Here is a 135,348-nt window from a genome sequence, read left to right on the forward strand (position 1 = left end):
CAAATATTGCAGACAGAACTGCCAACTTTTTTTTATCAGTGTAAATAGCAATAGTCTCATTCACAAGAGTATGATCATGATTATAGTTCTGTCAGCACAGCAGATATGGACACAACTAGCAAATCTTTCTCCCACATATTTCTTTTCTGTAAATATTTCACCCATACTTGTCACAGTGAACAAACAGTGAACACAGAACATAACCACAGTCAAAATCATATCAGACACCAAGCATTATGAAATACACCAACGTGGCAAGTATTCAGTAGCCTGCCTATATACGAAACATTTCCTCTTCACCACAACAACAAAGTGTTTCAAAAGTTACAAAGGAGGATTATGTGTAATAACCAGAAATTCCCAAACAAAAATATTCAACATAAGTTAACCAAAGGCTGACTCGAGCCCAGACTGAGCTGTTTGGGTCTGATTGACATCATGTGAAATTGACACATACGTGACGCTATAAGCAGTATGATGACTGGTGACAATAATACCAGTCTAATAGACACTTGCACACATGTCTGTAGAGATCCTATCATAATCAAATAGAGATCCTATCATAATCAATGTCTAAAATATATCCAAGAAATGCTTGAGAAAAGTGTTTTAAATTGAAACATACTACCAGGCCTTGTTTTCATGCTGTATCGGTGCAGAGAATTTGGTTTCAATATGTGGCCTATTACTACGGTGTATAATTCTCCCAGATATTTCACTATTCGACTATTTATTGTGCTACAGATGCTGGCTCGTGGTTTGAGGCCCATCCAAGGCTTGTAGATTTTTGATAATGCGCTATAAAATGCAGAATTTCAGTTTATTCCACTATACATTTGTCTTTGTCTTTGTATGAGTTTGTTTGAGTTAAGGTGCAATTCTTGTCAGGAAATTATGTTCCAATTAGTCTTTGACAGATACAAAAGATGTTTCAAAGCCTCAATCCAAGAATTGAATGGTGAATACACACTCTTGGGGTGCTATGCAGAACCATGTAGGCTTTAGAGAACTCTTGGGGTGCTATGCAGAACCATGTAGGCTTTAGAGAACTCTTGGGGTGCTATGCAGAACCATGTAGGCTTTAGAGAACCCGTAGGGGCTCCTTTGATGTGAAAAAAATGGAAAAAGGTTCGCACACTTGAAGTCCTTCTTTTTAGTTTTATTTTCTTTTCTTTAGCACAGAATAATGACGTTTCGACCGTGTGGTCTTCTTCAGATTCACCTCTGAAGAAGACCACACGGTCGAAATGTCATTATTCTGTGCTAAAGAAAAGAAAATAAAACTAAAAAGAGAGATTTCAAGTGTGCGAACCTTTTTCCATTGTTTATGATTTACCCTTGTTCTGCACCTTGACCTGGGATGTGCACAAACTTTTTTACTATAACTCCTATGATGTACCCTTCAACATGGTTTAAAGAACCATTTAGGGGTGCCATGTATGAAGTATGCAATAGAACTATACTTTTTTTAATTGTGGTCCATACATTTGCTGTAGACTTTTGAGTGTGTTTTGGAGGATGCAAAAGACCTTCTCAGAGACTTTAGTTATATCAAATTACTTCAGTGTAAAAAAGGCACCGTCTAATCTGAGGGGTGTGCATTTCAGTAACCGAATGCATGCTATAAACATGGGACTTTTTTGTCATTTTTTTTTTTATCCATGGAGATTCCATGGCATAGTGCTAGATCAGGGTTAAAGGGTTTTTTTAAACCTCATAAAACATATTCCTCCCCCAGCTGACACAGCATCAGTGGGTATATCTAAGGGAGTGTCACTGTCAGTGTAATGTTTGTGTGAGGGCGCTTTTCTCATTTGACGTCGGGCGCAGAGGCCTTCTTGCTGGAAGCGAGGTGCAGGGCCTCGGACGCCCGGTACGAGAGCGCGCTCATCTTGGAGCTCAGGCTGGTGTGGCCGGCCCTGGAGTTGGGCTCGCAGCGCAGCAGCCGGAACAGGTTCTTGCGGAAGTTGTTGCCGACGAAGCCGTAGAGCAGCGGGTTGATGCAGCTGTTGAAGAAGGAGACGCAGATGGTGAAGGGCATGGCCGTGTCGATGATGTCCACCACGCGGCAGTTCTCCACCACGTCCAGCATGGCCAGCATCTCCATGAAGTGGAAGACCTGGTGCGGCACCCAGCACAGGAAGAAGGCCAGCACGGCCGCCGCCAGCATGCGCAGCACCTCGTCGTCGCGGGAGCGCGTGGAGCGCTGGATGCGGCCGCGGGCGCCGAGCAGCGTCCGGCCGATCAGGCAGTAGCACGTGATGATGACCAGGAAGGGCACCAGGAAGCCCAGCACGCTCTTGAGCACGCTGAGCGCCACCAGCAGGCCCATGTGCTCGGAGCGGTGCCACACGCCGCACACCGTGCTGTTCTCGATGCGGAAGACGTCGCGCGTGTACGCCGTGGGCACGCTCAGCACGAGGGCGAACACCCAGATGAGCACGCACGTGAGGCGGGCGTAGACGAGCGTGCGGCGGCGGCGCGAGCGCACCGGGTGCACGATGGCCAGGTAGCGGTCGATGCTGAGCGCCGTCAGGAAGAAGATGCTGGTGTAGAGGTTGAAGATGACCAGGCCGGCGCTGGCCTTGCACAGGAAGCCGCCGAACGGCCAGTGGTAGCCCGTGGCGGTGAAGGTGGCCCACATGGGCAGCGTGAGGACGAAGGTGAGGTCGGACACGGCCAGGTTGAGCACGAAGACGTTGGCGACCGTCTTCAGCTTCATGTAGCAGTAGATGACCGCCACCACCATGCTGTTGCCCACGATGCCGATGACAAAGTTGCAGCCGTACACCACGGGGATCAGCGTGAAGATGATGGTGTGCCGGCCCGAGCTGTTGCAGTTCAACCGGACGCTGGTTCCCGATGTCAGGTTTTCCATTTTTTTCTCTTCTCTCTCTCTCTCTCTCTCTCTCTCTCTCCGCCCCACTTCTTTACCTTCTTCTCGTATTCTGTTTTAATGCTGTATCCTGTAACCTTAAACCGGGCGCCAAGCTCCACACGGGGGGTTCGTTTGTGGCAACCAATACCGGCCTCGGGGGCTGAGGCCTCAGCGTCTCCTATAAAAGAGAATGACAAAAAATGTCACAGACAGTCTAGGAGAGGAGTGATCATTACCAAAGGCACGGACCATAAATGCTAGGCCCGAATGAGCGGGCCTTAAAGTGTCTGTGCAGCACCGTCTCATTAAAAGCTGCACGTTAAAGCCACGGCAAAATGTTTATGTTATTTCTGTAAAACAAGAGGCCATCAAAAACAGATGTTCAGTGTTATTCAATAGTGGAAATGCCCAATGAAAAGTTGTTACAAGGGACAGTGTGCATGCTATCTCGGTTCCACCTCAACCCAATATTGCCATACTTTACAAGCGGCTTTGCTGAAAAATGGCAACAGTAAAAATGTATAGTGTTTATCAAATGGGCCGTCCATCTGGACAAACTGTCAGTGGCCGGAAGGGGAGCATTCAACGTCTAGTGTTATGACCCATGCTAATGAAGACTGCATGCCAACCAGCATGCCTGTGTAACTAAGCCATTAACTATAGAGGGAGAGAGTGTGTGTGTGTGTTTATGAGTGTGTGTGTGTGTTCAAGAGTGAATGTATATGCACATGCGTGTGTATGTCTGTGTGTGTGTGTGTGTTTGAGAGAGGGAGACCCTTGCAGGAGTCACGTTCTATGCTGCACTGACTGCGCTCCATTGGACACAGCGTGAGAATTCCTAATCAGTGCGCACCTAAACACACAGGACTGTAGGGGGCCAGGACGGTGGAAAGTTTCCCTGTGAGAAAATCAAAACCTGTGTTCTCTGGGAAATTAGCCTGCGGCTCTTTTTCTAAAAGGCATTACTAGGGACATAAAGTGAAGGGGAGATGCATGTTTAATGCCTCCGCTTCCCTATGTCTCCCTCTATTATTTTTAAGTAGGCCTAGAATTAAAATGCACGCCATTAGCTGTACCCTGCCACGTGAACTAACAAGCGCAGACATGCGGTCAACAGCTAAACCTACGTAATGGATCTGTACGGAAGAAGCATCTTGTTCAAAGACAGCAAGTCGTTCTTTACTGGGCACATAAAAAGGCTTTTATGATATTGTGGGCATCTCATCGCCAAACTATTGCATGACCTCCGTTCCACATTTTGCAGGTTACTTTTTTGGCCACAAGATGGCGACCTCTTTATGTCACATCCTCTGTCCTCTGTCATATGTTTGACGATTCCTCTTGTGAGATAAATGAAATTGCGCACAAAAGAATTGTGTCGTTGACCCTGTATCTTTAGGAAGGACACATTCATCTCAGCCCAAAAGATCTCATTACCTGCCATCAGCCCATGCCCCACTTGGCATTTATTAGAGACTTTATGATCACCCCCGCGCTGCTCTGCCCTCGTTTAACAAAGCCATTCTTCTGCCAAGCATCACCCGTTTTTTTCTCTGCGTTCCGTGTTTGATGTGGCGGAGGTTAAAAAGTGACTTCCTCTGTTAAAGCATCGGCCGCATCAGTTGCAGCTGTAAAAATTATTGAGAAGCAAGAGGCCGTTTTGCGGTGCCAAGGGCAACAGAACAATGAAATATCACTGTGCGTTTCCCCCTGCAGCAGTGGCAGCATACAGATGTCACGGCTTTAGATTTAGATGTGTTTTCTTTTGTTAATGACTCTAACAGTGGGTGGCTGTAAATTAGACCACATGGGGGGACACAAAGCTCAGAAATGACCACGACTTGCGCTCTCTCTCTCTCTCTCTCTCTCTCTCTTCATTGGGAAGCTGAATGTATCTTTTCCTTACGATTCAGGCAGCTAATTCAACCCCACTGTTTAGTGCGATTTGCCAGAACACACATAAGTACAGTATAAATAATGACGATGTTTGTACACGGTTTAATTACATCTGCACATTTAGACTCCCTGTGCATCTTTTTTTTACATTTTAGATTGGCTTGAAAAGTCCATACAATAAATTAAATTGGAAGACATTTGAAATGTTCTGTTTTTACTGGGTATTTTTAGCATGTGTTTGTGGACTCTTGCCTACTTTTCATTGAATGGTCAATGAAAGATAGACACACACACACACACACACACATATACAGTATATGGATTGATAAATAGATTGATAGATAGATGGATGGATAGATAGATGGATAGAAGTTACAGAGAGTACAAGAGAAGCCAACAGAGAAAGAGAGGGGGGGCAGAAGAAAGTGCATTAGAGAGATGGAAAAGTAAGAGACGTGATGTTTCAGGTCCCAGTATTGGCAGACCTCTGTGTGCTGGGAGACGAGACGTCCGAGTGATTTAGTGCTGCGAGTGACCCTGAGAGGTGAATGACGTCTGCAACTGGATGCCACATCACGGAACAGTGGTCATAAAGCCCCGGTGACCACAGACAGGAAGTCAAACAACCCACCGTGCCTATGAAGGGCCCCGCCACCCACACTCAACCAGGGGGGGAAAAGTACCCAGAGCCCAGTGAAATTACCCATCCGCATTATGAAGCGGAGATATGGCTCGGACAACACTCGGGCAGCGTTCCATGTCTCTGCTGGACAGATCAACGTGTCACTTCCACGATTATAAGATTTCAGGTGACATTTTCGGGGGGGGGGGGGGAAGAAAAGAAAAAAAAAGCAAAGCACAATCATCTACATCCTCTGAAAAGATCTTGAATTGCTGACTTAAAGTGTTTTTTTTTTTTTTCGACCAAAAGTTGCCACCAAAGCAGCACTTGGCATCTCAGGGCGTTTGCAGCCGTGTATAGCGTCGAGGACGGGAGCATCTCTCTCTCCCCATCAACAGAACTATCTGTGTGTGACCCATAAAGCTGTGGCGTTCACATGGGCTCCACCATCTGGCGAGTGTGTGGAGGCTAGGCCACTAAAGCCCTAAAACCCGGCACCCCGAGTTAATGATTCATTTCATCCCGCTCTCCTGGGGTCGAGCCGCGGAGCTGCCGCGGCCAGCCTGGAAATGTACATCATCAGCATCTCTGCGCGCACCATAACGCCCTGCGTTTTCTCTTTTTTTTTTCCAGCCGCTTGCCTTTGCCCTCTGCTTCACGACGGAGCCTGCACAGAGCAGGACTAACTGTTGGATGAACCAACACTGTGGTCTTAACACAGACGAGAAGACAACCCCAGTGAGACGTGGAAAGTCGAAAAGAAAAAAAAATGACCAAGTCGATGAAAAGACAAATGCTCCAATCTAAATAACTATTTATCATGCTGGACTTAGCTGTGAGGACATGATAAGCCTACTTTCACATAACTACTACCTAGTAAATCTGTGGAATCCTCGCTTTTGACACACAAGCTGATTTATCGAGGATAGCCTTTCACTTTCGCTGATGACACTCTTATTTCAGGATGTTTCCACAGACACACGAGGAGAATATTTTCCACAACTGGTGTTCCTTATTGAACAAACCATTGGAATTTTTCAAGACAAATGTTACACCGCTCATTAATTTGCTTTGACCCTTGAACAACTGCTCAGAAAGTTATGGCTTCCACATGTTCTAAAGGCTGAGACCAATCCAGATGCCTTTCTGACACAGAAACTGGCAAGTAATTGAACAGAAAAAGTGATCAGCTTATATAGGCAGCAGCGGGTCAATTAAGGAAACTGCTCTCTGAGTGTGTGGAATGCGAAACAGCCGGTACTCTAAACAAGTTCATCAAGGAGGAGGCAGCCTGTGACCACTCTCTGTCAGCAATCTCCTCTTGTCACTCCCTTTCTATCACAGACACACACACACACACACACACACACACACACACACACTCTCTCTTTCCCTCTCTCACACACACACACACACACTCTCTTTTTCTCACTCTCTCTGACATTCTCTCTATCTCTCCCTCACACACTCACACTTACTCCCTCTGTCAACCCCTCTTTCTTTCCCTCTTCCTCCCTCTCTCATCCACTCAACATACCTCTCCCCCAGACCCCCCCTCCCCCCCCCACCCCACCCCCCCTCTATGCTCTCTCTCACCCCCAGTGGGGTCCCTCTCCTGCATGTGAACTGCCTCTTTGGGGGGGTAACACGCCGTTGACTGGATGCTGATCAGGAAGTGAGCCTCCTTTTCCCCAGCGGGGAGCTTGCTGGTTCTGCATGCCTGCCTCGCGCCTTCGCCTGTGTCTCTGGTGGCACAGACTCGCTTTACACAAACACAGTGCCTGTTTTGACAAGAGCCACACTCACTGACCATGCCTAACTATTCCATGAGCGCACAAAACAAACACACGTCATGCGTTTGTCCCTGCAGACATTTATCAAGCGCAACAGTTGCTCGCTAAACGTAATTAGCAGGCCAGCCTCTACATTACAAATGTCTAAACAAACTTTCAAACACTTGCTACTATTTACTTAGCATGTTTGTCGGATTGGTGTGATATATATGCGGATGAATATTAACATGAGTGTAATTAGGAATGAGAAATCACTGGGTCGCACCAAAAGCTTATAAAAGTCACCGTGAGACCCAGAGGCTATAATATAATCTAAGTGGTGTGTGCGGTGTGGGCAGAGTAAGGGAGAGCTCTTACCTGTGTGTGGTGGTGAGGCGATGAGCTCTGGCCAGTTTGAAGGAGGGAGTGAGAGGACGCTCAAGACCTCCTCAGTGCGTCAGTGATGAATGCTGCTTCTGATACTGGGAGTCCACTGGAGCTGTGAGATGAGTGGTGGTGCTCACACACACACACACACTCTTACGCACACACACACACACACACACACAGTGTTGTCACTACAAACATACACACAGGAACTCACAAACACAAACCAGAGAGCACCCTTCACCCCCGCCCCTATCCCATGTTTAAACATCATCTTCATGTTCAGATACCCCCCTCCTCGGTTTACAGCCCTCCCATCTCTCTCTCTCTCTCTCCCTCTCTCTCTCTCTCTCTCTCTCTCTCTCCCTCTCTCTTGTGTGTCCACCTCCAGAGGTCTCTCACCCGGAGGCTTCCTCTTCCTCCCTCCCCAGATCCTGTAAATTGAGGAAAGTGGCACAGCTTTGATTTGTCTGCTTCCCCGTTGCCTTTATTAATAGCTGTGCCCTTGGGTGAAGGGGGAGATGGACAGGAAATTGTCTGGGGTGGTGGGGTTTGTGTGTATGTGTTTTGGGGAGTTGTTGTCGGCCTCTGTTGCTACCGACCCCTTCGAGACAGGTTTTTTTTTCATCCATTTTGTCATCCAATGTATAGATGAGATGTGTAACAGTGTAGAGAATATGAGTACCTTGACCACGGGGTCAAGAAACTGTATGATAATGTGCTGAGAATGTTGATCAGAAAATAAAGGGCAAGGTTTCATATCAGTCAATCTCAGAAAATTCACTAATACAAAACATGTCGATAACCTGAATATTAACTGCTCAATATTCAGATTGAATCACTGTAGCATACTCTTAAGAATCTACGATGAAGTTACATGACATGAAATTCTTCCTGTTTCAATGTCAAACCAGTTCCTCCTTTGTCACTTTCCCCAGAATCGAGGGTTGCAGAGAGGGAAAGAGGCCCCGCAGATCCTCGGCTGAGATGGATGGTGATGGATCACCTGAGCAGGTGCCTTTGTCAAAACGGCCTCTTAGTTTCAGTGTCCACACTGAAGCAGCTGTCTTGTGCGACTTGACGGCCGAGGACAAAAGAGAGAGAGAGAGAGGGGAAAGGAGAGAGCAAACAGAGCGTGTGACTGGAGGTCCAGTTGGGTGGGTTGAGGCAGGCTTGGTGGATGTCGTCACTTTTGTGACAGTGTTTTCACCCGCCGTGGGGTTAGAAACGGGGGGGTGTTTGGTCCCATGCTTGCAAAAAGCAAGTGTTTATATCCAATGAATCAGGCTCATGTTCAATGGAAGAGAGACAGATGGAGATCTGTGGTTGAAGTACTAAATTACATCTGTGAAACTGGCTGTGAAAAATGCAATAAAAAAACCTCCTTTGGAATCGATTTACTTTGATTTTAATGCAGGACAACAGAGACGTATCTGTGTCGGCAAATAGAAAGCCTTGCCAAACGTATTCCAGAGCTCAAATAAAATGTCCACATAAAGGTCCATTAAATTTTGTTTTATATGGAGCAGATATGTTGTGGAGAAAGTCCTTGATTAATGATAAACATATGCTTACACAGACAGGGAGACGAAGCATGGAGCACTAAGCATTGGGACATTTTCCCAGGACGTTGATGTCAAACATGGTATTGTTGATTTTCAAACATGACTACATAAAATCAACAAAGGTCAAAAGTGCTCTTTTGCTACCCAGTTATACCTCAAATAACCATGCTGACCAGTGAGGTCAATGAGCTAGAAATGGAAGAAACAGCTTGAGCAGTACACACTCTTAAAAAAGGGTATGGAATCATACAATATATAGAATTATGCTATAACCAGGCTCTATGTAGCCCTTTTTTTTTCTAAGATTGCATGTATGTTGGTGCTGACAATATCGTTGAATTCCCTGTGGAACCCTTCACACCCTGGTCACTAACAGAAAGTGAGGCCATGGTAAATCAAAAGGTCTATAACATAATGAGGACCTGCCATGCTCACATCAAAGAGAGGTTATCACTGGCAGTAATAGTGCGATTAAATGGACCGTAACTGTTGGTGATTATGTCTGGCTCTTCCAGCACTGCTAGGAACGGCTGGTATTCGTCCATTGGCAGGGGTGAGAACGCCCACAGCGGAAGGCCATGCCTCTGAGATAGCCACCTGCTAGAGTAAGACAATACCCTGTTACAGGAACTGTATGCTGGAACTCTTAATTGCCCTATGGATTCAGAAAATGGCACACATTTCAGTCTTTATCTTATCATTAGTCATAAGACTGGCCAGCCTCGACAGCAATGTATTTTGGCCGAGACAGTTGTTCTTAACATTCACTTGTCAGTGGTATAATTTCTCTACGGAATAACCAGAGTAAACCTATAGGCGAAGAGTTACATTTTAGTCAACTCTCAGCGGTATATGGAACAATGATAATATCAGTTACTTTCTGTGGTGATTTCCACTCTCGTTTGAGCCGCTGAGAAACAAGGTCATAAGTCTGCAATCTTCCCTCACTTCACTGCAGCCAAGGTCCTGAAAATATTTACAATGTCTCTTGAAGGGAAGTGCACTAGCGGATTTGTTGGCTTAGCTACCACCACCTGGGCGTTATCTGTGGATGCCAACGAGTAGGTAGGTTTATTGTGTCATGCTAAAATAATAGAAATGCATTTGCCTCAGCTGTTTCATATAACCATGAGTGTTATGATCCATGAAGCGACATAAAAAGGCCATTAGAGAGGCAGGCGGATTGGAGAGGAACGACAGCAAGGAGAAGGACAGTAGGAGCTGAGAAGACAAACAATCAACAGCAACTAGATACAGAGAATACATCACATTAAATGGTAAATCAAAAAACCAATGCGGCATTCAGCTTATGTGTGATCGTGGTTGTGATCCTTCTCTTTCTCTTAGGACATTTGTCTCTGTGTCAGAGTTGAATGAAGTCCCTGGTGTGTACGCATGCACAGGAGTCAGACGTACATTCGCTGGCGATTGCAGACCCCTGTGCAGTGACCATTTGTCCAGTTTGTCCTCCAGTCATGGAAATTTGAGGCACAAGGCTAGTGTTACCACCACACTCCCACTCAGCGGGAAAAATAGACATGAATGTCAAAGATGAAAAAATAAACATAACACAAACAGGAAGTGGTGTAATATGGTGGATAAAGGGAAGAGGGGGAATAGGGGATCCTCTGACAATATTTTGCTTTTCATTCAAAAGGGGCTATGGGGGTCTTTGCGACCTTCCTTGCAAGGATGGAAAATTACTGAAACCACTCCAAAACATTCCTGCAGAATCTTGTCTAAAATACGCCCTGGGTAATTTCAGCCAGTGGATTGTCTTCTTGATAATAGAAAATGTATGAGAAACAAAAAACCTTTTACGCACACACACACATACACAAAACATTTATGGTTATAGGGGCTATCAGTTGTAAACATCAGGAATAGATTAAATCAAATAATAGCGAAAAGTTAATGTTTCCCATACGAGAGCAAACCCAGTATCACTGCTCCACTGCTACTTCTGATTTGGGTTATTACCCTTATTTGTCAACCATGTTTAGCATATGAGGGCGGAAATGGGCTTTTTTTTTTGTCATTGCTCTCACTCACTGATATGAGCAGACTGCACAAATGCAAAATCTCACACAGTAGCGAGTTGCAGGCTAATATTCCGATGGGAGATAATTTTGCATCTTTTCTTCCCACACTGAATTCATTTTAGATCATCAAGCAGAAGGGCAAGATTTCTCAAGTAAAAATATCCTCCAACTCCTCTGCTTGGCTTGTTTGTGGAGTTTTGCCTCAAGGAAATGCATGCCCCTCTGGTACAGTATGTGCTGTCTTCCAAACATGTGAATAAATGGATAAGTAAAAATGTGTGCTTGAACAGATACGTAAGGATTCCTTTGGTACTGTTTATGCAAGTATGTGAGTGTCTTTAGAGTAGAGAGAGAGAGAGAGAGAGAGAGAGAGAGAGAGAGAGAGGCTTTGTGGTTGAGGAAAGCAGCAGAGTGCACTAGCAACTAAAACCTGTTCTCCCTCTCGTCAGCTCAGCCTTTAGTAAACATGCCGCCAAGGACACTGAGTCTTCACCCATGACCCTGTCAAAACCCAGAGCCCAGCAAGGCATGGCCTGGCACTCCCCCATGGGGGCTCAATGCCCAAAAATGTCAGGGCCCGATGGTTGGATCTCATTTTTCCAGCATTCAATTTCTCAGTCTGTTTGGTCTGAATGTGTTTTTTCTCTCTTTTTTGGACTCTTTTTGAATTGAGGGAAGCTGAAGCTGACGCCTTTAGGGTTACCCAGCTGGTCACCCCCATTCTTGCTGTCCATGCAGCTGCCCACTCTCCCACTGTAGGAGGCTTGGACGCTGCTCTGGAGACCAGCTGTATCAACAGGACCCCAAACCCGTTCAGGGTGAGAGGAAGCCCCGAAAGCAAAGCCCACGTCAAGCCCACGGAGAGAGAGAGCCAGTGTGACTCGTCTGGTGCCCGAGCTCTATTGGCTGGGCCTCTCCTGTCATCTCTCCCCGTTCTCGTAATAAACAAATCTTTGTGTCCTCCTCAGCAGATGCGCTCGAGATATAGCGACTTCTGCTCAAGAGACGGATTAGTGTTTCGTTTTCCCCTGGCCTCCAACTGATAGAGAAATAAACAGAGAGCCCTCATGCAACCGCAGCGAGCGATAAGACATCTTTAAAACCCCACAGAACAAACATGGGGATGCCATATTGTCAGCGATATCATTGATATGAATACTTTAATCTCCCCTTTGGCACAGCTGCTCTGACATTTTCATAACTCCAGTGCTTGCTGTTTGACACATAAAAGCAGTCGTAATAATGGCTTGATGTAATTTACATTTGAAGACATCTGAAGTTATTCTTTGTGGAAATGTTTCAAAGGCCATATGTTCTTTGAACATGTGTTTTGTGATATATGCCGTTTCAGAGGAAGTTGGAGGGAAAATGAGCATGGTTTTACAAAGGCAGCTTCAAAGGACGCGACGTCTATGTAGCCTACCCCCTAAGAGAGAAGATAATAGTGTGGTGTGTGGCTCAGGGTTAGGGTGACTTACATGTTCACAGATGTTATTATAAGACAATCGTGTGATAAGAAGTTACAATGTTATAAAAGGGCTTCAATTCATCAATAACTGGGCCTTTAGGAAATACTGTAACTTGGGTAGGAAATGAAGACAATGGCTTCTTGCTGGCCCTTTTCCTGAAAAGACTTCTGAATCCTGTTGACTGAGCCTTGACTAATCAGTCCCAGAATGTCCTGCAGGGTCAATCCTACCCGTTCCCACCAATGACCTTGCTGAGTAAAATAACTAACAAGTGTTGCTGTTAGCACTGATTTGGACAGTGAGGAGCCTAAGAAAAATGACTATATGTACCAGTGAGGGGCCTAAGAAAAAAGTACAGTATATGCTACCACATACATACAGCATGTAAATGTAGGTCAAACACACACACACACACACACACGCACACACACACCTACACAAACTCACTCACTCACACACACACACACACACACACACACACCTAATTGTACCTCAATTTGTTACATAAATCCCATGCAAGTGATATTGATAAATTTGAATTCCTTCATTAAATATTTATTGAATATACCGCAGTCACTGTTGATGGTGATGGCATCCAGTTTCTAACAAAATAGGGGCGTTGACATCAGAAAATTCTCTGTTGATCTCCTTGGCAGACATGTCCAGCTCTCGTGGTCGTGATCCTGGGGATGTCCAAATCGAGTGTTTATGAAGCTGGAGTCGGCTTGGTTAACCCCTGCTGAGGGAAAAGGATAGGAAAAGAGTCACAGGAAATAACAGACACCATGGGATGCCAAACATAGACCATCAGCGAGGAAGTATCACTACCCCAAGTGGTCTTCTCCTTCATCGTAAGGCAGACAATGCCATGTCTAAAGCTCATCCATTATTATTAAGTTACACATTTGATTTTACAGGTAATATACACTCCATTATTGCCATGATTTGCAATTGACATTATTTGTTTATCCTCCAAGATGACATTCAACACCAGGAGTATTTGTAGTACGGGTTCTGTTGGCTTTGTGTGTGTGTGTGTGTGTGTGTGTGTGTGTGTGTGTGTGTGTGTGTGTGTGTGTGTGTGTGTGTGTGTGTGTGTGTGTGTGTGTGTGTGTGTGAGAGAGAGAGAGATTGAGAATGTTGTTTAGTGTGAATTTGCGCAAAAATGAGACACCCCATGGTTTCTGTGGAGGCTCTGACATCAGAGGCGTCCCCACACAGGGCTGACCTGGTGACTGGGAGTCTGGTGCTGCTGGGGAGGGCCGTGGTCACTCTTAATGAAATGCTGTCCCAAGTCCTCTGTAAACACACCCAGACTCCCCACACCAGCCTCCACCATGCTAGCAGAAATGTGCACAGGCTCCACACAGTTGAGGAATTCTCTCTCCCTCTCTCATTCTCTCTCTCTCTCCCTGCCTCTCTCTCCTTCTCTCCCTCTCTCTCCTTCTCTCCCTCTCTCTCTCTCTTTCTCTCCCTGCCTCTCTCCTTCTCTCTCTCTCTCCCTGCCTCTCTCTCCTTCTCTCCCTCTCCCTCCTTCTCTCCCTCTCTCTCTCTCTGTCAGTTATTGTAATCATCAGCAGTGGGAGGTGCGGGCGGTCACGGTCAAGGAGAGGTGGACAGAGGAGTGCGTGCTGTCCTCCAGCTATTGGGGTCCAAAATTATATGGACCTGCAGATGTGCGCCACATGTGGATTTTTTTGCGAACAGTCAACAATGTCAGCCACACTTTTGTCACAAAACTTGATTAAGCCCCAAGAAGCTTTAATTCCAAACGAAACGAAGACTCGCCTCTGATAACAACAATATTTATGAGAACATCTGGCCTATTGCCCTATAAATGTAACACTGACTTAGAAGGGAAATTAAATGAAACAAAAACTAAATGAGGGTTAACCGAACATGACTTTGAATACCATCATCAAAATGAGTTACTCCATTCAGTGAAAAGGTCTGTGGTCAATTCAGTCTTAACAGAAAGGCAAAATGAAGGCAAAATGTTGAGCCATCCCCTGTGCAGACTGCAGAGAGATATCTGTGATATGTTGTTAACTCTTTTGCTGCTACTACTCTGTAGAAATCCTAATATCCTGTTATTTTACACTAAACCTACCACACTCAACCTGGCCACTGTAGATGCAAACACCCTTGCTTACACGCACACTGCTTACCAAGTGGAGACTCATACATGTACACACACACACACACACACACACACACACACACACACACACACACACACACACACACACATACATAGATCGCCCCCTACAGGTAGACGGTAATATCTGTGCCCTCTCTCTATTGAATAAAAGGCCCCACACCTGCTCAGGGAGATTAAGTGATATTGCTGCGAGACAGGACCGTGTGCAGGCCCTGGGAGGGAAGAAATCACATTACCGCTGCACACATCACCGGCCCTGGACCACCCTGGTGATCGCACACCCAGCGTTGCACAGAAGCCTTATTGGGTTAAAGTGGAATCTCCATTTGTCAGTTTCTCCATTTGAGGCTCTGGGGGCTCCTGTAGCCAAGTACTCCTTCTCCTTTTTAATGGGCAATGCAGCATGACGGATCAAAGAGGGTCGCTTTGGCTTTCTTATGGACTGAGCCACCGTCCCCTGAGGGATGAGCGTAAGAATACAGTATGCCCCTGAAAACACGAAACACTATCTACTGTATGCAACCTACACACTTCTATGGTGCACAGCCTTTCGGCAGCCATTGCTCGGTAAACAGGACAGTGCACTGCACACGTTTCAGGGTTTGGCATCTACAATCCATGAGGAGCAAAACCCAGGTTGTTATGAGAGCCTCGCATGACAAAGAATAAATGTCTTTCAAAGGCCACGTCCTTGGACTTCATAATTTATAACAAAGTGTGTGCTTGTCTTTGCCAGATATTTCCCCCTGATAGCACTATTAAGAGTCTGTAGATATTCCTTGGCACTCGGGTCGCATTCCAGTCAAGTAGTTTCGGAAGAGACTGTCAACATTTTTCACCTGGAACGGACAGAAGTCCATCCAAGCATCATCTTGCTGGAGTTTATTTTAATCAGGTGCGTCTAGACAGCGGAGTTAAAGTGATTTAGCTAGCACCCCACTGTGGCTGCTTGTGTTCGGGATTGGAGTGCAGCACTGGAAAATAGCTGCTTCTCAATCTAACGCCCCAGCACCGTCCAGAGGAGCAGATGGCTCGGCAGATTAACGGTATATTAAACAGCCCCTCTTCTTTCCCCCTCATCCTCCACAAACAGTTGCATTCATTCTTGAATCCCACGGCTGTTTGTTTATGCGACCTGGAGCGCAGTGTTTGGCCTTGGCGAATAACGACCCCGGAGTAGCAGTTTGCGTAGTTTCGTTCCGTGGCAGTTTTGCTGATGCCAGAGGCTCCCCTCCTCGCACATCATCACAGTAATGCAGCCGAACAGGCGGTCACCTTGTTCCCTTTTCACCCCTCCATTTCAAAACGGCACATTCTGTATCGTGGAGGTATATTATCCCTCATTAAGCCTTTCTATGCCCATCTGCAGCCTCGTCACTGGGTCATTTGGCTCCTTCAGAACGCAACAATAAACCACCGTGCTTGCGCGCTAAAAGGGCCCTTATGGCTTTCACACATAAAAAGTGCACGTCCCATTTCTCTGTTCACACCTTACTGCCCTCAGAGCCCTCGCTGACCTTTTAGCAGATACCAAACAAAAAATGGGATGACGCCAGCAACAGGCAGAGCTATCATCTTGTCCCCGTTTAATCAGAGATCATGTGACCAGAGGGCCAAACGGGAAACAGAGTAGAGTACGCTTCACTTCCTCCTGGGGGGGAATATCAAGAGAACATACAGACAGGTGTGTCCGCCACCTACAGACATTTTTTTCCCTTACAGCTGACGATCAAGAGGAGAAACACTTCCTTGTAAATAACGGGAAATGTCTCATGCAGGTGTCTCATAACCGGAGGACATCTTTTGTTTGTTCTAGTTCAGTCCGATTATGGACAGGGACGGTAACTCCAGAAGTAATTCTACAACAACACACACTCATACTGCATGTACGCATGCAACCCCCACCCCACACTCCCCCACCACCACATACACACACTCACACAATCTTACTCAGATTAAATGAAAACCATTATTCGGTTCATGTTCCATAAAACTGAAACGTTTTACACATTTGGGAGCGGAGTACAACTCTCATGTCGACTTGCCCTGCTTTCCCAATCCAAATGCAATACAGACTCTTGTACCACAGAACATCATGTTCTTCCCCACACAGGCAAGATAAACCCTAAACATGTTGTCCCTCCTACTAAGCAGTGGTGTTGTTTTGGCCTACAACATAGTGTTTCTGCCCAGAACAGAGATAGAGAGAGAGAAAGAGAGAGAGACCATTCCATTTGAGCTGACCGTGAGTGCGTACGGACATATTTCGTAACCCATATCCTGTGTTATCTTGCACTCGCCCCATGTAGCCACACTCTGCTGTCTCCTGCACTGCTTGAAAGGCTGGACTTAAAGGCACAAGATCCAGTGCGGGAAATAAAGGTATATAACCACCCTGACCTTTCTAAACAAAGCATCCGGAGTGATCGGGTGTATATATCGGCTTACTGTCATCGGCAAAAAAAAATATCTCACCCTGGTGAGAAGAGAGACCATGGCTGGTGCTATTCTAAACCTCATGTCAACAGTGGGCACTTCAGAGAGGCTTGCCTGTAGATCCATGTTGAGTGAGGGAAGCTTGGCTGCGAGGTGCCTCAGCGCTGCCCCTCTGTGGTGGCTTTGCCGAATGGGCCGAATCCTGAAGCGGGAGCCAAAGGGGAAGAAAAGGATGTGAACAACAGAGGCCGGATCAGCCCATATCAGACACAGAGAAAGAGAGATGAACGGTGCTGACCCATCAAAGGGAGAGCTGGACGACTATGTGACAGGTTGCATGCCTGTCTAAAGCCTCACTTTATTTTCATTCCAAAGTTTCTGCATTGTTTTTGAATATTTCAACCAGAAACCCTCATAGGAGAAGATTGAGTTTGGTCCTTTGGCTAGCCCACTTCTTAGCATGTTCTAATTTGAGGCTGGAATGAAGATACCCATCTTGCAATGAAATTCGTTGCATAACATGCAAAGGATATTTATACAAGAGCCCTATGGTGGCCAGTAAGTCTCCCCTCTGGCTATTCGTCCACTAAAAATGCAGATACAAATATATTCTGTAGCAAACACAGATGACTAGCAGTGATTTATGATCACCTCCTCGACCGCAACACCTCAAAGGGCAAACCTCCTTAGATGAAGTTCTGCCAGTAAAATCAACACAAAATGTTAAAGTGGGATGACTGCTGCCCTCTTCTGGGAGAGATTTGCTATTGCATTGAAGACACAGGGCACTGTGATGCACCGTTTTGTATCCTCTCTGGATCATAGGCTTTCACGGAAAGTATACGTTTTTGTTTCATATCCAAATGCAGCACAGTCACTGATTTGACTCCACTCTCCATATGAGGCTGCTATCCCACATGGAAATAACCCACAGGTCCGAAAAAAGGGGGCGAATTCTGAGCGTCCTGAACACACAGCCTTGCCTTTGGCTGTGTACAATCCCAGAACCTATCTCTGTGGAATCTAAAATAACATGGGGGGAGGCTGTGGATGACGTGAGGGGAGGCTTTTTAATGGTGAGCGTGAACGCTGCTCCGCGCACACTGAGTGAGCGAGCTCGGCTCATCAGCACGGCTCGCCTTGGGCGCAGGAAGCAAGCGGCGGTGTGTGCGATTCAGTTTGCATTTCTAATGTCAGAGCGCCCAACAGTCGCCCGCCGGTGACGCTCAACGCCTTACCCAGTTATTTATTTATTTTCCCCTTCTTCGTTTCTTTGCCCCCCCTCCACCCTTCCATCTAATCTCCTGTTCCCAAATTAATTACTTAATTAGCATAGTGAATTAGCAAACGATTATGATGCATGGAAAAGTTCCAGCGACACCCGGTGCTAGTTTGGGCCCTCACACATGCACACTCTCCTGCACACACACACACACACACACACACACACACATACATAGATATGGAACACACACACATACACACACAAACACACACGTGCACACACACACACACACACACACACACACACACACACAAACACACACACAGACACACACACAGAGTGGAGAAAAGAGAAGCGAAGCTGGGTGGCTGGAAGGCTTGAAGCCAGCAAATTAGGAAGCCTGTAATAAAAATAAAGCATTTTAACAAACAGCCATGCCAAAGTGCAAGTGATACCACTCCCTCTGTGTGAGACATAATAAAATCTGCAGTGTTAATTTATTAGCAGAGTATAATTGTAGCAATGAATTAATTCTTTCTCCCGGTGTGAAACTCAGATATGGGCTTTTTTCGGAACGCACACCACGACCAATCATAGTTTGGCTCATTTGAGATTGAAGGCCCCTCTACAGTGGTCCATTGATGACTGCCGTGCTGAAGTGTCTGGGAACAGTGTGAGGCAGATGTCCTAACTGGGCACTGTATGATATCTCGCTCTGCTCAGAGAATCCATCCATGGGCACTCCCTCTGCCCACTTTGAACTTTGTGGATGACATGAAAAACAATAAAACAAATGCCACTGAATGGGCATGGGTGGAATGAAAGATATGTGCTATACCAAGCCATCCAGTCGAATGTCAGAGATGTTTATGACATAGACATCGCCCTCTTAATGACAGCGGAGGCTCCTCGGAGTGTCCCGGTGGACCTCGACTGACACCTCTCTCTGGTGACATTAAGTGCCCCGTGAGGCCCTCTTAAGTGCTCTGGCCCCGCCCCCACGAGTTTGCCTCTGCTTCCGCGAGTAATTAGCCTAATTAGGCCTGTCTGCGGAGACCGTGGCGAGGCTGCCTCTCGGAGCCTGCTCTGGGGCCTCGGGTGAAGAGACGCATGCCCGGAAGAGTCGTCGACGAACTTGAGTGACAGCTCCGCTCCCTGTGGATCGCACCTCGGAGGGCCCACGAGGGACCCTCATGGTCCCCACGGTTAGGCGGCAATGACACGAATGATGATGCTATGGAATGTTTGTCAGCGTGTGCTTGGGCTGTCAATAGGGCGTCCTCGTTTTCAGGACTGAGTGTAAACAGAGCGTGGGCTCTTTCTTAGTGTTCCAAAACTGTAAAAGCTTAAGGAAAGTTTCTTCTTTCTCGTCAGAGAGATAGCAGCAGCTGTAACGTATATAGAGGAAAATAAAAACTCAGAGACTCCCCCGGACAGCTGAATCACATGCATCAGACATGTGCTTCTCTCTCCCTAGACAACCTGGAGACTCCTCTCCTCTTACCCTCAGAAGCTGTGACATGTTCGACGGTTTTTCTTAAGCAGGCCCCAGATACCTGCAGTCGCAACAAAACCACCGCTTTGTTACCAAGACAAAAAGCTATTACTTTTAAACAACCTTCCCCTACCTTACTCTATATTTTACAGCAATCATTTGCCCGAGGGAACACGGGTATTGCGATGGCTGAGCGCTGTGAGCAGATGTAACCATCAGCACAGTCTATTCTATATACACGTCAGTCACTCATATTTTGTTTCACGGCCGATTTGCATTTATGTCAGCAAGGCATTTGAGCGTCATTCCGATGGTTAACAGCTCTGGAAATATTAAACAGCCTGCCCTGATGAGAACACATCAGAAATCACTGGGAGCAATCTGCTTGCTGTCATGCGGTGCTGGAAATCGACAGTCTGTTTGGGTCTAATTTGAAACCCATCTATTTCAGTAAACTGTGTTTTCAATACGAAATTGAAAATATATTGCATTTTTAAGGGGGTGGGGGCGGAGTGTTGTGTGAAAGGGAGGGAGCAAATTGCTGAAACTACAAACATTTTCGCCTGTCAAGAATGTCACAGCTGGACCCCATCCCTTTTGTCGATTAAATAAAGAAGAGATCGGGCTAATTAAAATACATTTCTCTTTTAATATTGGCGTGTTTGGAGAGAGATAGAGGAAGGGAGGGGGTGTAATCAGCTTCTTGACAGAACGTGTGCTGGCGAACAACTGCTCTCCCCCATAGCGACTGCAGCAAGGGTTAAAATGTCAAAACGTGGAGGCAAGGCTGGGGGTCATATGGTGATCTGTTTAGAGGCAGATGACAACATGGGCTATAGAAATGGGCTGCTAAACACAAAGTCTGGAGTGTGTACATTTTTTATATCAATTGTATTTTGTCTCATTCTGCAATAAAAAAAATGTCTCAGAAGAGCAGGGAAAATGGGGAGAATTGCTTCCACAAACCCTCGGTGCAATTGAGAACCCTCTGTGTTCATCTCGAGAAGCAGACAGGTAAAGTAGTCAACATATTTCTGTATTTGCTTTATAAGGAATGTCCAGACCGCCTGCTGAAGTGAAGAGCTGTCTCTGGATGTCTGTGTCCGATGTCTGTGTTTGAATATCTGTGTACAGTATGCAGATCATGTGCATGCCAAGACAGCCAAACTTGTGCTATGAGTGATAAGTTTTGCTTTTTGCAACTCCTGAACTAAGATTTTGTGGTGTATATTAATTATGTTGGCCTGTGTGCATTTGTGTGCGTGCGTGTGTGTACTGCATCTACCACCACATCGTCTTGACAGGGGCTAAGCTTCTGAAAGCTGATTTTTTTTTTTTTTTTTGGTGAGCCGCTGATCTTGATCATGTGACCCTTCAGGCACAGATGGCGAGGGGGGCGGGACAGGACGGCCCTTAGGCTCATATGTCAGAGTCACATGCCCAGTGGGGGTGGAGTCTGGCGACAAGTGAAGCTGGTGGTCATGTCTCATGTCCAGTTCTCAATGTTCCCTTTTGTATTTTGTTCTGCCTTTTTCTTAACAGAGAGGCTTTTGACAAAGAATGCAGAAACACATGGATACAATCAGATCATATGCAATAATAAAGATTGCATGTAAAATTGCTGGCACCCTTCAAACCAACTATTCAGTAGGCTTAATCTATTCTAGATGACACATCTTTGCATGAGATTTTTTTGTGGGGTGGATTATTAATGTTCCTTCTCAAAACAGACGTGAACATAGTTTCAGCATACCTCTCCCCTGAGATAAGAGCACAATGCACCTACTCGGAGCAAGACAAATTCAAAACAAATGGAGAAACCCAGATGCTTTTGTTTCAGAGCAGAAATATTTGGGAAACAGAATATTTGGGGTGAGGTCTTATTTTAACTGTGGGGGCTTGCTGTGGTTTCATGGCAGTTGGACAAGTGTATTCATAATCATCCCCATTAACATGAAGGACTAATGAGTAGAGAGCTTCCAAGGGAAAGAGAGTAATTGCAAACGCGTTCCAGCACAGTTCTTCCCTTCTAAAACCTGCCAAAACTCAAAATATCACCAGCGAAAGCACAAGTGCAGGGAAAGCCCCACTCAATTTCCATTAAAAATTGGATGAAAGGCATCACCAGTTAATGGCAAAATCACATAATCTGAATAAGTAAACTTTACACACCCTGACATCTATACTCAAACTGCAGACACAAATCCAATACTGGGCAGAAACTCTCTCACAAACATGGACGTATACGTATGGGGGAAGACATGTTTACACAGTGAAAACCATACTTCTGTTGCAGTGAAATAAGAGTAAAAATGATGAATGGCATTGTTAGATTTGACCTTTGCCTTTTCAAACTCTTCGTCTTAAACTAATGGCAGCTCAGCCTCAGAGGTCGTGGGTTATTGTTGCCGCAACGATCAGACCCCCCAATCATCTGTACATGTGATGCTGCCTCATATGAATCCTTCCCTCACTTTCTCATCCCTTAATGGTCATTTATGTCAAAGAAGGGACATTAAAATGCCTCTGAAACATGAACTCAATTAGCCATCACTCTTCTAAAGCATTTTGAGAGGAATGAGGTCGCGACATTGTGAACCCAACAACAACAGCACAAAACATTAAGAGTTGAATTAATGGAAGGAAAACCGGGCAAGTTCCCAGCTGGGCATGGACTAGGCTATATGAGTCATCAAAAAAAAAAAAAAAAAAGTGCTGATGTCAAAGATATTCTAGACTACTTTTATCATTGACAAGACTGTATCTTCTCACTGGTGTCTGAGGGAAAATAGAGTTATAATCAAATATTTTTCTTCTTACGAATTGAGATGGCATTTCTCCGTCACAATGAAAATAGACATGTTATATGGTTTAATGCGATAAATTTCGCCTATCAATTGAGTCTACAAAGCATCAAGACACAGAGAAAATATTGACAGACTAGGGAACTAAGGAGGGCTACACCACAAATCCGCAGAGCGTAAATAAACCTGCGCGTACTGAACACAGTCCCCTAGAAGTTAATGGCAGCTTTGTGTGGCCGAGTAGTTTTATGATCTTAATTCTCTCGCATACTATGCCAACATAAATATGGTGCTTCTCGGCGGGAAGCTCCACCGAGTGCAGTTAGGGCTGGGCTGGGCTGGAACTGCAACAGGTTCAAATACACAACTTTTACTGCGCCTCAGGAGGGGGTTTTCTCAGCATTGCTTTTGCTCTCTATAGCCTTCGGTTTGGGGAGCGGTCAACGAGATAGTCCTCGCGTCAGTCAGTCCAGCCTGATTTATGGCTAAGGATAAGCCCAGTACAGAAAGTTGAGAAGTAGAACACGGAAAAGAGGAAGATATCTCCCACCAGCGCGTATGCGCTACAGGCCTATGAGGTAAGGAGTGCAACGTTATGGCCAACAGTAAAGTAGCCTACAATCAAAGTGCTGCCTTTGTAATTCACACCAGCAAACCATATGTCAACAACAAAGCAATTGTTTCATCGGTCAGATGTGCAGATATTCGCACCAGCATGTCTCACCATGGATACACAGCAGTGGATACACAGGCCAGTCGCGCTCAATTTAGCATTGCTAAGAAGTAGCTTCTCCGACTAGCTAATGTAGGCCTATGGACTATTAATTATAGCGGCAGGCTACATATTTCTATTACCGCTGCACGTCATAGGGCAGGCTATTCGAAGAAAACAAATAATTCCTCACTTCTCTCCATTACCATACACCTGCAGCTTTTGCTCTAACCTCGGTGACTCAATGATCGGTATAACTCAACATTTTGTAGGCCTATAAAAAGCCACTCACGTGGTCCCAAACGTGTAGGCCTGCACTGCCTCACAAGACAGTCCGCAATAGTTAGCTGTTTGTTGCATGCGCACCTGGCCTGCGTATGCATGCGTGTCTGTTCAGACTTGTGTGCAAAGTACAGTATACTACTTTGGCGACTCCCAAATATTTGCCTCCATCTCCATTGCAGAAGTACACTTCTGCCCTTTTGCGGTGGTCAAATTATCCCATTAATTGTCCATTTTTACTTCAACCTATGAAAAGGACATTCATACAATTGTGCAGCATTCCAACAATGTTCTTGTTTTGTAATTTGATTATAAAAGTAACCATGTAAACCATGATTATAGTTTTGCCTTAATTGAACAGCCTGTGTGTGTGTGTGTGTGTGTGTGTGTGTGTGTGTGTGTGGGTGTGTGTTCTGTGACAGTGATTCAGTGTGTCTAATTTAGTCAACTTTGAACTTTTACATCACAGGATATTGACATGCGTACAGGAAATCTGAATCTGGATGTGAATGTCATAACATCATTCCATACTCTTTTCAATATAAAAAATATTGCTTTCTACTAAATATGATCAACACTACTAAATTCAGACATGTGGCTCTCTTGTCTTCTGTCAATCAAGTGAGATCCAGGTCCTAGCAACACACTAACCCAGGCAAAAAGCTCACTCAATTAGAGTGGCTCTGTTCCTCAGTCAGTCTTGATGAATGACTCGGGCTCTGAGAGAAATACCGATGCAGACTCTTCAGCCTGTGCAGCAGTATGTATCTCCGTCCCAGTGCATGGCGTAATAGCTTTGGCAGGATGGATGGGGATGGGTGTGCAGGAGGCCTCAGGTGAAGAGCTGGCCCCAACCCTCTCACAACAAAACAGGAGGAAATGCCTCCCTACACCCCCCTCCTCCCCCTTATGCTAAGCCCCCAAGCAAACACATCAGCACGCTGCTACGCCTCGACATTACCATAATTAAGCACTCTGATGTTTCCTTTGCATGCCGGCTTGTGTGTGTGTGTGTGTGTGTGTGTGTGTGTGTGTGTGTGACCATGTGCTTGTGGCTGCCATTATTCCACAGTAGCTAAACCAATGTAATTTGGGTAAAAGTAAACAGACTGGTTGTGCAAAGGGAAACCTTCAGGGTGAAGGAAACTTTTGGGAAAGTGAGATCGAGAGAGAGTCATCTTTGGCGTTTGCCCTTGGTGTTGTGATGGTGTTAGTTAATTATACTGTCAAGAAATTTTGTGGAAAATAAAGAAAAAAAATGGGCAAGTGTCACTGCCTCAAGCTTATCAAGAAATATGCAGGCAACTGTATCAGGGCATGATGTTGGCTTTCTGTCTTCTTTTCACAGAACATAGAAACAGACAAAGTGACTCAAGAGTTGTGTGTGTGTGTGTGTGTATATATGTGTGAGGGAGAGAGAGGGAGGGAGAGAGGGAGGAAGAGAGAGCTCTGGAGAGATATAGCAATAAGAAGAATGAAAGAAAAAAAGATTTGTGGGTCCAATCTACAACGAAGAACCATGCATGCCTCAGATGTAATTAACATTTTGATTTGAAGCGCATTTTCCCGCACATAAAAGCATGCCAATTAGTTTATGTGCCGATCATGTGACAGTAATGATCCTCAATGGCGTGCCACAACCCTTTCTAATCTGTGCTCACACAGACACATTACGGTGCCCTTGTCTGCCCTGATGGAGAGGCTTGTGCCCTCTAATGGCTGGCGATGGTTGTGTGCTGATAGCAGCCAAACACTGTGGGGCCTCCCATGCTGGGGCCGTTGAGAAGTCCTTGATTTCACTGCAGTTAGGTCCCCTCTCTTTCCCCCCCCCCCTCCCCTTTGCTCTTTCAGTTTCATTTGTGTGTGTGTGTGTGCGTGTGTGTGTGTGTGTGTGGGGTGTGTGTGTGTGTGTGTGTGTGTGTGTACGTGCGGCTTATCTATATTATGAAGCTTGTAAGCTGTAGTGCGCTCTGCATTTGTTGTGTGCACGCTGACAGTCACTGTTGTAAGTGTTCATTTTGCTGTGTGGCGGAGACATTGAGAGCTTGATCATGTGCCACAACTGGAATGCCAGAGGCTTGAAGATGTATGAGTTATTCTGTTAAACATTTTTTTTTTTTTTTGTCTGTGAAGATGTGTGAATATTATTACTCTATTATTCTGACGAGATGCAAATGAAAATCTCTTCTGGTAATGGCAGCAGTGCCCTTTCACTTTGCCTCATTTTTTAGTGGGGGAGGGGGGTAAATTGTGAAAAAAGTTGAACTGAGTGTAAAACTAGAAGAGTGGATACCGACCAGAATGTTCTGTCCTGCAGAGTAGTCTGGGTGAAGCGTAATGAGGCGATGCAATGCGTGCGTGCACAGTCACACACACACACACACACACATACTCACATACACATACACACAGGCAGACATACACACACAGAGCCCTTTGGGCTGAGGATCGCCGTGTTGAAGAATAAGATATGAATGGAATAAACGCTTAGAAACCAGAAGGATGCACTGAAGCGTTCTCTCCTAGCTATCACCATGGATGAGGAAACACTAGCTTGGTAACTCAATGTCTTCTGGAAAGAATTCTCTGCAAATGCGGCCCAAGGGGCATAGGATGATGAAATGTTCCATATCTTAACAAAATCTCATTTCTGCAGCATCATGCATTTTTACAACTTAATATTTCACAATATTGCTCACGTTTTCATCGCTGCATCCACTTGAACTCCAGCTTGAACTACCTGTAAGGACATGAGTAAAAAGTACCCTATAAATAATCACGATTACAAACGCCTACATGCAGTATTTCAGTATTGCTGGGTAGCTGACGCTAAGGAACAGACAAAGATGTTGACTCAGTGTCTTAAATCTGACTTACAATCCAAATTCCTTGGAGGCGAATCTGCCAGTAGATGGCAAGGTTTTTTTTTTCTTTTGTACTGTCTGGATATTCAAATCAATTGAATAAGAACTGAACTTAATGGCACATTGGATCTACTGTAACACATTACAGTTTCAGTGAAGTTAATGAGTTATGATTGCGAGACTGTCATGATCTTGATCTTGATCTGACCAGAGATTGGCCAGTGTACAGCTGGTAAGGCCAGTGCCCATACAGAGGAATTCAGCAAAGGTTTTTGATATGTATTCTCCTCTGCCAGGCCCTGTGTGGATTACCCGCCTGTCTCGGAGTATCAGTGCCATTTTGGTAAGGTCTCACCAAGACCAGGAAATTGTCTTTATTTCCACGGACCTCTTTACTGTAAAAGCCATTCCTCACTGCACATTGAGTCTGAAGGGCCCCTTTATCTTGCAGACAATATCCTGCTGGGACTTTTAAACATATGCAGCCCACTCTGGGCAGCCTGCTAAGGTGGACCCATAATCGCTGCTAATCTGGGGCGTGTTTAATTGATTGATTAGTCCTGGTTTAGGCCCATTGCTCCCGGGCAGGGCCATGCTGTGCTGCTGGGGCCTGAGGAGGTGTGCAGGGCCTGGGGACTTGCTGTCTCGCTGCCCCCCCCCCCCTTCTTCCCCACCAACCACCCCAGCAAACGCTCTCTGGAGGACTGGAGCTACCATCGCTATTCTCCAGAGAGAATCCTAGACCTATGACATCATCTAAAGGAGATTCTGATAGACAGGCCTGAGAATTCCACTGGGAGCCCACACCTGAGTCTACATTCCTCAGAGATATCTTTCTCTCGCTCTCTTTCTCCCTCCCTCTCTCTATCTTTCTCTCCCACCCACTCACTCTCTCTCTCTCTATCTCTCTTCTCCACTCTCTATTTAATCTTCCAGACAGATTCCTTTTATTCGGCACAGCTTGTGGTCGGTGCATTTCCCCTGCATTATAAAATCAACAGAAAGTGGAGGCAGATAGGTGACGGGAACAGAGGCGTCAGTGTTAGCGGCTCAGCATACCGGCAGGACCCGGCCCACTTTGCACCGATTTCCCCCAGTAAATGTCAGATCCGCTAAACAGCCTGGATTATTGTCCCGCTCCACTATATGTGAGACTCCCATAAACCTGACGGGTCTGTCGGTTGAAGAGGATTCCATGTCCTCTCTTTGGTCTATTATCACAGCGCCACTCCCACCTACATTGTGTTCGGGACGAGCGTTGTACCATCTGAATGTGTCTGCCGTTCGAGAGTGGCGCGCGGACATCGCACCGAAACGAGTCGGTTGTTATTATAGAAAATGCAGATGCTAGGATATGTGCACGTCATATATGTCTGAACTCGGTGAACTGCAGTGCCGAGTGTGTTTTTCTCTTTTGCTCAGCTAGACACAGAGGGGGTCCGCGGCAGTCGCTCCGGTGTTTTTAAACACATAAACAGCGGAGCTATTCTTATGATTCTTATGAGCAAACATGCGCTCAGATGCGAAATGTGGATTGTGTTTTTTCGGGGTAGGGTGGGGGGGTGGTTCATTTGATGGTTTTGCATTGTTTTTTTCCAAGTACCCCGATCATATTTTGTCTCGCCAAAAAGGAAGCCCTTTGTGCTTTGTGCTATCGACTGATAAACGCTTGACCGAAAACATTCGCACACTTACGTACGGCAGCAGTGGTTCTGGAGGGAATGGAATTTCACAAGTGGAATATGGGAGCCACTTGGAACATCAAAGCGTTATTCCTCCTCCAGGTCACACTGCTTGTACTGTACCTCGTGTCACCAAGCAACAATTCCCATGCCCTCCCGTAATATCAACACACAGCACGCAGGCCACAGGGCGAGCTGAGCACGCTGTACCAGTTAACACCAAAAGGCCCTCCGCTTCATCTCGTGAACTAGCTAAACAAATACCCAATGGGTTCATTTTGATCCCAAGGAACATGCCTTCTCTATGTGCAACGTCTAAATGTCCTGCCGGGAGAATGTTTTCGTTGGCTATAGGCTTGGTGTCCATTAAGCGAGACCATCTCTGAAACATCAAAGATGCAAGCCTTTGTAGTCCTCTTTTTTTTTGTTCTGGACCTTGCCCTCTCCGAGATGTTTATCTGCTGTAGGAATCTGGAACCCATACAGCCGAGGGGGCAGCCCGACGCACTGCTCGCATTCTCCCAGCATCCCTTGCAAGCCTAAGCGCACGGTCTGTGGCAGTCAGTAAGTGTCCCAGAGTTCATTACTAGTGCTATCATTAAACCGAGTCACTTCAGGGAAGCAGGCTGCTGGGTTGAAACGGCACACGCAGTCCCTCTCATCCATAAATGGGTTGAGGGGAGCGAAAAAGAAAAACTTCCTTGTCTTCGGGGCTTCAACTAGGTTTCCAGATGTGCCGGGGGTCAAAGGTCAAAGATAAAAGTACTGAGATTTGGCGGAGGCCTAACTAGTCGCTGGTTGTTGCCCCCGCGTGTGCATTCCTCACCAGAGGGGGGCAGCGATAGAGGGCTGCGTCTCGTTTCTCCTCTCCAGCTCGCTCAGCGAGCGGCCTCATTTCGAGGCCAGTGAATTATGACACCGCAACTTCTTCCTCTGCCGCCGCCGCCGCCGCCGTTGTGTACCGATGTCACCCGGGCGAAATGTCAAGCCTGTTAAGCTTTGCGGTTGGTAGTCGTACGAGTTGTACTAGTGATGGAGAGTTTGGGGCTCAGTGTGTGTGTGTGTGTGTGTGTGTGTGTGTGTGTGTTGGGGGGTGGGGGGGAGTTGAGGCTTGTTTTCAAAGTCTCAGGCATCCTGGGGTTTTGGCTGATGACCCCCATGGCTAGGGGAGAAAAGAGGACGGGAGTGTGTGGGGGGGGCGGTGGATGTGGGATGTGGGGGGGCAAGGGGGCTAAAGTAGCTTGTCACTTTTTAACGCTTTTAAACATGTATCTCATCACTACAGTTAAGCATAGTTACCACCTTAGTATCAGGTGTTTAAATACAGTACTGTAGGTGCTGGCCTTGCAGCGTGCCCTGATCCCTTGATTGACTGGTGGTGGCGGGCGGCCCCCCCCCCCCCCTTCTGTAGTGCTCCCCCTGTTCTCTCCTGAGCTCTCGCCAGAGGAAATGGAGACATCACAAGTTAGGTGTGAGGGCGGCCTATTACGAGCAGAATCGCGGACTTCTCTGTAACGAAACAAGCTAATTTGAGCAATACGCTAATACGATTATGTTTGACTGTGTCAAAGGCTTTAATAAGTGTGGAAATTGCCCTGTCAAATAAGACCAGCTCCCAGAGGCAAATTACATGATTATGAGAGAAAAGCCCCCACGTATTGTTTCTTTTACATGTAGTAATCTGATAAATTAACATGAAGCGAGACAACTTCATTAGAATTTGTGGAAAGTAGGGGAAATCAGTGTGACAGCGACAACTTTATTGTGGCATTAGGATAAGGCAGAGATTTAGTGGATGGGCAGAGCTTACATGCTGTTACAGATAGGGCTCGTAATTATTTCCATTCCCAAATAGTTGTCATCCCCCCACCTTCCCTCCCAAACCGACGAGCTGCTCTGCCTGCCGCACCAGCCTCGGGAATCGACAGAAACGCACAACTGAGCCGTTCAGGGGTAAATAATATACGCGAGTGGTAAAAAAAAATACACATTGTTTAAGATTGGTGGTGAAGGGTCACAGTGAGTAGAAAGTGGTCTCTCTCTCTCTCTCTCTCTCTCTCTCTTCAGAGTATGCAGTGTGTTTCTGGCCTAGTTGTTTTCCACTGGTGCATGGATGGAACGGCTGGGGCCACTAGATGGAGTCAGATCCTGTTGAAGTGCAGAGAATAAGAGAGCGGACACAGAGAGGGGGAGACTCGTAGCGAGAGAGAGAGAGAGAGAGAGAGAGAGAGAGAGAGAGAGAGAAAGAAAGAGAGAAAGAGGGAGAGGTGGACACAAGAGGCAGGAGCAACCTCCTAGACGTTACACTGACCACCAGCTCACAAGCCCTCATGTTGACATCCTTTCACCAGTAATATTGTGTCGAGTTTTATTTTTTTCATAGGATAATATTGCCTGAAATGGTGTCGGTGTAATAGATTATTAGTTGATTAATTGAAATACTCTGTTGGTGGCTGGCCATTTATACTGCTTTTAAATTGGCTTGAATGGTGCTGTTGAGAACTAGAGTTGATAATTATATATATATAGCAGTCTGTTAGCAGTAGTAAGACGCACTTGAAGATAACCACCCTTTCATTGAACTAGCGTTTTATTTACATTAACTCTTGTGTATGTAAACTTAATCTTCTGAGCTGTACAGTGGAGTGTATTATCTGCAGAGGCTTCAGGATGCCCCAAGTTATTTGGTATATGCGACAAATACAGGATGAGTGGCTCTCGAAGCCAGACATTACCCATCATATTACGTTTTAAGAAACTAAGTGGTTGTCATAGCATCAAATTGAGAGAGGGTGAGAGAGAGTGAGGGAGGCAGAGAGAGGGTAAATTTTGAATGCACGGCTCACTGCATGGCATGATAATACAGATAGCATGTGCCCTAATGGAAGGAAAATTATATAGCCAGTTGATACGAGGAGAGCAGGAAAGTGACATGCTATTCTGTTCCTTGTGGCCTGATTTCAAAAGACAGTCCCTCTGTATTAATGGCACCTAAAAGCGCAATTTCGGAATGAAGACCAATCAAAGCATATTCCAATTGAATATATTTAAGATCCTGTTGTCATTTTTTCAACATCCTTGGAAACGACTGATGCTTTCATATGCACAACATGCAAACGTTCTGTGAAAAAAAACATTTTTGAAGATTTTTCTTATCATTATGTGGTATTATGAAGATGTTTGAACACATTTCTGTCAGCAGTAGTTCACAATAAGCTAAACAAATGACTCTTAACAACACTTGCATAATGGAAGTGTTCAGTATCATCCAGTTGTGACAGGTGATTGATTCATCTACCTTAAGATGATGTTTAATATTGGTGACACAGTAATGGCTTGTTTTGGGAGATGGCATTTCCCCATGATGAATAGGCAATTTAGATGATTTTTTTTTCCGATTGCAATTTATTTATAGAGCAATACTCACATTTTAAGTTGACTGTGGAACAACTGCACTGTGATGCATTTTCAACAATGCTTACAAGTACTTATATTTGAATCACAGTGTTTCAGAAGTCGAGTGGGAAAATATGTAATCCTTGAGCAATTCTCTTCCAAGACAAGTCTGTATGGCGTCTCAATCCTCTCTTTCTTTTCCTCTAGAAACTAAGTGAAGGAACGGAGTCAACTTCCGATAATGGCGGCACAGCTGTGGAAGTAAGTACATTCTGTCACATTGCACCCTGCCATTTTTTGGGGGGATTTCTTATCCAGCTTTCTTGTTGCTCTGTTCTGTCATCTTGTCTAATTTTTTTTTTTTGAGAATGCCATTAACACTCTCATATCTCCAAGCGCTATGAGCTGTCAGAAGGCATTTAGGGTTTGCTGGATGTCCTCTGTTTATTTATTTATTTATTTTTTGTTAAAGGAGCTTTATTGGCACGAGGAAAGTTTTTTTTTTTTTTTCTTTTTCTGCTGCTTGTTGATGTAGACAGCCTTTCATGGAAGTGGTTCTCAGATGTAATCAGTTTGTCCTTCATCAGTTTTTCCCCCTAATGTTTTGAAATGACCCAACATCCCAATGTCTTTATGGCCCGGACAGCTGAGCTGATTAAAAAAAAGAAAAAAAAAAAAAAAAAAGCTTGGCTTTTGAACGTTAATTTATTCCACGCCATCATTTTTCTTTGGCCAGAATTGTTTCATTTAACTCTCTCACTATGTGTGATGGAAGTGGCTCTAATTCAGATTCCTTTTAGTGAAGCTTTTTAGGATTGCAAAATATGATTAATCTCATTAGTCATTCATCCAGTCCTCCTCTTTTCTACGTACATTAACTAACACAAAGAGGCCCCCTACAGGTTAAAGTTTAAATGTGGATTACCCGATAAAGCCATCACTGATTAGGTTACTTTGGTGCTAAAAAAATTGGATTTGCTTTTCACCTAATTTCACAAACATCTTCATTCTATTCTTTTTTTCTTCCCCTCCAAACTCTTCTGTGTGAGAGTCTGTATGTTTTAACTTCATTCATTCTCATAGTCATTGAGAGGATATCAATTTTGGGGCAAAATCTCAACAATTATGCAAATGGCTGAAAGGCACAACACAATACAGTGTGGAAATGGGTGGCTGAAAAAAAATGGCCTCATTATGGACAGATGGCAAAACTGCTAAAAGGCATTTGTTACACAGAGAGGGGAACATTTCAGACAATGTCGAGACCAGGGAGACATCTGATATGTTTACTACACAAGACACTATTAGCAGTGGTGGTGTGGTCTTTGATTATGCCAAGGTGGTATATATATATATGTGTGTGACTGCAAATGAGAGAATGATATTATAGAGATAAGTGAATGATTGAAAAAGAGATGGTTGGAAAATGTTTTACAAATAATTTAATTGTGAAAACTTTAAAAGATCACATTCTCAGATCTCATGTAACATAATGGATTAACAATCAAAGTAGGATGAAGAAATACACTGATGTCGTGTCAAGTTGTAAGACATTAGTGAGTAGTGTATAAAACATTTCATGTAAAATGAAAATAGATGTTAGGTCATTGTATTTCTTTTACACTGACCTTAAAACGGGCACAAGATATGAGATTAAAGCAACATAAACATAATATATGGTATGATAAAGACTGACATGGAAGTCTCAGTAAAATGTCTTTTAATAAAAGAAAAGATCAGAAAAGCAATAACGCTGTAAGGCAAGGCAGAGGAGGCCCGAGAGCAATTAAAATAATCTGCTCAACGTGAAGTTGATAATGCATGCATTTCAAATGGTCTCATTTCACCACTGAAATCCTGCTATAATATAGCACCCCCCACACCCCTCACCCCCCAATCCAATCCCCTACACCCCTCCCTTCAAAGAACTCGTATGGCAGTTACATTTTACATAAATTCAAACATGCTTTGAGGTAACCGCGTGCTGAAACCAGACAAAAAGCAGGGACTCTGAGCATGCACAATTAAAAAAAATATTAAGCTTGTGTCGCCTCATAGTGTTCTGTTATGTCCTACGCCGATAAGAATTGGCATGTTCGTTTATCACTAGGACTTGGAGTTAACCAAGGGTGGGAGGAAATTATTTGCCCAATGGATTATGATTTAAAATCTCTTGTCCATACAGCACAGTGTGGGAGACATGGTAATGTAAACCCAGACCCACGATAAATCCACGTGACAGTCTCTGGACGCACCTGACCAATGTTGCACCTCCAAAGAGAGAGAGAGAGTGTGTGTGTGTGTGTGTGTGTGTGTGTGTGTGTGTGTGTGTGTGTGTGTGTGTGTGTGTGTGTGTGTGTGTGTGTGTGTGTGTGTGTGTGTGTGTGTGTGTGTGTGTGTGTGTTGGTGGCGTGGGTGGCTGGTAATGTGTTTTTTGACGTTGGGTGCCGCCGTTTATTTTTCCTTCATCGCCCCACTGCGGACTGTGGACTTCCCTGATCCCTCTGCCTGAGACTTTGATGTGGCCGTGTTCATTGTTGACTATTCTCTCCGTCCTCTGCCCCAAACCAAATGTTCAGTGGAGATTGTTATGAGAGAGAGAGAGGGGTGGGGGGAGAAGGAGAGTGAGAGAGAGAGAGAGGGAGAGAAAAGAGAAAGGGAGAGACTGCCATTTAGTTCTACACTAATTTTCTCGCCTTTGTGATGGATGGCTTTCTCATTGTGCCATTTGGGCCTTTGATGAATGTTCTGCGGAGTAGAAGAAATTGCTAGCTTCTATATCATGCTATCAAATCCTCCACTCTGCCAGCTCAATTGCTTGACTGAAGACTCCATTTGGGACTCTGAATCGTTATTTAATCTTGGCTGCCATGAAGGTATTGCCACCTCAAAGGGTTATCTCAGTCCAAACAATTAACTGATAAAAATGTATTGGTGTATATTTTTAATCATAGATTTCCATACATAATGTTTCATGTAAGTTATTGAAAATCTGATTAATTTGTCACATACAAAGTATAGTTCTTGCTCGAACATCAACTCAGTGTAATCTCTCCTGGTTTTTCCATACAAGTGAATTGATATTAATTGGCATAAACTTTATGCACTTGAGCAAATTCTCTTTGTGTCAAAGTTTCAAAGTTCCAGTATTGGGTATGAGGCATGTATATGAATGTGATTAGAAATATAATGTAGCCCAGAGAGGGTCTTGGCCAAATTTTATGGAATAGGCATATTGGAAATATGTGCACTGTTCTTATGAATTAATATCCGTGCAGTGTGCATTATAGTCAAAACTATATTTATCTATGCTAATTTTGAAATGTGTCATTGTAGAGTGCAAATTCTTCAGAAATTAGATGACGTCATAGATTGCTTAACACACTTTTCATGACCAGAGTTGGACCTGCGACCAAAATATTTGTACACAAAGTGTGTCTTACCACAAAAGTTGCTGATCAAACAACTGAGGGGGGAAGTATGGTGTCAAAAGAGGCAAAAAAAAACTTTCATCTAAAAAGCTTGATTCTTTCATGTCCCTTTCATCCTTTCTTTTAAGATTATGCTGGGCCTTTATGGTTACTGAAGAGCCTTGGCTTCTTATTAAATTATTTCTGCTTGAAATGGACACAACCTGAATAGAATCATTAAACTTCAGTGTTGATGGGGGGTGGGGATGGGGGGGGTGTCAGAGGCACTGCCATCCTTGCCTTGAGATGAAAAGACACACATTTTCATGCTCCTCCAAAACATTTAATATGCCATGAAAAGATATGACATCAATCCTAGCAAAAACACAAGAGAGAAATGAATGACGCCATTGTGGCTCTAAACATCAATCATGCTCAATACTTTGGCAAAAAAACAATGAAGTTTTGTTTGCATTTCAGAGGTGACAAACAACACTTGTGACTGGCTTAACATTGTCAACATCCATTACTCAAGACCTCAAGTAAATCAGAATTAAACTGTGGCCCGGTTGCTAGGCAGCTGAGTTCTCTTGACATGGTGGTTAGTTTTTCTTTCATCGCTTGACAAGAGCGAAGTGAAAGGAGTTTTGAAAAAGTTGCTAAAGCCGGGCGGAGGAGGGGGATAATTGGTGCGGCCGGATTGTGTAGCGCCGCTTGTGTGGAAACTTTCAGGCCGGGGGAGAGAGGGAGTGGGGCGGACGCGAAAAAATTTATACCCTTGTACACAAACTTGACCTGAAGACTTTGTTGGGTTTTGGCAGTTCATTTTGTGGAGTGGCGTGGCACTACACGTACCACTATGAAAGCTTAAACAGATAGGTGAACACCAAGAGGTGCCCTCGCATCCTTCAGCAAGTCCAAACCAAAAGGAATGCTGTTCTTCCAGACGTGACTTTGCAGAGTCAGAGGGAAGACTGCACATAGAGTCCAACAGTTCTGAAAAACTAGGGACTGCTAAAGGTGCTAACATGCTACTGAAGCATCTGTTGTTGCATCTTACAAATTCACATTTTTTAACAATGTGCGGCTTAATTATCTTTCTTATACTGACAGTGCTTTACGCTTTATTACTTATACAGGTAAAGGGCTGGGGTGACTTCAGAGCATACCATAATAATCTGTCATTATCTTTTTTTTCTGATAATTTTATTCACAAAAATCTACCCTTGGCCTTGTTAAGTAAACAATGAGGAAAAGGGGCTATCCTTTTAATGACCTACGGTGGACCCAAAGTCTGTGAAACTGCACACCCAGTTTAAGAGGGAACCAATTAATGCTGGATTAACATTCATGCTTATTTACAGTTGCTTTTGTGCTTGCTCTTGCACTCTGACTTCCTCTGTTGCAAAAAAAGAAAAGGGGAGCGAGAGACACACAGAGTAGGAATGAAAGACGATAGAGAGACAGACAGACAGAGAGAGAGAGAGAGGGAGTGGAAAGGGGGGAGGGCATCGAGGAAGAAGAAGAAGAAGCAAGAAAGGGGGGGAAAAAATTCACAAGCGGCAGAGCCGAGAGAATAGGGGGTTGTTTAGACGAGAGAGGTGCAGCGAGGTGGCTGGGTCCATTGTGAGGACACCACCTCTTCCATTATGCGCTCTCAATCAACACTCCTGCACACAGGAAGCCACTGCAAAGCCCATCTGCCATTGCTAATCTACGGGCAGCCCTGCGCCCACGTCTAGGCCTGCCTCCCTCCGCCGCATTATTCCCAGATCCAAGGCTTCGCCAGGGATCAGCCAAAGCCCATTAAAGTAAATAATAGCCAGAAATGACAGGCTTAGCGCGGATTGTGGAGGAAGTTGAAGACCAGTTTTGAGCTATGAGCTCTAACTAATAGAGAAAAACCATTGGAACGGGCGGAGAGAGGGAGAGAGGGGGTGGGGGGTGGTGATTTGAGGTGAAAGAGAGAGAAAATATGACCTGGGCCTGCCGCAAAGGATTCCTTAACCTCTCGGTTGTCAGGGCTATAGCACCTAACCTCTGAGGCATCGGCAATCCTTGAGCACCTTTCAGTCTGATGAGGCACATGGTATGTGTGTCAGTGTCAGTGTCAGGGTGTGTGTTTGTGTGTGTCTGCGCGTGTGTGTAGGGGGGTGGTTGGTTGTGGCAGAGGAGGGGTCCCTGTTCCACACAGAGACCCCAGACCTCAGCTGGAGAGGGACATGGACTGGACCCTGGGAATGAGGGATGTACAGTGTCCAGAAACCAAATCTCAATTAAGATTGGTCTGGACACCATGTCAGTGACATGGGCCATTGTCTGATATGGATTTCTCTTGTCTTCAGAGTTGCTATGCTATGCTTTGCTTCGGGATTACTTTAAAATGTGAATTAAATATACATAAAATGTGTATGGTTGATGCATGGAGGGTATGATAAAAGTAACACCTGTCTATGTTTGATGTGCAAGATTCGACATTTGGTGCTCAGCAGTTGTGCGTGAAATGATGCGAGCACCAGAACACCTTTGTGGTATTCTATAAGCAGCCTTTTCAAGCTCGTAGCCACAGGCATGTTTATAGTCTTTTTTAGATTGAACAGCACGCTATCAACTGTAAACGACGTTTATGTGTGAAGACAACACTACACCTTTAAAGTAACACTAAAGCACTTTTCCTCTGTCGCACAAACGCTATTTTTTTTGTCCAGCAAATAACGATGTCCACAGACTAGGTAGAGTATGTTGCATGATTTTATGAAAGTATGATTTAGATGAACCGCTGAAATGATTTTGGAAACATTATTTTAGGGTACAAAAAACTCTTTAGTGTGGCATTAAAGATACAGCGTATGCTTCCTATGTTGCATTTCCTCTCAGAGATCCCATACACTGGCTCATGATCCTCTGAGGTTATGGTACTGGATGGAGTGGGGGGAGTGGTTAAAAGAATCGTGTTCAGACTCTGTTGTTTTTCATCATACAGACCCCCCCCCCTCCTCTCTTTCTTTCTTTCCTTCTTTCTCTTTCTTTTCCTTTCCTCTCCTTCGCCTCTTGTCCGCGCTTGAGTTCTGACAGAGATTTAATGTGAACTGTCACCAGGCCGACGGTAGAGGCTGTTTCCGCGAGATTATGTCAAGCAGTTCCACCTCTGCCTAACTACTGTTAAAATTGCTTATACGTCTGTGAATGAATTGGAATGCGCACAGGAAACAAAGGCTTGGGGCTCACGGTCAGCACCCCGAGAAGATGTCTGATTGGTTGTTCATCGAGCGGACCATGGAGAGGAGTGGGGCAGTTATGAAATGCAGAAGTGTGTGTGTGTGTGTGTGTGTGTGAAAGAGAGATATAGAGATAGAGAGAGTGTGAGGGGGGGGGGGGGGTAGGGGCCGAAAGAGCAAGCGAGAGAGTGAGTGTGTTAGAAAGGAGTCTGTTTGACTCTTGAGAAATCTACAGTACTTCTTACTTCAAAGGCACACACACTCATGCACATACACATACTCCGAGGCACCTAGACAAAGACCCATTACCTGGAAAAAAAAGAAAAAGAAAAAAAAAACATGAAGATATTGGAGTCTAAGACGTAATGAAGTATTTAAGATCCTTGGAATGTTTTATTGACAGCACAGTTTAAAGTATGGAACACGGGAGTCCACAGACTCCCCAGAGAAAGGCGTGCGTTTGTTTTTCAGAAGTGTTTAATGGTATCGATTTTCATTGTTCAATGAACCATGTGAAGTCTTTGACAGGTTTATTGAACAGATACAGTTCTGAAACATGTTGTGAAAGTTGACTGATTTAGACCCCAAGTTTTTAATGAGGAAAGCTTCTCTGGCCATTGGAAAAAAGGAAAAAAAACTGTAGTTCTGGGTCCTGTTTGAAATCACTAGTCAGAAATTACAGTAGGCTGACTCACTCATTTTTTTTGTCTGTTGTTTGTAAGGATGTGATCTGTCTTTTAAACAATCCTCTGTTTCACTTTAGACACCTGGTGTGTCTAAGAAATTCCACTTTAAATACGCAGGTTGAATCTGAGGAGTGGGTTAATAGCTATCAGGTATGTGTGTTTCCCTGGTGACACTGGGGATGTGAGGACCTTAGTGGCCAGCAGAGGCCTCCCATGCTTTGTGCAACTTTGCACAGACAGTCCCTGGATACATGTTGCACATTAGCCTCCACGCAGACATTTGCACTGAGTGCTTAATTCCCAGCTAAACCACAACAAACAAACAAACAAACAAACAGACAGGCAAACAAACAAACAAGTAAAGAGAGGATCTCTGGTCTCCCTGTCTCAAGGGAAATGGCGTCAAACGCTCCAGAGTAGGTGTCCCTGCAGTGGGTTCTCAGTTGGAACTGGCACACTCCGTGCCTCACCCAGCGGTCTGACCATCGACCCGCAGGAAACAGGGACACACGTCTGGATCTTGTCCTTTGACTCACTGTTCAGATGCGCAGACAGTTGAGTTTTGTGCTTTTTTTTTGTCCCTCCTGCGTAAGCCATCACACTTATTCCCGTCTTTAGCCCGATTGTCTCCCGTTAACGCACACCCTTGACAGAGAGCGGTTCCTTGCGAGCGAAAAACTCCTGGCCTTCGCGTATCGTGTGTGTGTGTGTGTGTGTGTGTGTGTGTGTGTGTGTGTGTGTGTGTGTGTGTGTGTGTGTGTGTGTGTGTGTGTGTGTGTGTGTGTGTGTGTGTGTGTGTGTGTGTGTGTGTGTGTGTGTGTGTGTGTGTGTGTGTGTGTGTGTGTGTGTGTGTATCACCTATTCACCCTCCCCAATGCCACCCCTGTCACCTTCTAGTCACTCCTGTGATTTCTACATCCGTTGTCATGGTGACACAGCAACAGGGAGCAAAAATGGAGCGCTAACCTCTGGCTTTCATTGGTAGCCCAGGCCAAGCCCCTGGGCTAAGAGGTTATTAACCCTCGGGCTGTAAAGCAGCTCTCTGTCTCGGTCTGTCTTGCTCTCTGTGTCTGCCTCTCACTCCCGCCCTCGCCGACACCATTGCTTTGTGTTGTGGTGGTCAGTACATTTCCTTTAAATCCAGAAAAGAGGTCAAGGTCATGGCATTAGACTGTATTAGCGGAGATTAGATTTGTTAAGGAACTTGAGCCTGTGTTTGTTCTGTGGACCGATTCATTCACCCTTCCCAGCCGCCACCACTTCAAACAAAAAAACCCTTGGAAGTTTCCAGAAGCAATGAAATCGCATAGAGAGGTTAAATATTTCTCTGCAGACGCAGAGGTAAACAATCGCTCTGCTCGTCTCCTGAGAGGCAGTCGCTACAGCACAAGTGAGAAGGGTTATCAAAAAACACATTAAAAATGTGAAGATGGAACCTTTTTTTATGAGAGAAGCACTACATTGCCTCTGAGTGACAACGGGCCTTTGAGCCAGCATGCCAGGGACACCTGATAGCCCTTGAAGGACATGTTTGTGGCATTTTCATGACAGTCTCACAAAGGGAAGGAAAAGGCACCGTCACATCAGAGAATGATTGTGTGTCCGCGAGAAAAGCTGGAGAGGAGGAGAGGAAAAGACGAGAGAGTAATGGTGAATATCTGCCAGCGTTATTAAAATCTAATCCCCCCAATATCCCGCGTGCCTGGCCTAATGACGAGCGAACAGCATGGCCGACTGAGGGGCGAAGAGAGGAGAGGAGAGATTTTCTATTCATTTGGCACGCTGCCCAGATCCCATTCATGCAGAACTCTTCCCATAGCAAACTTCCACCCTGGCAATTGATGGACTATTTCACCCCTCCAAACCGCAAGCGTGGGCTAATGTCACAGAGATCACACGTATGTAGAAACAAGACCGTAAAATGTAAACTTCTTATTTCAACATGCAAGGGGTTGTGCAGAATATTGGACCAGAGGACAAATATAATGGGACAACCACCATTTAATCCATGAACACACATGGGGCAGAATACAAAGAAGGACCCGGAACCATTTTTTGAAAAGGCATTATTAATTGATTAAATTAGTGGCCAGGGCTGTCTGATGCACCACCGCGTGGCCCAATGCAAACGTGATCGATCTGTGGGAAAATAAAAATGTATTGACTCAAAGTGTGGTGTTTAGTATTGTTTCCTGCTCCCCCGTGGAGCAAGTGTAAAATCTAATAAAGGAGATCTGAGGCAGAGCGCTTTGATCAGAGACTCTTCAAACAAGCAGACGACCGCTTGGGAAAGGATTCAGGCGCTGAGAAGCCCATGTCTTCGCTGAAAAAGGGGGAGGGGGTGGCTTGACTTTAGGTGTAAAGTAGATCCATACAGTCGAAACATTGCTTTTTTTTAAGTGCCAGCCCCTAAATCTGTGCTTTGCCTTCTTTTCTCTGCCGCAAGCACAGTAATGTGTTTGGAACAGCTGCGTACATTTTAAATTTCACCCCAAGGCAGCGTTTGTTTACCCAAAAGATATGTCGGGGAAACGTGGCTGGTATTAGTGTTTTTCCCCTATTTTTTTCAGAGGGATTTTCAGCTGCTGTATATTTTCGCACGTGGAGACATCTTCAGCTTCTTTTAGAGGCCCCCAGACACCTAGAGCAACTGCAACAGCTTTAACACAAGTCGACAGAGTCCGTGGAGACAACACCATGCCAGGGTGCTGATGAAGTCTAATGCCTGATTACCGACGACAAGTCAAACAATTTAACGCTGTTTCTTCGCACTCCAGATGTGGCTCCATCTCACGTATAAGCCGTGACTGGCTACAGTGGTGCGCTTCTCTAAAAACGACTTCCCGGGTGTTATTTCTTTCCCCCCTCCGTCACAACCCTACCTGCTGCAGCTTCTCCAGGGGAACATTAGCGACACTTACGATGCACTGGGAGATACTGTACATGCAGGGCCCAGACATGACTTGGAGGCAGCAGCTATTTTGGCCGGCGTGGTTTTTCGCTGGCCTGTGGCAGACTGAGCTGCCTTGACCGCTTGAGAGAGCATGTGGCATGAGGTGATGAGAGGAGACGCGGGTTTCATTTGAGGAGGTGGTGTTGGAGGCGAGGAGGAGGGGGCGCAGGGGGGGTTATTGGGGGTCAGAATGCAACATGGGGGGTTGGCGGTCATGCCTGGCGTGACATGCCACTGGGGAGTTGGTGGTGCGCTCACCTCATCAGAGGGCAAAGTGGTAATGATGGCGGGCTCGGAGAGGCTGACATGCCTGCTGCATAATTACAACAGGAGGAAGCAGCCGCGCCACTCCGCTCCGCGCCGCACACAGCGTCCCGGGGATGTCACGCCCTGGCTTTCCCAAACAAAAACAAGCAGGAGGAGAGGAGAGACGGAGAGAGATGTAGCCGAACAGGAGGAGGACGAATACAACTGATGTGGAGCTAAGGCCAGAGACAGGAAGAGAGAGACAGGCTCATATTTACAGCATCTGGTGTTTTTGTTGCACACAAAGGCAATTTCATTAGTTGTAACTGAACTGATGACTTCATGCCATAAGTCCAAATATTCCCTCAAGACAGACACATAAAAAAAATAGTAGTATCTCTGTCTCGAGCAGAATGCTTGTGAAATCCACATACTGCTGCTCTGCCACGACACACTGAGCTTCGGATGTATTTTCTTCCAACCGCCAGCGTACACACTGCACAAGTTCTCCGCTCGGACACATTTTGACAAATGGCCTGGCACTATCGGTGCTTACGTGCTGCTCCTCAGTATTAAGGGGAATGGCCCTAAGGTGTAGGGAGCAGGACAGGTGCTTGACTGATGGCTCCATTAGAAAAGAGAGCCTCTCCCAGGCATCCCATCTTGAACTATCTGCCGGTCTGATTGCTGACAACGCAGGAGGAGCTCAAACACACACACACACATATATATATACACACACACACGCACGCACGCACGCACACACACACGCTACCACCACCACCACCACAACACCACCAGCACCGCCAACCTCCAGCCACACACATCCAAGGATAAAAAAGCATTAAAAAAAGGATTCAGCCAAGCATCACCTTTTGTGCCTGGACGGAACAATGGCTTGACTACACAAGTACAACACGGGCTGATCCTATCCCCTCCTATTTCGCCTCTTTGGTGGCTTGCTCCTGGGACCACCATGAAACACAGAGGCCGGTGAAAGGCTGGGGCTCGATAATCAGCTCTGGAGGAGGTGGGGGCATTGTGGGGGTTACAATTCATATCTCAGATTTTTTTTTGTTGTTGGTGATGGTGGTGGCGGCGGAGGAATAGGGGTTGGTCGTGTTTGAAGCAGTCAGTAGAGCAAGAAATGACACTGGATGTTTTAATCTTAAAACAGTGGGTACTGTAGTCCCTCAGGCTAGATGGCACAGTCTGCTCAAATGTGACCGCGCAGCCTGCTCTTTTAGCACAGAACACACACGCACACACACACTCGCTTTACCAGCTGTACAAAAAGACATCGCCCATTCATCCCGTTCCTTAATATAGTGCGTACAAAGACGGTCCACAAAACTTCTGTTGTGCACGCTACTTCAAAAAAGGAATCTGTTTGTACGATGTGTGTTTATGTATTTCCATATCCACACGTTTATCTATTTCATAGTGGATAGTTTTACTGTGGGATAGTGCCATTAGGCCTCTCTCTGTCTCTCTCTCTCTCTCTCTCTCTCTCTCTCTCTCACACTCACACACACACACTCACACACACATTCTCTCTCTCTCTCACACACACACTCTCACACACACACACACACATACTCTCTCTCTCTTTCTCTCCATCTCTGTGAAAAGCAGACACCCGGTGTCTCCTGAGACCCATGGCCCAGCAAACAGGCGTCCCTGAGCGCACCCCCACTAACCCGCAACCCTGGGCGCCTGTCAGGCGTGGCTGTCTGCCTGCCTCCAACAGGACTCCCAGGGCTCAGCGAGGCTTTAAGCAGGGGGGGCCGAGAAATGACACGACAAACAATTATATCTCGCCTCGCTATTTATATCGATGCCCTTTCAGATTATTGTTCCTCTCAAGACTGACATGTCACCCTAATCCTAAAGATTTGGGGTGGGTTCTGGGGAGGGGGGGGGGGGGTTCAGTTTGAGATCATATGTGGCTCACAGGCAGAATTTGGGGGGCAAGAGAGAAAAGGAGAGAGGGGGAGACAGGGAAGACAAACGGAAAGGGAAGGGGAAAGGGGTTGGGAGGGGGGGCTTGAAAGCGACATTCAACAAAATGGAGTGTCTCGAGGACAAATTCTGCCAAGATGAGCACAATTTATCAATGTCAATAACATTGGGCATATGCAGGACTGGATGAGACATGCATATTAATTGAAAACAATCCGATTAAATCACCACAGTTTGACATTTGCGAGATGGGCACTTTATCTTGGAGGCATGTGAGGAGTGAGACCGCTCATGTATTTCACCGATTCCCTAATCTGAGAACACAATCTTAATTGCATGTTATCACCTTCTGATTGTCCTGGCATTATATTAAATGGTCTGGTAATTACTCTGGAGATTGTGGTGTAAATAGCCTGGGGGCTGCTGCTCTTGTAGGAAGTCGAGGAGAGTCCTTGTGGTAGGGCAGAGGGCTATCTGTCCAGTTGATTGCAGGGGCTCTTAACAATGAAAGACGGAAAAGAGAATCAAGGGCAGAAAGACGAGAGAACAAGCAAAGCAAAGTCCGCCGCATTTCGCGAGTGCCGCGCCGTGCCGCGCGTCTGCTCCAATGTCACCTTGCGCAGAAGGTGAGCGTTTCGGAGTGAACAATCTTCAAACGGCGACGTTAATCCGGCCACTTTCCGTTGCCAGCCCTTTCATTTTTTCCGCTACACACAGAGGCGGAGGGGAGGTGCCGCGGAGGTACGGTCAGGTGGATGAGGGGGCGCAGCCAAACCCACGCGCACCCTCAGCCAACTGGAGCCCCGGCCCTGGTCCCTCACCACCCTGGAGCCAACATGGCCGTGGAAGCAGCCATCATATGTTTCCAGCATTTGTACACGGCCTGATAAATGTTCTGGGAGGCTTTGAGTGAGGGGGGGAGCAAAAAGGGGCGCCTGCGATTGCTCGTAATAACTGACTAATAGAATAAGGCAATAACCCAGTGCCTCAGGGCGAAGGGTCTGCTCTGACAATTTCATAGAAGAGATTTATTATTATGGGGGACGTTAACATTTCAGTCAACACACAAGCATGGGGACGGAGTCTCTTAATCTTCCCCGCTTACTCAGGGGAAGACTCATGAGAATATATAACACCGCTCAGCTGATGCAACATTACATTGCCGCAGATTTGTAATGGTCTTAGTGGCATAGCCAACTGACATAGTTACAGTAATATTCATATAGATGACTGGCCTATAAATGGCTTGAAGTGCTGTATAAAAATAACCAGATATAAAATGATTAATTTAGTAAGTATGACATTATCTAGTGTCTAACACAAGTAACTTAGAAGTATCAATTATTGCTCATTTTCATTTAAAATTGAAATTTTCATTTAAATATTTATACTTTCAATCAGACTTAAGTGCTAGGAATTCTGGTCTTCTTTGTTTATGGTGTCCGAAAACATAAATCACGCATAAATATTGCATAAATGTTGAAAGACCGGTGCTTAAAAAGCACATTTTATGTTTAAAAATGATTCAGTTAAGTTTAATATGTACCATAATCTTTGTTATCCTTTCTCTAAACATTTCCATTCTCGTCAGCCATTATTTCATTGCATGAGCTGAAAATAGCTAAGAAAGATGGCATAAAAGAATAGTTTGGCGGAAATGAGAAAACCAGAGAGGAATGGGAATGGGTTGCAGTTGCACAGGCTACTATTATTTCACAATTATAACACAAATGCAGAGGCCAGTGCAGGGATCTCCGGCACTAAACTATGGGTTCATTTTCTGTGTTCAGAGAGTCAAAGTGTTTGTATGTCAGCATGAGAGAGACAGAGAAAAAAACAGCAAGAGTGAGAGAAAGAGACTGAAAGACTGAAGAAATAGCACTCTGTGGATAATTTTGGTTAAAGTGTTCCCGCGGAGTATGATTGGAATAATAATTAGGCCCATCCATGACTGTCAGATAATAACAATGTCAGGGGGCTGAATGGAATCTGTGACCTGTAAAAAGCCTATTCACATTCTCCAGTCTGCCATAGTTCATTCTTTTGGCCATGGACACAGGACTTTTTCACACTCCTCCTAAATGTCCCAATTGTGCCTTTGCGAGGCATTGTGACCAGAGTCTGTAAAAAAACACATACTTATTTATGGGGAGTGAAAGTTAACATTCACAGCTCATTTGGAGCTTTTTTCTTGAATAGGCCAATTTAGGTACCTCACTTGTGAAGGTTTCTATCAAGGGGCCACAATAAACGTATATCTTACTTGGCCTTTTAGAGCACTTCCCATGTTTGGGTTATAATTACTTGACATGGACCACAAACACCAAAGCAGAGGGTATATTGAAAGCCGCCCACCCTTGCTAACTGCATCCTCTCCGCCTCAGCACTTAAACCGTTTCGTCTGCCCGCAAAACATACAAACCTGTAGCTTCCTGGCCTGGCACCTGACTTATGTAATTTCACTTTTTAATATAAAAGCAACTACTGAAAAATATTAACTTAAGAAATAAGATATGTTGTCATTGATAAATGAAATTGCTCATTGTTGAACATGATTAGAATTACTGCATGACTGACAATTTTGCACTTTTTTGCTACTGGTGCAGTGAGATATTTTTGATGATCGAGAAGAGAAAGTTGATAACTGGTGCATGAGAAATACGAGTAACTTTTAAACGAGCGTGTGTAATAGAACAATACTTAACACATGCAAAAAATGACAGCCAGAGTAAAAAGAGAGATCTACTAAACTTTTCATCATTCAGATGGAGGGAAGAGGCACAGCACTGTTTACTTGAACACCTGCTGTATTGGATGGGTGTTTTCAGGGTAGACTGCTCACAAAAATCCACTCACACACAACTGAAACACAGTCAATAAAAACGTGACAAGAAACATCCTTTAAACCTTATCAAAAAGGATTTTTGGGGTCAGTGGATTCATTGTGTCCATTGTGTGACGCTGAGAGAAAAGACTGGCGGAACTTTCCTCCTCAGTGACTGAGCAGAAGTCAGCCATCTTGTTCTCTGGCATTCAGCAGACAGGCAGTGCTTACTTGCTCAAGCCATTCATTTCAATGGCATTAAAGTTAACTTACATCCTTTATTTTCTACCTTTTTGTCAAACAAGTTGTGACTGCCGACCAGAGAAAATGGTGTCCTTAAGATTTAAACGTACAAGGCCCTGACAGCACAACAGCTTCTGTGCCTTTGAACAAGACAGCGATGTCTTTGAGTAGGAGGCCAGGAAGAGAGAACATCACTTCTTCTCTGTGGCACTTCACTGGGAAGAAACACAGACACGGTCCAGGATCGAATGCACCCCTGCAGTTTTAGGAGACGTTAAATTTGGAAAACAATTACATTTAGGATCAACATGGCCGCTCCCTCTGAGCTCGCTCAAAGCGCAAAAAAGGGGAAAAAAATGGAGGAAGGAAAAAAAGTCTTTGCAATATACATTAGCATGCTGATTCCTGCGATGGACCTCCTTCGGTTCCAATTCAAAGCCTCCTACATGCATCCTTCCTGCTGCAGACATCAGCAGCTGCCCAACCCCCCCCCCCCCCCCCCCTCCCATTTGTTTTTGTCGAAGGTTCTTGTAGGGTAGAGACAAGCTAAAAAAAAACTAGCACACCTACCCAAACAACTCTTTTCATTTCCTCATAAGCAACTGCTCATTAGCAGGGAGAAAGTGCTCCGGGCTAAATTGCGGTGTGAGGATTAACGCCCTTGGAAGCAGAGGGATGCAAATAACCACATCACCTGGGAAAAGACGTAATCTCTTGGAACAGTGGAATGGCGGGCTCTTTCTGTTTACTCTCCTCACAAACACTTAGCCCGCTCTTGAGAATGGGAAAAGCTGACAGGCTGCGGGGCGAAATAAGAGGAGAAGGAAGGGGGGGATAAAAAAACGCTGATAACTGCGGAGAACGAGTTAAATCAGGGACGCCCCAACCCTTGGCCCTGCTTCGTCACAACAGGAGCGAGGCCAGAGCCTCACGCGATGGAGTGGGAGCCAGTGGGGAGACGATGTGGCAGCCATGCTTCCCGCTGCTCCCCTACAGCTCCGATAAACTCCAGCAGCAGCAGTATAGGCTGAAGGGAGAGGAGAGGACAGGCGAAAGATGGAGGGAACATATTTCTGTGGCCAAGGCCTTCCACGGAGCCATCTCTCGCTCCCAGTTTAAACTCTGTTTATAGTGCCTGTACTCTGGCACACTCTGGGTTTGTGAGGAGTATGGTTTTGGGATAGCATACCTCCTTCCCTCTTCAACTCGTATAAATCCTGCAGTTTGTGGCCCATTTTATGTTTTTATGTATTATAAGCATCTGAAGTTCTGGTTTATTAAAACTCCAAACCAGTCTTGCAGTTCCTCAACAGTGATAGTCGTCCATGCTGTGATGCTGTGTGTATGATCTGAGCGAGCAGTCTCATATGGATGTCATTAGCAGGCAGGAACATTACCCAATCAAACAGAGCCCTGACTTAGTCCAAGCTGACCCTGTGTCTGAAGAGGAGACAGCAAAGGAGAATGTCTATGTGGTCAATCTGTTTGTGTGTGTGTGTGTGTGTGTGTGTGTGTGTGTGTGTGTGTGTGAGTGTAGTTGCAGGAGGCTAAGACCACCACCACCTGCTTTGCTTGTTCACGCTGTCACTGATGCCCTGTTTTGGGAGGGCAGGGTCTTTAAGAGTTTAGATATGCCTTTGAAGCCTCCTTTGATTTTCAAGAATATGCATGCGATCAATAAGGAACAGAGACTTCAAACGCATTTTGCGGGCCTCACCTGCTGCTGGTCACTGTTTCTGAAGTGTTTCCAATCACACACAGAGACCAAACACAGCACTGGGAGGAGCAGACTGACACCAACTTCAGGAATGGGAGCTAGATAAACACAGCAAACACGGGCTTGTTAAGTGCAGGCTTCTTGTCATTAAAAAGCAACCATGCTTGTGAGCACAGTTGCGCTAATGCGAATGTGAAATCCGCAGTGACGCTTCTTTTTTCTGTAATTGTGATTAAATGATCTGTCGGGTATAATGATGTGAAGCCTGACAAAAAAAAGAGAGTCAAAAATTACGAATTGTGTGGAGAGAGAAACAAAAATTCTCTTTTCTTTGTATTCGGTGACGAGCTTAGTGACATGGAATAAGGCGTTAGAGAAATCAAGCCATTCGTTTTCCATCGACTTCAAAGAGCCCTTTGATTAATGAATAATATTTGACATTAGCCTTAATGTCACGATATGACACTCACATGTCTTGCAGCCTGAAACGCTAACGATTCTCTGAGAATAGATTTCTTTTTGTACAGATCCTGAAGTCTAAAGTGCCACCAAAGTTCAAAGAAGTGGATTGTAATGGTTATTATCTAAATAAACTCAAAGAGCGATTATCTCTAGAGCTTTGGCTTCCCTGTATTAGAACCATCTCACTGCAGTGAGCATTCTTTATGTTATTCACCCCTAATCCCGAACAATTTATTAAAAGGGAGCGGAAGGTGGGTTGGGGTTGGAGTGGGTGGGTGTGTGTGTGTGGGGGGGGGGGGGGGGGGGGGTCTGTATGTCATTGTCCAGCCCCACATACCCACTGGAGCTTTTCATATGAGCTCTCCCACACACTGGATAGGCTGGTGATTTGTTTCTGGTGCCTTTAGGTGAAATGTGGATAAATGAAAACCATGGCCATATTTCTACTTTTAGATCTATGAAGACTACTTAAGAAAAAAAGAACAAGAAACAGTTTTTGACTTCACCTACATGTTTATTGCCTATTCGTGTGTGACAGATAGATAGATAGATAGATAGATAGATAGATAGATAGATAGATAGATAGATGGATAGATACTTTATTGATCCCCAAGGGGAAATTCAAGAACTGACTGACTTTAGGGTTGTGTATCTCCATACGTCCTCCTCTTCCATTCTAGATGAATCACATCTTAAGTCAGCATGACTTCTACTGGTCCTCCCCTTACCTTAAGATAATCACCCCTGTGCAGGTGTTCTTATAATTGAAGGTGTGGCACCGGCCTGCTACCCTGGCCAATGCACAGACAATAGCTCTCTGCGGTGACATTAGCCAGGTACATAGACCATGCCATCAATAGAACAGCAAGCACTCAATTTGCATTTCACCCATTCAGGAGCGGTGGCCATGTCCGTGGCAAACATTAAAAGGGCCCTATTCTAAAATGCTAATGGTCGCCTGTACATTACAATGCCAGTGGACTTCCTGTGCTCTGCAGTCGGCTGCTGGCTGGCTGTTTAATTACATGGTGCAGAGTGTTCCCCGTTCCACGAGCTCGTTAGGTAAACCTCAAACGAGAGGGAACAATTTTGGGTTACTTCATTCACAAAGTCCCACACTATGCCAGAGCAGTCTTTTCAAAAATAGGCCCTCCTCACGCTGAACTATGTTAAGTGAAATCACCCTCAACCCCAAATTATAATCTCCATCGGCACCATGGGTTTATGGGTTTATTCCTTCAAATGGTTTGAATCTTAATTAAGGGCAGCAAAGTGGAGTGCTGTATAGCTTTATGTTTCTAAAGTCTGGAGAAAACAAAAAACAGACAAGGTAAAAAAAACAAAAGATAAAAAATGCACATTATTGCAAACATTATTGCACACATCATTGCATTTATTTATAATAGCACAGCTACTTTGTTTAATATTAAGAAAAATCGTCACCTGATTTATAATGGCTCTTGTTCCCTCACTGCATTGTGCCTGTTAGTTGCTGTTTTTGAATGCTCGTTGGCATTGCTGTTCTTGAACTCGCCGGAAGCTCAAGGCCCTTTCTTCCCATTGTGCAATTATACCCTTTCACAAATGGGACCTGAGTGTTCCTACACAGGGTATTTAAAAGTGAGTGTCTTTAAAGAGGGAAATACTCACCGCAAATTCAAAATGAGAGCAAATTACGCATCAAGTGATTATGAAACTGTTGGTATTATCAAAAATCAGGCCAGAAGAGGGAGGGGAAAAAAAAATGATGGCAATTTGCAGGGGCCTTTGGAAAGGATGTGGTAGCAAGGGAAGTCCTAATCTTAGGGTGGGGTGGAGGGGGGTCCTTAGAAAGGAGGGGTGGCAGGGGATGTAGTCTTTGGTAAAGATAATTCCAGTTAATAGGCGGTGCACAGAGGCTCTCTCTAATGCATCGACTGACACTGTGGCTGCAGGTAATCAGACTGACATTAATACAGCGGCCAGAAAGTGACATCTCGTCATCAGGAATTTTCTTCATTGGCACGGAAAATGCCAGGCTGCTCACCTCTGACTGCGTGGGCCCCACATCTATTAACCTTATTGATTTGGAGCCCCGCTGATCCCCTGCAGATCCTGAGCCCCCCCGCCGACTCAGTGAAGTGGATCAATCCAACGCCGGGGGCCAGTGCTGCAGCCCGAAGACCACTGTTTACAGCACAACATTAATACCTAGATGTGGCTCAGGAAGAGCTCACAGTTTTCCATTCAATGCTTAAAGAAATGGGCTTCTTTTTTGGGCTCTTCTGCTTGAGCTGGCTTTGTGTAAACTGCTCCAACAGGCATGGTTTTGGTATTTTAGTCAGTTGACAACATGAATGATTTTTTAATTTTATGTATGTAAGAAAAAAATACTAACAAGTTGTGTGAATGGTTTATAAAATAGCCTACAGCCAGTAAATAATTAAAATGAGCTTGATTTATCTGAATAAGTCTGCAATTGACATTGCATTCTAATGTTGTTGGGTTGACTGATTCGTCATCTTAAATAATGCATTCCTCATGGAAATGTATAGGCGTCTTCAAATGAATTGCTTTCCTCTGTTGATTTGATGTAACTCGCTCCCCCCAAAAAAATGACAATTAAATCCGAAGATTACATTTACATTTAATTTGTAGCTGCAATACAAATGGGACTTTGTATTACAAATTCAACAAACGCCAAATACACAGTCAGTTAATAAAGTGTTCTTTGTATGGAGCAGTCTTTTGGGTTAGAGGACTCCCATTAATCAGTAAAATTCATGCACACTTGGAAATGTGAAACTTTAATAAATGCAAATTGAATGCTGTAAAGATGGCTGTTTAGGCACATTGCCAGGTCTACACCTTTGATTGTATACCTCAATCAGGGCAACAGTCACATCCTATATACAGTTTGTGACCAACATAGCACATTGATTGAAGAAGGAAGCAGGGAATCAGCATCTCTTCCACTGTGTCCTGTTTTACTAGTGCTGTTCTCCTCTCTTTCCCCTTGCATGGGTGCACGCAAGGAGTTACATGAGGAGTCGTGTTGCAGGGAATGGTCCCGGAGGGACAGGCTCCTTCCTTGTCTTGTGCTGGTGGGAGACCTTTCTGGGGAGTTCACAGACCTGTGTGACTTAACATTCCACACAAAACAGGTGTCATCAAGGACATGTAGAACTGATGGGAAGGTCCCCCCTTTGGTGTTACTTAATTATTTAAGATTATTTAATAATCTCCAATCACAATCAAAAGTGATACATTTTTGCCCTATGCCCTCTTATCATAACGGCCTGCTTAGCCCCCTGGTAACGAATACCGTCTGTTGATAAATTTGGTTTCACTCATTTAAACCCATTGAATAAGCACAGCCTGGGTTTGTATTTCTGTTCATGAAAGTCTGCTAGATTGAGGTTGTGTCATTAAGCAAGGGACAAAGGCGTCTCGATGTGTGAAAAATATTTCAAGTGAGCAAATTTAGTGCCGTGTGAAGGGTAGCATATCGTGGCATACTTGTATTTAGGTTTGTATATTTGCCCACAAAGGAAATATGTGTTTGTCTATAGACCGTTTTAAGAGAATTCCATTATCATATAGTTGTTCCCACAAGGTTTCCGTTTGAACATTCCAAATGTTACTTTAATGCAGTGTAAGTAGTTTGGGAACAAAAGGAAGTGTTCAAGCATTGTTTTTGTTTTTCTGAAAGGGTCTGTAAAGAAACCAACCATGCTAGTACTGCTTTCTTTAGTCAAAAATAAGAGGTTGCAGGGTTAAGATTGATTGCGTTATTTGTATACTCGATTGGTAAATTGAGGTTACACCACTTGTCACTATGAGTGAATACATGTATTTTGTTCAGTAATTACTATTTGCTATTGTTCTATAGTAAACAATTCAAATTGCACTCCAGATGATTCTTTCTAACCAGACCTTCTTCATATGTGTGTTGATGTGCACACTACTGCAACCACTGAATGATTACTTAGCCAATCACAAAGGAGACGGCATTTTCGAGGACATGGAGGAGGCCCTAGTTTGGTTCAGCCCATAAGATCTCTGGATGGGTACTGGCCATGAATAATCCTGTTCACTGTTGACACGTCTTTTATTCTTGTTTCTTTCTCCCTTCTTCTTTCTCCACCTCCTGCCTTTTCTTCTTTACAAGTTATAGTGGTTCAGCTGATTTCTATTGGTTCACATGAACGGCAACACTGGTCTGTGCGGCAAGTCAAATTCCAGTCCCGTTTGAAGTGGACCCTCAGGAAAAAAAAGAAGCATCTGTGAAAACAATCCCCAGTGACTTTCAAGTCCAAGCACTTTTTTTTTTTTTACAGTCCAGCTGTAACAACCTCTGCTGAGCACGAGCACTTTCAAAAGCTCGAGACCAATCAGCTGTAGGTTAATTTCTATTTGTTGTCATTAGTTTTGTGATTCAGCTGTATTTTAGAAACATCAGTGGAAACAAGTCTTCCAAAAGAGGAACTGGTCCTCTCCTTTTGTGGAGTCTGTGAGAATGTGCCAATGCCTGTGACAGTGGGAAGCTAAACACATTTTCTAGGATTTGTTTGATTGCTTTCAAATCATTTTTAAAGGGGTATCTACTAATGAAGGGGTACTTTTGGGGGGTTAACTACTAATGAACACTAATGGTTTTGTTGATGGCAGTATATAGAAGATTGTGTGATCTACCAAAGGGAATCTCATGTGGTTCTTGTGACATAAGTCCTCCATATCAGACTTGGTTCTGCCAGCAGTAGTAACAGTGGCAAGAGAAGCGGCGACCACTTCAGCAGACATTGTTCGGTGGGACGGTAGTCAGGCAGCGCTCTACTCCGACAGCAGCAGCGGCAGGCCACGCATGATGGAGGCGTAAGCATCAGTGTCTGCTGCCGCCACCACTGCTCCTGTCTGGGACTCATCATCAGCCAATGTCACTGGATCTCAGCAGGGGGAAAAACTTACACCCAGGGCAAATCTGTAAACACCAATTTAATCTGCATGGAGAAAGTTACTGTCATCAGCGATGACAGCAAAAGCCTCTGGGCCACGCTGCCACTAGAACAGCCTCTACACCCCCCCCACCCCCCCTCCCTTCTCACCCCTCCTCCACCCCCCCATCCCACACATCACCCCCCCTCAATATTGCTGTCAAATTCAGACATTAAGCCATTATGGACGTCAGAAATCTGCCATTGAGATGGTATTCTCTGGGTGGCAATCCAGGGGTTGGCATGACTCTTTCTCTCTCTCTCTCTCTCTCTCCCTCTTTTTCTTCCTCTCCGTCACTCTCTCCCTCTCGCTGCGAGGGCAGAGCAGGGAAGCATGTGATTAAGGCGAGGCGGGGAGGTCCTCCTTTAATTGACAACATATTGTTTCTTGACCTGCAGCAGTTGACTGATTGGTCGTTTTATGGTTTTACTCCACATTCATTTTAATGCGCAATCAAATCTCTACGCTTAGTAATTATTCAAATGTAAGTCGAGCTTGAGCCAGTGGTACATTACATTCAGCTGAAGCGAGGGGAAGAATATCACACTCTTGGCTGGTGGTGTAACACATACCCTACGATTTGCTATTTTAGCACGTACATTAGAAACACCTCCCAATTCCCCTTTTCAAGCATGTTCACTGTTTTGAGTGGGACTTAAATGTAAAGGATGCACTGTGGTCCAAAGAATTCAATGGGGGGAATGTTTGTCTGGGTCGTTGAACTGTGGATACTTTCTTTGGCTAAATGCCTTCATCTGAGTGGTACCAGCCAGCCTGGGACAGGCCTGAGGATGACGAACACTCCCAACAATAATGAGAATTACTTGCGGTCCCTCCCCTTTTTTTCACACCCTAACATCCTGATTTCATGGGTGACACTTAGGACCCCAAATGGGTCCTGATGGGAGACCGGGAGCCGAGGCCTTTCCTCCAGTTTTCTCAGGGGTGACGCTAACAGCTCCCAGAGGAGCCAAGTAGCAGAGAACACTGTGGAGGCTGGTTGGACTCCAACTCCGCTCCCCAAACACAACATGCTCATTACTTGTGCGTTGTGCTTTTTAGTCTCGCTGCCTTCAGTTAGAATATCTCCCAACATCCATTTAGTCGGGCCATTCTTTGTTTACACCTCTGATGTCCGCCGGTTAGAAAATTAAGGCCGCCCCTCGCGCATATCTGGCTGCCCTCCTGTGGCTTTTAGATGTTATTTGGGGCTTGCCCTATTCATGCCAAGAGCGACCCACCACCAGTAGAAATTGATGCCGTTGGACTGGTGGCCAGTGTTTCCACCACGGTCTGCGATCTGTCAATGCCGGCGCGGCCCCTGCCCGACGTGAAGGGAGTTACACGGTTCAGCTGGCTTTGGTCCACCGTGCGGGGATCAGGTCTGGCCGAGGGTCGAGTGGCCCCGGGGCACGCGGTGACAGACTCGGAGCATCAGGACAGATTTAGGAAAGCAGTGTCAGCAGGGGTGTAGCGGGACAGGGCCAGTCCGGCAGGGAGGGATCAGCAAAGCAGCGGGGCAGTATCCCAGAATGCATTTTTCACAGCTCATTTCCAAACCTGGATGAGGTGGAGAAAAGGGGACCAAAAAAAAAAAAAATAGAAATAAATGTTGGATGTGTGGTATAGGCACTTTGTCTTTTGTTCTCTTAAAAAAAAAACACATTTAATTTTTATTACATTTTTTACTTCGCCACCTTTTGGTTTGATAAAAATTCCAGGATGTTTATTTATTTTTTAGCATTTGAAAGTTCATGCTTTCTTTTCTTTGGCTCTCGGGAAAGAAAACGTAAAAGCCCATCTGATGCCTTCTCCCTGTCGATGTTTTGGAGTGGATACAGAGATCACTTACTCTTAGACCACAGTGCTGTGTACCTTGGCGGGTTCTCAAACCCAGCAGTAGGAGGACTTGGAAGAGCAGGAAACCGCCCCTGCTACAGATGACGGAGTGCTATGTGACCTTTAGTCAGGGGTTGTTCCACCGGCACTACACTTCCAACAAATTTGCTTCCTCTTGCCCCACTCTTTATTGGATCTCTATTACAGTGCAGAGGCCTTTTTTATATCTAATATAAACACCGTCCTGCGGGTCGCTGATTCAGTTTAAAGATGGCAGAGGTTGACTCACCGCACCAGGTGAGGGAAATATTACATCAACCCTGCTGCTTTAACCCGTTTAGTTCAAACTACAAGGTTCGAGGCCAGTGGATGTCTGTCACGGGAACATTTTGCTGTGTGCCCCCTAAAATAATTAAGATGACACCTCCAATTGTCTTGTCAGCTTCTTAAAAGACTGTGATTCACAGGGACTAATTAAATGATGATTTGGGCCGAAAAGCCCCCAATAATTCCTTGGCCTCGTAAATCTTCCATAAACGCTGTTGTGTTTTAAAACTATGGTAGAAGGCCCATGCTGTTAAATTCCTTAAGCCTGCTGCTGTCGATTAAAAGGACAGTCAGCTGGACATCCCATTCCTACTGTGTAATGGTCAGTGTCCAGCCTGGCTTCCCCTGCTGTTTTAAGTAAATTAACACTGGGAACGAGCCCCCGCTCCCCACCAACAGCAAAGCTAAGGTAAGCCAGCTACAACATTCCAGAGTCACTGGGCCAGGTGGTTAAATTCATATGTACTCTGTTCTTACTTTTCAAGAAGTCCAGGTCTTCTCACTCACAGAGTCACAGAGTCGGAGTCGAGAAAAGGGGTCAGTGAGGAATCATAAGGAAATGTGGTCTTGTTAGTGGAAGTGGAATCTTGACTTGTTGTAAAAGCTCCATGTTTGTGGTTTGAGTGATGAAATTCATTGTGATTTAATCTTTATTTAGTGAGTAGTGACAAACAGGGAATGACCTTTCTGATGTAAATACATGCTGTAGTCTAAGAGGGGAAGCCCAATAAGGAAATTGAATTACACGGGGATAAAGGATAATTAGATATTTAAGAGTGGCTAGTCCTAATTATTGGTGAAGCAGCTTAAGATATTTTGGTTCTAAATGGGAGAACATCATGAGCATTCTGTGGATCTGTCGAGACACGCTCAAACCCAATCTAAATCTTAATTAATTTTTTTGTTAGAAGAAAGTGCAACGAAGAGCCTAATCCATTTAACGGCGGATGGTGAAGGGTTATTAGCCGACTTTAATTCGTTAATCAGAACTTGGCATGGGCCTGGTCTATACCTCGGCAGAGGGCCCTCCAGCTCGTAGTGGTGCTCAAAGCCCATAGAGACATAGTGGACAGAGGTCCAGTCTAAAGGATAAAGCAAAAGGTGCTGAATGGATATACCACGGAAACCATAACAGACCTCTCACCCCTATTTCTTTCTCTCATTTAGCATGACTTTGTCCTATTTTTTTGTCTGTGGTGATGATGCATCCTATTGAGACAGGATCATCCTCAAACAAGTACCTAAAGCAGGTAAGCCCAATGTGCAGGACATGACAATTGCACCACAGGGGTCAAGTTTTCCCACTATGGCCTTGCTAATGACATCATAACAGACAAAGGTATATTAGCAAACTACAACCTAAACTTCAAAAGAGGGTGAAGGGCACAGAAAGAAAAGAAGCTTAAAAGATGAAGAACTCTTCTTTAGGGAGAGAGGTTCTCTTAAAGAAGGACCCATCTATAGTGTCGAGAAACAGCATGGCTTCTTGGTTTCAATCAGCCAAAGCGCAACACAAATATATGCAGAGAAATGCACAACAAAGCCAATTGCTTTTAAGCTAGCGATTGAGTTTCCTAATACTGCCCCTGAAGAGGAAAGGTGCTATTCATGATACTTACCGCAAGAAAAAAAAAAGAAAACGAGAAAGAAAAGTTGAGGACACATCCTTGACTAAATCCTCTTTTCAGGCATAATCCACCTAGCACTCTTCATCTGAGAACTGGAGTGTGTAACATCTGATCTCATCCCAGAGACCCATTCAGAACTCCACTCGGCCGACCTGATTATGTTCCCGTTATAGCAGACCTATTCACCCCCGTCGCAGCCTTTCCAGCACACCTGGGACAGAAAGGGAGGATTTAAACAAGCCTGAATGGATTAACCAGGTGTTGAAACAAATAATGGTTTAACATTGTAATTAAAAACTGAAATGAATAGCTCACAGCTCCTTGCTAAAGGTCTTGCCTTTTGAATGACTTTTGGTATGCAAAGGAAAAAAAACAGATGCTGAAAGGTTTCTTTTTGTTGCGAGCATTGAAGGAAATATGGTACTAATGTGTGAATTAAGACCATTAACTGTATTTCATCATAATAGAGCTTTTCACCCATGTAATAATGTCACAATTTCATTATTATTTTTCATTATTGGAAATGAGCTGCACCTCCTCCCCAAAAAATAGATAATAGAAGAAACTGGCATGACAGAGGCTTGTAGGGGAAAATTTGTGTTGGGATTACAATAACTGAATAATGGCACGTAATCTCTCGGGGTGAATCTGAAGATTATTCTAGCTCCTAGAAGGCATTACTAGGCTTTGACTTTCTCATGATATTATCAGTGGAAATGTCTGTTTTATGTTAATCTCTATGCATCGCTGGGGCTGAGCAACAATGTCTTGCTCAATTAGAAAGTGGGCTAAATGAAACAGTCTCCGAGTATCAGTGCAGCAGCCACCCTTGTTATTGTTTGCTCAACATGATAAAGTGATGCTCTTTGTTCAAGTCTCGAGTCACTCCATTGAAAGGCTGAATAACATTTAAAGCAGCTGAGACACAGGCACATATTATATTATGAATTTGGGTGAAAGGTTGGGAGGGAAGCAGAGAGACAGGTGGATGCGAGAAGTGGTTCAGAGGCCACTCAATGATTGTTGGGGGTGCATCTACGAATGTGTGTGTGTGTGTGTGTGTGTGTGTGTGTGTGTGTGTTTGTGTGTGTGTGTGTGTGTGTGTGTGTGTGTGTGTGTGTGTGTGTGTGTGTGTGTGTGTGTGTGTGTGTGTGTGCGTGCGCACATGTGTGTTGGAAGGTGGTGTTTCTGGGAAAAAAAAGTTGGCAAACAGGAGAGTTAAGACTTCCACGTGGCTCTTCATTTCCAGTGAGTGTGTAGCGGACCCCTATGGTGAGGGTCCTAATCTGGAGGCATCAAGGAAGGAGGAAGGGGGGTGGGGACTGATTGCAAGTGATTGACAGTCCATGTGGTTACCACAGTAACTCCCATTTTGGTTTTGTTGTGAGGATGGGGTTTTGGTTCATCATCAAAACGAGACTCTTTCTTCAGAACACCCTGTTGTATCGAAGGGCAAAGTGTGAGCTGCAATTGACTGCTTGTGGATCAATGAGAGCCAATGAAGTAGGAGGCTCACATAAACCATGTTTAAATTAGTCTGTTTACCATCTTAGTCCCAGGCCATGTTAATTAATTATTGAACATCTATTTAGATGGCATCGTGAGGGAAGGATGGACAATAAACACTGACTTGATGCAGGTTGAATTGCCTTCACTTACAATATACAGTAATACAACAGGGCAGACCAACAATATCTATCCCATGGCAGTCCTATTGCATCCCTTAGAATATAAAGAAATAAATGGCATTAGAAAATGAGCAGTGCACCCAGATGGAAACAGAGTCCAAGTTTAAAGTTGTCATGATTTGAGTAAGCATTGAGAGGGGCCGAGCAAACGATCACCTTTTCTCTCGTCCTGTTTCCTTCTGAGTATCTGATGCCCTCTGTTGCACACACACACATATACACACACACACACACACACACACACACACACTCCCCTCCCTCCCACACACACAAACACATGCACATATCTCACAGAAAAAAAGGTCACCTGCCCAACCATGGGTTGCAGTCATCATTATCCTGCATCCTGAAAGAGACTAAGTCATTTCTCCACTCTGTATCTTATTAACCTTCGATGTTGGCTTTGCAACTGACGCATGCAAACACTATGCCTTTCAGCAAGAAAAAGAGAGCATATACGTGTTTGGGTAAGTGTGTGTGAGTGTGTGTGAGTGTGTGTGTGTGTGTGTGTGCGTGTGTATGCAGGGCACTCGGCTGTGCTTCTAAAAGAGGGTACGTCAGCAGTGCGTAGCGTGCGGCCAGCGTAAGGCAAAAGCAGCAGGGGACTCGGGTCCACATGCGGACTTCCCATCAGCGCTCTCGGAAGGATGAGTCAGAGAGACAGCGCGGCGGCACGCTCCCAACTTACTCAACGTAATTAAAGTTGAGAAAGGTTAAAGTTTGACGCTGACGGGAGGCGACGAGCCTCTTCGCCCGGGCACCGGGAGGTGGCAGGGTGGTGTCGGGGAGGGGAGGGGAGGGGAGGGGAGGGGGGAGGAGGGGGGTTTGGTGTTTGAGAGGGGTTGTGTGTGTGTGTGTGGGGGGGGGGGGGGGGTTGTACAACAGATACGCACCTCGTCAGAGGGACTAAACCCAGAGGTGCAAGACACTTCCGGTGAGCAGGGAAGACATGGCGCAGGGGCATTGGTGCAGGAATGCTGCACTCGTGGACGTCCTGGTGGGGTAGTAACGGCGGCCAGAAGCACAGATGAGACTTTTGACCTTGTGTGTGTGGTGGTGTTTTTTCACATGCTGTCTCAAGGCTGAATTTAGTACCAATAGAGTGTGTTCACATTCATTCAGTCAAAGCTGCTTAATGAGTGTGCTAGACGAGGTGTATCTCAATAGCGAGATATTTATAGATATCTATGAATGCAGGCATGGAACTGAGAGCAGAAATTTAGTCGTCTAGTGCCATCACTTGTTCACAAAGTCAATACTAACATGATGAAAACATTACACAGTGGCTAGATATAGAAATGACTGACATTAACCTAAGGTTGTAGCAGTTTAATTCGGGTGGTTCTCTGCTGTGTTGTATAATGTATCCATATGCATACTTTGTGTCAAGGGTTGGAGGCTGCACGGAATGAGATGCATGATTCTCGGAGGGCTGAAGCACATGTCCTTGTCTTTGTGGCCTTCCGTAATTGATCCGGTCCGTCCATGCGCAGAGCACTGGGAGGATTTTTTTGTTTTGTTTTGTTGATGTGTCAGTTGCACACTCTCCCTCTCGTGCTGGGGCTGATGGTTTCTTTTGTGTGCGGTCCCTAGGCCTGCCTGCCTCCCTCACATTTGCCGCTGAATAGGTCTTGCCAGCTGTCATGCAAAATAAGCCCATTTCATTACAAATTAATTTATCTGATCTTAATGCTGTTACATTTTTTGGTAACATCCCGCCCCTCCCCAATCATAATTATTTAACGCTCCGGGCAACAATCTATAGCTCGCCAAAAACAAATAAACAGTGGGAGTCCTCTGTCATTTGTATGGGAGTCTGGGATATTTTAATAGAAACATCATTAATTTCATGCATCTTTTATGCAGGATTTAATACAGTTAGATACGTCTGTCCAGACATCTAAAATGCAAAAAAAGGCTACACTTGATTACCTGTCATAATATGACGTGAAAATTTGATTACAGAAGGAATTATATATTTAACCGCCGCAAGAGGACCACATCCTGGTTTAGCTTCCTGGGAAAAAAAAATGCACGATACAATTTGGGGTGTTTAATCAAGTCTGAGAGATGGGCTCGTTTGGGTGTTTGCATCAATCAGAGTTCCACAGACGGAAGCATCCGGCCTGTAAGCTGTTGGTGCTGCCGTGTGCAATCACTAACTTCACCCGTAAATCCACAGGCTTTTCATCTTCAGAGGACCGGGCATCAGGCCCAATGATCAGCGATAGGTGAGACTAAACTAGGAGGGGTGGTGTCAAGAACACAGGGGCACTTTGATGAACACAGAGGGATTCAATCAGACATGAGTTAAGGCATCAAATGCAGCGCTAAAGGCGATACAGTCCCTCGGTGGAGATATTATCTTGTTTTCAGCAGGCCTATTTCATTACTGGGAAGGCACGACGGGTGAAATGTGCTCTCAACATTCACCCACAGTTTGAAAGCTGTCGAGTACTGCTTAAAGCTCGCATACCTGAAGCTGACTGTCAGAGAGGGCTGAAGTGGAATGCAAATAGGCCTACTGATGAACCTCGAGTAGAAATCTATCAAGAGCATTTTATGCTCAGTGGTGGCTAATATGGCAATGAATGTATGCTAGACCTTATCCTTTGCATTATGTGGCTCAATGTGTGGCCCTGAACTTCCATCTGCCAACATTAACCTTTCCAGTATTTAATGGTATCTGATTAGCAATGACGGCAGTGGCGGCTGGATTTGGAACAATAACCTTTTTTGTGCAGATACTTTGATTCGGCAGGGAACCTACACCTGAGTTCTTTTGTTGCTTGTGAATATTTTGGCAGCCATACAGTATATGGATTGTCTTTACAGAATGATGAAAGTAGGCTATTATTAGTGCTGACCAACTGAGCTTGCCTCATTATTTACAAATGAAGTTGGCAAATTGCATGGTGTGTATAGCTATGACATTGATCTTTGTGTTGGCTTTATACAGATAATCATTAGTATGCACCCATAAAAATCGACTACTGGTTGATTCATCGGTTGTAATCTCGCACTTCGCTCACATTGGCTCTCTAACTTTTTGTCATTAAATATTTTCCGCTGCTTTTTGTAGAGCTTTGACAAGCCAGTGACGACCATTGCTGCAATCTTTACATGGTACTTCTGGACATCAGGAGGAGGCTGCCCTGGAGACAGAGCTGAAAGGTAGGCTTGAAATAATCCATTATGAACCAAAACCGGACATCATTCCAGTGACGGCTGGTAAGTTTTTGTTTTCTTTTAAAGTTTTTAGACCTAAAAACCAAATCAACAAACTGGTAAAGCTATGACGTAGTGCAAGAGACCACTGAGGCCACTTGTCATTTTGGCATATTGGGATGTTTTTGCAGTTTTGACCCGAATGATTTCGGCCTCTGACTTGTGACTAGAAAGTCTAATAATTATCTTTTGATGATAGAATTTGGCTGAAATGGTGCTAGACAAAGCTAAAATTGCCTTGTAAGGTGCTGATGAGATATTAGCTTGTTGGTCACTTAATCAAAAATGAACTAGAACGGCATTCAAAGAGTGCAGACTTCCAACAAGGCCGATAGACATACAGTAGGCTGGTCCTATGCTATTCTGGGCCAAGGAGCAATCTATACAGCCGAGGCCTATGCACGCACACATGCTCCAAACAGCTTAGTGTGTCCCAGAAGAAAAAAAAAACAATTGAAAATGATATCATACGACACAATTACATGCAACCATGCCACAGTGGGCTACTGTGAAGTCCTCATTATCTTATCTTAAAACTTTAAGCGGCTATTAGCACTGTGCATTTTATGCCTCTTTTTTCGTTATTTCTGCCTTATGTTTCATATGTGTTCTCTTCTTTTCTGGCTACCAGATTAGTGTACCGCCATACTAAACCATGGGGAGGGAGATGACTATGACACAAATTTTCATAAATTTTTGAAAATAAATCATTGTGAGCCAATAGAGGAACTGCCAGGAGGTGCAACATACAGGGCCTCTTTCCACTGCTAGTGAGACACACAATTAACAATCACTGCACTTACAGCAGAACAAGCAGAGAAAGGTTATTATTTTTTCTATTTTGGTTCGCCTTCGGCTTCGTGCCACGGCGAACCACAGCCGTGGCGATATTGGCCAACAACACCACTCCCACTCGTGCAATAATGCTTAATTAATATGATACATATACAAATACATATTCTAAAACGGATAGTTCCGGTCCTTGATTATGATTGGCTGAATCGCGTACGATGGCGTTGTAAATTTCACAATAGCCTCACACCTTGACCGCATTTCGTTCTACAGTATAGTAATGCGCTACCACAAAACTAGGAACAAAAGTCAGAGTGGCTGCATCTCGTTGTTGCATGGCAACCATTTATAAGGAGGGAATATATTTCTTGGCGGAAGAATGATTATCTATGAATATAGCGTTGCATTTTTCGTTGCTGTGACTGTTTCATGAAATCTTGCTAGATCAACGTAGTTACTGTTTTAGAAAAGCAATAAGCCACTCGAGCCACTCCGCTTCGCGTCGTGCCTAACAACGCCCCTTAGCTGTTCGATTATACAGTGTAAACCACGGCCTCTCAGGGCTTATTGCTTAATTATACATGTTCTACAGTCCAGGTGGTACACTGCAGATTGTGTTTCCAGCTCTATGTTTATATCTTACATTTAAAAGTGGCAATATATGGCAATATGTTTTGTATCGCAATATATCGTGTGAAGTATTGTATCGTGACCCATGTATCGTGATCGCCAGTGCACAGTCCTAGACTGCAATACCTTTAAATTATTCATCAGATATGTTGTTCACTTGCTTACAGTTTTTTCCCCCCAGATTATGTTTGGGTGGGCACATGCCTACAGTGAGTCAGTGGCATGACGCCACTGCATCCAGGACAGGTTAAGTGAATCATGGCCTCCTAATGTCTGCTTCTGACCTATCATTGGAAGAGGCACATGCTTTTATGCAGGTGATGGTGATGCCACGCTCTTTGTCTTCTTTGCAGTTCATAGAAGTTAGTCTGTCTTAGTCTGTCTGGAGTAATGTCCGAGCATGGAGGAATGTGGCTTGTTTATGCCTGTTGGTTGGCAACAAAGACTTTGTAGATTGGGCCAAACTGATTTAAGGTTTTGAGACCATAGTTACCTTGGAAACTATGAATAAACAAGAGAGTGGACCATGCTGGAGTGCTTAATACACATTTAGACTTTTGAATATTTGAGTTTGTATGAAAGTAGCAACAGCAGTGCAACAAACGAGACAAAAAGTGAAGGATCGCAACAAAGAGAAGGTCAGAGGTTAAAAAAAAAGAGATTTCCTTGACTTTAAGTAAAAGTGCTCTTGACAGTTTGGCTCATTGAAATGAACTCGAACGATGAGCTGGCATATCCCACTGAGAGCAAGACACACTCCTTCCTTTTGGACATGTACCAATTTCAGTAATGAAGAAGGGTGTGAAGTGGAAGGGGTGGTGAGCAAGTAAACTCGAATAACGCCGTGACTGTCATACTCATTAGTCTTACCATTTCAGAGGGGATCCATCATTGTTAAGGTGATTTGCCTGATAATGGACATTACATCACTGTGTTTCGGTGAGGATATTTTAAAAGCAGTCTTATGCTACAGTCTACAGACCATCTGTATTTCCGCTGATATGGTGCTGATATAAGCCCTGAACAAGCAGTAACACTCACTCTCCGTCCATCCATAGACAATCCTATAAGCATAAATGATTAGTTTGCCTCAAATGCTGTTTGGGGACCTATAGCCATATTCCTACGTGTCAAATAAACTCACGGTGCAACTAAAAACTGGGTCATCAGAGCTATGAATATTGAGCGTTACTCCATGAGAAACTGCTGTTGTGGAGCAGACGGGAGTCATATTGCTGTCGCAGTTTTAAATTGTCTGGTGGACGACGTAACCGAGACTATGATGCCTTATCTCTCCTGGGGGGAATATTGATGTAAGATTTGCCTATGGCCCACAGCAATAAAGCGTCCGCAACTATACAATATTAATCTCAGGTACTGAGTGGAGTTACCTTTGATTTGGAGGCACTTAAGGGACAGGGGAGAGCGAGCGGTGGACGAGCATGTTCAGGTTTAACTCCGCGTCCTTTCACTCCTCACAGTCCTCAACTGCTAATCCAGGCCAGATTAAACACACTTCTCCGCATTTCGATCGGTGCTGGCGTGATGTAAAGCTGCTAATCTCTTCTTACCAACTGCAGCAAATCCTATTAAAATCACCTTCAGTTTAACACTTACATTGTTGGAAAATGCAAAACATGCAGCTTCTCTGGCACACTTTTTAATTGAGGGTAAAGCGTCCCCCCGTTTTATATATTAAAATAAAATATTTTTTTTAAGGGAGAGGGGAACAAGCCCGATGCATACACTTAAAAAGGTAGAGAGTGTGATTTTTTTTTTTTTTTTTGGGGGGGGGGGGGGGGGGGGGGGGGGTAGCCCCAGCCGGAGTCATGGTGAGTGGATCACCGGCTCCCCTCGGGGTGCACCCCACAGGCTGAGCAGAGTGAGGTGGGGTGAACCAGACCCACAGACAGTTAAGGATGGTTCAGAGGATTTGACTGATTAGGTAATATTCTGCCATGCTCCCATGTAAGCAACATTTTAAAAACTCATTTGTAGGTGTCTGCCGACTGCCCCCCTCCACACACACACATACTAGCCATAATTCTTCTTTACTCATAGTCTCGTTTCTCCCTCTTCTTCCTCTCCTCTGGAACTTTCATCTCTGACACCACGAGTCGCCGCTTAAAACGAGTTGCCAGCGACAACAACCTTGACGGCACTGGCAGGCGTCAGCTTTCGCAAAGCCACTTACCCAAGGCGGGGGGAATGTGCTCCCAGTGGATATTATGATGCTTCAAGTGTTTTCACCTCCACCATGGCAACCACTGGCACCAGTCATGGATGGCCTTGACAGAAATCTGCTGTCAATCACAACTTATACATGCCATTCCGACACAGCCGTAGGTGCAAAATCCTCCACTTCACCCTTTTGGAGATGTGAAGATGCTCAGGGTTGCCCTGATAAGCCTGTTTGTATACAAAGCCAGTGTACCGTCACCAACCAAATAAGTGTAAAAACACGCTGTAAGAGGCTGTACCTTTTGATTTTGATTTTGTTTTTTTTCCCTGCATTGTAACCCCAAAGGAAGGGTGGAGCACAACACGGAGCAGTGGCATTTTCAGCATTCGGTTGGGTCTAGCTGAGGCACTGGCATTGAGACAGGTTGGAAACAATATGGGGACGGAAGGGGAGGCAGATTAGGGTTGGGATTTGTTGATTTGTCCTCTTCAAGTAGTTGGTGTAGGTTAGATGGAAAAAAAACACCATCAAATATGTGCATGGTAAGGAAAATATGTTCCTGATATGTTTTCTTTTCGTCTTTTTTTGATGTAAATGACCTCTTTCATAGCATCTAAAAACCCACCTCCCTGGTTCTCACTTATTGCTTTGATGGCTTCTGACAACCTTTTGATGCTGGGGTTTTTGGCAAAGCATTTTAGGCCTTCAGACAAATATGGATTGAAAGATTATACATGGCCCTCTACTTTTAATCCCCACGCCACCTTACTCCCAAACCACAGTTTTATTAAGGCTGAATTACATGCTTCATCACGTATGCAATGCGGAATCCACTCTGCTGTTCTATGACTGCCCACCACTATCAAAATTAGATCATTTCTGAAAAGGTAAATATGAATTCTAAATCTCCTGGGAATTATAGCCCAGTGAGCTCTCATAAATGAACAATAATCAGATTAGTACATTTATCTTCACTGTATTCCTGTGAGGTGCCATGAATGTTTTAGAAATATTATGTAAAGAACCAGGTTTGCAGTCATGCTTATTATGAAAAAAGAGCTTTCGAATAACAGCCTAGAGCTCCGGCTCGATGGCAAACTCTTTGTTAACATGCACAAAATCACCCCCCCTCCCCTCCTCACGCTCACACACACCCCTTTTTATTTTGTCCGATTTGCGATTCATCATTTTCAAGTGAGGTAACACAACAACCCTGGACTACTCTTTCAAATGAGCATGTGTTGACATAAACAGGCGCAGTGGTCAACCATCTGTTTTAAAGATAAACGTGTGATCAAAGGGCATAGCCAAATGTGTAAGGGCTTTTCCTTCTCCCCCCGTCTCTCTCTCTCTCTCTTTCTCTCTCTCCCTCTCTCTCTCCCCCTTCTTTTTTGAAGGAGAGTTTAAAGAATGCAGAACGGTTTCCAGGGGATACGAATGAAAAGCTCTTGGAAATGCGGAGAGGAATGGCACTGAAGGGGAAGGTTCTGAGAGAAACTCCGCCTGTAGCTTTGGGACCCATGCAAGGAATCACCAGGGTTCTTCTTATCGCACAAAGGAAGGAAGAGACAGAGTAATGTTCTGCCAGAGGGGTTCTCCTAGACCGCCTTTAAATGATTTTTTTTTTTTTTGTTGCTTATTAATAATATTGAAAGACAGAAAGAGGGAATGAGAGTGAAAGAAAAGAAAGAGAGAATGGAGGAAGGGTGTAGACTGACGCCTCGTGTTGACCTCTCACCCTGACTGGCTCTGTTCTAAAATCACTGGTAGAATATTACCCCCTTCACTCCCCATAATCAGCTTTGACATCAGGTTTATTCACGGCTTGCTTCAAAGTTCAAGACGAGACAGGAAAAAAAGATTCAGCCCTGTCAAGTCCTGTTTCAGTGTTTTTTTTACTCAGGCTTTAGAAAGATAATGGCCATTTTATCTCCTTGCAAAGCAGATAACACATGCAAATATTAAAAGGGAAAAGAAAAAGCACACATTTTAAGTGAAGGGAAAATTGCTCTGCAGATCTGAATAAACATCCTCACTTCATTCTGGATCTCAGCTCTTCGAATTGAACCTTTTCATTTTCTGATTACAGAGAGTTATTTTGAATAAGATGGATGGCAACATCAGGACAGCATAAGGCCATTCCCTCCTCTTTTGCTGTCTTAACCAGTCCTGAAAATGATCAATTTCACATCCACTGTGCAAAATAGGCAGAACAGACTTCAGACTCTCACTGCCAAGGTAATCTTCAATATCAAATTCCAGCTCAACAGCCATACAGTAATATAGCATGTACAAGGGAGAAAGCACATTGCATGAAAATGTTTCCTCAGTTCCTTTCCATTTATCTCCAAGGACAGTGCAGACTTGCATGGCATATTTTTTCTTTGCCCCTTCCTTTTTTCATTGGTCTGCATTGATGTAATCATGTCTGAGCTTGTTCTTACAGTGGACCCAATATCCACCCAATTCTGTCTTTTTTTTTTTTTGCCCCCCATCCTCCCCTAACAAATCAGCCTGAAACGTAAACAAACTGAATGGCCATATAGATGCTGACTGACTTTGGATCAGCTGTTGTTTGGATCCGCTGCTGAGAGTATGTTGCTCTCTGGATTGCTGGCTGTGTTGTTGAACTCTGCCCACCCGGCGCTGTGAAATGCCGCAAAATCTGGCGGTGTGTTTTTGGTGTCATTTTGGCACATGTTGGGCCCATTCTGGCAGCATTCCCTGCTGCTGGAGAGCCTGCTGAGAGGTCTCAGGTGCTGTCTGAGGCTGTGGCGATGAGAGAGAGAGAGGGTGGCTGGCTCCACGTCTGCCGTCTCTGGGTCTGTCTGTCTGTCTCTGGGTCTGTCTGTCTTTCTCTGGCTGCCTGGCTGGCTGTTGGTGATTGCCACTCTTCAGTCGGCATGTCCCAGTGTGTCCTAGTGTGACCACTCAGCATACAATGTATACGATTGGCCAGTGCCAGCACCTATCTGGACAGAACGAGTTCAAGAACAAAAGATGAGGAGAGAGGAAGCTGAAGCCTGATTTCCAAATGATTACCTTTTTTTGTTTTTAATTTCGTTGCTGATTCATAGGTCGTGGCAATCAGGAAGGTAGGCATGGTCAAGAGATCGTAGTGCCTTTTTTTAAATGGAAGAAAACAAAAGACTTTCTACACATTCTCTGAATCTCCTCATCCTATAATTACCACCATCATCACTGCAAAGAATAACAATGGCAAAGAAGAGGAAATCTGCCCCTGTTTTGGTGCAACACGTGACAATGGCTTGCCACCATTTCTTTCATTCTCTTCACACTCTCTCTCTCTCTCTCTCTCTCTCTCTCGGTCTCTCCCTCCTTCCGGCCCTGATTTCTTTGTGGTCTGATGAAATGGCAGTCCCATTATTGTTTGAGCGGCAAATTTGGTGAACCATTCAAAACGCGATTGCCTCACGAGGTTGTGATTGCATGAGATGGTTTTCCGAGAGGGGCCCGTGAACGTGCTGCCTCCTCAGACCCCGTTTGCCGGCCACTGGCTCGGTGCACACGTGCACGCACCTCTGCTCTTGTGACTGATGACGTCCCCCTGTCATGGCAAGACGCGGCCACATGGCACTCTAGTCTTCTCACCCTTAATGGAAGCTAAATGCACTAAGAGCGATTTTTCACATAAAAAAAAAGAAAAAAAAGGCCTTGGGACCCTTTTTGTTCATGATTTCGCATTAGGTGAAGCTGGTGCTTTAAAAAAAAAAGGAAAAAAAAGGAAGAGTTACAGAAACAAGGAGAGCTGGGAGAAGGTCAGTAATTGGCAGCTTGAGACTCCCTCATTATTGGTGCGCTGATAATTCCATCTCCGCTGCACTCATCAGAGCCGACAAGTCATGCAGCGATTAAAAATCGGAATGCTGCAACAACAGTGTAAGCATTAGGATCACTGACTGCCTTAACTTCCAGTGACAAGGAAAGCCTGGCCAATGACTCCTCGGCAGTCAGTGGGGAATCTTCAGCCTCACTGCCTACTAGCAATCCATCCTGACAGCTTGCTCAAAATGGAGAGTTGGAAGCGGGTGGGGCGGGGAGAGGGAGTCGGGGGGGGGGGGGGTGGGGGGTGCAAAGGGAAGGCAGAGAGGCCGTGCGTCCAGCTAGAGGTTGAGGGGTGGGGGTAGGGTTACAGCGGGTTGCTGGGAAGGGCGAGGGGGAGGTGAATGTGGGGGGGGGGGGGGGGGGGGGGGCACTTCTTGCTTCCATTATTGTCGGGGTTTAGTCACTAACCAGGCTGAAGGGCTGAGAGTGGGGGAGAAAAAAAAAAGACATAAAACAACTGAAAAAAAAAATGATTTGGCAAGCAAGCGAACTGAGCCTTCTGCAGAACGGCACAGAGACAACCTTGAGTGGAAAATATGAATGTCTGAGCCATATGTTGTTTTCTCAATCTGTTTTGTAACAAATATTAATGTAGACAGTCGCAAACATGCAGAGCCAGCTCTGGATCATCAACGCCTCCAACCCGCTGCCAGCCTTACCCTGGCAAAGTGGAAACTTAGAGACAGAAAGGGCTTATTTACGCCATCAACGTCCAAGGGAAAGGACTTTAATTAATCATTGCTGAAGGTAACGTGGCAAGCGTGTTTTTTCCTCTCCAACCGCGGGGATTCGTCTCAGTCTTCCCTTTTTTTTCATCGCACACTAAATCCAAATTTGGACAGCAGCATTCATTTTTTTTGTTGTTTTCAAGAACTCTACTGTGATTTAAACTACATTATGGCATTTTAGGGGCAGTCCATTTTTTAAGGGTGATAATAAAATTGAAGCCTCACTCCCCCCCCCCCACCCCCCCACCCCCCTGTCCCTCCCCTTCCTCCTTCCCCGTCTCTCCGCGTCACTCAAAGTAAATCCTGATGGATCCGAGACAGCGTGGTGCCAGGGCTGGCTTGCTGGGCGCGTGGACGGAGGTGATGGATCGCTGGGGAAGAGCCAGTGGATAGCAATCTCTCTGCCCATATGGGCCGGTGGCGGTGGCAGGAGGCGACTGGGCGAGGGCACAACATGCGCCAGCCGCGCTTTGGCCAACCACCAAGCCTTGTCATCACCCTAGCCTGCTGGGCCTCTGCCGCTCCGCACAAATGCAAGTGGGGTAGAGTGAGAGAGAGACAGAGAGAGACAGAGAGTGAGAGAGAGACAGACACAGAGAGGAGTGAGAGAGAGAGAGACAGAGTGAGAGAGAGACAGACACAGAGAAGAGAGGGAGAGAGAGGGAAGGAGGGAGGGAGTGAGAGAACGAGGGCGGAAAGACAGAGTGCAAAGCCAGAGAGAGAGAGGAAGGGAGAGTAAAGGGAAAGGGAGAAGTGTGTGTGTTTGCGTGTCCATGTGTGGATGTGTGTGAGTACGCAGGCAACACTCACACACACTCACGCGTGCACATGGTAGGCAGAGGTCTCTCAAGACACCCCTGCAAGTAATATGTTTTTTTTGTTTTGTTTTCCAAACATGCTGCTTCTAAGTGGATGACATGTCTTTAGGTTAAGAGTTGGTGAAAGTCGAGTCAAGTAATGAACGGGGGGTTTATTAAAAGTATTAAATTACATCAGCTTTTGAAAAGTAGGAAGGAAATGTGATTACAGTGAAGGTTGGGGGGGGGGGGGGGGAGTGAAATAGACACGCATATGATCTCCATTTTCTGCCCATTCCTGGCACGTGAGCTCGGAGAGTCCAGAGGGCCTTGCGTCAGAGGTTTGGACACGGCTCTGAAAGTCTGAGCGAGGGAAGTAAAAATAGAGCAAAACCAAACACTGTTGTGTGGGTGGATTTATGTGTTTGGACCGAACTCTGAGGTGCCTGTGTTCGGGGTGATTTATCAATTCATTTTACATCTGTGTTCCGAGAAAAAGAACCGGTGCTCCCCCCTGTACCAAAATGGAGTCCAGACTCGGGAAGGCTAGCCTCTGCTTATATATCTTAATTTCCCGGAGAGAGCTAATCATCTGGATGCCACGGGTGCAGGGACATGAAGGGGACACGATACAGTGGTATCGAGCGGTGGTTCAATTGAAGCCTAACGTGCAGGAGGACAAGCGTGTCTTTCTAATGGGAATGAGTAATGGGGAAGGGGGACTGGCAGAACACAGATGGAAGTGGCCTGCTCGAGGAAACACTGTACACCTGCACGTCGGGGAGATGTTTCGCATTTTAGTCATCTTTCGGTTCAGTCGCAAAGCGGTGAAACTCTCGTACTCGTTTCTCTATCATCCTGGGAGCAGTCAGTAAAGAAATGTAAACGCCATGCAGAAACCCAGTACAAATGAGCTAGTTTTGACTTCATCATCTCAGACCTCACATGCAAACCTGAACACATCTGTTTCGTGATGTGCCTTGCAAAGCATTTGGGTTTTAGGAGGATGATCGGGGAGGCACTTTACATTATTACCGTTACTTATGTCAAAGTTTTTTAATTGTATTTTTAAGCAGGGCTTAAGATCTCATTAAATTTGTGACTTTCATATGGCATCTTGAGAGACAGCTTAACGTTGCTGCTCTTATGGTAGATATAATACATCTTATGCTTTTTAATCCCAAGATTTGAAATTTATTTTCTGAAAAAAAAAAAAAAGACCCGCACATAAATCAGGTCCATGCACTCTTCAGAAATGTGTAATGTCAATGCATTCAGAAGCTTGGCAGGATTTTCCCTATGTCAATGCTGCCACGAACGGATGTCTCTGATATTTTAGTGGAAAATGGCTCATTCCAAAAATATCACAGTGCCAGAGTATCATATGGTTTTTTATGTTTTGAAGAAAGAACAAACAAAGTGAAAGTGGTGGAAAATTGGCAGAATTGACTTTACAAGTCACAACCAAATGCGCTTCGGATTACACTGTTCAAGTCTTACAGTGAAAAGCAGAGCGTGGAGAAAAAGGAAATTATATGGAAGTAGCAAGATAGCAATTAAAAGAATCAAATCCCGAGTCCTGCAGCATCTGTCTGTTCCTATTAGAATGTTTGGAGGGTTCCGTCTTGAGGGCCTGAGTGAGATTAAAGGATTGTATTCACTGGGCCAAACTAAGTGTTCACCCTGAAATGACTGGGCACATTCAACAGCAAATTAGTCCACCTGATATTGACAGATAGCATTGATTCACCTCCGCTCCAAACTAGCGTAAGAGTGGCGCACTTCCTCCGCCTGTAACCAGGCCAAGTGGGTTGTTGGGCAGGTTAATAACAGTGTCTCGTTCGAAGAGACAATGGATCTGGATTGGTTAAGATAGTGCAGGACGACTTGTGTCTGTGGTGTGACTCATCCATGTGGTGGGACTTCGGAGAACTCACGGTTCTAATTTCAGAACTTTTAAATTATATTGAATATGATTTTGGCAAGAGGACAAAATGTGGTTGACTTGGAAACTTGTTGGCTTTGTAGGCCAGTTATTCGCGGCCCTCATTGATCTTGTGTGTCCCAAAACTGGGGTGTCTGTGTGCACTCCAAGTCATTTGGCATTTAGTCGACAGGCTAAGTTGGCATGGAAGACCTCCGCTGATACATGTAGAGAGCTGACAAATGACAGTCCCACAGCTTGAGATGAATGAGCAATCCTCCCATGGAAAGAACATAGAGAGTATGACAGAGAATATCTGTAATCTGTTTGGCACGGACAGAACTGCAGAGGAATCCCATTCCTTCCAGCACTCTCTGCCTTCGCAGTCCGACTCCACGCTGCAGAACTAAGATGGATGGAACAAAGGCTGTTCCAGTCCTTTTGCAATAAAGTGAGCACCACCGCGCTGCCTGCTGTTTCTGGAAACCGAGAAAGTCTCATCACTGAAAGATACTCTCTCTTTAACAGCACACGGCGAGAATCTTTATAATCTCATAAACATCACTTTGTCTCCACATAAGGCGTGCACGCGCGCGCACACACTCTCTCACACACACACACACACACACACACACACACACACTTGACAGTTGAGGGGAAGGCTGGATCTTGGACTGAATAACGCTGCTTTGGAGCTCATCACATTAATGAAATTCATTAGTAACAGTTAGCTGGCCCTAATCCGCAGAAATTGAAATATGGGACCAGCATTTGGGGCAGAATATAAGTAAAATGACAACTTCATTATCATAACTACAACTGTGCATCATAAAAATCTTATTAAAAATTGCTCCCCAAATTGCCATATTAGTTTCTTTATGAGGTAATTTCTACATACGGTAATAGAATCTTTGCTTTACCCTCCAGTGCATATTAAACTCACTCATCTTCTTGTACAAACTCACTTTCAACCCCTCAGCTTAATGAGACAATGTGGCAAGCTGCTCCATTTGTGGAGCACTTGAATTAGTAGCACCAGCTTTATCACTGGCCTGCAGTTGCATGCATACCCATCTTCTCTACATGTTTGTGCTCGAAACCACACAAACCATAAGCAAAATCAATGTTAATACTGGAGCATGATGGGAATTAGCATGCTTTTGATGATGAATTGCAACCACAATATCAAATACTAGACAAAAAGAAAACATATTTGTGGGTTAAGCTTTATGCTGTATTGAAAAGACTTACATTTGAAGCCTCAACACACATGGGACATTGAAGCAAAAAGGTGAGAAAAGAGGCTGTGCCCTGCCCCTCTGTATATAAAAGATTAAAATCAAACTTAACTAGGCTTTAGGAAGCCTGTGTTAGAGAGAGTGTGTGTGTGTGTGTGTGTGTGTGTGTGTGTGTGTGTGTGTGAGAGAGTTAGTGAGTGAGTGTGTTTATGTGTGGACATGAAAGGGGGCCTTTGGGATATCAGATCAAGAGAAGACAGAGGCGAGCATCAAGAGGAGGATGAAGAGGGGCCGGACACAAAAGGGCAAGCCAGAAATCGCTTCTAAATGAATGATAAATGATTTAAAGCCTGATTAGAAATATTGCTATTTTTCACCGCTGTCAGTGGAATAAAGGCATCAGCAACATTGGACTAGTTACCAGCTTTTTCATAATTGAGACTTTAGCTCCTAGCCGTGCCCCACAGCTTACCATTAATCAAGCTGAGCAAAGCTTAGGCAATGTGACAGCTTTAGACAGCATTAGATGGGAAAAGTGCTGTTCAGGTAGCCCGGGCAAACCTTTGCCGTCATTTATCCACCTCTGAAGTACTTAATTGTTTTTTATCCATCTTCTTCCTCCCGTTTTTAATTATTTATCTATCTGAACCCCGTATTTTTTCCTACAGGCTATGGGTCCTTTGATTCAGTGCACCTTGTTAGGTCTCGAGTCGAGTTGGGGGTGGTAAAGCGACTTGTGGTGAGCTTCGTCTCAGCATGGCTGGGCTTTAGCGGGGAAGGTGTCTGCCAGCATTGATTTGGTGCGTCTATGTTTAAATTTGTGTTTCGCATGCTTTGCGATGACTCCCTAGTCATGGAGTGTCACATCAGTCTTCCCTGGCTTCTCAGCAGAGGTAGCAGCAGCGGCGCCACTGGATGTGGGGACATGTTTTTATTGTCCCCGCTATCCCACCTCCTGCGATTCAGTGTGGCACCATCTGCAGTAGATGCTGGAACCCCCCCTCGCTGCCTGATAAGGACTGCTGAGATCGCTGAAACGTTTACTCTCCGTCGATGTTGGTGTTTGTGAGCGAAGCATCTGTCTGTTTTGCTTCACGCCGTTTCACCTGTACAACGGCATCCTGCCTCAGTTGAACGCAAAACAGGAGTGGAGCCTTCTGAGTCAACAGTCAACTACCTTGAATCGAGAAGGTTTTAAAGAGGGTTCAGGGCTATAATTCTGTGTGAAGGCATCTAAATTGTTGGCCATCAAAAATTAATAGACAATAGCAGAATGGCAGGGCCCATTACTGGAGAAGGGGATGTTCATTAATTATGTCACCTAATTGGATTGTAGCAGGTGCAGAACACCTCATCCAGCATGGTCACTGGCAGCAGAGACCGAAGCTGCAGTTCAAAAGGTTTTTTTCTCTCCTTCTGTCTATTAGGAACCAGCATGTCCTCCAGCCCCTAGAATTACTTTGTGCTTTATTGATTAATGACCATAATTTATTACAGAGAGGAAGGCTGTGCATCCTGTTAAATGTACAATTAATCAATTCCCCATCAAATTATGAAAGGGGGCCCGCTCAGCAAGGCCGAGTGCAGGACCAACGCAATGGCAGACGTGTGTTTTCCCATTGGCTGCCTGATTACGTGCCATGAAGAGCCTCTCTTACAGGGACTTAAAAGCCTTTCATTGGCTTAATGCTACCTGTCCCACGTGACAGATGTCTCCTCCAGAAATTGAATATAACTCCTACTGATGGACTGGTCACCATGTTCTGACCGTACCTCTCCGTCAAGGAGCGGAGAGTAATGAAACGCCTGTATGCACCCCAGAAAACCATCTATTAATCTCAAAATGGGGGAGAAAGTGCCTGCAGGTTCAAATACATCATTGCTAAAATCAACAATATTATATTAAGTTGGAAACGGATGTGAGGTTAACAGAACCCAGGGCAACGCGAGGATGAATATCAACTTTCCCAAATCCATGCGAAGCCATTATTTCCCACAGAAGAGAGGCACATATGACATGTTAAATCCAGCTTTAGAAAAGCTGCAATTGATCATAAATTCATAGCGGAGTGCCCCCGTTTCTTACTAGGGACTGTTAACAGGGACAGGATTTTAACCTGTCTTTCAAATCGGACTTGTAAGAGCTTGACAAAGAAAAAATAATAAATGCCCTTCAACATGTCGCATTGTACTTTCAAATTTTTCATTCTCTGAAAAGTCAATGGAAAATCTATAGACATGGATAATACTTATCTACCCTGTATTTTAGGCAGAATAAGTTTTATATCCATTTGAAATTAAATTGACGTTGAGGAATTGTACTTTCAGGACCCTGTTAAAGAGACAGAAGGATTTTTTGGAACAGAAAGTTGTGATGTGAATGCCTTTTAATGATGGGAGGATGACTAGTTTCTTTGTTAATCTGTTGAAACCTTCTCTGAATACCATAATCCAGACAAATGCGGTACATATTAAGAAAGTGATTACCTGCGTATAGTCTTGCATAAAGACAGCATGTCTTGTTGTAGAATACATCTAGGAAATAAATGTAAAAAAAGCCTGAAAATTATAGCCCAATTATGGCTCAATAATCAAGGTAGTCAACTAAAATGATGACCGACTTATTTGGCATCAAAATCAATTGTTGGTTTCAAATGCTTAATCGGTTCAGACCAGCCTGAATTTGGGAATCCCCCCACTATTGTCAGGAGGGCAAAATCTGACCAGTGAATTTGACACAATTGTGAACGATGAATGCCTATGCGAACACGCCCAGAGTTGTGGGGTTGTTGGATCTTGTAAAATCTCATGGATTACTATCTTCAAGGGATGCAAGTAATTGCCCTCACTTAATTAATCCCAATTGATCATTAAAAGATGCATTTTATAATTAGCTTATTCTTTATTGAAGATGACCCTAATTGTCTATTGTTTGTGAGCCTACATACTATCAAAAATAGCCTTAAGCTAAATGTAAGTGGATGGATAAATTAAACTTATTGAGGAACTGTGTGGTTCTTCTGAGTAGTCTATTGTTAATTTTAATCATCAATAGATTGTTGAACTATCAAGGTAGTCACTACAGTTGCTGCCCACAGAGCCCAACAAAATGGCTACATCCAGCAACGTCACCACACCCCATTAGTGGCCGACTCTGGAGTAGTTCTGGACCGTGTCCGGTCCGGACCCTGCTGCTTGACTCTCTGGGATTGGAGTCAGGGGGACTGACACGGCTCAAGACCAGTGCACCAGCTACTGAAAACAATTAGTGCTACACAGGGGTGAGAGGTCCTCTCCTAACATGCTGATACCCTCAGCGCAGATCCAAAGGACTGGTCCCCAAGGAGCAGACCTCCTGTCAGAGGAGCCAGGGCAAAGGTTTGGGACCCGTCATTGAAACCACCAGAGGATTTTAACCCTTAAATGCCCCTCACCCATCCTCGATGGTGACTGACGTACTGACTACTTACAACAACAGCAGAAGCCTTTGAGCTGCAGAAATAGCTCTTGGTCAGTGAAAAGCTTTGGACGTCCAGCCTGCCTTGTCTATCTTTCTGATTTCTGCTTCTTGTAGGAGATGATTTTTGCTTGATTTATATTGCTGTAACTGTTTGAGATGTTTTGGATCGAGTAGATGATTCAAACATCATGCCCCATCACTGCCCCATGTAAAACACTTTTATTTAATTGCGCAGTCCTTGTTGGATGGTCTCAGACCAACTACTCTTCAAGAAAATGTTCAGATGAATATATCCAAAGCTGGACATCAGAATTCTAACCACTCTTGCAACTATCAACTCTTCAACCTACACAATATATAACAGGCGTCAAACCCTCAACTCTTCCTCTATCCTTTTGACATGTAGCTGAAGTATGACTGCTGTTGTGTTGTGCCCTGAAACCCTCTCCTTTTTTTTAACTGGAAAGATTACGGCATCCGTCTTTGACAAGCCCACTGTCTTGTACAGACATTTTGCTTTCAAGAGCCTCCTAACAAAAACAAAGCGCACTTGTCCCGGGAAGCACAAGTGCGTGATCCCCATCAGTCTTAAGTGTTAAATCATCAAAACATCTCGGGGACAAACACCAAATTTATTTTCTTCCTGTCCTCACACCTTTTGAGGGAGAAAAGATCAAAACATAACGCCCCCCTTCCCCAATCCAGCTTGGATGCATGTTAGTATGTTAAAACCTGGCAAAAAAAAAAAAAAACGAAACGTGTGACAAGGATAGGTCAAAAAAATATAAAAATAAAAAAATAAGACATATGCCACTAATAAAACAGTGGTCCTGTCATCATCAGCGGCCATCCACAGTCGTCCGATGGAGCCCCGGCAGAATCCACCTCTACCTTGTTAGATTGAGGTGCTCAATCAAGGTAGCGCTAGAGTGCCAAGACGGTGTTGTGCGTGGTGATTACAGGGGCATAGGCCCAGGGAGCCGGGGGAAACGGACTAGCTCTCGGCAGGAGGCCCTCTGACATTCAAGCCTGCATTTTCTGAATCAGGCTTGAGTGATTAGGGCAGCGACAGCCAAAGGACAGATCAAACAATTACTTCCACTCCTCCACCTGTTCTTTTTTAAGGCCTGTGAAGGGTAAAAAAGCTGCAGGTCGTTCGTTTTCTGTCTCTTTCCTTTTTATCTTTTTTGCTCTTTTTCCCCCTCTTGAATCTTTTATTTCTTTTTTACTTTTTTTTTGCTTTCAATTTTTCAAATCTACAAAAGTATAGTATTTTCAGTGTAAATGTTATACCATCTGGAACGGCATGTCATTTCTGACTTTTATTGTACAATGTAGAAAATGTGATTATTGCAATGACTCCATCATGAGTTCATGCTTAATGTCACTCTATGTAATTGAAAGAGGGGAAATTTCCTGTCGGATTTTCACCTTACAGAACTGTTAGCAATGACTTCAAATTGAAAAGGCAAGGGCAAGGTAATGGTCTCTGATTCATACTTTCCAGGGCATTGAAAACCAGATTGCAAATGCACTCACAAATTGCACAAGTGTTCAAAATACAGCTGATTGCGAGCCAGGTCGTTCATTATGGAACCAAGAATATCAACCCCTATATCTCAAGCCTGACATAGAGACTGCATATTTGTGATCTGATGAAAATCTATTGTTCTCTATGAAAACACGACTTGCAAGCAATGAGAAAGTTTTTGTGACGTTTGTGAAAGTCGCACCTGAGTTTACAAGCCTAAACCCTTTTAACTGCTGTCTGCTATAACGGTCTGGGCGACATTATGGAACCCGTAACAGGAATAAGTGTGTGCTGCGGCGGGTTATATAAGTTTAGGAGGGGAAGGAGGGGTGTGGACTATGCAGCTCAGCGTGAGTACAGTAGATGTTGGAGCCAGCACAAGAGGGCAGTGTTAAAGCTCCGGGACAGGCCCTCCAGCTCAGCTTAGCTCAGCTCTGCTCTGCTGGCCTCGTCCACCTGAAACAACAGCCGTAAAAATAGCTGCCAGTCCACGCGCAGCGGCTGGCTCTCCGGCGCTTCTGAGGCAGGGATCCCGCGGCCTGTTCCCCCTGTCTCGCGGAGCCCACCGGTGGGCCTAAAACAATGGCTCAGGTTACCGTGGGCCAGGCCCCGGCTGTAGCAACGCGCGCAGAGACGAGAGAGTGACAGTCTGGCGAAAACAGGACAGCAGGGACTCCCCTTTGATGCAGATTCCACTTTTTGACTCGCGATGAGCCTGACGAAGTTGACGGGTTTCGCAGACAGAGGGGGGAAAAAGAAATAGAAAAAAAAGAAAATATACAACTTAATCCTCCACCACCCTACCATTGCCCAACATGTTTCTTTTCTTAAAAAGATGCAATTCCTCAACACAAAACACACACACACACACACACACACACACACACACACACACACACTCGTACGCACACACGCACACACAAACACACACACAGGCAAAACACATGCAGACAGGAATAGGGAGAGCTTATTCAAAACAAACATGTTTCTTCTATGAATGATTTAATCTCACAGTAGGAGCATGAGCAGGGGGTAGGGAAATGAAATAACATTGCCAAAAATGGTGTGAACAAAATACAGTGATACTTGATATGTAAACGCAACAGCACCCCCACCTCCACCCCCCACATATGTACAAAAAAAATAAAACACTTTTCGTCTTTTATTTCTTTGATACAAGCGGTGAGACTTCAAGCTAATGACGCTCCCAGCAAAAAAGCATCTTGGGGCACTAATCCATGGATAAAATTATATATGGGTTTCATCGCTGCGAAAAAGAAACGTCTTTTGAGATGGTTGAGACCTTAATCCACAGAGTTTTGGATAAGCAGCCAAACATGTCAACTTGCGATCATTGTCACATAGACAAACATTTTAAATCAGTCTACTCACTGCTTGGAAGAGACAGCAAGAGAAAAGAGGAAGAACATAGAAAGTTCAATGTGTAGAGTGTTTCTGTTTCTCAGAAGTGAACATACCAAAGTTGAAGTAGGAATATTATTATTGACTCATTCAGTAGTACTAAGTACTAAGCCTCAGTGGTTGTAAAATTGTGTTCCTTAAAATATATTGCACATTAAAATATAAGCTTATATACTTAGATACGTATATTTAGATCATTTATATGTAAAATTGCTTCTTCGTTCCACTCAAATAAAACTGTATTTGTTACTGGACCCACGGGGCACCATTAGGCTTATAAACAACTAAAAAAGGAATCCTCACCACCAGCAATGGTGTGCTTTGCATCTTTTGTAATAGTGTGCATAGTAAGTGTACTGTGTTTTTTGGTTCTGTTCTAAAGTGCAGGCTTGAAAAACTGGCCTGGTGCTTCAAAGGCAAGGGATTAGACTGCTTATCCCATAATTAATATGGTGCAGAGGAGAATGACAGCACCTGAGGACTGGGCCGAGCAGCCAGGATCCTGCTGAGGCCGGAGTGAGCTCCGCTACCCACAATGCAACACTGACCAAGCCTCATCAGCCTCAACACAATGCCCACGCCTCCTCCTGTCTCCATTGACAAGGCGTAATCTCTTTCTCCCCCCGTCTCCCTCTCTTCCTCCCCCCTTTTTCTCTGTCTTCCTTTTTTCTCCTCGTGATTTTCTTTCTCTTTCCGAGGGGGCGACGTTTGTAATAAATACACAACGATTGTGTGATAAAAAAAAAAAAAGAAAAATGTTGAAAGCGAGCCTGCCTTTCACTGTCCCCGTTGCCCTTGAAATACATCCTGGGAAATTCTTGACATGTTTTTTGCCCTTTGACCCCGGAAGGTCATTTTCATTTCCCACCAACTGTTAGGCAAAATAGGCAGGTCCTCTAAAGGGAGCGCGGCTCCGCTGCCTTTTTCACTCGCCGGCTGCCCCGAATGTGCTGACTAGACTTCAGCCCCCTAAGCAGGCTCCCACAACCCCAGTGCAGCAGACTGGGGGCATGTTGTGGTCCATTGCCGCTGGCACTGAGGAACTGAAGATGTTTATCATTTATGTTTTTGGCACAGATAGGCTAAATAAATGGATCGTCGAGGGGGGGGGGGGGTTATGTCCGAGGGCTCCTGGGCTATGTCCGAGCTTATGTTGATTTACAAATTTGTACTGTCTTGTTATTTTTACTTTTTTTTTTTTTTCCGTTTTGTTAAACCAAATGACAAATCGGTGAAATGAAGAGGTTACGTGAAATGTACAAGAGGGCGACACATTCAAAGGGAGTGTGTTGATTTGGAGTCACCAGCAGTTGTTTTGGGAGAATTCCCCGGTCACTTTGAAGTGTGCCCCCTGTGGAGCAGCCTAACTTTGACACAGAGGGGCAGGGATGGGTCTATTTCTGGGTCCCGTGGGAGAGGGCCCAGGGCTTTCCCCTCAGACCTCTCTCTCCCAAGATATTCTAATCGACTTGCAACTTCAACACTAGCTTATAATTATAATCATTGACACAATCGACAGAAGGAAAAAAAAAAAGAAAAATAAATAAATCATGAGTCTTGTCTGTGATGCAATGTACCCAGTTGAGAGGATGAAAACCCCAATTTACTGTTGTGGATGTGCTCACTATTAAAAGTGGATGTTGAGTCGGGTAAATCAGATGCACAGTTGTCATCACACTTAATGCTTTTCATCAACTTGTCATATAAAGTACACAGCCTCTCAGCTATACACTACACGCTTCATGAGTGTAGGACTAGATGTGGGGAGGGTTTTCATTTGCTTCTTGCTACCACCCTGGCACTCTGTGTGTGAATCTCCATGTGTACACATGCATATATGTGCAAAGTATGTGTGTCCTTATGTGCAATGGAGTGTTGAAGTGTTGATTTGGGGTGTTGTGGGTGCCACATTAAGCATGTGTGTGTGTGTGTGTGTGTGTTTGTGTGTGTGTGCGCGCGCTGTGCGGTGTAAATGTGGTTGTGCTCAAATTTCGATCAGATGTCTTATAGGAAAAAAAAATAGTCAAGGAATACTGTGCTCTGTGTGTTACCCAAACTTCCTTTGACAATCTTCCCCTCCCAACACCCCAATCTCTTCACATGCTGTTCAACCCCCCCCTTAAACCCACTGTGAGTTGTGATTCCCGCAGTACTCGTATGCAGTCCGCTCTCTCTGAGATATGAACCGGGAGCCTTGTTCCCAGTGGTCCCCCATAACGCCTCGGCCATTCCCAGAGTCCCCATCCCGCTCGGCGGTGTCATTCTCCCCCGAGACCGCATTCAAACATCACACGATGGTGCGGCGGACTCGGCGCCTGCAACGGCTGTAATGCCACTCGCTGGCCCGGTGCTCACCGCGGCGAATAAATCTCCTCCACAATCCCACTCTCTCCTGTACAAAAGGAAGAATAGGAAGAAAAGGGGGGAAGACAGCACGACAGAACAGAAAATGAGGTGTGATGAGAGTGCGGAGAAAAGTTCCAAAGATCTAGAAACATCCAGCTGGTCACCCATTGGCACTGTACCCTTGTGAAGTCCCCGGTGTGTGTGTGTGTTTGTGTGTGTGTGTGTGTGTGTGTGAGTTTCTCCTCACTGGCTGCATGTGTGTGAAGAATACACCCTTTGAAGTCGTTTGTACAGTATAGCAATGAGGCATCACTAAGGCCACTACTAAGCCCTTACAAAAATGTCCTCAGGGATTACAGAGCACTCTATAGGCACCTTCAATAAATTGTCCACATTTTGATGCACTCTCAGGAGGAGCCCAGCCGCGCAGCATTATGTGGGACAGTGAATGGCTGAGCTCATGAAAGACCCTCACAGTTTTCTGTGGAAATTATTGATCTTATACAATCTCAGACCACGCAAAACACCGAAGGTCAGATATTGCTGGCAGGTGTGTGTTTGTGTGTGTGGGTGTGTGTGTGTGTGTGTGTGTCTGTGTGTCAGTGTGTGTGTGTTTGTGTGTGTGTGTGTGTGTGTGTGTTTGTGTTTGTTTGTATGTTTGTGTGTATGGTTAGAGGTGTCAGAGGGAAGGCAGTGGGAGCGAAAGTGCAAAAAAGAATGTCGGGGAAAGGAGGAGGAAGGCAGGAGAGTCGTTAAGGCTTTAATCTCTCTCGCTCAAGGAGAAAGATCCACCCCAGCCTCCCAGAGGGTACTGATCAATCACGCGCTGACTGGCTCAAACTGTTTGTGCTGGATTCCACATCTATCACAGGCCCATGTTGCACCGTGTCCAACTGTACTGCCACTGAAGGGAAAAGGGGGAGAAGGAGAAAAAAAGAATCGCTTTCAATTAAGGAACATGAAATAGATTCGCGCGGCGTGATTTATAGCGCACGGCTAATTAGACGAGCGGAGCGCTTTAATGAAACCAAAGCCTGGGCTTGTTCTCCGAGTTAAGCAGCCCATTGTCTTTGGCGGCGCGGCGGTGACATGGATGAGGGCAGCCCGGGTTTGATGTTCCTCAGCAATCTCTTCACACTGACAATCGGGAGACAAAGAGAGGCTTTTAGCCGTGTTTAATGACTTCGGATGAAACAGGCCCAATAGGCACACATTGTTCTGTTCAAGTGCCACATATGCATAGTGATGGCCATCACAGACACACAAACACACAGATATTTATTACTGCATATATATTTAGATAGAAATACATTCACACACACATTTAAAACATTTCCCCGTTTTATTTTGTAATATGAGAAGTCTGACAGATGACCAGTGAGTCTAAGTCTAAGTCAACCGAAGTAGCCAAGGTCCTTGTCCAGCTAGAAGGACAGCCTTGTCGTTAACCATCTCTCCTCACAAAAAACATATGCATGAAGGACCCGAGCTATTGTCAAGAGACTGCTTGGCCGATGGATTAAACCTGGTGAATAATAGAACATGTGAAACGTGCTCGGGGCCATGGGTGGCCAGAAGTCAAGGAAGAAAGAGCGATTACAGAAGAGGGTGTTAATTAAGTGGAACCTTTTAAGAACAATATCTACATAAGTAGCCATGCCGTGTAAAAGGTGAGGCTTTAGTTCACAGATGCCACTGATAAAGGACACTTTGATGACATTAATTAATTACTTTGACTGTAAGCCATGGCATAAAGGGTCATAGTATGTGGGGGGGGGGGGGGGGGTTGGTATTGACAGTTGATAGAGTGTAGTTTCAGTATTGTGAGATGGTGATTTTCATGAATCTCATTAGCCGTGAGCAGAATTTGTATTACTTCAGGATTACAACTAACCCTTGCTGTAATGCAGCCGGATTCTCATTGCAAACTCGAAATATGTAATAACATAATCATATGTAAAGCAGACGTAAAAAAAAGAAATAATTATATATATAAATCAGATTGTAGCATAAAATCCGAACCTGCTGGGGAGTTCCTGGAGAAAGGTAGGAAGACCCATGCTGAGTTCCTCCCTCTGTTCCTGAGAGTGGTGGAGGGAGAAGATGTAAAGGATAGATCACATTTTTTTCTCTTTCACTGATGCCAAGGCAGCGTCTCCTACGGTATGGCTCACGTTGAGAATGCGTATGTTGCTAAATTGGGAAACTAAGCACACTGATGCTATAAACACACACACACACACCTCGTTTTTTTTTTTTTTCATTGAGAGCATTGCCAAATGGTGCATGAATGCAAGACAATTTCCTTCCTTTTTTTTCTTTGAATTCAACCTTGTCATCGCCTGAAGACTATTTGCACACCTACTTCTTCTGCTCTTCTCTGTGCTGTGTTGCGTTTTTGTTATATGTTTTTTTTTTTTTTTTGCCTTTTGTCTTTAAATTGAATGCTGGTATGAGATGAATCCATCGCCTCTCTCTCTCTCTCTTCTCTATTTAATCCCTGGATGCTGTATGCCAGATGGCATTTACTGCATCATTTATCTGCTAAGCAGACACAATTATCCAGCCCAACCTACAGAGTTTACGCGCACCCATTTCACACGCTCTGTTAGTCATGTATGAAGTCGGGGCCACTGAGGTAAGGCATTGTGCTGCTCGCTGCTTTTGAGAGATTACGACGCGACGCGACACGACACTCCCAACACCCACTGTAGGCATAATTCATACCCAACCTATACATCCTCATAGGTCACACAGCGGCCTCCCTTCATCTTCCACTTAGCAGATACACTTCAAGCTTTTTTAGCTCCTGTATAGGGAGGCTATTAGACTCCTTTTTTAAGGATGTTGAATGGAATTGAAAAGGCTTCTTCTGTGTTAGGAATAAATACAGTGCGCGGAAAAAATACCTACAAGTAGCCTAGATATTGTCACTATATGATTTTATTTCCGGATGATTTCATGAGGATAGACGTTAACTGAAGGGAAATGCTTTGGTAAGACCTGAGTGTGTTCAGACCCTGCGTAGACATCGGACTGCACAGCTGGATGGGTTCCGTGTGCCTCGTCCCTGGTGCTGTTCCCTCTGCAACACCTCCCTTCTGCAGGTGCCAGGGAGGAGAGCTGTGGTGGGGGAGTGTTCTAGAAGGTGCAATCAGTTTACACTCTAACTGCACACTAGCAGACACTCATTAAGATGGTTACCGTAGAAACAATGTTTGCATTGAATATCTGCATCAGGGGAGCACTCATTAAGTTATTTTTTTATTTTTTTTAAATGTTGTGTCTCATGTACGATGATACTTGGCTGCCAGAACTGTAAGCGTGTGCTAATACGTAGCATTTAGCTTGATGGGCAGACTGCTTACATGACAACACAGCTCAGCATTAGCGCTAACCTGTCGGATAGCTGTCACATAGCCCCGTGATGACTGCAGTCACAGACCTCAAGAATCAAAAGGAATCGGGACTGTAGCCATTACTCTACCACGTAATTGGTTTAAAAAATAAATAAATAAAAAATAAAGCATATCCCTTGAGGATCAGCGATGATGTGACATCCGCTCAGGTATACATCACCTTCCAGTTTCTCCTTTTTGACAACGACACTTGCAAAGAAGGGTCGATTTTCAAAAGTCATTAGGAAATCTGCACAAGGAGACGGATTTGCCTGCCCAGCGTCTCTCGCTGAGGTGGGGACGTCTAGGTGTCTCTCCGAGGCACAGGTGATCATGGCAAGTTAATCACTCTCTCGGTTCTGCTTGTCCGTCTCGGTGTCATATCCACATGAATATGGTAAATATCATGTAACGGGGTTCGAGCACTTGCTTGCTTTATCTTTGTCCGTCAGAGGCGAGGCATTGGTCATGTGAAATGTTGTGAAGATGAAAGGCGGATGCACATCATATCCGTGTACCTGTGTACACACCTGACACGCCCCACCCGCTCCACCCGCTCCACCCTCTCCACCTGCTAAAGCCATAAGTGTATAATCACTGTGTTAATGGTATTTGGATCCCACAACTTTGAAACTCAAGGATTAGAAATAAAGCTGAAAGGGAAAAATGCTAATTTCTGGCATGTCACATTAAGACAGGCTAGTAAGAGAAAGCAGGAGGTTTTTTTTTCCACCAATTAACATTTCGCACACACACATGCAAGCACACACACAGACCTCTAACTCACCCACATACACACACTTTCACACTCACCCGTTCGCAGAACAGGAACACTGTCACACTCATCCTTTTGTAGAACAGGAAGAGGTCACTGCGAAGGGATAAAAGGAAGTCTCAGTGATATTGCTGGCTGAAGAGCCTGCAGCCGCGACCCTGCCAACCGTAAGATCAGTCACCAGAATGGCGCGGGACATTGTGCCTCTGTTGACACGGTGAAACTTCCCTTTTTATCTGTGAGAATAAACTCAACAGTTCCTTTGTCCCCGCTTTGCGCAGAAAGAAAAAAAACATGGCAACACCATTTTTACCCCCCCCCCACCGCCACCACCACCACCACCACACCCCACTCCACCACACTACCCCCCTCCTCCTCCTCCTCCTCCCCTCCCTCCCTTTTTTTTATTGAGAATGTCTCTCTCCCGGAACATTTTATGAAAGAACCATCAGTGACTGGAATGGCTAATGCCCCTCTCAAAGCCGAGGCCTGACAGGAGAGAGACTTGGCAGAAATGGAGTGCCACTCGGTCCCCTCCGTCCCCTCCGTCAGCGGCTCCCCTGCCGCTTCATGCCATCTCATTTGTCATGTATCAAATGCAAACTTCTAAGTATTTTCTTCACATATGCTATGTAGAAGGGGTGGGATGGGGTGAGGGGAGGGTAAGGGTAGGGGGGTAGGGGGGTAGGGGGGTGGGGGGGGGGGGGCTGCTTGTGACTGGGATGCTCTGGCCAGGCTCCAGTCTTGAGGCTGAATAAACACAGAGAACATTTGCCTGGGCAGGTTGGCACACACTAAGATGTTTGTCTTTTTAGGCCCCAACCCCCCCTCCTCTCCTCCCTCTCACTCTCTCTCACCCTCCACCCCTTCTCTCTTTTTTTCTTCTTTCGTCTTCTGTCTTCTCCCTTCTCTTCTCTTCTCTTCCCTTCCCTTCCCTTCCCTTCCCTTCCCTCCCCTCCTCCTGAGTTTGTGGGGTGAGGGGACCACACTAACTTACAAGCTGGAGAGTCAGCCAGCCAGCCGGCATGCAGTGGGAAGGCCTGCCAGTGGCCTGGCCTTATGGAAACGTGTGCAACATGAAAGAGGGCACACCAACCGGGGCTTTGAAGTGTCGTCTGTGAATTTATTGACCAAGCGGAGAATGAGGAGTATGGGGAGGAGGACAGAACACAGAGACAAAGAGCTAGGAGGAAAGAGAAATACACACCCTTTGGAGAACTTGCATGTCATAGGAAACCCGGGGTTAAATTGAAAGGGGTTTTGTCCTTAGCATGGTAGTCAAGTTCTATTAGTTTGGTGTTTTTTGTGGATTAATCGGCAACAGTATGTTTCAGTATTTTCTAGAACTGTTGTGCAGTAATGTTGATGGCTTTGAATATGATGAGATTTGTTTTATAGCAAAACATTAATGTTCAACTGCACTGGTGATTTATTTATTTATTTATTTTTTGTGGTTTGTTTGTTGTCTGTCAAAAAGAACCTACTTATTTAAGCCTTTCCATCGTTGCTCTAACTCAAGTATAAAATGTAGGATAAGTCTGTGAAAACAAGTGGAGCCAAAGCAAAGTATAGTTTAAGTATCTGACAGACAAAAGGGGTTGACAAAGTAAACTCAGTATCCAAAGGAAGCAGTGTCATTCTCTATTCACGACCACATTCTTATTTGGAGATGGACTTTCAGGCACCTCACAATGCCAAGTAAATTAATCTGTGTTCCGTCAATTTAAACAAATAACAATTATACAAAGGGGGACACTTCCACCAAATGTAAAATGCAGTGTTAAACTCCAACGGGCCCGACAATAGCCAAACTACGCATCACAACAGCCAAAGCAACACAGAACAGGCTCAATATTTACATTTCCTTTTTGACGTTTGGTGAAAGGTTTTCTTTAACCTGCGGAGGGCCGAATGAGAATTGGTGGATAATGAGAGATTAAAAGGTGAAGGGGACATGGGGGACAGAGCACGGGAGAAAGGCGAATCCTGGCCCGGGGGGGGCTAATGTTAAGTCACAATGGCCATAGAGGCAGTAAAGCAGTCATCACTTCTTCTACGTCCCCTCCCCACTTGCCACCTGCATTACAATTAACCTCATGGCAACCTTGAGGTCCCTGATTAGTGATGGCCTATTGTCTTGCCCCTATTAGAGCACGGCCTCCATTCGGTCTCCCTCACAGTCACCACAACCCCCCCCACACACACACAGACTCACACACCACCACCACCACCATCCTCTAACACAGCCTTTCACTAGTCAATCGATGATCAAGTCCCTAACCACGGCCAATGGCACCTGGAACATGGCCTTCATGATTGGACCGTGAGTGACTGGATGGAGGCCATCACATTTTGCACCAAGCAACTCGGTAGTTTTACAACCTGAACCTAAGAAGTTTTGGAACTAGAGGAACTAAGCTTGAATGTGTGACCCCAGGGTCAGAATGAGAGCTGTGTGTGTGTGTGTGTGTGTGAAGAGATTGTTCTCCGCACCATGACAGCTTTAGTGTCAAGGGGATGTTATGCACTCACAAGGAGTAACAGGCATGAGGTGAGCCATGCTGCTGGTACATACAAGTAAACCCTTAGGGGCAAATGAGCGCGCTCACACACACACACACACACACACACACACACACACACACACACACACTCACTCACTCACACATATTCAGCTGGTTCGGCTTCAAGGCACAAAACCTGCGACTCAAATGGGAATGGTGAAGTAGTCCCATGGGTAGAGTTTGAAAGTGAGAGACTATAAAGATATGTGCCAATCAAGTTCTCCAGTACTGTTACATTATTAGGCTATACATACAGTGCAGGTGGAACAAATTAAGAGACCACTGCACATTTTTTCTGATGCCATCCTGCGGTTGCTGAGTGACATTTGAATGAGTTAACAGTCATTTGTCAAATTTGCAGTGGTCTCTTAATTTGGAATATTTAGGTCAACTCATTCAAAGGTCACTCTGCCATTTTTTTTACCGAGCTGTATGTTATGTTATGATTTTCAAGGGGAAAATGTGCTCCTGATGATCTGTTACACAAATGTATTCTCAGGAAAATAAGAAATGAGCTGGTTTGTAGATTTAGTCAAATGTGTGACTTAAAGGAACACTTCACTGTTTTTTCATATTAAACTACGTTATTCCCTTGAGACGAGTTGATGCATACCTCTCACGTTTCAATGTGTGCACTCACTAGCTCTGGTGCGCGGCGCAACTTTGATAGCATTTAGCTAGCCCAATGCATTCATTAGGATCCAAACAGAGATGAAGTTAGAAGCGACCAAACACCTCCATGTTTTCCCTATTAGAATACAGTTACACGAGTAGTCACACGACCAAGTATGGTGAGACAAAATAAAACGTGGTGCATTTCTAAGCAGGCAAAAGGGATAACTACTGTATATTGTGTGGCGGAATAACATTGGGAGCACTTAGACTCTGCGCAGTAATATCCTCACTCCAAAGTGAAACTGAAAGTGCAAGAGTGAGGATATTACTGCGCCACACAATATAGTTATCCCTATAGGGTGTTTGGTGGTTACTGGGTACTAGGGGCATTGAAAGGTGGCTTTCAGGTCATGTTCTGGCCAAGTACACCACAGTTGAATAGTGCAGTACCGAGCAGTACTAGAACACATGCCAATGACAAAGATGCAACACACTCCATTATTATTCAGCGTACCATCAAAATGAGTTGTTCTAAGGTAAAACAACTACATGGTGTTTTAAAGAGTGAGGCTGGAGTTCTGTCAGGCAATTGTAAATAGAAATGTGTTTTCTTTGTTATGGTAAACAAAACTTTGTCTTTTGAACAGTGGGTTTATGGACCCTGATCTACTACCCAATGAATACCAATGAGGATTCTTACAAAGACACTAGTAAGTGCAACACTAATCCCACATAGAAGGACTAGCACACTCCAAATTAAGTGTTTTAACAACGAAAACCAACGATGTCTGCATTTCCAGCTCTAAATACTACGATCTTTATGCCTAAGCAGAACAGAATGAGCTTTAATTCCACCACATCTGTAAATGGTCACTATATGCCACGTCCATTACAAACTGCAACATTTGAGTTAGAACTGAAGCGTAAAGGGTAAATCATTATGGCAATATAAGATGTATAAATAACGGCAACACATTTGAAGCAAAATATAAACTAAGACCTTTTCTCATTCAAAGGCTTTTTGATGTAGCTTACAAAATAGGCTGAATTGAAGAAACAAACATGCACTCGTATTTCACAATAACACAACAAAGTTGGGTATGTACCTTCAGAGGAAGCTACTGAACCTGCTGATGAAGAGGGTGTGTGAAGGGGGGGAGGAGAGAGAGGTCCATAGGTTACACCTGTCAGCTGTATACACTGCGTTTTGCCATGGGGTCAGCCAATAAGAACTTCAGACAGTCCCCAGGTATTGCACAGGTGCACAGATGTGTAGAAGAAAAACAACTATGCCAAGCTCTGTTTGGTTAAACCCAATAGCTAAAACCTGAGAACCATTTTCATGTTCAGGTGTTTGTATTGGAATTGGGAATCTTAATCACACAAACATATATTTGTCCCTGTTTTATTTTTACACTCAGGTTACCCTATTCCTTTCACCATTATATCCAGCTGTATTTGGCAGGACGTAGTTGGATAAGCGAAGCAGAAACACCATTCAGGGTGTAGTTAAAAAAATTCCTCATCCACATCACTCTATTAGCAGAAGAGACTCTAGAGAACTGCCTTATAGATTTTATGAGAATTTGCTCTTTAATTTAGAATAATAGATGGGCGCCCCATTGAATTATGTAAATTACAGGTGTGCGACGTCTTACAGGACAGGTGTCTGGAATTGTGTCGGTTAAAGGAAATGGAGTTTGAATCGTTGTGTCCCAGGAGGTCTTTTTCCTCTCTCTCTCTCTTTCTCTCTCTCTCTCTCTCTCTCTCTCTCTCTCCTCTCTCTCTCTCTCTCTCTCTCTCTCTCTCTCTCTCTCTCTCTCTCTCTCTCTCTCTCTCTCTCTCTCTCTCTAATGTAGTAGAAGTTCGCCATGCACTGGGTAGCACGTGCTAGAGTAAACTAGAGGCTAATCCATCCCCCGCTGCGTGGCGTCCCCAGAGGTCTAATGCGTCGCACTCACTGAAACAAAGACCCTCCTCTACTCACCGAGCGCTGCCAAACGCCCGCCACAGCAATTGCCCCCCCCCCCCCCCACCCCCCCCCCCCCCCATCCAAACCATACCAGCCCATATTACTGTAGAGACCTCGGCCCTGCTGACACCCTCACCAAAGTTGCCCTCTCCATCCAAAGTGATGGTGGGTCTAACGGCTGACATAGTCCAACGAAGGAAAGACAAAATCAGAGATAATATAATGATGTGTGCAATGGACGAGTGTTTCATGTGACGGCGTGAAAGAAGTGCCGCCGACATGGAAATGGTTCTCGTTGCTGTAAGCAAATAGATTTATCTGACTAATGTAGTCATAAATGGATTAGACTTATATGCAGGAAGAATGAAAGGAGAGGATACAATATGTAAACCTTAATATTGATTTCTGAGGCATTATGTTATTATGCATGCTATTTGTCAATGTTGGTGGATATTTGCTGGACCCCCCTCGGCTCTAATCTGTTTTTCTTGTCATCTCAGTAAACTATGTTATTTAGCTAAGACGGAGTTAAGACGGAATTATTCCTTTCCGTGCACACAAGCAATCACAAGGAGGATGCAACACAATGCAGCTACCCCTACACACACACATAGACACAAATTCCTTCTCCCTCTCTCCCTCTCTCACTGTCCTATTGTCAAAGTGGTTTTGGTGCCAGTGACAGCTTAGTGTATTTAAGTTATAGATTAATAAAATGATGCTGAAATGTGCTTCTTGATCTTACACATGGGGAGATTAGAGACCGGCTCCGCTGACAATAGAGTTCCTACCACCACCTCTGCCACAGCTTAAATAGAGGCTAATATACAGTGGCCCGTGAGCATGTCTCTCGAAGTAATTTGTATGCTAATACATACACTACCTGACCAACATCATCACCGGGGCATTTTGAGTCCAAATGGCACATATGTAAATTGATAAAGGCACAGGAGATTAAATGCCATGTAAACATTATTAATTACATGCTCGCCTCGTGACCTACTGTGACTTCTTGATCCAGTGAAAAGGAAGGTCTCTCTCTCAACAGCCGGTCTCCCTTTTTAGTCGAGACAAATGTCCTGGAGAGAATTCTGGACATTTGAATTACAGCGCAGTCACAAAACATGATTAGTATACTGTAGGTAGTATTGTGTGCATAAACAAAGTACACAAATACAGTACAGCATGCATATTTATATATGTGTAGCAATGCAATTGACCTGACAATGAATAAATAATAAATAATAATACAAATATTAATTTTAACTGTTTATGAGAATTACTTTTATTAGACCAGTGGATTGGTGGTGTTTACATTCATGTGGAGGAAACTGAAGGAACAGTAAACTGAATTTGACGGTGAACTACTAAAGTAATGCCAGATACACCGACACAAGAGGAGACCGGTTTCACAGGTATCTGGGTAGGACCACAGATGTCCTACCCTCAAATAGTAGTCTTGTCATTACTTCCACTGACCGTTTAATAGACTCCTTTCCATAACGTCATCAGGCCCATCTCCACTCCAAAATAAATAGCGTGACATGTTCTGATACACTGTGCAAAACAGCAATGAACCCAAAAGCACATTGCACATTGCCAGGGAGAAAAGGATGGTATGCAGTGTGTTTCCAACAGAAGTGTAATTCACTCACTAATGTTGAACAATAATTTTCCCTGGATGAATATTCAGGTATTAAACGATGCAGCATTCTCCTGTTTACATGTTGAAAATGCCCCCCCTCTATATCTACAGTGCAAGGAAAGCATTTTTTCTCCATCACCATAATATATTACTCCAGGTGAGGCGGTATCTCACAAATGGATGGCAGTTTTTTCTGTTGCACTAATTTGTTCTTCTTGCATGGCTGGAAAGTCCCAGCACAGCAGCACAACAATTATATCCAGGTGCAAGAATTTGATTCAACAAAATCTAGGAGGATCCTTCCAGGTTTCCTCCACAGGCGCCCCTTACCCTCTCTGTATCTCAGGCAAGCCCTACGGACCCGGTGCCCTTGAAAAAGTCCCTGGCCCACGTGTTAACTGAGGACCTTGGCTAGCAAACCATAGCTCTTCCAGAAACTTGAAAGTCATAAAGCATGTTGTCTATTATAATAATTGGAATGGCAGCCACTGGAAACAGTCCCTTGAATATTTGCAGGGATAATGGGACATGCTAATGAGCATGGAATCGAGCCAATCAAAGGATGAGATGGGAGCAGGGAGGTGGCGGCTTGCAGAGGGCTGGGAGATAGCGGCGATCGCGCTGCGCTAAAGCTGGAAAGCAAGTGTCTCCTATCTGGAGTAGACCTGCTGTCATGGCTACTGAGGAGGGGGTGATTTGGGAGCGTGTCCCTGGCAGATGTATGGGGGTTTAATGCTAGGCCTCGGTGCCAAAGCTCTCAAGCTATGCCATGCTGAATTTAGAGTCTGTTGCCCCGGTGGCCCTCTCCGCAAAAAATGACAGCAGGGACATAAATAAGCACCTCTTTGCTGACCCAATAAAACATTTCCACCCTCAATCCAAATCACCCTCGCTTGCAGCACAGTGCCATGTCGAGACAACACTTCTTGCATATGCGGTTATAAATCTCACTTCATTGAGATATACTGTATTGGCTTCAGACTTCAAATAATGACTCTGACTGTGTGGATGCCTCTCTTCATAGCCTGTAAATTGAGAAAGAGACACAGTGAAAAAATTGCACAGGACGTTAAGAAGATTCATAGTGAGACATTTATTAGAACCGCAGTCATAAGAAGTGGACAGTCTCACTCAAGTTCCTCTGCCAATAAGTGATTCTTGTTTAAGAAAACAGCAATAGCAAAACAATCATGTTATTTAATGTGACAAAGTTATCCAAGGGTATCTGAAATTGCTTAAATATTTGAAGATGTTGCATTGATTCTCTAACCATAATTAGCGTTTTGGAGATAATTATTACTGTAGCACAACTTTAAAGTGTGATCTGTCATTAAAACACCGTTGATCTCTTTGGCTGTGAAGGTACTGCTGTCATTGATGACATACTGCATCTCAATCCCGCGGGCAGCTGATTGGATTTCCTGTAGAGTCTGACTGAGAGCAGCACACGCGGAGCATATCAACAATCTTAGAACAGATAGAGGAGAGAGCGCAGATGAGAGGAACCGCTGGCTTGTGTTTGGACACAAAGCCTTTCATTTTGATCATGTACCCTGTGTTTCTGTATTTGTTAATGTGATACAAAAACATGGAGTTTGGAGTTAACACCAATTCACCTGTCAGAGCAAAATACAATGCAAGGAGCCAGAGAGAAAAGTTTCAGAAAACAAAAACGTGTCGCAGTGCTACTTGGTGAAAAAAAAAAAACATTTCACCATAGTAGAATGCGTTTTAAAAGGCAAACGTCTTTGGAACAGTTGTAAACAAAATTCACTTAAATGGGCATGAGTCATAAATGGTGTTTCATGGTATTGAAAGTAATCCAAGTAATCCAGGTTTCGGCTTATTTTGTTTCTCTATGTCCTATAAAAAATAATATGGATATTAATCATGTAGCTGACACTTTGATGACCTATAGTTTAACTTTTGAGCTGTCATTTTTCCAGCTAGAATGTGATATGATCTGCATAACTCAGATTGACCATCTCTCCTACCCTGTGCATTAAACTGACCTAATCCACTCAAAAATCATGTCTCACATTGTACCTTTCGAGAGTCTGGACTTTTTGATGGTCCAAATCAAATTTGATTTTGACACAGTAATCCAAATTGCATGTCAATAGGCTTACATAATTGTATAAATATATAAAAATGCAGATAGTGTAACCTGGGGAGCCATGCATAATCTCATTCCCACAGTATCCACTCCAGGGTTCCGGCTCACTGGCAGAGGCCTAGTCTCCCGCTTTTATTTGATTTAGAGAACTCTCTCCTCTCTTCTCACACTCCTCCCTTGGTTATTAAATGCCCCAGTATGGGATGTCTGTGTTATTGCACTTCTGACATAGATTGACTGCAGACACCTCTTGACACTACAAATAATCTGATTGTTGTCGTTGTTAGCTATGCTTCAGCTATGCTGAAGTTAATGTCCCTTTCATTTGCAATAAGCGTTATGTGTAGTGAGTTGAAGATGAAAAATGTGGATACTTTTTTCTGCTCTTATAAGGTAACTTCTAATACACTTCACATATTTATATTTAATTTATATAACTCTAAACCACCCTCAGTAAAACTAACGGTATACCACTGTCTACACTTCACTATATTTCCTATCCTGTCTATGTACTGTATACAGTACGTGTATGTCACATTGTACTTTCTGCGTTTTTGCACTTCTAGTTAGACACAAAATGCAATGACAATAAAGTTGAATCCAATCTGATCTAATCTACTGTTGGTATGTTCAGCATATATTCATTGTTTATTTTTGTACAAAAAAAAGATTACCTTGGACACTATGTTACTAACTCGCAGGCATTATAAGCACCCTTCACTAAGAAGTCTCCCTGAATAAGACAATACTTCTCCTCATTTAATACGACCGCAAGTTAGTCATTAAACGTAGCACGTGATCCATAAAAACCTCTGTTTGGACAACTGACGCAGCAATGCTAATTAGATTTATAGCACTCTGAACTTAGCAATCTAGCATGTATGGTTTAGTATACAGAGTGGGCCACTGAATGATATAATTTTCGTATTATTTATGGGTTGGAGGCTTCATAACATAAAGGTATGCCATTTTGGCACTGGGTGCGAGACGCCATGTGCTACCATCTGAGTTCCCGTAAATAGCGCCGCTGATGATCTTGACTTTTACTCTAATATTGTTGACATTCCTTCTACTCCCTGACACTGACATCATTATTTGACATTATTCCTTGTGAATTCTATTTTTTTTTTTATTTTTTTTTTAGAGGAACATAAATGTCATATTAATATAAAAAAACAAGACTCAATGTCTCTCTTACTGTTTATATAAGGAAGCCAGCAGTGTGCATTAGCGAGCAACCACCATTAATAGTCAAGGGAACGCTCCAGTCAATGGTTCCAGTTGGTGGAGGAAGGCACAGCTGTAGGAATTACATTTCATAACATTGGAAACAATTTATGATCAATCATCAACTCTCTGAGACATCAATTCAAGTATTCGACTTTGGAAGCTAACAAGATAACCAATCAAAAAGTTGCGAAGAAATATAAATACCATCCTACTGAAACACCCAGCCATGGGATAAGCATATCTTCAGTTTGACTTGTCGAAGGACCTGATGGCATAAAATGCTTGAGTAATTAGAATTTTAGTTTTAGTAAACTATGATATTCACATGAATTGCTATTAAATATCCCAGATGCATATTGCAATCATCATAATTCACTTGACCAGTTCTTTTCATTTCCCAATAGTGCTGTGATACTGGTCAAGACCAGTTTTACCAAGGCTTAAAAGACATTTGGTAACTCTCACATTCTCGCATTATTGGGAAATTCAGTTTGACAGGATTTTAAATTGTAATTGGCTGGCTGTCTCATAAAAGGGGAAAGCCGACAATTTTACAAAATGACACACATTTTTACAATTACACAGACTCAAAGATGTTTTTGAATAAAAATGGACCATTTTAGAAGATGGCAATCTTAGCATTTAGTGTTGACAAATGACAGCAATAGAAGCCTCATGCTTTTCCTCAGGAATTTACTAGACCTTTATATCTAGTTATTGCTTCAAATGTTTTCACACAAGTTAGCTGATGATTCATTGACTGTCACATGATAACATTTTACCACTTTCTTCCAATACCACTTGTCAACAATTGCTTTCAGAATTCCTACTAATAATTATATGATTTTCTAAACCTCCTGTCTTTCCTTTTGAACAAACCCCATATTATCTGGATAACCCAAAAAGATAAAATGTTTTGCTATGGAATTGTATGGCAGTTTCTTCTGATCATCAATCTAAAAAAGACTGTTGCCTTGACCCATGTCTTCACTCGTCCCCTTACCTGGCATTCCACCTGCCTCCCCATGATTCTGCAAAAGCAAACAAGCTGTTTTATTTTTAATTTCTTTATTTATATACTGTTTCCAGAGACAGCTGCAGGTTTGAGTTGGCTGTAGTGTGCACTAAAACTTATCAACAGGACGCCCTTTGATAAATGGACAGTGCACTGAGGGTTATATCAACGCTGTATGGTGGTGGAGTTTATGTCAATAAAAAATGTTGAACAGTTCCAATGAGCATTCTGAGCACGGTCACATGACCTCTAATGTCCTTCAGAGATTATGAAAGGAAGCTTGGCTTTCTAGACAGCATGTTGGATAGCTTCCTAGACTAAATTCCTGGCAATGGCCTTGGTCAATCCAAAGCATGTTCCCAAGTTACAACAGAAAAAAAGCTAAGAAATAAATAATACTTTTCAAATATACATGTGGTTGCCTGGGTTATGGATCCTCCAGGCTGTTCTTCCAGCCATATCTGAATTTAAGGCTGTCTGGAAATCAACAATGTAATGGACCCCAATCAAAGAGCAAGAGCTCCTGTTGTCATACTCAGACTCCAGATTTCATTTTCCTTTAATGGCAGATGTTGATTGAAATTTGTACTCAGTGGCCTGGAAATGTTTCAGAAGAAACTTGATTAGATGCATCCCTATGGGGGATGTGTTTCTTTAACAATAGTTGTCTTAAAGAAAGAAGAGCCCCAAAGTACAATGTACATCTCACAATCACACACAGGTTTACTGTGAGCTTAGAGATTAGGCTGCTGCAATTTGATGACAAGTGCATGTGCAAATGAAACCCAAATGAACAACCAAGACGGTGTTTAAATGTATTGCAGTTTACATGGAATATTCAGTGTCAAATGGGGCCTCTGCGAAACCGAAATATGGTCTTGCCAGTGCAGGTGCTAAAAACAATTAGCAATTAATTGGAGCAAAGAAAAGAAACATAACAAATGGCAACCACCTGGACCAAGCAAATGCATTTGTGCTGATAATTATCAATCATGTTAGGGAGTGCTGAAATTTCAGAGTCACCCAAATACAGAAAATATGCAGGAAATATAGCATGCCTTGTGCTTGTCGTCCACTGAAGCAAAACAATACACAGTGTACTCTTCTGCACTATGCACAATGGATGCTGAAATCAATATGCTGTATTAAGCAAACATGATTTCAACGTTTTGCCAATAGAAAGGGAATAACACATATAAGATGACAAAAGACATGACTTCAACTGATATTCTTTGCTGATCATTTGGTGTGGTGGGTATATAGAGCTGAATGACAATTCTCCAGACAGCAAATATCCTGCAGCTGGCTTGCAGAAATAACAGTTTCTCCTTTCTCTATCAGCATAATGACAATGTAAATGGCCATTCTGCAGAGACAGTGGAATAAGGACCAGAGGGGGGTGTCACCATTGTATATGAATTCTTTCAAAATACGGTTTGTAATTTTAAACCAAAAGATGGTGAAATACGGCATGACTGGATGTTAGGCCTCCCTGGTCATGAACCCCAGCAATGCAAAAGACGCAACGTGATATGCACAGAGGCATGTGATGGAAGAACGTTTACGTGCCTTTGCTGTGTTAAATCCTCACATATACAGTCAGCTATTATACTGTAACAGTGCATTGTGGTATATAACATGTAGTCCTGCTGTAGACTTTTTGGAAGCAGTTGAGCGACACATTGTCACAAGGGATCCAATTGAATATACACCCTATTGGAGTCCAATGAGGAGTGCCATTGCACCTCTAATCTCAGACAAACAAAAAGATAATAATCACATTTAACATGTTTTCTTCTTTTGTGCCAAAATCGGGATTTATTTAGGAAACATCAGTTCATCTAAGTCATTGGCCAATGTACAGTTTTATTGTATAAAAACTTGTCCATTACCCATTTCAACAAAGCATTGTCTGTTTTATTTTAACATTCCCTTAAAGATCGCGGCCAGTGTTATTTCCAAAGGTAAAGTAGCTGCATCCAGACTGAAAGGTTTATCTTTAGTGCTTACAGTTCCCTTCCAACTTGCCCAAATTGAGACCAGTGGAGAAATGGATTGGGGGTGGATGCTATGGTGTTGGACAGTAAACAACAAAGAACCATATGACCCCAAAAACTGGGTGGACAAAACAATATATATTTACAAGTCCCTGTCCAGCATATAAACTTGAGAATTCGGCGGGGCTGTCATTCTTGAGCCAAAGGTAATATAAAATTATTAAACTTCATGCAGCCAGGGAGGAAAATGCTTGCATCCACATTCATTTTGCAATTTAATACCATGACTAGCTAGGTCACAGTGAAGGCTGGAAAGTGTTTCAAGCAGGGAACAAAGCAGTGGTGAGTAAATGTTCCCAGTGTCATTACAGAGGTAGTAGGGCTGCTGGTGGTTGTGGTGTTACAGATGGTGATGGGAGGTGGATGGAACCTCATCTGATCATATCGCAGATGTTTTCTGTGGAACTGGGAATGTACACAAAGCCTTAATATCCATCATTAAATTGTCATTACAGGATTATTACTTAGCGTGGCAAGATCGACTAAATTGATGTTTATGGACTCATTAGAAGCATTGATGTTTGTGCAGATATTCCAGCCTCTGAAATCGTATTATGAATCAGACAACACTACCACCTGAGAGTGCATGTCTTGCGAGTATGAATGTGGAATTAGGCTAGGCTAATTTCATACGAACAATAAATGCTCAAAATGCTTTCACAGTCGTTTGTGTTACGTGGTAGCCTAACTGAGACTAACATAGTCTTACAACATAGTCTACTCCTTCACCTCGAGTTTCCTTCCCAGTTGCTTTTTGATGCCAACGACGCATTCATTTAGTTTTATATTTATTTGTATCCGAAAGCAAGCCTATCTTAACTCGTTTTACTTTAATAACTGTGTTAGTAAAATCTGAATGAATTTTGATGCAGCTATCATCAAAAGGAATATGTGTAGAGTTGGTGTTGACAACGAGCCCTGAGACTCCGCTGGGTCGCACAGCCAAAGAAGCAGTCCTCCATGGGGACCAGGGTTGCTAGACAACAGCCGTATTCAATAGGATGTCCTAACGTTTTGAGAGAAGTCAATGAAATGAAATGCAGAGAAAGGGCAAAGTGATGCCGCTCATCTCTCGCCACGCCAGGCATCTCAACGTATGTTACACATTTGATTAAAATAATACAATATAGCCTATAAAATTATACCCGTCCTAGAAAAGTATTTCACTGAATTATGGACAGGTCATTTAACACAGACTTAGCTCTAGAGACGACTCTCTTTGAGAAAACCATTAGCAAAAGTTTGAGGCTGTTATTTTCCGTCCTTGCTTTTCAGCACACAGAACATATGACTTCTGCAACCGAAAGCTCGCCTGTCTATTTTAGACTTCAAATCAGCAGCGAGATATAGCTTCACTTGGTGTTTGACCTTAGGGTCGAGGGATATCGGTGTACTGAGTTTTGCGCAGTGCCCCAAGACATAGGTAAAAGGAGCTGAGAAAAGTTTCCCCAACTATGTTACCACTCAGCCTTTGTTTAGTTGTATGAAACCGAGGAGCACACAGTGTTCACTCTGATTTTTAGGGGGAAAGAATTTGAACCAAAACCTATTTTAAGTCTAATTACAAAACTAACTGTTCGGTTCAAAGAACAATATTAATGAGGTCACTGATTGAGTTAATTGGAAATTGTTTTAGAGCATCTTTAAATAGTTGCACACGTGCTTACGTAATAGGCTAAATTAAGACAAAAACACACCTCAACGACCTAACGTCATCGTAGAATACTTCTTTATATAAGGCTAATATTTTAGTCTCATAAAATCCCATGACATTATAGCCTACATATAAAAATGCTTTGCCTATAGCCTATCCACGATGTGTGTAGCTTAAATAATTATCCTTTGCACAATGCACCTCTATCTGTGTTTCAATATCCAAGTGTTTTCAATAATCTATCATACTAATGAGCAGCAGTTAGCCTACGAGTAGAAGTCCAATCACATATCTGATCCTAGCCAATCCTATAGCTGCTTTTCTGCAACCCTCAACAGAGGTAACTCAAAAGTCAAAAGTTGTGTCGTAATCACTTAACGCATTTTATGTTCTAATAATAAGGCGCCTCATTCAATGATTAAAAACAACGAAAGGATATTTCTGTGACAAGCCTACTCCTGTCAGAAACAACTAAGTGGAATGACCCCAATTAGCGCCACGCCAAGGGAACGCGGCAACACAGACAATGTCAGTGGCACCACAAATCTTATGTGGTCTCAACTTAATAGCGTGTCAGTGTCTACGGTTAATATGGCTTGGTCACAGAAACCCGTAGGTCTATGAGTCATATTAATGAACGACTCCCGCTCCACTGGCTTGTGTCAAAAGTTTGAGAGGAATGAATCGAATAGCAGAGAAACGATTTAGTAGCCTACTGCAGGTCCTCCAGCACCTGTTCAGGAACCTCAACGGGTAAAACCACAGCCATGCATAATAGTCAAAATGTAGTTTTCAACGTTAAGGCCTATATGATAAGAGTAAGGTGAATTTTATGCCACGAGATGATCTATTACGTGGGAATATGCATGAGAGTGAAGTCCCGCGGGGAATGTCATGCAACATCGCTTTTCGGTAAAATTGTAGGCTATAGACTGAGAAATGAAATGCCATTTAGTTTTTCTAAAAAGCAGAAACATAGGCCAACTGTTTTAATGTATTACGTCAAATATATGCCAAATTACACAGCATTAGAATAGTGTACGGTAAGAAAAGTATTCTCAATGCTTTTAACTTCATGCTGAGCATACTCTAATCCTGCAATATGCGAGAACATTTTGTGGGTTAGTCCATATGCGGTGAAGTCAGTCAATATCATTATTTGCACTGCTATGAAAGAGCGCCACAAGTATTAGTACATTCATTTTAAAAAAGTGAACAGGCTACGTTTTCTATATAGCACTAATGTTAGCCAGCCTACTGCGTCGATGTTTGAGGCTCTCTTCGACCTATCACACTTCAGCATTCCTACAGCTTACCCTGACAAGGCAGCCCCAGTCAGCCAAAGGTCAAGCATATATGAATGAGAGGGGGAAACTATACCTTTCTGTTTGCGCAGACCAGTAACAGTCAAATCCACTGAGAGACAACAGCTGTATGCGCTAGAGTCATTCGAGAGAGTGGTTACACACTTTACTGTTGTGTGACTTGGGGGAAAATAACGGTGAAGTACCATAGAGTGGGGCACTTCGAATTTCCCCGAGCCAGGTATACTTTAAGGGATCCTTGAATCGAAGTGTAGCCTTATTCTATAATAGGGATAGGCCTAATAAATGTAGCTGCATGCGATATGGTGGTTTGCAGTGGTGCATTATTTTGCTGGTATTGTCGTGCTGGCTACACAAGGACTGCAACATGACTTGAACACTTTGCATTCACACGTGTGCCTACAACCAACTACAGTTGTACTTCCTATTTATAGAGAATTCTGGTGATGTTGCTCTGAGACGTGTAAACTGCGCGCTTGAAATATGTCTTCAGTCAGAGCAAACTATGGTGTCTTTAGAAACCTGTGAATTGGTTAAATTAAACTTCATGACAACAGTGAGATAACTCGGGAGGCCATTTTCCACAGTTCAGTTTTTTTTCCTATTAATTTGGCTAGCACTGCGTTTAACAGATGGACCCAGAGATCAGGGGACATGCAGACATAGGCACCCCATTCATCAAGTTGCATATAGCAGGTCTCTATCTTAGTCTCCGGTTACCAGCGCAAGTCGTAGCTAAATACTGGGGTCAAGGCATTGGTGAGTGTAAAGTGTTGCAATAGTCTCTTCGTGTTAAAACTTCTTTAACATCATAGTCATGTCTAAATATTAATATCAGTTTGTACATGCTGTCTGGTACGCTGTGTTTACAAGTCTCAGCTGGCTGAGTGAAATTGATTTGGCATCACCTGCCAAATTATAAATAACATTTATGATTGTTGACCTAATTTATGGTTGATGAGACTGAGTTATATTCACTTCAGACCAGCTTGATGAATCCTTGAGCACATATCCAAATGGCATCTAAGGAATTACGTAAGGAGGAAACAGTCTGTATCTATCTAATGCAAAAACCAAAGGAATGCCATAATGTATAATGTTACATGCAGTGTGTGGCGTGGGGCGCCAAACACAACCATTTCATTAATGTACAGCTAGGCTATACCTGCTACGCGCCTGCAGGTCGAGGTAGTGTGCATTCGAATGCCAGTGTAAACCCATGTTTTACATTTTTGATATAAATCTTGAAGGGTGATTGTGCAAGAATGCAAACGTTTTCGATCATGCAAACCAACATACTCTTCACAAGAGCTTGGTTTACTAGCTGCATGCAAGAGTAATAAATATTCATAGACAAGCAATCGCTCTACTTGGGTACTAAAGCAGCCGTTGGCACCTGCGCTGTGCATTGATCGAAATTCCTCGTCTCTGCTCGCTTCATAACGCCTGATAAAACTTTTAAGTGCATGCAGTTCTTAAAACAAGTTCAAATCCTCCCGACTGTCCATCCAAAGTGTTTTTACACTGACACAAATAGGAGTGGCAAAAGCGCGGTATGGAGACATGAACGTTCCATCTGTCAACGAAACATCTTCATCGGCAAAAAGCTTGAGAAAATTGTGTTTAGTGTAATTTTAGTATCCCTGATATTCTTAGTTTAGTAGAAAGTGTAACACAATAAATACACTTTAAATAAATGTGCCAATTTGTGTAGTTTGGTATTTCTGTAAACATAATGTTTTCAGTAATAGCCTTTTGTGGTTAAAAATTAACTATTTGGATTTAATGCGCGTAAAGTACGTCCGTCAACTATCCATTAATGGAAAATTAACCAGACAGTTTTGTTTCCGTTCAGCAATATTTACTGGTAAAACCTCTTACAACCGCATTCTCTAGAGAAGCCTTGCGACACTCTGTGGAGGTGCGGTGGCGAAGACTCCACCAATCATTTTTGCCACTATATTTAAATGTGGTTGGTTGTTTTGCATTAAAACCGGTAAATACTACTGGGTGGCTGTGACCCACCTGCAGGTTACAATCACGACTGTTATGAGTAGCAAATATTGTCTCTGTGATTTGCGACATTCTGAAAATAAGAATGATGTAATGATAATGATGGGCATTTTCAACCAAAATGAGACCCCATAAAAGAGATACATTCCATTGTATGGATCAATACGTAACGTACATAACACTCGCTGCTGCTGGTCTAACGGTGCATGAATGAAAATGTACCCGAACCTTTGGATAGATAGACTGTTAAATAGAGTCGAACAATTCATTTTATTACCATCATTCACATATCTCGAAGCCTAATAACCCATGAAAGGGAAATATGAATATATTTCAAGAAATCACCATCACCTCAGATATCACGAATTTCGGCCATGTTCACTGCTAACGTCTGATATGCCAGCATGTTTTCAAGTCAATTCTCCCTCGCTCTCTCATGCGAAAGCATAGAACCCCCCCCCCCCCCCCCCCTTACACACACACACACACACACACACACACACGCGCGCGCGCGCACACACACAAACACACACACACAAACACAAACATGCACACACACACACACACACATTTTGGAGAAGGGAGTGATAGTGTAGCAATTATTGAAAGTCAATATAACAGTTTTGCTTTCATTTGAGTATTAACATACATTTATTGGGATTAAGATGCCCTCGGGCTGGCTTAATCCTATACTACGAAAACATATCATCACCAGTGAGAGTGGGCCTATACTTGTGTCCTGATGGTCTGTCTGAACAAAGAACAAATTAAGCGATCCACTGATCATACTGAGTAACTGTAATCGATAAGCGTAAGAAAGTTGTTTGCCGGGTTTAAAACGGTGCACACCCGCGGGTTTTACGCAGTCTCTTTTCCTCCCTCTCTTTCTCTTTCTCTCTCTCTCTCTCTGTCTCTCTCTCTCTCTGTCTCTGTTCACACACACACACACACACACACACACACACACACACACACACACACACACACACACACACACACACACACACACACACGCAGACACGCATGCACGCACATGCACTCACTCACACTCCTACTCTCTTCTCTCTTTCTTTCTGTCTCTCTTTCTCTCTCTCAGTCAGACACACACACACACACACACACACACCTACATACACCCACACACACACACACACTTACTTTTCTCGTGTATAACATGTCTACTCTGTTGGATTGCTTTCTATTTCCTTCGTCTAAGCAGAAGGCCAATGCACGCCGTGCTTTCGCTTTTGGTCTCTCCTGTGTGTACTGGCAGTGTTAACCAAGCTCATGATCGCTGGCGGTTGTTGATGTGATCTCTGCCTAATGGCGCGGTCAAGCAAGCTGCAACGTGGAACAAAGCCTGACAGTGACTCTAACCGTGGTAAAGTTAGAAGGCTGCCCCCTCTTCTACAACCTCTGAGACCTAACAATAAGAAATGCCATTTGTTTGTAAGACCCAATTGCATGGCATAAACAATTTGTTTTACACTGCAGAATAAAACCGTCAGTATTAATCGTTTTAATGCACACATTACTCCCGGGACGAGGAGCGTGTAGGTAATTCTGGATAATAAGAAGGGCAGAATGAGGAAATTAAATTACGGACAAATAATTCGTTTTACAGAATTAGAAGGTGAAAATTAAATAGGCGAGCATGATGTGATTTATTGGGTTGAAAGGAATGATTGAATTGAGAATGCTCTGGCTCAATGTTGTTGACTATTTACTAACATCTATTATCAAAATGGGTGATACCCCAATGACAGGAGAAATTTCGTTAAATTGGTGTTAAATCACACAATAGCCCGCTTGTTGTTCAAAGAGTTGTCTATGAATGTCCGAATTATTGGGGAAGGTATCTGAGGGCATAAATGTCCATGTGCGTACCATATAAATAAACAAAGCTTGAAAAAACACTTTGAGAAATAAATATGAAAGGCATTCTTGTTGTGCTTTTAATACTTTAATATTGTACGAAATGTAACCAAACATTATTTTGTAAACTAAATTTTACATTGCCTACGAACGCATTTCTCCATAAATATCGATCAATTCTAACATGTGTTACCGGCCCTTTACATGCGGATAAATATGGAAAATTGAGTTATATACAGGTAATAATTTCTTGCAATTGCCATGGCAATAGACAGATAGTTTTATATTTTCTCACTTACATAAACAGATTGACACGGAGTTTCAGGCTTTCACTACACGATTTATCGACATGACATTAAATAACAACAATGGCACTGTGCTACTCAGACTGACTTCAGACGAAATGTTGCACTGTATACAAAAGCACATTAATACTAATAGTCGGTTAGGTCGACGTGTAGACTGTAGTAATACTGAGTAATTCACATTTGGTACACATTAACTATAACATTCTTTTCAATCAAGACTATTCATCGCAATATTCTTTAAAACCATTTCATTTTCCATATATCTAGGGACCACATTTTCACAAATTCCCTTAAACTGTAATATACCTATTTACAAAATAAAATATTACATTTTGAACTAGGGTGAATCTTTATGTACAAACCAGGCCACGACCCGCAGATAGCATGCAATCGGAGATCACTTGTGTGCAGTATTTTCCAAATAATAATAAAAAAAACATTGGAAAAAAATAACTTGTTTCTCGGCCTTGTATCTCGTCCATGCATCGCTCTCTCTCTTTGCTAGACAGCCTTAAAAAGGACTTCCTTGTGTTTTTCTTTCTGTCTTTTTGTTCTGTCGGTCCACGCGAATAGGCTTTTCAGTCTTTGATTCCAAGCAGTCCTAATTCTGCAGTCTTTTGAAAATATTTTTACACGTACCATTCATTAAAATTTGACGACAGCGTGCTGTGACTGGTCGTGTGATGTACTGTCGAAGATGCTGGCGATATGGAACTGCTGCTCTGGTTCTCTGTGGATGGGGATACAATGGTGGGAGGCGTAGAGGACTCGTACCCTGAACTGGCCGCTGGAGATGGTTGTGATCCTTGAGTGGAGGCTTCGTGAACCTGCAACACAGATGGAACATGGGTCTGTGAAACATTTAACACGGTTTAACACCTTTGTTCCGAAAAGAGAATTGCAACATTGCAAACAAATATTGCTTATTCTAAAAGTAATATGACAGCTACTGTTATTATTGGAAGCAGACAAGCCCAAACATTCCTGGGACATCAATACACAAGTTTACGAAAGACAAAAGTTTGTTGGCCATGATAGCCTACAACTATAAAAACTGTGGAGCAATTGATAGTAAATGCAATCTATAATTAATTTGGAAAATGAATTTGCATACTGCAGAAAACTCATCAATGCCACTGCACTAAGATAAACAAAGTCACAACATAAAGGGGCAGACAAATACAAGAATATGAACAAATTACAGATAAATATATTACCTTCATATGTTTTCGGAGGGAGCTGGGATGCGTGTATGATTTGTCACACATTTTGCAGAGATAGGGCTTGTCAGACGTATGGACGTGCATGTGTTTCTTGCGGTCGCTGCTATTTGCAAAACGCCTGTCGCAGCCTTCGAATTCACACTTAAATGGTTTCTCACCTAGCAGAAAAAAGGGGGAAATATTATCGATATGGTGCATTACACAACATAGTAAATAGACACACCACAAAAGTTTCTTATTTGAAGAAAAAAACCACTCAGAAAACGCTTCAGCTTGAATTCATAATACTTCGATCATGCCCAACTGATGTCAGCCTTTAGGAATTCTACTCTCCGTTGTACATACTCTGTAAGGTCTGCAATTGATTTCACAGTTAAAATTTAGATTTGCACGTTAGCAATAATTTGCTGAGCCCCTTTTCGGCAAAGTAAAGTCTGCGTTCGTGAAATACCATTGCTATTTGCAAAGTTTGACATTGTTTACATTGGCTTATAGAAAGTTGTTTCATCTTAGCGCCATTTTAGGGCTGTACAATGCAATAGTAATATTTCACATAGAACTTGCTCTCATGCATCAAATGAAAAGACAACAAACAGACGGGTAGTTGTTATCCTTACCAGTGTGTGTCCTTTTGTGAATTTTAAGATTTTCCGATCGTGCAAACACCTTGCCACAGCCGGGGAATGGACAGGGGAACGGCTTCTCTCCAGTATGCACTCGGATGTGATTTACAAGTTTATATTTCGCCTTGAAAGGTTTCCCTTCTCGGGCGCACTCTTCCCAAAAGCAAATATGGTTCGACTGCTCTGGCCCTCCGACATGCTCCACCGTCAGATGGGTCACGAGCTCGTGCATCGTGCTGAAAGTTTTGTTGCACGACTTTTTCGGATTGCTCAGCTGCTCCGGCTCGACCCACTTGCAGATAAGTTCTTGTTTGATGGGCTGCCTCATGTAACGGAAGAAGGCCCCGGCGCCGTGATGGGCAGCCATGTTCATGTTCATCGGGCCGTACCCATGCAGTTGGGTCGAGGCATAATGCTCTGACCTCGGGCTTGTTACATGGCCGTATTGGTCGGCTCTCCCATACATGTCCCCTGAAAAGCCCAGGCGCATTTGGCTGTTCACTACGTTTGAAGATGCGTGGGAAGCCGCTTGCTCGTGAAGTCCCGAGAAGAGCAGGTGTCCCGCTGCATCAGAATGTCCATGTGGCCCAGCGAAACTTCCCGCAGCGGAGGCGAAGAGACTGTGCTGCGCGCTGGTGGCATCACCGAATCCTCGATTCCTAAACAGAAAGTCCCGGGTGGAGTTGAAAGCGGCGGTGGAGTAGGAGCTGACATGAGTCGGGTGGTGATGGTGTCCAAGAGCCGCTGCCGCGTAGCCGGGCGCCTGTGAAGAAAACGCCGTTTGCCCCGAGCCGAGATCATGCGAGCCGTGGTTGATTTTGAAAGCACCCATTCCATCGGCGAAGGGATTGATCCCCAAAGCTACCTCTCTGTCCGTTACTTCGCCTGTTGAGTGATGCCTGGAGGAGCCGAAAGTAGTCACCCCAATGGTAGGATACTGAGGTCCTGCGTCCAAGAGCATCTTCAGTCTGAAACAGTGGCGACTGAGAGCAAGAATCAAAAATCACGCACAAGTACCCACGCCACTACTACCTCGACTCTGCGTATTTGCCTGACTTCAGTGAGCTAAGCAAACTCCGTTACCCTATTTCTATTTACTTTTAGTGGAGAGGAATATTCCCCACTCCCTCTCATCCGATGCACACGCAAATCATGCACAATATTGTCTTTTGCGGTTTATCTTCCTGTGGCGCAACTTTCACCTCCTCAGTCAGGCGGTGAGCTCCAGACTGATAGTCGCAATCATTCCTGCAGATAAATGAATTGAAAAGACAACACAGTCCACCCCTGATGAATGGGAGAGGAGGGGGGCGTCACGTGACTCTGAGCCCGGTCGATCATTGGAAAAGGCGTTCTCCCCCCACCAACGTTCACTCACCAAATAACAGACCGTGTTCCTACTCCAATGCTCCTACTCCAGTCCTATTGGTTCGTATACATCATCAATCCCAGGTATTGTGGTGAGGTTGCTGATTGTGTTTTTCCCCCTTTTTTCTTTCTTTTCTTTTTTTGTGTACAGTTTGAATTTCTTGTCTAACAACTGAATTGATAAACTCGAAACGTGTGAAGCGGCAAAATCGCGAATCTTAAGGAAATAAACATCAATGTTTGTACAGGCCTATACACATAGGCTACCAGAATATTACTGAGTTTTTTTGGGTGAAAATAAGTATGCTTATTGATGTAGCCTACTCTGTGAAAACACTGGCTACATTTGAATCCCTTTCTGTGGGTAGAATTATCTACAGCTGATACAAGGCAGCAATGTTTTCTATGAATATCATTTTTGATAGGCTATTTGATAGCCTATTTCCTTAAATGTATCAACTGTATGATGGCACATTAAGACGAGAGATGTGGATCCGCCTCTGTTCTCCTTTTGAAAACCAGAAAATCAGTTCCTAAGAAAAGATCCACTGGTAATAAAAAAATCTCTAATTCTTCCTGGCCGACCTAGGATGCTTGGCAGTGAGCCTTGTCAAGGGCCATTGGTCATTCGTCAGTAGAATTTGACTTTAAAGCTATCCATCGCCACCATTTTGTAGTTTTAACCGTTTAATTGGCAGATTATCCCTATTGGTAAACCGTGTGTCACTAATATTGAAGAGCTACAATAACCTACTACAATGTTGCAACTTCTGTCAGCGTATTCTACTCATCCGCATGAATTTTGAGACGTTACAGCTGTCCTTAACATTTATCTTTCCACTGTGACAGTTTATGCAAACTTATAGAGGTGTCCAGGGCACGAAACTAATGCAGTCGTTACCAAGGCCTATTAGTGAATTGATATTTTTTTTACATTTTCTCTGCTGCGTCATCGGACATGAGCCTCATCTAGTGGATGAAAGATCTCTCTCATGGTCGTGTATCCTCTACTTGCATACACACATACACACACACACACACACACACACACACACACACACACACACACACACACACACACACACACACACACACACACACACACACACACACACACATTCATACATATATTACATACATAGGCAGCAAACATTATGATAATGACTCAATTGTACTAGTAACCTGTAGAAAATGCAGTGTCAACTGCTGACTAAGTGTAACACATCACATACATCAAATTCGTATCATATAAAAAGTTGTGGGTTGTCGAAGTTATCAAGTGGGATTTGCGGCGCTCTCTGCAGGAAACTCCGGCGGCTGGAGTTCAAAGCCGCACGCACAGCCGTGCCATATGAGCCATTAAAACATCATCCAGTCTGCTGGCTTCTGCTACATTTCTAAACTCTTTGCTGAGAGAGCGAAAGCCATAGATTGGAGTCCTTTGTGTAACATTCTAGTTAGTTGCAGGTTTTTAAGAAGTTATATGTGGAAAAAAAATCTGGAAGACGCCAACAGGTGGAAACGGTACGTACACGTGTACAGATCCTTAAACTCAGAATGAGAAAAACACTAAAGAGTTAAAGAGGTAACTGTTGAATTGCAATTGATGGATTAGACGTGTAGGCTACAGGTTATATACCAGGCCTTCGACATGCATCTACATTAACTTTTGTTCTTATGTTGTAAAAACATGTTGCGCCGTGCGCACACATGCGCTTAAGTTGACTACAGAATAATTAACTCGTATATGATCAATTGATCACGAAATTGACTACTTGCGCTTGGTGACTAATTGTGCTGTTTTGTCGAAAGTGTTGAGGTCAAGGAAGACGCAATGCTGTCATGAACGCATTGCACATTTTGTCTGCGTATAATCTTTCTCCATTTCTTGTTCTTGTACTCATTCATAGCGTCTATCCTTAGCCCGATAGCATCACAAAACTCTTCCAAGTGTTCATGTGTCTAGCCTCGTGTAGGACATGCCTAAAGAATGACGCTATGAGCGGGGACAATCTCTGCTCAGTAATAATCTCCCTCAGTATCTGTCATAGTTCATATAATGTTTACTTACATCTGACGTGTTTGGCGTGGTGTTGTCATCAGAGGCCTTTGACAGATCAATTTTGGTGAGGATATCAACACATTCTGTTTTACAGACATTGATTTTTAACAAGTGAGTGCAACATGCACATTTGAGAATAAATGTAGTCTACTGATTGTGGCTACACCACGACATTTATTTTCACTGTCAAACGTAGACCTAGTAGTTTTGGGGCTGAATGTATTTGACTTGTCGATTACTTCAGAGCGAAACACAATGTCCTTTATGGTGATATGTCAAAGGTCGTGCTTTGAAATATAGTCCATTACTGCATGTGTGTTTGTTGTTTCATTCACGCTGTCATATTGATGAGAATTTGAGAAGTTTCCAAATAAAACTTTTTTTTTATCGTTTTGACTTTGCATTGCCTCGGAACCATGGCACCTGCATAAGATACGGTTTACTTGTTTCTGTATGGGCCTGGGCTGAAACCTAGTCTGTTGTAGCCTAGTCTATGCTGATTAGCCAGCCAAGCACTTTTGAATTCTTACAAGGAACATTGTAAACTCCTATTTAAAATTTCATTTTGACCGTTTTTGCAACACTGTCATCGCTAGATTTAACATTTCCAAATGTTGTCTATATGGAGAACTGCAGACTGCAGAACTCAAGAGACCTTCGTACTTCGGTACTATGGTAGTGGCTAAAAGGTTAGGAAATATTGGCGTGACACTCTGTCAAAATAAATTAAGATCTTACTGCCTCAGAACTACCCATCGCTCCTGGAGGCGAATGAATCACTGATTGACTGGCCACTTGTACAGGCTAATATGCCCAATGGCCACGAAGATTTTACATGTGATATTTGACATGAATCTGATGGCAACTGTTTAACCTCTTTTTGGGTCAGCTCACATAACAATTCATATTTGACTCCGGCTGATTTGATTAAGATAAACGTCCCAAGCATTCATGATCAAGGTAAGAATATTCTATGGTTATCATAGATTTTGGAGTACGGCCCTCTATTTCATTCGTGGTTTTGTTGAATGTGAAATGGAGAAGGATTATATTGCAATATGATGTTGCTTGGATCTTATGGCACCAGGTCGCATTTCTTCAATAAAAAGCCTGTGCAAAACTCGGTCCAGAAAGTTTTTTGAAAAATATCTATGTTTTTCCGGAAATTTTGAAATCAAGTTTTGAAGTTCATCTAAACGTCAACGGAATCAGATGGACATAGGTCACTGTTTTAAGTGGGGATTTCTATAATTTCATTATTATTTACAAAGGCGACTAATTATATCTGTCAATACAAAACCAACTGAAGTTGTGTAATCATATTTCCCAATTGATATTGATGATCATTTGATAAGGGTGAGGTTAATACTCTGTAAATCCTTTATGGAAACATATCTCGAGTTTGGACAGAACTGTTCTATTTGTATGCTTCAGATGTCCTTCAAATAGTTTCAGCTTAATCTCGCAGGAACGAACAGTGATGTTTTTAGCAGGCCCTATGTGAGAATTCACGCTGAAGAATCTAGCTGAGCAGCGGAGAGAATTTGGATTTTTCATTGTGCCAAAAGTTCACATCTCCAAGGTTTATGCAATGTGTGAAATGTCTTGTAGAATTATATGACCGATTGCACAATATGTGAGTAACTGAATCGCGATGGAAACTACGGAAAAGTTTCCTTATTTATCGGCTATTTTCACCAGCGAATATATATATGTGTGTATATATTGGTTTGCTTTACAAAGTTGCGCATTCTAGTCACTTTAGGGTTTTGTCTGGTTTGTCTCAGCTGCTGCCTGTGCGTGCGCGGGCTTCGTCGTTATTAAGCGCCTCCTCCTGCTTTGCTGATCCACGGTCACTTGCGAGCTGGGGCTGACCGAAGTCGAGGGCAAAATAACCCCCAAACTAGAATACCAGGTTCCTTGCATTACAGCAATGCTCGGTGCCTTCCCTTCACAAATCCAGAGGAACAGATTCCATGACGACGTGGAAGAAACACCGTTCAGAGGACAGAATAAAGAAGCGCGGACTGTCATGTAAAATATACAGTTTTTACCCTTCCGTTTTTATTTAGCCTATGCGAATGCACCCACTATTCTTTCCAGTTGCGTGAACTTACGGAATGGCACCGTCCAGTGCTATGCGTAAAACCGACGAAGTGGGTGAAGATTAATTCCTCTTGATCGGCATTCTATACAAATGTTTTGTAGATGAAACGTGATGCAAATGTAGTTTAATATTTCAGTTAGGGAACTTAGAACCTGGTTCGTGACGTCTTAGCAATGAAGACTTTGCTGTCACTAGCTATTTCGTATTTTTTACTTATCCGTCGTAATAATTGTACAACAGCTTTTTGAATGGATTTAACTTTGGCGATTAGAGTGGAAAGTACAGTAGCCTAACCTTTGCATAACAACAATATTTATTTTTTTTCAAGTGTCGCCTAAGGCACGGCGCAGGCGCTCTAACTGCTTGCTGTCACTAAAGCATTTTTCTTCACATTGGAAACTGTCACAAGTGACGTCAATCACCGAGAGCTGACCAATTAGAGCGCAGGGTGATTGTTTAGCTCCACGGGCTGCACAGCCTACCATGAATCTCTATTCAGTATATCAAAGCGTCCTGCTGCTGCCTCTCAACCGAATGGGATTCAATGTAGGCACTGAGATAGACTCTGAACTTTAGAGTTTTATTTTTTTGTATTTTTTTCCTTGCGATTAAAATATATTTGTCATCATCATTATTATTTTGCCTGCTGTCAAAGTTATTCTAAAATTAGGAGTAATGAGCGTGGATGCTTTGGGAAGCCCTGTGATGGACCCTACGTTTTCCAAACGGAACACAGCGCTGAGATTAGTTGACTTGGCAGGGGCTCACCACCATCACCATCATCACCACCATACCCCTCAGAGCGTGACAGGCTTCCCGGGGTTCAGCAGCCATCCACACTCAATGGCTCACGCGCACCCTGGGGAGATTACTGCGGAACCCCGCCTGGGGCCGAGTCCATTCGGGCCAGAACACATGGGGCACTCCGCGGCCCTCAAAATCAGCCCAGCCCATCATTATCCCCACCACCATCACCACAATCATCATATTGCAGGCCACAGTGAAGTGGTCTCCAGTCAAACGGGAGCTTTTGGCCCGGTGCAGGCGGCGACGGTCCCATACTCTATGTCTCATACGGCCCAGGCATTATCCGCAGGTAGGGATTTCCTCATACGACGAGATCTGACAGCTCAAGCCATGCCAGTGCTGACCGACCAGCCTACTGGTACAGCCTCTCACCACGGAATGTTTGTCTCAACAACAGGTAGCTATCCGGGACACTATGGTCATCACCCCGATGCTGCGAACCATACCCTCTTCCCCGGACTTCATCACGAACAGCCTTCTAACGGAGCTCCAGGTGGCCAAGCACTGAACGGACAAATACGGTTAGGAATACCTGGAGAAATGTACGTTAGATCTGATCACTTGAGTCAAGTGGCAAGCTCCAGGACAGACCCATTTGCTGCATCGCCTCTGCACAGCTACGGTGGTCTCAATCTGAACATGAACCTCAGCGCTCACCACCACCACGGACCAGGAGCCTTTTTTCGGTACATGAGGCAACCGATTAAGCAAGAACTGATCTGCAAATGGCTGGAACCGGAACACTCGGTGAAAAAACTGTGCTCCAAAACTTACAGCACCATGCATGAACTGGTGACACATGTGACAGTGGAGCACGTCGGGGGACCAGAGCAAGCAAATCACATATGTTTTTGGGAAGAGTGTCCTCGAGAAGGAAAGCCTTTTAAAGCCAAGTACAAACTTGTAAATCATATCAGAGTACACACCGGAGAAAAACCATTCCCGTGTCCATTCCCCGGTTGTGGAAAAGTATTCGCAAGATCGGAAAATCTTAAAATTCACAAAAGAACTCACACAGGTCAGTGGTTTAACTTCTATTACGCTGCAATTCTAGACGTGCACATGTAATTTTATTTTCGATTGGCACTGTCTTCAAGTTTGCTCAATGTGCCTACGAATATGCAGGCCTAGACTTTTTATTTTGAACTTAACAAATGAAACTAAGATGGCTTCAGGGAAACTTCAAATAGCCACTAAACGATTCTAAGATAGTCTATATGGTTGGACAGCTTGATGATTTCAAATATACACAGGCGAGGTGTTACAATTACAGAAGTGATTTAAATATGCCATTAGTTTTATGCTTGAAAATATAGTCCTCTGGTAAATGTTCAATCGTTACACAATCACAGAAGAATGTACGACTGGGCTACTTTTTACATCTCTGCTCACAATTGGGCTTCTTGTGCTTGAAGTAAGAAATAGAACTCAGCAAATATATTTTCCTTACCTTGCTCTAGCTGCAGTGACTGTATTGTGCTTGTGCACAGACTACTTGTGTAGAAAGTTAGGCAATGCAAAGCTACAATTCAGCGGTTTTGGTGTCTCCGTTTAACAGCTTGAGTCACTTCAAATCAAAACAGTGGGCTAGTCCTCTTTGTGACCTGTGATGGTTTCTGTAAAAGCTATGGCAGTGGGTAAAATACAGTTATCTCTCTGTACGTAAACACCTAGGTTCTGGTTCCGAAAGTGTGCTGTAGTATGCCTTATAGTCTGCTGTTTTGGTGTGGCTGACTAGTACTGTTGATGGCTACTTGTTGCTATTTTGTTGTGTGTTCAGGACGTGCATGGCGAATCTTTTGTGGTATGCATTTTCTGCATGAGCATATATTAACATTCTGTCGAGCCTCACTAATTAAATAATTATGTAGAGTGCATGCCACTTTGTCATAGAAGTTAAGACCTGGTTATGTTTACTATAACATTTGAGTTGGTTGTTTAAGCAGTAAAAGTTACTTCGTTGTCTGGTGAGCAAAACGATTATAGGGTATAGTGACAGTCAAATCCGTCAAAATCACACAGATGGCCCACACAAATGTCAAACTGATGACACTTTCCGAGATATCTGCGCTGTGGAGTTGTTGTGGCTCATCAAGGAGTGTGGCGTAGCATGCAACAAGTCGATGACACGACGAAACAATATTAGGCACCACCGCCAATGGGAGGTTGCAAGGCTATTTGAGCGCATTCGGTTGCCTGCGGTCCATTTACCTCGCCAACTGATGCTGCTCTGTGATTTATGTATGACTTCAACATTATTTGGACATTTCCCAGTGTAGACTTGGCCAATAAGCATTTGCACACCTTGATTGGGCCTAGCTTGCCCTTGTGTGTGAACATGCATGTGTGCTGAAGCTTGTGTTCAAACTCTTCGCATTATTTACTACACCATTAACTGCGTACGCCATACTTTGCTGTTTTACTGCCTCTCAGAGAACTTGGGAGAATAAGTTGTTCTGTGATTCCCTGGATTTTATCAGGAGATGGCTTGATACCACATGGACATTTTTGCTCCAATTATATCATGATGTGTTGGCTCCCCAGGGCAGAGGGGTTGTTTTGCAGGCCAATTCAAATCTTTGGTTATGGCTGTGGTTTCCCAAGGGGCTCCTTCTCGTTTCTTGCTTGTTGTACAATAATATTCCTGATTGGCTCTAGCAAGCAAGCCAGCAGCTGAAGGTTAAATTGATATTCAGCACACAAGTGTAATTAGACAGCAGCAATTACATATTCTCACAAGGACATGGCGCACGCCTATCTTCGCCGAAATCAGCATCCTGTGATTTGAATATAGGCTAATTTATTTGGTACATCATTTAACCTGTCCGTGATTACTACACGCCCGAGAGAGAATAGTCGTATAGCCCACTACTAACACCTATGACTTTACTCCTCCAAATGGTGCTTTTGGACTACACCACGATTAAATATTCATTGCCAAAATAATCAGCATGTGCCATGGCTATGGTAAACGGCGTAATGTTCGTTTAAATTATGCTGGTGTTTGATTAAATAAATTGTATAAACCGCGCAACAGTATTGTCTCCAGTCTGTGTCTGCTTTGGGTACCAAAACGCATTTGGATTTTGTTAACTGGCTAACTAGGCCTAGGCTATATGCAGGATAAGTCGTCAACTGTATTGACCTATATTGCCATCGATCAAATCTATAAAAACTCTTTCATGCACTCATTTTTTGTCACTGATTGTATCATTGGTGCTGTTTATAAATCGTATTTCGACTTCTTTCCTCTCATCCCAGGCGAGAAGCCCTTTAAATGTGAGTTTGACGGATGTGACAGACGCTTCGCCAACAGCAGTGACCGGAAGAAGCACTCCCACGTGCACACCAGCGATAAGCCCTACAACTGCAAAGTGAGAGGTTGTGACAAATCCTACACGCACCCCAGCTCTTTGCGAAAACACATGAAAGTGCACTGCAAGTCTCCACCTCCGAGTTCTGGTTACGAATCATCGACTCCATCTCTCGTTTCACCCTCATCAGACTTGGGCCGTGAGCCAGCTCCCTCCTCACTGTCCGAACCCCTCTCCGCGTCTCAGCCCGCGAATCTAAGCGAGTGGTACGTTTGTCACAGTTCAGGTGCCAGCGGCTCTCAGACCCCTCCCAGCGGTTCCTCCACACCTGACCCTTCAGAGAGGCCACAATACAGGAATCCGCCATGCAGGGACACATTCTAACAACAGTTAGAGTACAATAATAATTATGAATGGAAAATGCATTGGATTCGCAATTATTTTGGGGGGATAAAGTTCATTTTCCAAGATATCATCCTAGGCCCTACTTGTCTAAATGCACTGGCATATCGACAAACAATGACACTGCCAATCCTCCAATTGAAATAACCAGCTATCATGAGTGTTAATCTCTTATACAATGTAATGGTTACTCGTAAGCATGTGGCTGTATTATTTTGTAAATTCAGTTTAAACATCAATATCTTTTTAATTTATTTTTGAATCTGACTTGGACATTTTTGTAATATCGAACCAAAGTGTTTCAATAGAACAAAATGTAAATTTGTATATTGCAACGTTTTAATGTGTACGTGTTAACGGTAATTTTGTATGGTTCAGTCTTTCAGCTATTTTGAAATTTTGCTACTATTGTTTGTATAAAATTAATATTTGAAATTGTTTAAATTTCATAACGAATTATTTCCTTCATTTGTGCTTTATCGGAACTATTGACCTAAGCGTTGTTACTGTATTTGCTATGACAGACATAACATTCAAAAGTATTGCAGTCATTGGTCAATGTTGGCATTTTGTGGTTTTGTAATACTTGTTAAGGTTTGTTAATAATACATTTTATGACAATTCAATCGACAAGAGGGGACTCAACATGTGTATCAAACTGCCTTGTAATTTGTCAGTATTTTGAATAAATTGTGTATTATAAATTGAAATGGAGACTGCTTCCCAAAGTTCGAATCAAGCTTGATGAATTGTAGGCCTATGACATTTTGCTTGTGGTACAGGAAAATACTTTTCTAAAATTAAATGAAAAGGTTATGTTGGAAGGGACGAGAACGCATTTTTTTCTCGTGTAGCCCATAGGCCTACTCTCCCTCCATTTCAACTAGTCGTGGGCGTAGGCCTACAGTACTTCTACAACTTTACGAATACTTTTGTCATACTTTGAAGTCCCCAATTTGCTGTCTTTTTAAAATGGGAATGCGCAAATGTGCACTTTCCGTATTTTTTCATTGCCGAAAAATCCTCACATGCTTGCCCCAGAACGCACCCAGTCCTCCTCAAACAGGCTACAAGTTGACAATACTGATTGTGCTACGTCTTACTCCGCTCCTTTGTGACTATTTTTCTTTACACCCAACATTTTTTTTTCTTTATAGCCGGCCTACACTGGCTTTCATGCAGGGGTTATGTGGGCAGCATTTGATGAAAGGCTTGCATATTCCCATCCTGACTTCAAAGTTCTTTTTATACAAAGAGCCATTTCTTCACGACGGTGAATCTTCATGGTGAGTTAGGATTTCTATAGCGGTAGCTGAGTCAAACTCAAATAACGTGGGGCCGAAGCGGAGATCTCCAAAGCCTATTGTGAGGAGTGTAATATTTGCCCGCCCATGGGGTAGGAAATGATAATATATGTTTTTATTCACAAGAAGAAGCAAATGTTCTACTTTTGTCACACTCCTCGATAGAGGCCAGAGACACACTGACGAGTGTGATATGTTTGGTACGATAGCTAATGCCTTCAGTGTATGCACTACGTATGCAATTATGTTTACCATGCGAGTCTTTAACGCACTGATCTATTTAACAATTCAGTTCTGATTTAAACCATATTCACACGTCTATACGTTGATTTAAATGGGGACAGATGCATCCTGCGATTGCTATTAGTGTGCATGCACAATTTTGGTGACAAAGTGAAATATGTCACACACTGATGTGCCTTATAGCTACACGTTGCATGCACCTATTGTCTATACAGTATTAATTTAAATGGGCTACTTGCTTACTGGAGTTTAGAAGCGATTGAGTTCCAAACGAGTCCTCCGATTTTTCAAGTCGGTCATATGTGAAACATTTTCTAGACGTGATTGAGTTGTGCGCGGAGATAGATTTAGCAGTAGGCTAAAGGGCAGGGAAGTGAATGGTCTCCCACTTTCTTTTCAGCTCCCGAGGAAGTCTGCCAAGGGTAGGCTACACACGGTCCTCTACTATCTGATCAGATGCGTTTTGAGTTTGTGTCTTTTTAGGTATTGTCTCCCTGTTTACTCATGCCAAGTGCTCAACTGAAAGGGGAGAAAATAAACACCGTGGCAAGAAGGGAAAAAACTTTACAGTTGATTCCTCCTTAGTACTAGCTCTTGTGCGAGTGAATAGAGAAAGGCATGATTCAGTCTGAATTGTACCGGGGAGCCTTTGAAGTGGCAGTTATTATCAGAGGGATTCTTCCATGTCGTCTAAACGACGTCGATGACACGGAAAAAGCCGCTTTGTCACTGATTCTGTCCGCCCCAGACTTGTTGTCGTCGATCTGGGGTAGAAAACTTTAAAAAGAAAAAAAAAGTTTTAACTGTTTAACTTTTTCAAACTATAGTTTAGTTGTCGGTCAATTCCCTCTCTCTTTGTGTGTGTGTGTGTGTGTGTGTGTGTGTGTGTGTGTGTGTGTGTGAGAGAGAGAGAGAGAGAGAGGGAGAAAGAAAGAGAGAGAGGGAGGGAGGGAGAGAGAGAAAGGAAGAGTATGTGTGTGTGTTTGTGTTCCTGTCTGCGCACGCGTGCGCGGGCGTATTTTCGGTCATATGTGTTTAAGCAAAGAAAGAGGGACCGGGAAAGAAAGATTTGGGAGGGGCCATGGGTCGTGTTGCATGTCAATGCGAGATTAATCGTTCAGCCAGTGATGAGTGAATATATACAGTTTATAAGCAACAGACTGGGTTTAAGAAACATTAATACATGAAGTTGCTTATTCAATGAACAATAAATGGGCTGAGCCCAAATTTGGAACTCGATGACAACATTATCGTCGATTAATGAAATTAAAAGGCCTGTATTTGACACTGGTAACAGTATTGCAGAAATTATTATTATTATTATTATTATTATTATTATTATTATTATTATTATGTACAATTTATCAGGGCAACCAGCCTACTGACGGAAGGTGTGCATGCCATAGTTGCCAGAGCTGACCATGCACTTATTGTAATATTGTGATATGTTTATGGATTATGTGCGAATTATTCATATATAACAGCTGAATGTTGTAGCAGCTTTCTAAACACACACACACACACACACACACACACACACACACACACAAGCAATGCAACACTTTGACAGTTTTACGTTTTATTTTAACCAATCATCCTAACAGCCCAATTAGGAGGAAATAGAAAATGAATTCATTTAATTTCAGTTCTTTGGTCCTTTTAGTGTTATTGCGACACACTTAGATTCATTTGGGTGTGAAATATCATTTCTTTGTAAGATAATGGAGGCGATAATCCCACTTCCGGAAACTGTCCTGCATTATTTAACAAAGCCCTTTTAATAGGGGATTAGCAGTCTCTCAAGAAAAGAAAAAGCATTTCTGCTGCCCATTCAGCTTTCTATTTCACGTCATAATTACACATCACTGTGGACGGAATTGGCATGCAAAATCACTGGACAGGTGCAATGTCAAACAAGTAGGCTACCCTAACACCTTCTAAGCAAAAATGGGAAATGGCTGCAAGCAAACACACAAACCCCCTAGGCCTACTCCATACTAAATGTTCTCTCGATGCAAGCTGTTCATAACTGGCTCACTTTGAGTTGCCTAGGAGTAACACAAAGTCATTTGGAATGTTAGAATTTAGATCACCATTCATAGCCCAGGGTAATTAAACTAGCATATCCAACAAATGTCGATAAACAAACTATGCGCATGGGGAAACGACAGTGACATTCTTGCATATGCAGGAACATCACATTAACTGTACTTGAACTCAGTTATAGGCCTACTGTTGAATATGGCAAGGAGGTGGCGTCTTCTGGCCCAACTGAAGACTTTGGAGGGCCCCGTTTATTCCATTACTCTTTTTTGTTCAACTCCAGGCACAGTTAAGGTGGAAAATCAATGAATTTAAGTTGGACTTTTTGCAGTTGCAGCACAGTTTGACTCGTCAACATCACAAGCGTGTCTTCAAATGTAAACACGTGATACCCCCCAAGAGATGTAATTAAAATAGTCATACCTTCGATATTTGTTTTTAGTGTGGCAAATGCACATCTCTATTCTACGACTATTCCCCGTGGCCTCTTGTGGGTAAGGTCAAGTCCCTGCTGTTCAACAGAAATGTGTCTGCTTTTTGATGTTGAAAGGCCGGAAACATGGGCTACACTAATACTATTGCGTTTGTACAAACTGACACAAACTGCCCATTGGAGCTGGAGAATGTTAAGTTTAATTTTTCTTAGGCGCAGTTCTCTCATTCGTAAGAGAATAGGCCCACAAAACACCCATTTGGCATCGACTGACATAGGCTACTGAAGAGGAAATATCAATTTTCAAACATGACACTGACGAGTAAAGGGAAATTAAATTGCCTTTGAAATGAAAGACGTGATAAGGAAAATACAGTTGAAAATGCAACCTTGAAGTTTAGCGAGGTAATTGATGAAAAAAAAAAAACATAACATGCTATGATGATTCTTCAGCAGCCTGAAGAATGGACCTAGAATATCCAAGTAAATGGATGCATAAGTTATAGGCTACTTCGATGAATATCATGTAATGTTTTTATGCATACCCTTTTACGCATGAACCCTAGCCTACAAGAACGGTTCTTCATCTACTTTCTACACTTTGTCAGTTCTAATAATCTTGACTATCATGGAATTTGGTTGCATTTAGGTGTCATTCTGAGAGAATAGCGCAGTTCGACACTCGCTTTGGAAAGCGAACACTGCTTGATCTCCGCAAGACACGCAGTATGAGGAAACGATAAAGCATCCGATAGAAAATTTCAGTCAGCAAAACAGCTAATTTCTGAAGTGGGTTGACTGAATCTGGCCCCATGAGTGGATTACCACCGTCTTCTATTTTCAGGCACTAAGTTATTTTACTTTCATGGATGAGCGCGTCTCCTTCGGAGAGAATCAGCCCCCATAGTTACTGAGACTGAACGTTGATCTCTAACAACCTTCTCATAATGTGGCAGAATGTGCCACACTACTTCGCACCTGCACTCTGAATAGGAACTCTCTTTCAGTGTAAGATACGCTTGTTGGCCTTGAGACTCAAAGCAGCTGCGTGAATGAGTCGAACGACCCGTACTTATTTCTTTTCCTTTGATCGTAGATTTCCCTCTCTAATTTGTTCTTATAGTTTGCAACAAGGACTGTCTATTTAGTATAGTAAAGTTGAACTAAAAGGGGAATATGAACCAGAAAATGGAACAGAATCCATCAAACTACAGAAAAGGGAACTTCACCGTTGGGTTTTCATTTGGATTCTGAATGTATCAGCGTAGAAACACATTTCGACAGTTACTGCTTTGATTTGAAGTATTTCTTTTTTCTTTCTTAAGGTGATGCAAATACAGGCATAATTGATTTGACGCAATTAATCGTTGATCAGATGCATTGCAAGTTGAATAAGTAGTCCTGTGAGTCAGTGTGTGTGTGTGTGTGTGTGTGTGTGTGTGTGTGTGTGTGTGTGTGTGTGTGTGTGTGTGTGTGTGTGTGTGTGTGTTGATGCTCCATGCACTACTTGGACACGAATCAACAGTTTGTGTCGTAATTGCTGCATAAAGAAACCAGACATATGACATATTCACTGACGACAGAAACATATGAATACTGATAGAATTACTCTTAGCAGGATCCCAAAGCCGCATAGTTAACTTTTATTTAATTGACCTCCTTATGACGAAATTCACTTAATCTTAGCCCAAATGTCCAGTCCTCGAAGGCCACGTATCCAAAAGATCGAGAAACCCTAGATTATAACTTTTTTGAGCCTTCTTAAATGTGGAGTTCTCTCGACAAAACAGACACAGCCAGAATTAAATGGTTCTATATGAGACCAGAGGGTGAGCCTATCCATCAAAACCAGACACATCTTTCAGTGAATACAGAACCCCGCAATACCAATAGGCCTAATGAAAAGAAAGGCGAAGTAATGAGGATTTCCATGAAAACTTATCGGATTCATATAAGTGGGCCATACATCATAATCGTGGACAAATGATTATGAATTGGCAAATGTGCCCTTCAGCGATTAAATATTTCTGCGACATAATTAATCATCTCTGGGCTCATCTCTCCTTGCCATCTCGTGCAGCCATGTTCCCGTGCGCGCGCGCGCGCGCGTGTGTTTGTGTGTGTCTTGATTAAGTGGTGTGTGCATAAAACGAGTAGCCTGCGTTGTGTGAGTGTATAGCAACTGAGTTGAAAGGTATGACAGCATAGCGTGACAGTGAGTTCCATGTTGGCTGAATTCACTTAAGAAATCATGCATTTTCATCTGAGGGAAGGATGTTCTCTCCAAATGCCTAAACGAGGATCCAGAGCAGAGCATGACTTGGATAGAAGTGAAACCAATGTACAGCAAAAGAGGATTAGAGTTTTAAAATCCGAAAGCAGGGGTACTGTGGTCGAAAGTCCTACATTTCGCATGGTTATAACTCACTAAGAGTCACCGGGGAAATAGCGGTGCTATATCATGGCCAGGGTTGGTAACACTATATGTTCACCAAAGAGGAGCAGTTTAAAGGGTCTTCCCTCCCGCTGCTCCAAGACACGTATAGTCTACCATCCTGCTGCACATCTGCTTTGACCTTCGCCATCGTCTGGCGTGGGGCAAAAACAATGACTGATAACGAACAAACCACGAAACAAGCATTTTCCTGTCGTAGAATGCACTACATGGTCTTCCAATCAATTTTAGATCACAGACGATAAGTGTGCCCTCTTCTTTCCATTTCCACTGAATGAAGCGTGCCTTCACCAACATGTGTACGAAAACATATTGTAAGAAAAACCTTGGCTGAGATCGCCCCACTCTTCAGAGGCTTCGAATTTCATGTACCTTGGGAACGAATACTTTTTTGGCCTTCCTCTACAACCGCAGAGAGGAGAGGGAAAACTCCCAGAGAGGCTATGACACCAACTGTACAGCCGATAGTTTTACAGGCGCTGTAAAGTTCAGGCTTGTCCCGTTGGATGGAGGAAAACCGCAACGTCTTTTGTTTTGCGCCTGATGAAAATAATTATATTCTTTGTTTCTCTTTTCAAAGTTTCACGGTTACATAGTAAAATGATCTGGATGGTGTTGTTTTTTTTCCACGTGTCTATGCATTTGTCATCCAAGAAAATAATACTTGGCTACAAATCAAGCACACAGACACTGTAAAGATAATGGGTCTGTTTTTCCTCATGAATCACAACAAATGTTTTTAAAATGTAAATTCATGCGGCAGTAACATTCCGTTTTAAGCCATTGGTTTATCTGCACTATTTCACATATCAGTTCGGAAATGTGGTGTGCATATGAAGGCACAGTTTGAAAAAGAAGCATAATTCGTGTGATCAGTCTACCAGCAACAAAGACTTTGGGTCATTTCTCCATCTCCCGCAGAAAAGACATTACGCCTCACTATATTTACATACTCTATGATATTTGTCAAACATTCATAAATTACAAATTAATGAAATGTTCGACGGCCCCAAGAGATCACATTAATGCACACGTCGACTTTTTTGTATTTTTGATACATCTTTGTTAAGTTTAATGCCATTCATTCTATCACGCCCTATTAACCGTTATTATGTCATCGGCCAGTCGATGACAGTTGCTTGTCACAGTAGTAACATTACCTTGTCACGGTGGACTTCCTTGGTGAAACAGAGGCAATAGACTATAAAGACACAAACGAATTTTTTTGCAGATATAGGTAAACTAAACTTTACAGTATACTGAGTGTGGTTCAAAACTGTTCTCAAAAAGGCAAAATAAACATGTTTCAAGTTGTGCTTCACATAGACCAATAGTCCCCACCACTCAGCAAAAAATATATAATGCTAAGTTGAAAAGTGTGTGTGTGTGTGTGTGTGTGTGTGTGTGTGTGTGTGTGTGTGTGTGTGTGTGTGTGTGTGTGTGTGTGTGTGAGAGAGAGAGAGAGAGAGAGAGGGAGAGAGAGAGAGTGTGTGTGTGCGTGTGCGTGCACATGTGTATCTGCATGTAGGCTACATTATGTATTATCATTGAAATTATTTAAAGAAAATTGTCATTGTCATTGGGACATTATTGTCATTATTATTAATAATAATATGAATATTATTCATAATGAGAAAAAATATATTGTTATTGTTATTCTTATATGTTGCTATTATTATTATTATTATTATTGATAGGTTTGTTGTCGTCGTTATGTTTTCTGCGTCGCCTTATTTCTCTCTCTTGTAGGCCTACTGTTGGTTAGGATGAACTGTCTTTTTGCATCAGTGCACTTTTTAGAGGTGAAGCCGTGAGTGAAATGTCAACAGCCACCTGCGTGCTATTAAAGCACTGAACAGGAAGGGGGAACGGGTCAATATTAATCACTGGCGAGTAAAGTGTCATTCAACTGGAGTTCATTTCCGCCTCTGCATTCTCTCTCTCTTTTACGCCGACTCGACACGTGGCCATTTTTAAAACCACTAATTGGGAAACAGAGTTTCCAATTGTTTAGCCTAGTGGAGATATAAAAGTTGCATCAAGCTTAAAGTGCGTTTCATGAAAGGTGTGAAAGTATTTGCTGCAGGGCTCGATCAAGAAATATATTGTGTGTTGATCGACTGGGCCCATGTATTGTCATATCTTAATCAGAGAGGGATATTTCATTGCGTAGGGACACCATTATTCCTTGGGCACATGGCTGTATGCAAATGGGAAATAATCAAATAAAAACATCACGGCTAGTTTATGAGTTTGTCACTCATTTTGATCTGACAGCATTGATATAAATGGGCAGGTCCATAAATTTAGCTGCACCATGGTTAATAGAACAAAACGTCGTCGCTGTAATACGTTTTATATCGCCAGCATGTGGCCACGGTGGCATGAGCCATATTGCTTTTTGTGGGCTCCAGTTTGCCCAGGGTCACCGTGTCAGTCTGAAGCAGCGGCAGCAGAGGCACTCTTATTATGTAAAGCGTTTCATTGCTATAGTAGTTGAGCGGTGTTATTTCTGATGGCTTGAGCACCAGAAACAGCAATATCAATGACGCAAGTGAACTTACTGCCATCATCTTCATCAGCAGCATTATTTATCAGGCATACGTTTAGACTACAATTGTGACAACTAGCGGTGACAAGTCCGAGTGAGGTTCTTCCAGGATATTACACAGGGATGCCTCTTGTCTAATCAGAAAAGTAGACTTTGCTATGGTTTCTTATGCCAGAGCTGCTGACTGTATAAAGCTATATTATATTATTAGACTCTCAAAGTTTTCGTTGTGTTCTTTATTGTGTGATATGAAGCAATAAAAAAATATGACGTATGTTTGCATTGCAAAGCTACACATAAAAAAACTATAATTACCAATATTCAGCTCGATTTATTTTGGTTGCTTGTATTATTCATGTATAAAAATCACTGTGTTCTTATTACATAGTTTTGCGGTTAGTTTCTGAATGTTTTGAGAACTAGGGCGTTTTATCGTTCATGATTCGTAAAATTAACATGCAGTGAGTATAATAATATCTACCCAGGCATTATCCCTGTTGTCTACGAGTTAATTCATGAAAAGGAAAGTTTCTATGCGACTTTTCTCCTCTTATACAGAAAGACTTCAATAATAAGTAGACCACTGTGACATTCTTCGGGCTTAGTCTATTTTTCATAATACTCTTTTGTGTCGCTGAGGAAACTGCACAGAGGAGAGACGAGGACTAGTCTGGAATTTCACCCCCTTATTTGTTCTCACTCAGTGTTAACTGCTAGTTAAAAATGTCAGAAAGCTCCAGATGAAGACCGTGGTAAAGCAAAGCAAAGTCTTTTTTTACGACATCTGAAGAAGCGTGTAGGGGGTAAGTCATATATTATAAGCAACATCAACACGTTACATTTTGCATTTAATATCACATTTCATTCAATGTGATATTGAATGGGTAAATTAAACTAGCAGAGCAACGCTAAATGCAGTATCAACAAGAGAATTAAGAAAGCTATCACCTCACCATCCTTATCTTGCCTTGATGCCAGACCAGGGACCTATGTCTATTTCCTCGGCGTAATTAACTATATGCTTAAAATCAATTGTTTCCCGTGCTCAGCCAGGGTCCATGGCTACAAGCAGAGAGAGGCCTATTTTTGCACGTGTGAAAGCAGGAAGCAGTTCTACCTGTCATTCATTAAGTCGACAAAAACTCAATAGAGGGAGAGGGGAAGCTAGATTAGACCTGCTCGTTATACCTGCCGTGCAATTAAGGCTACTTGTTCTACTAATCCACCTGTCTGCTTTGAATATAATTGAACTTGCAGAAGAAATACATGCCTGCATGCCCTATAAAAGCATGCATTTAAAGTCATTGTCCCTGCAACGAGTTATTTTTTTCCCCTAGTTTAAAGTTTCATTAAGTATCAGGGGGAATCTATGAAGTGCCTTGGAGCAGTTGTAATTTTATTCTATGGTTGTAAGGAAATGGAAAGCTGATCTGTCGAGCATATTCTGCTGAAGGGCGTTCCGCGGGAAGTAAAGTGTTGTTGCTTAATCATTGGTCCGAAAGCCCAAATTATCGTGAGCAGCACGTTAATTTCCCTGGTACCCCGACAGGATAGATAGAGAGGGGAGTGAATGAAGAAAAATCTAACTGGAAAGAGGAGGGGGGAAAAAATAGAGAAGGTGAATGTGCGATGTTGTTCTTTACCATCCCCATCTCTCCAATTCTACCGAAAGGGGCCTATAAGTGCTCTGCCCCCTCGACTTGTAGGTGAATCAGTGCGTACTTGAACTGAGAATAGAACTTGACCTTTGCCTTTATGTGTTTTTCCCAATGTTTGTCCAAATCACAATTGGCTTTTCTAAGGGACATGCGCAAGCGTGACACATCCTTTTCAGCTGATGGATGTTCTCAGTGAGAGCGAAGGCTGAGATTCTGAATAGCTTATGGGTGTTTGTAAGTGTTTTGTGTTTGGTAGACGTTTTCTGTAAATATGGAAACTGTCTTTGATATATGGAAACCCAGTGATTGAAATAAGCCTTTATTGAGAGAGAAATGTGTTTTTAATAGCGCTTTTCATATACATTTTCTTGCGCAAAATTCCACGCCCTATATCCTTATTGGCGTTTTTGTCCCAAAAAAACTCAAAATCAAATGATGATTAGCTTCAATACGTTTGTTTAACGATTCAAATTACTCCATACATTTGGGAATTATGTAAATGAAAGCAGTTATCTGTATGTGGTATTTCGGATGGTGTTTATAATGTTTATCTCATTGTCCATTTACTAGTTTAGGGAGATTTTGTGGAGATTACTTACGCGCGCTGATTAGAGGCATCGATAGAAAACATCCCGGATTTGGGATACGGTTATGGTCCACTGTAGAATCGTACTCTCCTTGTTTTGATTGAATAAATGCGTCATTGCATAGAATGTATTGGGCAGAGTGGCCTAAAAAAGTTCTAGCTTGGGCTTAGCTACAAGTTCATTACACACGCGAGGGCGCGCGCACGCGCACGCACATGCAGAGAGAGAGAGAGAGAGAGAGAGAGAGAGAGAAAGAGAGAGAGAGAAACCTGATGATTGCCCTAGTAATTCAAACGAAGCACCACTGAAAGCTGACACTAGACACATAAAAGCAGCTCCATAGAATTAATATTTGGGTCAGGATGCCGTATGAAATACGCAGGCCAGCAGGGAATGAAAACATCTCAGGAATTCCCTATCAAGTGAATAGCCGTTAAAATGATACCACTGATTATAAGTTTACGAGGCGTCTGTGATATATGGAGACGTCACCGTCGTACCGTTTTACTGGCGGTAGAACCAGTGTCAAGTTTGTTCATTCAACTTGAACAGAGGTCTTAAGAAACTCCTTTTGAATCAATAAGATCCGTACACAAAGATATGTGACCTACTCCAAAATCCGAAATATTATGACTAAATCTGGCCCCATCAATCATGTTCTCTGACTTATTGCCGTTTCTTAGCACTGCTAAAAAGATTTAAAAAGCATGTCCAAAAAGCATTTCTCATAACTTTGTTCTTTTCAAACTGTTGATCAAAAGGCCTGAAATTTGTGTCGTGAAGATGTACATTGTTGAGGTGACAACCTGACAATGCATTAAAAAGCCTGTCGACTAGAAATGTCAGTGGATGAAGGGCTGAGAGGGAGTGGGTGGGGTGGTGAAGGCAGGAGTTGGGGGTGGGGGTGTTGAATTTAGAGGATTTTTTTTTGCACGATGTAGCCTACATGGATTTTCTGATTTGGCGCAGCAGCCAACACTAACCCAACGCAACCTCTGCTTCTCTGTGAAGGTTATAACGGACGCATTCTATAACAGGTGTAATAAATCAAACTTCTCTGTGTGTAGGTGTTTGCGTGTGTCCACGATTGTGCCTCTATGCATGAGTGCAGCAGGGAAAGATCGAGCCAGGAAGAGAGAGCGTTAGTGAGAGGGAGGGAGAGGGTAGACTGGCCTCTCTCTTTCAAGCCCAAACTCATTGTCTGCTTTAGTGGCCTACAGTAGAGCGCCACGGCGGCACAACCTGCTGCTTTAACAAAGAGTTGAGACGCTGAAAGGCAGCTGAAGTGACTTGAGCGCGGACATCAACAGAATCAACAATATTTGTATTCATTTGAGAAATGAGGGGTTTGAGTAACAAGACAAAACCAAACAAAGAACAAAAAGCCCGACCATGAATACTGGCATTGTCCGTTGCTTTTGGATTCTGATTCACCATATCATAACCCCCGCGAAGAAGAAAACATCAATATTCCAAAGGAAGGCACATGTTTCTATGGAAAACTAAAGAATTTCAGGGCACAACAGATCTTGTGTAGAAAATAAGAAGGAGAAATAAAGGAGATCAAAGGGAACGCTCTTGGGAGCGTGGATGCGTCTGTGAAGCAAAGATAGACGATGTTGACTTTTAAGTACTTGGCAAGATTTGATGCTTTCGCCCCAGTCCCGTTTCCAAGGCAGTCTTCAAAGAGCGACTGAAGCAGGCGTATAGTCTACTCCCTCATCAGTCAACAGAGTACGAGGGACTGAATGAACTTTTGACTACATGTCATCGAACAATTGCCACAATCGTAGTGAGTCTATAACAATTATAGTAACAATAAAACATTTACAATAGAAATAATGTTAGTAAAAGGCTAAAAAACAAACAGAGGTGGTCGAATATGGTATAAGGTATGGGAGTATTTATACAGCGCTATTCACTTTTGTGTCACTTTGAAATGATTGCTATTAGAACCCACATTTATCCAAGCCAAGTATGTATTTCACACAACGAAGGGGAGCTGTTTGGATTGGGCATGAATCCTTGCACCATAGTAAAAAAAAAAAAAAAATAGTACGGTTAAGCTCATTTACATTGTGTGTTTAGCATTCAATGAAAATACAATAGCTTACGCTAAGGTAGACCACGGGAAATTATTTTTTAAAGCCCAGGTTTTGTATTATTTAGATTTTATGGATTTTTAATCGTGAAAGGCAAATCCATTTCCAGATGCGAACTCCTGCATCCATTTTAGTAACATAGCCTACTCTAGATTGATCCATTGATGGACAATGCTTTCTGTACCCATGAGGAGTTGGACACGCACATGTAGAAAGCACTGAGACGGAGGTTGTAGGTAAACACGAGAGTCGGACCTCAACAGCTGTCCTGCCCACTATTGTGCGCTGAGACGGACCGAACCCTCCCTCGTTGTCCACTCGGCAGAACAGTGCCCAAACCGAGTGGAGTGCCCAACATGAATAGACTCCAATGTAATTAGTCAGTCAGTCCGCTGTCCTTCCGTTCAGCGGACTGGAAATACTGTAGAAAATGGAAACGTGTAGTAAAGGTGATTTAAAAGAAAAGAATAAAGCCAGAAACAGGTTTTGGCCAATTCTCAGCAAAATTATGATTTTAGATGCGAGTTAGACTAAAGAGGTCTTCAGATCAACTTTCAAACTTATACAATAAATAAATAAACAAATAAATAGATAAAATAGTGCAATTTACATGTGTAATTCAGACCCCGAGACTGCAAAATGACGAGGTTAAACAAACTATCTATGTGCCTAAAAGCCGAATAAAAGTAGTATTTTATACACTATTTTATAATGTTTACAGTAAAATGTAATGCAACCTTAATTCATGCATGGTGGACAATGATAATGGCATTTCTGACATCTTAATAAAGTTAATGCCGTGTTGTCTTAACACTTTTCAAGCTGCATGTCTGGCATCTGTCATATAGCAATTTAGCAATTAATTAGAGAACAATGACTAGCAAAACATAGACAAATTCAAGGGTGTTAAAAGCAGAAAATTACGGTCACTTTAGTCACTGCGGTCAACGCTTACGAGGTCTCAGTGCAAGGAGAGAATCTGTTTAGAGACTTCCTAACTTCTCGCCTGCAGCAATAAACAAACACAAACAAACACTAACTGTTCCACGCTCAATTTAACGGGGTTGCACGTTTACCCTGAGCGCTCACGCCATTGGAGCCCATGAAGATGTGTTAAAGACGACAGCCGAATCCGTGGTCAGGATTGTTTTACTGACATAGAAATTCTGACAATGGCAACAGTTCTAAAAGTATAAGATCATAAACAGTAGTCTATTATTTAACTATATAAACCTTTGCATAACACTGGTATGCTAACCATTAAACCATTACAATCTCTTACAAAATATCTGAATTTGCTGTGCTTTAGGACGCCTTGATATCAATTTCATCATTATTTTGATATGAATTACTGCCTAATTTCTGGTATATACAATGTATCCATGAAACATGACACATTTTCTTTCTCTCTCAAATAAATGTAGTTGTCAGAATTCCTGATTTTGTTTTATTTGTAGTATTTTGTTAAACAACTGCAAAGTGCATCTGTATCAATTGACAGTTCAGCTTTAGATT

The 135,348-nt window shown here is 43.6% G+C and overlaps 3 protein-coding genes across 4 annotated transcripts; 1 reads left to right on the forward strand and 2 right to left on the reverse strand.

The window, feature by feature from the left end:
• Window positions 1–1,266: 1,266 nt before the first annotated feature.
• Window positions 1,267–7,642, reverse strand: agtr1b (angiotensin II receptor, type 1b). The gene is made up of 2 exons (XM_062521243.1): window positions 7,547–7,642; window positions 1,267–3,056 (listed from the first exon to the last, which is right to left on the reverse strand). The coding sequence occupies exon 2, from the start codon at window positions 2,876–2,878 to the stop codon at window positions 1,811–1,813; it is 1,068 nt and encodes a 355-aa protein (XP_062377227.1). The 5' UTR covers window positions 2,879–3,056; window positions 7,547–7,642; the 3' UTR covers window positions 1,267–1,810.
• Window positions 7,643–23,111: 15,469 nt separating this feature from the next.
• Window positions 23,112–121,161, forward strand: zic4 (zic family member 4). 2 transcript variants are annotated; one of them, XR_009936423.1, is made up of 4 exons: window positions 23,112–23,330; window positions 31,896–31,949; window positions 62,948–63,039; window positions 120,003–120,139. XR_009936423.1 is itself a non-coding variant. In XM_062521742.1 (2 exons), exons 1-2 carry the CDS (start codon window positions 116,610–116,612, stop codon window positions 120,437–120,439), a joined length of 1,587 nt encoding a protein of 528 aa, XP_062377726.1. In that variant the 5' UTR covers window positions 116,389–116,609; the 3' UTR covers window positions 120,440–121,161. The 2 variants fall into 2 exon arrangements, 1 of the variants encoding a protein (XP_062377726.1); XM_062521742.1 differs by lacking the exons at window positions 23,112–23,330; window positions 31,896–31,949; window positions 62,948–63,039 and adding an exon at window positions 116,389–117,759 and having other exon boundaries at window positions 120,003–121,161.
• On the reverse strand, window positions 108,563–111,638 carry zic1 (zic family member 1 (odd-paired homolog, Drosophila)). Its single transcript, XM_062521713.1, has 3 exons — window positions 110,392–111,638; window positions 109,769–109,932; window positions 108,563–109,378 (listed from the first exon to the last, which is right to left on the reverse strand). Exons 1-3 carry the CDS (start codon window positions 111,356–111,358, stop codon window positions 109,181–109,183), a joined length of 1,329 nt encoding a protein of 442 aa, XP_062377697.1. The 5' UTR covers window positions 111,359–111,638; the 3' UTR covers window positions 108,563–109,180.
• Window positions 121,162–135,348: the final 14,187 nt, after the last annotated feature.

The sequence above is a fragment of the Sardina pilchardus genome, chromosome 19, assembly GCF_963854185.1.
Source record: "Sardina pilchardus chromosome 19, fSarPil1.1, whole genome shotgun sequence".
Lineage (NCBI taxonomy): Eukaryota > Metazoa > Chordata > Actinopteri > Clupeiformes > Clupeidae > Sardina > Sardina pilchardus.

Bases quoted from the DNA above. Each gene is read 5' to 3' on its own strand.
- agtr1b (XM_062521243.1), bottom strand. From the start codon at position 2,878: ATGGAAAACCTGACATCGGGAACCAGCGTCCGGTTGAACTGCAACAGC.
- zic1 (XM_062521713.1), bottom strand. From the start codon at position 111,358: ATGCTCTTGGACGCAGGACCTCAGTATCCTACCATTGGGGTGACTACT. The intron at 109,933-110,391 runs GTAAGGATAACA...TTTTTCTGCTAG, and splicing joins TCACAAAAGGACACACACTG to GTGAGAAACCATTTAAGTGT. The intron at 109,379-109,768 runs GTAATATATTTA...TCTGTGTTGCAG, and splicing joins CCCTCCGAAAACATATGAAG to GTTCACGAAGCCTCCACTCA.
- zic4 (XM_062521742.1), top strand. From the start codon at position 116,610: ATGAGCGTGGATGCTTTGGGAAGCCCTGTGATGGACCCTACGTTTTCC. The intron at 117,760-120,002 runs GTCAGTGGTTTA...CTCTCATCCCAG, and splicing joins TCACAAAAGAACTCACACAG to GCGAGAAGCCCTTTAAATGT.